Source organism: Somniosus microcephalus, chromosome 1 (genome assembly GCF_052327205.1).
Source record: "Somniosus microcephalus isolate GS21.2 chromosome 1, FLI_Smic_1.0, whole genome shotgun sequence".
In the NCBI taxonomy this organism is placed as follows: domain Eukaryota; kingdom Metazoa; phylum Chordata; class Chondrichthyes; order Squaliformes; family Somniosidae; genus Somniosus; species Somniosus microcephalus.
Genome location: NC_140987.1, coordinates 262,310,523 through 262,454,701, shown reverse-complemented (window position 1 = coordinate 262,454,701; position 144,179 = coordinate 262,310,523). Strand labels below are relative to the sequence as shown.

At 42.6% G+C, this 144,179-nt stretch overlaps 1 protein-coding gene across 3 annotated transcripts; it reads left to right on the top strand.

The window, feature by feature from the left end:
* Nucleotides 1–25,665: 25,665 nt before the first annotated feature.
* On the top strand, nucleotides 25,666–131,445 carry ptbp3 (polypyrimidine tract binding protein 3). Of its 3 annotated transcripts, none has more exons than XM_085993078.1 (15): nucleotides 25,667–25,798; nucleotides 26,752–26,785; nucleotides 86,248–86,323; nucleotides 95,168–95,337; nucleotides 100,713–100,859; nucleotides 112,825–112,989; nucleotides 114,049–114,159; nucleotides 115,604–115,778; nucleotides 119,326–119,400; nucleotides 120,148–120,284; nucleotides 123,133–123,166; nucleotides 123,502–123,594; nucleotides 124,419–124,635; nucleotides 125,552–125,629; nucleotides 128,511–131,445. In XM_085993078.1, the coding sequence occupies exons 1-15, from the start codon at nucleotides 25,791–25,793 to the stop codon at nucleotides 128,641–128,643; spliced, it is 1,653 nt and encodes a 550-aa protein (XP_085849204.1). In that variant the 5' UTR covers nucleotides 25,667–25,790; the 3' UTR covers nucleotides 128,644–131,445. The 3 variants fall into 3 exon arrangements, with proteins under 3 accessions (XP_085849213.1, XP_085849204.1, XP_085849195.1); XM_085993069.1 differs by having other exon boundaries at nucleotides 115,604–115,799; XM_085993087.1 differs by lacking the exon at nucleotides 26,752–26,785 and having other exon boundaries at nucleotides 25,666–25,798; nucleotides 115,604–115,799.
* The last annotated feature ends 12,734 nt before the right edge of the window (nucleotides 131,446–144,179 follow it).

Below are 144,179 nucleotides of genomic sequence, written 5' to 3'. Positions count from 1 at the left end.
GGCAATTCCAGGGCATGAACGAAAGGGCCACTAGATCCTTCCAGACCGGTCAACGAGTTTTGGCCCGGGACTATCGTACTGAGAAATGGCAGCCTGGAACGATTGGAAAAAGGCTAGGCCCGTTGATGTACACTGTGGACATTGGAGACAATATAATAAGGCGCCATGCTGACCAGATCATAGGGTCCGCCACAAATGGGCCCCCGACTTCACCACCTTACCCGGATAAGGTTGAGACTGAGTTACCCAGAACACCTACGTCCGATCTGGTAGTTCTGGAGTCAGAGGAACCTGACACTGTGCTTCGAGCCGATTCAACTTTACCAGAAACACCTACTAGCCCGCTTGGAATGACGACACCACTGCGGCGTTACCCGGACAGAATCCGGAAACCTCCCGAAAGACTGAATCTATGAACTGTCTTAAATAAATCTGTATATATATATGTGATAATGTATGTCCACTATGGACTCAGTATGTTGAAAGCTAAAAAGGGAGGATTGTAGTGCATGTACCCGTCTACCCTTAAGGAAATTATTGTATGTAACCGTTCACCTTTAAGGGAACTACTTTAAGTGTGGCACTACTTGTTTGGCTTCTGTATACTGTAATACCGACAGTGACCACACCAGTATATAAGTGTTGTGACAGGATAACTGGGGCAGATTCGCCCGGACCTTCGAATAGTAAAGACCTGTTTGCTGTTATTTCTGAAGTCTGTGTATTTATTAACTGCACAACCCACAGACTTTACAGAAATGTTCCAACAATTTTATGAATTAAGTTACGGGGACATGAATCGGAAAAGTCTGTACGATTTAACGGTAAACCATCGCGTTGGTTCGGGGAGAATTAGACGGGGGGTATTTAATGATGCGACGAGTCTTCAGCACGGACACGTCCATTATCAACAGTATGGACGATGCACAGTTGCAGATGCAGGTCAACACCTTAAGGGACCAGCTGCGAAAGATTCTGGGGGAGGGTAATGAGCTAGATGGGTCGGAGTTACAGGAGGACCAGGCTATGACGATACATTTAAAGGAAGTCATAGCCGAGCTGGAGGCACACATTCAGACGATCAATAGTTTAATCAGGGAGGATCAGAATGCCTCGGCACAGGCAGCGAAAAACGATGCGTGTGTGTTGTACGGTGCGTGGCTGCTGAACGAAGGGCACAGTAATTTGGAGGACCTACAGCAAGGTCACGTCCCTTCGTGGGTCAGCAACCGGCACCTCACTGCGCTCAGCCCGTACGAAAATTTAATGAGCCCATGCCAACTCCGACTGGCCTCAGAGGCATACCTGGTCCCAGTTGACTGTGGCCAGTCCAACCACACTGTAATGGGGATTGTACTCAGCATGCCAGTAATGGGCGGGTCACCGCAGCTGGCATCGGTATACCGAGTAGAGAATATTGCCTTCTAAAGGGACAGGGTGCACGTGCGACATCATGGGGCCCCACCGTTTGTTGTAAAGTGGGAGAACGCCATGACCGGTACTGACCTCAATGGATGCCAAAGCAGGGGCGCGCACGTGGTGTTGTGTCCCCAGCATTTGAATGCGTTTAATCGGCCAATGTGCGGGTTTGAATCAGAGGGTGTGGAGCCCATTAATTGCACCATGGAGGTGATGGCCCAAAGCCACATTCCACCCCAGGTAGCATATGTGGGCAGAGGGACGTACTGCGTCACGACAAGCGTGGACCAGTACCGGGTACACAACGACACTTGGTGCCCGGTCACCGATAAGACTTTCTGCTTCAAACCCCACAGAGGTTCAGGTGGCTCAAGAGCGCATTATTCCCATTCCAGAGCCCACCACGGCACACCTCACGGTGAACGACATGGTACAGGACCTGCAGCAATACGTAACACAGTTCGGGTATGAAATTCCTCCTTTGCCCGAACACCTCACAAAATTACATTTCTATACCCTTGAGCAACGGAACAGGGAAACGGGGAATGAGATAAAAGAACTGGTTTCTTCGCCATGGTGGGACATCGGTCTGAATATCGAGATTCCCCCATGGATTCCTGTGATTTCTCATGTGATTGTAGTAGTTCAATGTGTGTTAGTGTTTTACCTTCTCCGGTTGTCATGCAGAAAGCAAAGTAAAACACTCTGAAACCGGTGGCAAGCTTTGATTAAAGAATAGCCCGGAGTTGACTTTGTATATATACCTGTAACTGTGATGTGATTTTGCTGTATAACGTGTGAGATACAGGACCCTGGGGTAAAATTTGATGTACGGTTTGGTTGGGATATACAGTGCGCCTCCCGCAGCGGAAAACGACAGAACCTTTGATGATATTTCTGTTTGGGAAAAGTTGAAATATCAAAGGGGGCCTGTAGCAGTTGGCACAGACTTCATGGATTTTGAACATATACCTTTATTAAAAACTGGACAGGCTGTTTGGAGGGGGGAGGGGGAAGCAGTGAAAAACCACCCAAGCTGAAGATGACTCACGTAACCAGGTTGCATTCGTATGGAAACGAACTGTCCTTGGGAACAATGGCCCGAGAGGCCCACTCCCAATTCTTGATTAACAAGGCTGGCGACTCATTGTTCTGGTCAAGGTGAACTCGTTCAGTTAATCAGCTGGAAGATCGAAATGAGTTTGAAGACCATTCAAACCTGAGAGGAAGCCTGGAAACCATTTCCCTGAGGCCATGTGTCCATTAAAACCACAGACAGCGGTCTGTGTATTGGAGGGGTATATCAGAGAGCAGTTTGGATAGCTCTCTCTCTCTCTCTCTCTCTCTCTCCTGCCCTCCACACAACAGAACATCAAGAGGAGCGGAGCCTTGCTCTTCCAACCGGGACGGACTTCGACTAAGGCTGGGACTCGCATGCCGCAAGGCTGGTACGAAACCAGGTAGCCGAGATGTACGGGAGGAAGCTGCAAGCAAGATCAAAAGGGCAATCTAGGTGAGCATTGCCAAGTCTACACACCCACAAGATCACATAGCTGTGTGAGGGGGTGCCTGTATGTTCCTACCAAACCAGAGGGGGTTTAGCGTTGGAAGGGTCCTGTGATAGTTTAGTTCACGGGAGGGTGTTTTTAGGCCGTGGTAAGTCAGCACGGCAGGGGCTTGTTGGACAAGTCAGGGTTGTACTGTTTTAAACTGTACTGTTGTGGTCACACCGCTTGTACCGTATGCGAGTGGAGTCATTTTTGTCAACCTTAATAAACACTGTACGGGTGAGCCCAAAAACGCTGTCTGTGTTCAAATCTGTCCTCAGTAATCCCTATCGTCCAGAACTTGTAGTAAGGGGGTTTGCGTGCTCGCTACGGGCGGGGCGAAACCACTTACAATAATTGGCGATTGCGGCAGGGGCCATAGGAAATTAGTCACCGCATAAACCGGTTACACCAGCAATAATCGCTCCTAAGTCAAGATTCAAAGTGAAGCTCATTCTAATTGTACATCAACACATGCCAGCATGGCTATTTTGAGGGATCTGGGGACATGCTTCTCTGGAAACTATTTGAATTTCATATTAAAAATGGTATATATTGTGGCTAATGTTAAAACACTTTTTTACTTCACAACTGATAAATTTTTAATGCGGAACTTTTAAACATATCTGGCAATTTATATGAGGTTATAAAAACAGAGGACAATTTGACCGCAAAGGTTTGTTACTTTTGAATTTGATCAATTTTTACAGTAATTTTTGATATACAGTTTCATCAATTTTAGTGAGAAATTCACAATATTACTGTACAAATGGACATTTGTGACCAGCTGCAACCACCCTCCCACATAGAAAGTAATTTAATATACTGTAGTTTAAAACACATGTAAAGTTAGCAAGCTTAACTTCAAGCTCTTCCAGAGCCCATGCCCAGGTCCATTAATATGTCTTTGCTGCACACTTCTTCACATGAGCAAGCACCTAAAATGATGGGGTCCAAATGTGTGAGCGAGACTATGTCACAACAGGTATATGTGTCAGCCACCAGTGTCACACAGTATAATTTCCTTCATAACAGATTTGTCTCCAGTAAATCCATCCCAGTATGGAGTCTACCCCACAAAAATAAACTCATCAATAAAATAATGATTCTGCTACAAATAGTTATCTTAAACCTAAATTAAATTATAAATAGAGTTCCCTGAAGGCTCAGTTGTTTAATCCAATGAGAAGCTGAGTCATATAGATCAGCAAGGTCCCAAGTCTGAACTGAGTTAGGTGATTTCAGCCAAAGCAGTGGTAGGGGAAATTGGCCAGGATTCATGCTTCTCATTTCTACTGAGCAATCACTACTGGAATTGCATATGTGGATAGCACCAAACTTGGCTGTGATTCCTCCCGCAATGGTTAAAGAGTCTGCTCACACTCACACTGAGAATTCACATATGGATAATGGCTATTTGGAAAGGAGTCCAAGAGCAACTGGCATCTGCGGAACCATACTGCAGCAAGTGGTCAATGCCTTCAGGAGAGCAGGCAATGACAGAATATTGCCTGAGAATGGCAAAAAAAAGTAGACCATTTTTTAATAAAATACCTCTACCTTATTGAATGATCCTAATTGAATGAGTCTTCCATACAGTCGAATAGCCTCAAAGTCGAAGTGAATTTAATACACTCCACTCACGTCAAGCAAGGGTGCTAGCAGTGTATACAAGCCAGCTATAGTTCACGGCTGTGTAGTTTTTTAAAAATTGTTTATAAGCCATTAGGAGACATGTTTTTTATTAAAATAATCCCTGCCAAGTTCAGTTTATGACATAGTACTTAATTTATTACCTGGTTTGTGCTGAGTCAGTTGCTCTCAACTAGGGCAGTGGTGAGGGATGAGGAATAGTCTTAAGAGTCTTTTGGCAAGGGAGAGGGATAAAATAGCCAAGTCCTCCTGCGTTAATTGCTAATGACCACTAAAATACGCCCCCCACACCCACCAGCCAGGATAGACTTTTCTTATTCCATGCATTTATCTTTTTAATCAGCCCACAGTACCACCAGGAAGGGAACAACTTATATTTATAAAGCGCCTTTAACGAAGTAAAACGTCCCAAAGCGCTTCACAGGAGTATCTCCTGAGTGTCCTCCATCTGCAATGGGGCGAGCCACACACGTGCCTCAGCTGTGTAGTCAGAGTGGTCCATAAGGAATGCAACATGCTGTGGTGAACTATACACCTCACAGAGAAGTCACTCAACTTCTACCCGAACCCACACAAGATATATTGTAAAACAGAATATTTCATTCTGTAGCAATCACATCTAACATTGATCAAAAAATGCAACACTGGATGTAGAATCATCTGACCACATCCTAGTCAGCCTGCAACTCATCTGCTATCCCAGCCACAACATTAGCACCTCAACTTTGCCCTCAATGACCCAGACTGCCAAAACTCACTGCGCCACAGCTCACTAAGCACAGAATGAGAGCCCAATATCTCTCTTTGCCATCTCATGAAACCCCCAAAAATCCATCCTAAGAAGCCACATAGTTATCAACACTGAGGAGAAGGGAACACTTCAATCCCAAGTGGGTCTGGCACAAAGAAGAGTGGAGCTGGAAACCCAGTAGAAGAGGCACTGATTGGAACACATTAAAATGGACTCAAGATAGACCAGAGAAAACAGCTCCAATCTGTTATCAGCAAATACAGAAGACCTTTCCTGGTATACCAAAACAAAATCTGATTATGTCGGATGATAATTCTGGAATGCTCTTTGTATACACCCTAAAACAACAAAGAATTTTTTGCTCATTTAAGAAAGCCTAAAATATTGTCTCTAACGCCATTGAGATAATATAAAACTTATATAACTCATTGTACATCCTTGAATCCCAAGCCACACAATCAGGAATCAACCACTAAGCCAAACTTCCTCTCCCTCACTCTTGTCGGAAGACTCATGGGCAATTGATTTGAAAAGGCATTACAAAGCTGGAGTCTGTGAAGGGACCAGGACTTGAAAAATTTCCTATTGAATTCTACAAAAGTCATACCACCTGAGCTGATGTTCCCACTGCTGAAACTCTTCCACCATGTAATGGAGAAAGGTGCTTCTTGAGAAACTTCAAAACAGCTACAATCATGCTCGTAAGATGGGAAAGAACACACTCAAAAGTTCAGAACACTTTCAATAATGACTAAACAATGCTGGCCAAAATTTTGACCTCAGACTAGAGGCTGTTTGAAACATAGAAACATAGAAGATAGGAGCAGGAGTAGGCCATTCGGCCCCTTGAGCCTGCTCCGCCATTTAATGATATCATGGCTGATCATCCAAATTCAGTACCCTGTCCCTGCTTTCTCCCCATATCCCTTGATCCCTTTAGCCTTAAGAAATATATCTAACTCCTTCTTGAATATATTTAATGAATTGGCCTCAACTGCCTTCTGTGGTAGAGAATTCCACAGGTTCACCACTCTCTGGGTGAAGAAATTCCTCCTCATCTCAGTCCTAAATGGCTTACCCCTTATCCTTAGACTGTGACCCCTGGTTCTGGACTCCCCCGCCATCGGGAACATCCTTCCTGCATCTAGGCTGTCTAGTCCTGTTAGAATTTTATAAGTTTCAATGAGATCCCCTCTCATTCTTCTAAACTCCAGCGAGTATAAGCCCAATCGACCCAATCTCTCCTCATACGTCATTGCTGCCATCCAGGTATCAGTCTGGTGAATCTTCGCTGCACTCTCTCCATGGCAAGAACATCCTTCCTCAGATAAGGTGACCAAAACTGCACACAATACTCAAGGTGTGGTCTCACCAAGGCCTTGTACAACTGCAGCAAGACATCCTTGCTGCTGTACTCAAATCCTCTCGCTACGAAGGCCAACATACCATTTGCCTTCTTAACCGCCTGCTGCACCTGCATGCTTACCTTCAGCGACTGGTGCACCAGGACACCCAGGTCTCGTTGCACTTCCCCTTCTCCCAATCTATTGCCATTCAGATAATAATCTGCCTTCCTGTTTTTGCCACCATAGTGGATAACCTCGCATTTATCCACATTATACTGCATCTGCCATGCATCTGCCCAATCACCCAACCTGTCCAAATCATGCTCAAGTTTCTCGGCATCCTCCTCACAGCACACACGCCCACCCAGCTTTGTGTCATCTGCAAACTTGGAGATATTACATCTAGTTTCCTCGTCTAGATCATTAATATATATTGTGAATAGCTGGGGTCCTAGGACCGATCCCTGCGGTACCCCACTAGTCACTGCCTGCCACTCGGAAAAAGACCCGTTTATTCCAACTCTTTGCTTCCTGTCTGCCAACCAGTTCTCTATCTAAGTCAATACCTTGCCCTTAATCCCATGTGCCTTAACTTTACAAGCTAATCTCTTATGCGGGACCTTATCGAAAGCCTTCTGAAAGTCCAAATACACCACATCCACTAGTTCTCCCTTATCTATTCTACCAGTTACATCCTCAAAAAATTCCAGTAGATTAGTCAAGCACGATTTACCTTTTGTAAATCCATGTTGACTTTGTCCGATCCTGTCACTGTTTTCCAAGTGCTCTGCTATTACATCTTTTATAATGGACTCTAGCATTTTCCCCACTACCGATGTCAGGCTTACCGGTCTGTAATTCCCCGTTTTCTCTCTACCACCTTTTTTGAATAGTGGGGTAACATTAGCTACCCTCCAATCCATGGGAACTGTTCCAGAATCTATAGAATTTTGGAAGATGACCAGCAATGCATCTACTATTTCTAGGGCCACTTCCTTAAGTACCCTAGGATGTAGATGATCAGGCCCTGGGGATTTATCGGCCTTCAATCCCGTCAATTTCCCTAACACCATTTCCCTACAAATACTGATTTCATTCAGTTCCTCCCTCTCATTAGACCCTATGTTCCCCGACATCTCTGGGAGGTTATTTGTGTCCTCCTTTGTGAAAACAGAACCAAAATATGTATTTAATTGGTCTGCCATTTCTTTGTTCCCCATTATAAATTCCCTTGATTCTGACTGCAAGGGACCTACGCTTGACTTCACCAATCTTTTTCTCTTCACATATGTATAGAAGCTTTTATAGTCAGTTTTTATGTTCCCTGCAAGCTTACTCTCATACTCTATTTTCCCCCTCTTAATTAATCCCTTTGTCCTCCTTTGCTGAATCCTAAAGTGCTCCCAATCCTCAGGTTTACTGCTTTTTCTGGCCAATTTATATGTCCTCTCCTTGGATCTTATGCTATCCCTAATTTCCCTCGTTAGCCACAGTTGAGTCACCTTTTTTGTTTTATTTTTATGCCAAACAGGGATGAACAAATTCTATAGTTCATCCATGCGATCTTTAAATGTTTGCCATTGCCTATCCACCGTCAACCCTTTGAGTAACATTCTCCAATCAATCCTACCCAACTCGCACCTCATACCATCGTAGTTTCCTTTATTTAAATTCAGGACCCTAGTCTCTGAGTCAACTACTTCACTCTCCATCTTAATGAAGAATTCTATCATATTATGGTTGCTTTGCCCCAAGGGGCCTCGCACAACAAGATTGCTAATTATTCCTTTCTCATTACATATTACCCAGTCTAAGATGGCCTGATCTCTAGTTGGTCCCTCGACATATTGGTCCAGGAAACCATCCCGTATACACTCCAGGAATTCCTCCTCCACAGTATTGTTACTAATTTGGTTAGCCCAATCTATATGTAGATTAAAGTCACCCATGATAACTGCGGTGCCCTTATTGCACATGTCTCTAATTTCCCGTTTAATGCCATCCCCAACCTCCGCATTACTGTTTGGGGGTCTATATACAACTCCCACTAACCTTTTCTGCCCCTTGGTATTTCTCAGCTAAACCCATACAGATTCCACATCATCAGAGCTAATATCCGTCCTTACAATTGTGTTAATCTCCTCTTTAACCAGCAATGCTACCCCAGCTGCTTTTCCTTTTTGCCTGTCTTTCCTGAATATTGAATACCCCTGGATGTTGAGTTCCCAGCCTTGGTCACCCTGGAGCCATGTTTCTGTAATCCCAATCATATCATATCCGTTTACATCTATTTGCGCAGCTAATTCATCCACCTTATAACGAATGCTCCTTGCATTAAGACACTAAGCCTTCAGGCTTGTTTTTTTAACACTCTTAGACCTTTTAGAATTATTATTTACTGTGGCCATGTTTGATTTAAACCCTCGATTTCTCTGACTGCCACTTTTGCTTTTATCATTCCTGTCTTTTGCTTCTATCATTGTTTCCGTTTCCTCTGTCTCCCTGCACAGGTTCCCAACCCCCTGCCATTTTAGTTTAAACCCTCCCCCACAGCACCAGCAAACACTCCCCCTAGGACATCGGTCCCGGTCCTGCCCAGGTGAAAACCGTCCAGTTTGTACTGGTCCCACCTCCCCCAGAACCGGTTCCAATGTCCCAGAAATTTGAATCCCTCCCCCTTGCACAATTCCTCTAGCCACGTATTCATCTGAAATATCCTTCTATTTCTATTCTTACTAGCACGTGGCACTGGTAGCAATCCTGAGATTGCTACCTTTGAGGTCCTATTTTTTAATTTACCTCCTAACTCCCTATATTCAGCTTTTAGGACCTCATCCCGGTTTTTACCTATATCGTTGGTACCTATATGCACCACGACAACTGGCTGTTCACCCTCCCCTTCCAAAACACTCTGCAGCCACTCTGAGACATCCTTGACCCTTGCACCAGGGAGGGAACATACCATCCTCGTGTCTCGTTCGCGGCCGCAGAAATGCCTATCTATTCCCCTTACAATAGAATCCCCTATTACTATAGCTCTCCCACTCTTTTTCCTCCCGTCCTGTGCAGCAGAACCACCCACAGTGCCAGAAAGTTGGCTGCTGCTGTCTTCCCCCGATAAGCCATCTCCCTCAGCAATATCCAAAGCGGTATATCTGTTTGAGAGGGGGATGGCCACAGGGGACCCCTGCACTACCTGCCTGCGCCTACTACTCTGCCTGGCGGTCACCCATTCCCTTCCTGCCTGTGCAACCTTTACCTGCGGTGTGACCAACTCATTAAACGTGCTATCCACGACGTCCTCAGCAACGCGAATGCTCCATTATGTATCCATTCGCAGCTCCAGCGCCGCAATGCGGTCTGCCAGTAACTGCAGCTGCATACACTTCCCGCACACATGGTCGTCAGGGACACAGGAAGTGTCCCTGATTTCCCACATAGTGCAGGAGGAGCATACCACAGTGCCGAGCTGCACTGCCATGACTTACCCTTTAATTAATTCAAATTAAATTAAATCAATCCCACCAATTACACTACAATTAAATGATATACTCAAGGGCCCTTGTTTACCAGCAGTCCCCGCTACACAACAGAGACCCTAGAAACTATAAACCACAAAATTTAAGTTTGGAAAAAAGTGAGAGAAATACTCACCAACCAATCACTTACCTGCTTTCTGGTGATGTCACACTTTGCTTAGGCTGTTGCTTTGAACTCTTACACTGGAATGCTGTATTACATATGTTACCTCTATATTCATGTTGAACAGATGGCTATCTGATAAGGTGTGCTGCTGCAATGACCCCTTATCCTCGCCATCACCAAGACTGCCGATTTCCATGTCCTCAACATTGCCCTTCTCCGCCCCTGTCTCAGCTCATCTGCTGTTGAAACCTTTGTTACCTCTAGACTCGACTATTCCAACGCTCTCCTAGCTGGCCTCCCACTTTGTACCCTCCACAGACTGGAGCTCATCAAAAACTCTGCTGCCCGTATCATTACTCGCACTAAGTTCCATTCACCCATCGCCCCTGTACTCACTGACCTACATTGGCTCCAGGCCCGGCAACACCTCAATTTTAATATTCCCATCCGTGTGTTGAAATCCCTCCATGGCCTCACCCCTCCCTATCTCTGCAACCTTCTCCAGCACTACAACCCTCCGAGATCTCTAATTCAGTCCTCATGCGCATCCCTGGTTTTCTTTGCTCCACCACCGGCGGCTGTGCCTTCATCTGGCTAGGCCCTAAGCTCTGCAATTCCCTCCCTAAGCCTCTCTGCCTCTCTCTCCTCCTTTAAGACACTCTTTAAAACCTACCTCTTTTAATCAAGCTTTTAATCAACCTGTCCCAATATCTCATGTGGCTCGATGTCTAATTTTGTTTGGTAACGCTTCTGTGAAGCACCTTGTGACATTTTACGAGGTCAAAGAACATAAGAAATAGGATCAAGAGTAGGCCACTCAGCCCTTCCAGCCTCCTCCTCCATTTAATAAGATCATGGCTGATCTACTACTGCAACTCCACCTTCCCGCACTATCCCCATGTCCCTTGATTCAAATATCTAAAAATCTAATTGATCTCTGCCTTGAATATATTCAATGACTGAGCATCCACAGCCCTCTGGGGTAGAGAATTGCAAAGATTCATAACCCTCTGAGTGAAGAAATTTCTCCTCATCTCAGTCCTAACTGGCCAACCCCTTATTCTGAGACAGTGACCCCTCATTCTAGTCTCCCCAGCCAGGGGAAACATCCTCCCAGCATCTACCCTATCAAGCCCTTATACAATAAAGAGGCTATATAAATGCAAGTTGTTGTTGTTGCAATTACACAAACAACTCCAAACCCTTTGTTTGATATCTATGCTTGTAAAAATGACCTTCAAAAACATATTGAGGAATAGGATCAAAATCCTCTACTCACACTCATTATTCTCAGTATCCACCAACAAATCTTCACATCCCCCCTCCAGAGAAATAAAAAGGACTGCCTTGCTTCTACCTGTCTGGCAATTATCACAAGAGTGAATCTAGATATCCAAAGAATGCAGGTGGGTGGAACAGAACACAAAGCAACACTAAAACAAAAATAAAATACTGTGGAGGCTGGAAATCTGAAATAAAAACAGAAAATCCTGGAAATACTCAGCAAGTCAGGCAGCAACTGTAGAGAGAGTAACGAAGCAATATTATGGCCCGGATTCTGCGGTTGTAATGACGGTGAAACTGTCAGCTATCGCCGTCATTACCCTGTGAAACTGACAGCAACTTCTGGCATCTGCACATGCGCAGTTAAACACGGAAGTCCAGAAGCTGCTGTCAGTGATTACCTGCTCCTCCACAGTGTGCGCTGTTGAAGTCCCCGTAGACGGTAATCATTAGAAATCACTTGAACTGATGTGAACTTCCCCTTTTACACTGGGGTTCAAAACCCCCGAAAATGTTACGCCTTGTTGAATGAGGTGTAACATGGGATTTTAATGTCGCACTAAGTCATAACTACTGCTGAACAACCTCTCTGGCCCTGAAAAACTAATTTTGTATTTGTGGAATGTGAATTTTTTTCATTATGATAAAAATTACATAGTTTTTTTTGGATATCATGTCAGCTGTGGCTCAGTTGCTAGCACCCTCGCCTCTGAGTCAGAAGGTTGTGGGTTCAAGTCCCACTCCAGAGTGCTTGAGCACAAAAATCTAGACTGACATTCTAGTGCAATACTGAGGGAGTGCTGCGCTGTCAGAGGTGCCGTCCTTTGGATGAGACATTAAACCGAGGCCCCGTCTGCCCTTTCAGGTGAGTTCTCCCCGATGTTCTGGCCAATATTTAGTAAGCAGCTCTTGGAGCTGCTGGTCGACGACGGATCTCTGGTCTCGGATCCGGAGGGCATCAGTGCCGGGCCCGGACTTATTACGAGGCCCTGTTTTCTCCGGATCCGTCCAGTGAGGATGTGCGCAGAGTTTTGTGGGAGGACCTGGCAGAGCAGACCGGTGCCCTCGGCCAGCTCTCGAGGGGCAAGTCCCTGGGGCTGGACGGGCTGACTGTGGAATTCCACAGGGCATTCTGGGACATCCTAGGGGACGACTACGCGCGGGTCCTCGGGGAAAGCCTAGCAACCCGAGACATGCCTCTCTCTTGGCACAGAGCAGTCATCGTCCTGCTGCCCAAGAGGGGCGATTTCCGTCTACTTAAGAACTGGTGCCCGGTCTCCCTCCTCAGGATGAATTACAAAATCTTTGCCAGGGCCATGTCTGCTCGCCTTGGCACCATGCTGGCCCACATGATCCACCCCGACCAGTCCTATACGGTCCTGGGTCAGACCATCCACGATAACATCCATCTGGTCCGGAACTTGGTCCACCATTCCCAGAGGGCTGGTCTGTTGGTTGCCTTCCTTTCCCTTGACCAGAAGGCGGCGTTCAACAGGGTGGATCATGAATATCTCTTCGGGACTCTGCACGCATTTGGGTGCGGTACGCATTTTGTAGCCTGGATCCAAATTTTGTATGCCGCAATGGAGTGTCTGATTAAGGCTAACTGTAGGGGTCGCAAAATCCCCTCAGCCCCCGAAGATCGGGAAATATTAATCCACATCCTGGACGAAGACCTGTGTGATTTAAATTGTCTCTGGGTTGGACAATGTTTTAAAACATACCCAGAACCACAAAAGGCTGCGTTAAAAAGCTCGTAAGGTGGGCAGCACTTGGACACTGGAATCAAAGAACTTTGTGAAAATCGCACAATTTAAGATTGTACATTTTATTAAAAGATGTACTCTTGAGTTTTGGATTGTTTAAATTGCCCAGGGATAAAAATGGCCGTCAGACCACATGGCCAAAGACAAAGAACTTGGAAAACAGCTTGTGTGTTGCGTCTGTGAAGGAAGGTTCAATGGCAGTCAAATCTGTCAATCAAAGGGGAGTTTCCCCCCGCTCTGCAGCAGGACAATCGATGCCTGTTTACAGAACGTTCTACAATGTTGACTCTAAGATCAAGTGCTTGAAACTGCCAGCATGAACAAAGGGACTTTGTTTGCTAAGCACTCAAGACTGTCAATCAATTGCGGTTCCAGATGACCACAGGACAATGCTTTGTTTACAAAGCAATTGAATGCTATTAGCATTTGTTTGTATATCAAGTGGACACATCCAAACTGAGGAGGAACCATTTAAATGAATGGGAGAACACATTCAAACCACTGCAGCTTTATTCGAAAGCCATCACAGACAATGGACACATTTAAACTGTAACTTGATCCAAACCCATCCCAGACAAGTGGACAGTTTGGATCTCTTTTGTTTTAGCCCAGAAACATCAGATCTGGGCGGGCCCCAAAAAAAGGGGTATAAAAGATAGCTTCCCAGAAGCATCTCTCTCTTCTCTTTTACTCTTTGGACTGCAGGTGAGCGAGGCTTCTAACCCACTAGCAAGACAATCTAGTGAGAAGTAAAGGGGTGGTAATTTAAGGAAAATGTTGCTAAGATTGTAAGATTAACATTGTAGCCATTGATCCCTCGTTTTTGCCGTCTGCCTTCCCCTGTTAAGCAATTTTACCGTGATTACTTTGCTCGTGTGGTGTAGTTTCTTTAGTTTTATAAAATTTGACTTTCTTGCATCCAGACCATTTGTCCGTTTTAATATATCATTAATTATAAGTTCCTCCAGTCAGAACTGGAAGGAGGGTTTAGCGATTCGAAACCGCTGATTGGAATTGGTCACAGTGCAGTGGCAAAAGGCTGCCTGACCAGGTAAATTACCGTAAACCAGGTAAAGGATGCCCCCCTACATAACGGATCTTTGACGGTGCCCCTTCGCTTCGGGAGAGGGGTGCGTAGGGGTGCCCCATGTCCGGCAAATTATATGCCATCTGTGTGGAGCCTTTTCTGCGCTACTTGTGGAAGAGGTTGATGGGACTGGCTCTGCAAGGGTCAGGCATGGAGGTCGTCCTCTCGGCTTACGCCGATGACTTGCTCCTCATGGTCACAGATCCCATTGACTTGTGGAGGATGCACGAGTGCCAGCAGGTGTACTCGGCTGTGTCCTCCACCAGGATCAACTGGGAGAAATGTTCCGGACTCTTGGTGGGTCAATGGCGGGTGGACTCCCTGCCGGAGGGGCTCAGGCTTTTGCCTGGAGCACCACTCATCTCCTGTACCTGGGAGTCTACCTTAGCCCTGCCGAGGAAGCCTAGCCATTGAACTGGCAAGAGCTGGAGGCCAAAGTCACCGCGCGCCTAGAGCGCCGGACAGGACTGCTCCGGGTGCTGTCCTACAGGAGTCGAGCGCTGGTAATAAATCAACTGGTGGCCGCAATGCTGTGGTACCAGTTGGCCACTTCGATCCCTCCCCCTGCGTTTGTCACCAAGATACAGAAGAAACTCATCGACTTCTTCTGGGACGAAAAGAAGCACTGGGTCTCTGCCGCGGTTCTGAGTCTTCCGCTTAGGGAGAGCAATCTGGGGCTGGTGTGCCTTTGTATCCAGGCTACGCCCTTCTGTCTTCAGACCTTCCAGAGATAGCTATATGTCGAGGATTCTCCCAGATGGTGTGTGCTGGCGACCTATTTCTTCTGCTAGCTGCACAGCCTCAACTACGACACGCAGCTCCCGTTTGTAAATCTGGGAGGTGCCCGTGCCTCCTTGCGGGAGCTGCCTGTCTTCTACCCGGAACTGGTCAGGGTCTGGAACAAGGTCGCCTGCAGACGGAGTTCTCCCCCATCAGGAGTGGCGGCTATCCTTCAGCAGCCGCTGCTCAGGAATCCGCACCTCCACCACCGCGGGTTTATGTGACTGACGGAGGGCAGGGCTCTGTCTGCCAAGGTGACCAGAGTCAGGGACCTACTGGATCACGGAGGAACGGGTAGGATGGCGCCAGAGGAGCTGGCGCAGCGCCTCTCCTGGGCCAACGTCTGTCTTGCAGTCGCTAAAAGTGGCACTGGGCCCTGACTCCACTAGGTGTGTTGAAGAGGCTCAAGCATGTGGGGCGATCCCGTCCGAACTGACCCGCTTTCGGATGGAATTGCTCATCAGCGCCAGGCCCCGAAACCTCCCTCGGGAGCCAGTTCCTCACAACTTGAGCCGTTTCCAGAAAATCCTCTCCGTGCCTTTCCATTCAGCATGGAGGGGATTCCTGTATGGGCTACTCTTGCACACCCTCCACTTAGTCATCCTTGTCTGCCGTCCAGACACGCCTTGGTACACCATCTTGCCATCCGGAGGAGGCGGGGGTCCCCAATTGAGGGCTCTCTACGCGGGAGTATTCCCTTTATCTATTGGGGACTTGGCCTGGAGGGTGTTGCACGGGGCAGTCCATACAATAAAGTTATAAGTAGGTTCAGGGACTCCCAGGGCGCTGCATTTTCTGCAGCCTGGAGGAGTCCACGTTCTATGTTTACATAGAGTGAGAGGTTGCAGCCCCTCTTCCACTACTTGAAGGGGCTGCTCCTCGATTTTTGGTTGCACTTCAGTCCCACGCTCCTGATCTTTGGTCACCCGGTGTGGGGGAGAGCGGGGAACCTCCTTGTGGGACTGCTCCTGGGGCTGGCCAAAGTGGCCATCAACAGGTCCAGGCAGCGGGCGGTTGAGGGGTCGTTCGACCCGACTACCTGCCTCTCTTCTGCAGCTACGTCCGCGCCCAGGTGGCCCTGGAGATGGAGCATGCGGTGTCCACCGGCACGCTCGAGGCCTTCCGCAACCGGTGGGCACCGGAGAGACTGGAGTGCACAATTACCCCCGTGTGGTAAACCACTGTTAACCTGTACATGCCTGTGTGGTAAACCACTGTTAACCCTGTACAAGTCCAGGCATGTCTCAGCCCCTGGCTCCACCCCTAAGCCCGGGTATAAAGGTGACTCACCACCCTTCCCCCGAGAGCTCTTCGGATGGATTCACTAGCAGAGGCATGCTCTAGTTCTTAGTCAATAAAAGCCTACTTCATTTAAGTCCATCTCGTAGTCTTTGGTATTGTTGATAGCGCATCAATTTTATTGACTAATTTTCAACATGGAGCAAATCTTGAAGCCGGAACGTTTAGACCTGGATCCTCAAGCAGCAGATGCAACCAATAACTTTGAACACTGGCTGAGCTGTTTCGAAGCCTTCCTGGAGGCCTCCAGCACTACTGTCACTACAGATGACGCGAAACGGCTTGTCTTGAACTCACAGGTGAGCCACCGAGTCTACTCGATCATCCGAGACGCCACTACTTACGCGGCCGCCATCGCGACGCTAAAGGAACAATACGTGAGGCCTGTTAACGAGGTCTACGCCAGACACCTCCTGGCTACCCGAAAACAGCGCCCCGGGGAATCGGGCGCTGAATATTTACTGACACTGAGAGTCCTCGGCCGGGACTGTAATTGCAAAGCGGTGACGGCCAAGGAATGCACGGAAGACCTGATCCGAGACGCCTACGTAGCTGGCATCAGGTCCAACTATACTCGGCAGAGGCAGCTGGAACAGAGGGGGCTCGACCTGCAGAAGACGGTGGCCCTCGCTAACTCATTAGACGTGGCCCTCCAGAACATGGACGCCTACCCCCCTGACCGGATGGCCACGTGGATGCCACGGGAGCAGCCATCTTGGGACCCGGTAAGGCCACAAGCCGCCAGCAGCCCAACTAAAGCTGCAATGACCAGAGGCCAGAAATGCTACTTCTGCGGCCAGGCCAAGCACCCCAGACAGCAATGCCCAGCAAAGGACGCGACCTGCTCCAAATGCGGCAAGAAAGGCCACTATGCGAGAGTGTGCAAGGCGAAATCGACCCCCAATTCCAGCAGCGCGCGTGTGAACCATACAGGCTGCCATTTTGGACCCCACCAACCACGTGTGAGCCGTGCGGGCCGCCATTTTGGACACCACCAGCCGAGGGGGAGCCGCCATCTTGGACACCATCTCGGGACCAGGCCCTCGGCGCGGGCGAATACTACAGCGACCCACCGACCTCGACGATGGCCTCCATCACCCTGGACCAATCTAGGCCCCATCAACTAGCCAGGTCCATGATGAACGTAAAGGTAAATGGCCATGCCACAAATTGCCTTTTCGACTGCGGAAGCACGGAGAGCTTCATCCACCCCGACACGGTGCGACGCTACTCCCTATCGGTTATGCGCACACGCCACCAGGTCTTTATGGCCTCAAAGTCCCATACGGCGGACGTCGGCGGCTACTGTGTAGCGACTCTGACAGTGAACGGCGTGGAGTACAGAGAGTTTAAATTCCTCGTCCTGCCACAGCTCTGCGCTCCCGTACTGCTAGGATTAGACTTCCAGTGCCATCTGGAGAGCGTCACGATGGCATATGGCGGGCCCCTGCCCCCACTTACAGTCTGCAGCCAGCAGAATTTAAACATGGCGCCACGCAAAGTATGCAGCCTGTCCACCCTGAAGGTCAAACCCCCCCCCGTTGTTCGCTAACCTCGCCAAAGACTGCAAGCCAATTGCTACTAAAAGCAGGCGGTACAGTGCCGGGGATAGGAGCTTTATTAAATCAGAAGTACAAAGACTCCTGAGGGAAGGGATTATCGAGGGCAGCACCAGCCCATGGCGAGCCCAAGTGGTGGTAGTAAAGACCGGTGAAAAACAGCGCCTGGTTATTGATTACAGCCAGACGATCAATCGATACACGCAATTAGACGCATACCCACTTCCCCGCATATCTGACATGGTCAAACAGATAGCACAATACCGGGTATTCTCGACGATTGATCTGAAGTCGGCATACCACCAGCTCCCCATCAGGCCTGAGGACCGCCAGTACACGGCCTTCGAGGCTGACGGTCGCCTCTACCACTTCCTCCGAGTCCCCTTTGGCGTCACCAACGGGGTCTCGGTCTTCCAAAGGGAGATGGACCGGATGGTTGACCAGAACGCGCTGCAGGCCACCTTCCCCTAGCCAGACAACGTCACCATCTGCGGCCATGACCGGCAGGACCACGACGCCAACCTAGAAAAATTCCTCCGTATGGCCCAACGGCTGAATCTGACATACAACAGAGAAAAATGTATGTTCCGCACCGCACGCCTCGCTATTCTTGGCTGCGTGGTGGAAAACGGAGTCATCGGCCCCGACCGAATGCGCCCCCTCCTGGAACTACCCCCCCCCGCCACTGCCTAAAAGCCCTGAAGAGACGCCTAGGGTTCTTCTCTTACTACGCCCAGTGGGTGCCCAACTATGCGGACAAAGCCCGGCCCCTCATCAAGTGAACCTCCTTCCCCCTGACGGCAGAGGCCCGTGCGGCCTTCACCCTCATAAAAGAGGACATTGCGAAGGCCACAATGCACGCAGTGGATGAGTCCATCCCTTTCCAAGTGGAGAGCGATGCATCCGACTTCGCCCTAGCCGCAACCCTTAACCAGGCGGGGAGACCCGTGGCCTTCTTTTCACGGACCCTCCAGGGCCCCGAAATTCGACACTCCTCAGTCGAGAAGGAGGCCCAGGCGATAGTGGAGGCTGTATGGCACTGGAGACATTACCTGGCCGGTAAACGTTTCACCCTGCTCACTGACCAACGGTCAGTAGCATTTATGTTTAACAACAGACAAAGGGGGAAAATCAAAAATGGTAAGATATTGCGGTGGAAGATCGAGTTATCCACCTACAACTACGATATCTTATACCGGCCCGGGAAACTTAATGAGCCCCCAGACGCCCTATCCCGTGGGACATGTGCCAACGCACAAGTCGATAGGCTACGGACCATCCACAATGATCTCTGCCACCCGGGGGTCACCAGGTTCTTCCACTTTATTAAAGCTCGCAACCTGCCTTACTCCATCGAGGAGGTCAGGACCATGACCAGAAACTGCCAGGTCTGCGCCGAATGCAAACCGCATTTTTATAGGCCAGACAGGGCACACCTGATTAAAGCCACCCGCCCCTTCGAACGTCTCAGCGTCGATTTCAAGGGGCCCCTTCCCTCCTCTGACCGCAACACGTACTTCCTCAATATTATTGACGAGTACTCCCGTTTCCCCTTCGCCATCCCCTGCCCGGACATGACCAGCGCCACAGTCATCAGGTGCCTCCATGACCTGTTCGCCATATTTGGCTTCCCCAATTACATCCACAGCGACAGGGGCTCGTCGTTCACGAGCGACGAGCTGCGCCAGTACCTGCTCGAGAAGGGCATAGCTACGAGCAGGACTACCAGCTACAACCCCCGGGGTAACGGACAGGTAGAGAGGGAGAACGCAACGGTGTGGAAGACCGCCATGCTCGCCCTAAAATCCAAGGGCCTCCCAATCTCCCGCTGGCAAGATGTCCTCCCCGATGCGCTCCACTCCATACGATCACTGCTCTGTACTGCCACAAACGCCACCCCTCACGAGAAGATGTTCGTCTTCCCCAGGAAATCCACCTCGGGGACATCACTACCGCCATGGCTGACGTCTCCGGGACCCGTCCTGCTCAGGAAACACGTGAGGAGCCATAAGATGGACCCCCTGGTCGAAAAGGTTCACCTCCTCCACGCCAACCCACAGTATGCCTACGTGGCGTATCCTGACGGGCGGGAGGACACAGTCTCAATTCGAGACATCGCACCCTCAGGTACCACCCGAAACACCATCGATCGCCATCCACTACCTCCACCCACCACCACTATCCACGACGCACCACCGGGGTGTCTACCATGAACTGACGACATGCCGGTGCCACCCCTACCCCGAGAGGACGACACGCCAGTGCTCCGTCCCACGCGAGAAGCGGCTGCGGGCAAAGAACCGCCGCAACCGGCACCACGAAGATCATTACGGCAGAGAAGACCCCCGGAGAGACTTTCGCATACGAACTTTTGAAACACTTCACCCCGCCGGACTCTTTTTTAAACGAGGGGTGAATGTGGTAAACCACTGTTAACCTGTACATGCCTGTGTGGTAAATCACTGTTAACCCTGTACAAGTCCAGGCATGTCTCAGCCCCTGGCTCCACCCCTAAGCCCGGGTATAAAGGTGACTCACCACCCTTCCCCCGAGAGCTCTTAGGATGGATTCACTAGCAGAGGCATGCTCTAGTTCTTAGTCAATAAAAGCCTACTTCATTTAAGTCCATCTCGTAGTCTTTGGTATTGTTGATAGCGCATCACCCCGGAAACAACCTTTTTATTTGTTTTCAGTTGCAGTCCTTATTGTTTGTACCCCTTTAAAAAGGGGGCACATGGTTGACTTTTAATAGGCAAATGCCTATGATAAAGAGTTAGCACAAAAATCTAGGCTAATATTTTAGTGCAGTAATGAGGGAGTGCTGCACTGTCGGGAGGTGCCATCTTTTGGATGAGACATTAAACTGAGGCCCCGTTTGCTTTCTCGGGTGGACATAAAAAATCCAATGGCACTATTTCTTCGAAGAGCAGGGAAGTTATTCCTGGTGGCCTGGCCAATACTTATTCCTCAATCAACATCACTAAAACAGATTATCTGGTCATTATCACATTACTGTTTGTGGGAGCTTGCTGTGCACAACTTGGCTGCCATGTTTCCTACATTACAGCAGTGACAACACTTCAAAAAGTACTTAATTGGCTGTAAAGCGCTTTGGGATGTCCAGTGGTCGTGCAAGGCACTATGTAAATGGAAGTCTTTCTTGTTAATATTTTTTTTAATTTAAAGGTTGTTTATGATATTTCAGCTTCTACCTTAAATCCATGTTTATGTCCCAATCTTTATTTCACTCTGTAAATTTTTTTTTAAAGTGAACGATAATCAGTGCATTTTACTTCCTGTTTTGCTGTCTAAGGATTCTTCAATGTGATTGGCTGCTTAGCCTGCTTGATGACATCACTGTTGCTGGACGCTGGAGATCCCCTAGAGTTGGCGCCAGAATCAAACTACAGTAATATCAGGAAAAGTGAAATCCACGCCACAGAGATTGCTAGATCTTTGTGCGCGGCTTTCTTAAAGGTCAGCGGCAAGCGCCATCGCGTTGCCACGGTCCGCCAAATCTGGGCCCATAAGCTGATGACATACTGGTGTATGAAATAGATGTCACTATCCCATTTTAAGTCATCTTTCAAAAAAATAAGCGGGAAGGTGCTCTCCACTTGTCAGTACAATCTATTCGGTCGATTTTCAGCTCAGTGTACTCTTCAGGTTAAAACAATAAAACTGTAACTTAACTTAAAACATTAAAAGTACCGTAACAACTTAAAAAAAAAAAATTGTATTCCCGGGCTTGATGATGCACTCCAGTCTCTGCGGTGCCCACCGGTTGCGGAAGGCCTCGAGCGTGCCGGCGGACACATAGAAACATAGTAGGAGCAGGAGTAGGCCATTCAGCCCCTCGAGCCTGCTCCGCCATTTAATGATATCATGGCTGATCATCCAAATTGAGTACCCTGTCCCTGCTTTCTCCCCATATCCCTTGATCCCTTTAGCCTTAAGAAATATATCTAACTCCTTCTTGAATAGATTTAATGAATTGGCCTCAACTGCCTTGTGTGGTAGAGAATTCCACAGGTTCACCACTCTGGGTGAAGAAATTCCTCCTCATCTCTGTCCTAAATGGCTTACCCCTTATCCTTAGACTGTGACCCCTGGTTCTGGACTCCCCCGCCATCGGGAACATCCTTCCTGCATCTCGGCTGTCTAGTCCTGTTGGAATTTTATAAGTTTCAATGAGATCCCCTCTCATTCTTCTAAACTCTAGCGAATATAAGCCCAATCGACCCAATCTCTCCTCATACGTCATTCCTGCCATCCCGGGTATCAGTCTGGCGAATCTTCACTGCACTCCCTCCACGGCAAGAACATCCTTCCTCAGATAATGCAACCAAAACTGCACACAATACTCAAGGTGTGGTCTCACCAAGGCCCTGTACAACTGCAGCAAGACATCCTTGCTCCTGTACTCGAATCCTCTCGCTATGAAGGCCAACATACCATTTGCCTTCTTAACCGCCTGCTGCACCTGCATGCTTACCTTCAGCGACTAGTGCACAAGGACACCCAGGTCTCGTTACACTTCCCCTTCTCCCAATCTATTGCCGTTCAGATAATAATCTGCCTTCCTGTTTTTGCCACCAAAAGTGGATAACCTTGCATTTATCCACATTATACTGCATCTGCCATGCATCTGCCCAATCACCCAACCTGTCCAAATCATACTGAAGTTTCTCTGCATTCTCCTCACAGCACCCACACCCACCCAGCTTTGTGTCGTCTGCAAACTTGGAGATATTACATCTAGTTCCCTCGTCTAGATCATGTGCATGCTCCATCTCCAGGACCACCCGAGCGCGAACATGGCTGCGGAAGAGAGGCAGGCAGTCGAGCCGAATGACCCCCTCAACCGACCTGCACTTACCTTGCGCGCCGGCCGTTGAGCTGTGGGCCCGCGTGGAATTACGATCCGGAGCCTGGTCCAGCTGCCGGCGCGCAGTGTTTGCGTATCCCAGGGGTGCAGTTAGTTCGATGCGTCCCCTGGGATCATGTGGGCCATGGAGAGCCAATCGGAACAGGGAATGCTGCATTCATAAGATTGACAGGAAGAGCTGTCAAAACTTATAAATACTACGGCCCCAAAATAGCACTAAATCTTCAAATAAATTAAAAAAAATCACATTTTTAAAATAAACTATAAATTACATGAAATAACTATTTTAAACAATAATTTAAATTTTTGAAAAAAATAATTTTATTTTCTAACAGGGCTAAAAATAAACTTACCTTGCGTTAAAGTATTTAAAAATAATAAACCTGTGGAAAAAATGTTTTAATTTTAATTAATTCACCACTTACCTTGTAAAAAACAGACCTTACGCCTGATTTTTAAATGTCTAACTTCTGCAGACTTACCCTCCCGGGAAAACCTGCAAAAAAAACCTAAGTTTGATGCGCATGCGCAGGAACTCCCGCACACGCGTTCAACCTCTGAACCCCTTTGTTCAGGGGAACGGAAGTGCCGGTTTCCCGTGCATGCGCAGTGCATGCAGGAAACCGGCACTTCCATTGGGCCTACGGGCGAGTACCCTGTGCAAACTCACCCGTGGAGACCCGAATTTCTGGGCCATTGAATTAAAATTGTGTTGCTCGGGGTGATGATGCACTCCAGTCCCCGCGGTGCCCACTGGTCACGGAAGGCCTCAAGCCGGCGGACACCGCGCCCTCCATCTCCAGGGCCACCCGGGCACGAACATGGCTGCGGAAGAGAGGCAGGCAATCGGGCCGAATGACGCCCTTGACCGCCAGCTGCCTGGACCAGTTGATGGCCTTTTTGGCCAGGCCCAGGAGCAGTCCCACAAGGAAGTCCTCCGATCTGCCCGCTCCCCTCTGCACCAGGTGACCAAAGATCAGGAGCGTGGGACTGAAGTGCAGCCAAAAATCGAGGAGCAGCCCCTTCAAATAATGGAGTAGGGGCGCAATCTCTCACACTCTATGTACACGTTGAACATGGACTCCTTCAGCTCAGTGTACTCTTTTGGTTTTGGTGTTTAAATAAATCGACTGTATATCAATGGAACTTTAAATAAAACTTAACAAATTAAATTAAAATGTGGTTGTCCGGATTGATGATGCACTCCAGTCCCCGCGGCGCCCACCGGTCGCGGAAGGCCTCAAGCGTGCCGGTGGACACTGCGTGTTCCATCTCCAGGGCCACCCGGGCGTGAACATGGCTGCGGAAGAGAGGCAGGCAATCGGGCCGAATGACCCCCTCGACCGCCAGCTGCCTGGTCCAATTGATGGATTTTTTGGCCTGGCCCAGGAGCAGTCCCACAAGGAGGTCCTCCGATCTGCCCGCTCCCCTCTGCACCGGGTGACCAAAGATCAGGAGCGTGGGACTGAAGTGCAGCCAAAAAGCGAGGAGCAGCCCCTTCAAGTAGTGGAGTAGGGGCCGCAACCTCTCACAGTCTACATACATGTGGAACATGGACTCCTTCAGCTCAGTATAACACTTGGTAACAGGAAATAAATTTGAGTTTTGGTTGACTTCCTCCCTATTCGTATAGTCTACTGCCGTGTTAAAATGGGTGCAAATTTTTTGATAAACAATTGCGAATCTGCCAATAGTTGCGGAGGTGAAAATCCAGTCTTACTTGAACTTTGACCCAATTACATACCACAACTTAAGCATGTGTGGAATTTAAAAGGAGTGACCTGCTGTTTAAAAGCTTTGTAAATCACTCACCCCAAATTGTTACCATTGTGAATGATGGGAAAGCTGCTTTTTTGCTGAGGAATATAGAACTTAATCTATGCCTTCAAAGATTTAAAGACTGATCTTTTCTTCCCCACCCCCCCATCACATTTCACAATGCACTCTGAAATTGTGAGATAGTGTCAATTGTAACAAAGCTTTAAAATCATCAATAAACACAATTTTTTTTTAGAAAATCTCAACAGAAATGATGATTTTACCCAGAGTAATGATTTAAAACGCTTTTGTTAAAGGGAAGTTAAAAAAAAACTGAAAACGTCACTCCCCACACAACAGCTCACCTTGGAACCATTTGTTATGAAACATAAAACATGTTTATACCTTTTAACTAAAGAAATAACAGGATTTCCAAATATAAAGATTCGTATCATTTTCTGTTGGTGAATGTATTATTACCCCCATCCGCTGCACAAAAACTGAACAAGGCCACACGTTCAAGCGCAATGTCGCACTCAAAAAAAAGGAAAACTGGGGATGGAAACCCCAGATAAAGCAGGAACTGCGCTGGAAAAAAAATCAATTAAAATGAAGTCATTAATAACGGACGTGAAATAAACTTGTTCCAAGGAATAATTGGGGTAGTTTAATTAGCAGGGTGCGAAGCCTAGTTCGGTTGCCAAGGCCCGGCCGCCATTTTGTGAGTGTGCGAGGTGAAGCGGGGCGGAGACACAGTCCAAGGAGGAGCTTCTCTCTCGCCTCCTTTCAAACACTTCCTTTCCGCCAGTGCTAAGCGCCTTGTTCAGCACTGCCCATCCCTTCGGTATTACTCACGACGGGAAGTTGCTGCTGCCGCCACCAGCTCTTCATCCTCATCCGACGACGACATTAAAAAAAAAATCTTTGTTCGCCGCCGTCTCCTCTTGTGGTTGTCGCCGCCATCATTCTCCTTCTCGTTGTGTGTGTGTAAAAGGGTGGGTGTGTGCGATGGACGGGTAAGTTGATGGTGGCCTTGTCTCTCTCTTGCCTTCTCTCGGCCGCCGGGTTACGCTGGCGCCTAGGCTCGACGCCGCCGTCTTGCTTTCCTTTGGATTATTATGTGTTGTTGATAATGACGAATTTTGGTGTTGCATTTGGCTGACATTTACGGTCTAATCCCTGAAGTGTTGTAGGGCAGTTTTGTTGAGTTGCGATTTATATAATATTTTCTCCCTCCAGCTTGTGGAGCGTTGGTCGAGGGTGTTTTTGTGTGTCCCTTTTGCGGTTGTATTTTAAAAAGTTATTTTATTTCATAGTTAAATTGTTTGGTGAGGTGGAAGGAAGATAATGAGTTCTTTTCTACCCCAAAATACAAATACTATTTTTTTTTGGAAGAAAAATGATCAGTTTTGCAAACCCAGATAAAGACGGCAAGGGGAAAACTGTAAGCGGTTTTTTCTTTTTTTTAAACCGCCAATTAAGTGTCTATATCAACTGCGACTTGTAATTCTAAGCAAAGGGATGGACGGGCGAGTGATCATTTTATGTAGAGTATGTCTGCCTTGTCTGGGTTTCGTTTTTTCCTTCTCCTGTCTCTCTTTGTACGAGGGATGGTGTTTCAGGTTGTAGTTTGTGGTGATACAATGCTGCCGAGTTGGCAGAAACCGCCCCCCCCCCCCCCCCAAAAAAAAATAAAGCGTAGAGACTTTTGCTGTTCTTTTAACTCGAGTAATTTCATCTGTGCTCTCCTTTTGCCTTTTTTTATTTTAAAAGAATACTGCAAACATATAAACCATAAGCAGATCTTTCTATAATCTGTCCCTTTTTAAAAAAAAATTTCCATTTTTAATTTTTTTAAACATTTCCCCCTGTCTCTTACTTTAAGTTTCATTGTATCACTGTGTATAAGTAACTGGAACTTTAACTTTTTTTTTCTCATGTTCTCTTTTCCCCTTTTCCTTCCCTACAGCATTGTCACAGATCTTATAGCAGTCGGTTTAAAGGTAGGAGTCTTTTCTCTCTTTCTAGCTTTACTTTTTTCCTTTTTTTATTAATTTCATGCATTCTTCTTGTGTATATGCTTGAAAAAGTTCAGTCTTGAGTCTCTTGACTTTGTGTTTCATTGTGTCGCTGAGCGAATTTTTTTCTCCCTCGAGTTTACCGTCACCATTTTCTGGCAGGGCTGCTGCTTCAACAACAGCCTCTCAAACAATTAGTCATAGGGTTGGCAGAAATGGAGCAGTTTTTCTTCACTAAATGATTGGGAGAGTCCGAAAGATTTTTTAAACAATTAAATATTACTTGGTCACGTTTTTGCTGAAGCTGGGAGTTGGCTTAAGGCAACAGAATTTCAAAAACAAATGCAACAACAGGAAGTATGTGGATCTTGTTCGAGGAGGAACTGATGTTTTTTATATCCTGTCGGGTCGATACTTTTGTAGTCTTGTTGTTTTGTTTCATGTGCTTTACGTTTGCAATAAAACTGTGTGGTTTGTTTCGTTTCCCTTTTTTAAAAATGTGCTACATCTAATAGTTTTATGAAGCGGAATTATTAATCATATGTTTAACACACTAGCCTCGGAAGAAGTGTTTGTGAAAATCAAGGGTGCGTTTTATTCAAGTGTGTAATCCAGATTGAGGTAGTTAGCTCTTGGGGCTGTACGCAGCTAGTAGTTTTTGATGTTTTCTGTGTATGATCGTGCTCTTTGTTGGTCTTCATCGTCACTAGTGTATCGTCACTAGTATACATCATTCCCTGCCTGATATAAGTTAATAGATTCCCTGGCGAAACAGAGATAAAACATATATGTTGGTGTTGTAAGACAATTGAGCATTCAGAAGTTCAGATGATAAAACATAAGAGTAAACGTTTAGTCATTTATTAACATTTAAATTAAGATGTGTAAAATCCTTGAAGTGAGTTCCAGTCTCTAATGTTCAATGTAATATAATTGGAGTTTTTTGGGTTTTGCTGACAGTACGGATCAGGCCAGGAAGCAGTTTTTGCTAGACTTGAGATTTTAATCATGATTTGGACTGGAGTATTTTGCTGTAATCTGAACTGCACTAATAGTTTTATTTCATAGCATATTCTGGGGAACATATTATGGGGAACAATGTACTACTGCATATATATACACACACACACACACAAGGTAGCAATTGTATACAAGGTTTGAGTATCCTGAACCACATGAATAAAATTTGCAAGTGTTCTAAATTCTACGATGACAGTCATTAAATCACTCCCACTTGTTACTTTTTTTAATACATGAAATCCATCTATTTTATTCCACTGATGCAGTCTCACCAAGCCACATATTCCTTTAACTCTCCATTCCCCTAACTCTGGCATCTGCATTTTTCCCTCCCCTTTGCCTCACCACTAGTGGTGCAGCCTTCCTAAATGCTTCCCCTCTTGCCTTTTTAGAAACCTCCTCAATACCCATCTCGTCAACCAAATTTTTGGTCATCCCTCCTAATCTCTGCCCAGTTTGGCCTATGTTTTCCATACCTAAATGTGAAGCACCATCGTCTTTTATTACAATATATATAAAATACAACATATTGTGACCAGAGACAGACCTTTGGTCACACTTTATAGGCAGCTACAAAGGGATATGGAAGAACCCAACCAAGTTTTGTGGAGGTGCTGAGGTTAGCGTTGAACTCATTCCTGCACTCTTAACCCACGTGTTGATACTTTATCGTGCCATTTCCTTTGCCAGCAGCAGATTTCATGGAGGACATTGGCCACTTTGCTCAGTGCAGTTGATGCTTGATGACTTCTGCATTGAATCAATGATTGAGATTTATTTTGGAAGTAATCATCGGTTATCTAATTTTAGTAACTGAAGTTTTGGAGGAGAGAACTTTATACATGCTGAATTTATGATGATGCCTGGGAATGTAATAGTTTTCCCTGTTTGGTACTGAACACCACCATTTAAGTGCTATGTAATTGGCTATAGTAGTACAGTAAAGATGGCTTTTTTGAGTCAGATTACCGGTTTTTGCCCTGAATGCACAGATGCCAGAACTAAATTGAGATTTCCACGTATATTAATTAAAACGCTTTTCAAGGTTACATTTGTAATTTGGTTACATTTGCAATTTGTTTACGTCTAGGTTAAATGTCTAAATGTTACTTATGTGGCTCTGGCTCAACTTTTTGTTAACTTTCTTGCAAAGCACCTGGGGAATGCTTTACTCCATTAAATTAAAGGTGCTATATAAATGCAAGTTGTTATAGTTTTGCTGCTCACATTCAACTTGTGCAGAATGAGCCATTACCATGATGCCTTTAGCAACAGAAATAATAAGCTCTAATCTGAGAAATAGTTTAAACTGAAGACAAAGATTTATTTCAGTGTTAGTAATTTGACTTTTTTCTGCATTTTAATTTGGCACTGACTGCCATGACACACACTCTACTGCCATATATGACATCCACATTGAGGATCTAATATTTACAGTGCAATCACTCAAATGATCAAGATTACTGGGAACCAATGGAGTTAGCATATTTTATAGTACTTTTATTTGCTGTTTTGACCTTTATTACTGAAATTTGAGAAGAAAATAAATTACATTGCCTCCTGTTCGCTTCACAAGCTAACTTTGGGGCGGGGATGCTACAATTGATTTTAGTGTTCCACATGGTAGAAAGGGGTTGCTATATTACTGGATCTTGTTTTAAGTGCATTTGATTGGGAGTGCACAGGATTAGGCTCAGGATCTTATTTCTCCAGAGCCAAATAGCTCATTGTCTCTTTCCAGGTTCATTCACACAGAATGCCACTTGGGTGAGCTATCAGATGATGCTATCGGTAGAATTGTACCTGATTTATAAGAATATTTGGGGGCGGGGGTGAAGAAAATGATGGAGATTTACTGTAATAGTATCCCTCTTGTATGTCACTTTATGGTTTGCTTGCTTTTATCAGTTTAGACTTTATTTGAAGATGACTGGATTACGTATTGGTCAGGAAATATTAAGTACTATTGAAGTTGCAGTTTTGAAATGTAACGCAACTAAGCAGAGGAGTTTGTCACAGATGAAATTAGATTCTTCAATGTATGATATATTAATTGTGGGAAAACAAAGTTGAAATGCGAAATGACCATGCAATCCGTTCTGTCATCTTAGCGCTGCTTTAGAATGCAATGACGATTGTAAAACTGTTCCTTACTTGTAACCATATCCTTCTATTTTGTTGGCAGACCAATGCATGTATTGAATGTTGTGAAGGAATTATTTCTGTAACTCCCTTTTTTTTAAGTTTCTTATGCTCTCAGGTTTCCTTAGCCCAATTTGTCCACAAAATACATTTTGACACCTCCTTTTGTAAAATGAAATTTGAGTCATGACATTTCTTTTTCCCTCCATCCACCCTCTTAGTGACCATGGGTTCAGTAGCTTTTTTTGCTGGTTCCATGGTTTAAGACTTGCAATTATCCTTGCCCTTTTGTGATTTTCCACTATCTCCATAAAAACTTGACCCCCCCCCCCCCCCCTCCCTAACAAGGCATTATTTTCCATTGTGGTCTTGTCTATTTGTACAATGATAGCTAGTTATTTGTCATATGACAATTCCTGTGATTTTTTTTCTCTATCTACATTTTTTTTATATCACTACTTCTGTACTAAAATCTGGATGGTGACACAAGGATGGAGCGAAGTAATGATTTTAGTGGGACAAGTGCCAACTGCCAATACCACAATCTGGAGTCGGGTGGGTGAGAGCAACAAGTTGCGAGGTTTATTTGCTGGCTCTAATGGAGTGGAGCTGGCTGCTGGTTCTGATGAATTAATTGAATTGCACAATACACTAGTTGTAATACAGCAGAGCTGAAACAGGGCTGCGGCTTGTTTAGAACTTGATTTGCGAGCCTTTGAGTTTGATGTGCAACTGTTAGGTGATGTTGACATGTTTTACGTGGCAATTAGCCATTGTTCGGTGAACTGCTAAATTTGGGTCTTACGCCTCACTTGCCTTTTTTCATGTATTTTTCATTTTCTAATCCTAGTTTGTTTTCCTAATTTATGTTGGCTTACATTTCTCAACGTTATGTAAATGTGCATTTACCAAGCTTTTTGTAGGTGTCATCTTTAAATATTGGTAACATGAGCAATCCTAGGGCTGATTCCTGTCCACTGGTCACAGCTGTCCAATTCGTAGTATGAACATTGATCGACCTTTCCTTTCCTGTTTAGCCAATTTACAACTTCCTCAGCTACATGTTTCTTGCAAGGTACCTATTCAAATGTTTTCTGAAATTAAAGATATGTGGCTTCAACCTCATTACTAATAGTAATTTTGTTGTACTCTTGCATAGGAGGAGAAGTCGGCCATTCAGTCCCTCTAGCCTGTTCAGCCATTCAATTAGATCATGGCTGATCTGTACCTCAACTCCATTTACCTGCCCTTGTTCCATTTTCCTTGATACCCTTGCCTAACAGAAGACTTGAAAATTTCAATTGACCAAGTATCCACAGCCTGTTGAGGGAGTGAGGTCCAGATTTCCACTACAGTTTATATTTGTATTGAAACATGCTTCCTGATTTTACTCTTAAATGGCCTAGCTCTAATTTTAAGATTATGCCCTCTTGTTCTGGATTTCCCCCACCAGAGGAAATCAATTTCTCTACAGAGGAAGATGTAGGGGAGTGGGACTAACTGGATTGCTCTTCGAAAGAGCTGGCGCTGACTGGCCTGTTTCTGTACTGTTCTGTGATTCTATAGCATTGTATTTGGTAACTTTACTAGTATCTGCATTCCTTGAGGTCAAAAACAAAACCAATTTATAAGCAGATACTTACTGAGTTAAATCTTTCCATGGCGATGCCCATACTGGTAATATGTCGAAGTTACCACATAGAAACAGGCCATTCAGCCCAACCAGTTCATGTTGTTTAGTAAGTCCTAACCACATTTACTTACCCTGGTCCCACATTCTTTTAACCCCTTTTCCTTTGCGATGTCACTGGGTTCCTCTTGTTTCAGAGCACTCCCTGACTGCAGTGCCACGTTGAGTGCAAATAAAAATAGTGTACTGCATTTTCACAGGCAGCAGTTTTACACTTTCCCAAGTGTTGCAACTTGCATAATCTACGGGTAGTCAGTTGCAGATGCTGGATTCCATCTCCAGAACATGTAGGTCATCAAATGAAAGTTTTGGTTTCTGTAGTGCTCTAAAACTGAACACAACCTTTGGCCCCAGTCTGCAACAATGGACTGCAGTTGGGGGGAAAAAAACAGGATTCTTTTAAGCACCAGATGCATTTCATCTAATTTTGTATTATGAAAATTCAGGTGCTGTAGTTTCTGTTTCTGCTTGCATGAAGTCTGATCTACCTATCCAAATACCACAAACAACATTTTATACTGTGAACAAGTTTAATTTCTGTTACACCAATTTTATTTTACCACTATCTCGATGCCTGTCTTGAGTGTGTACTTTTATATAAAAAAAAACTTTTACGCACAGTAAAACTGCATTTGATGGCCCATTTGCTAAGCCAGGCACTTTTTCTAAATGTAATTTCATAAACCAATAATACAAATGAGGTATAGTGCCTCAATGTCAACCAGTTAGTTAAGTCATCCATTTGTAACCCATATCCACGTATTCAGTGGCTATCTTTAGAGAGGGTACTTGCCTTTTTATAAGTACTTCATCTGAATATACAGTGAAACTACACTAGTCGACCACCCTGCTAAGCCAAAAACTCATTTGAAGTCTCATCCTGTGACCCAAACAGAGTCTCTTTTAGCTAAGTCAAACGTCAGCAGGTCGTGTTAGAGTTGCCATTTATATATTGTACAGCAGCCCTGGAGGAGTGAAGTACAATGCTATAAACTGTTGCTCCACCTCTTCAGTTCTGCAACTGAAGTCTTCTGTTAACACCTGGGAATTATATTCCATAAAAAGAATTACATTTTGAAAATAATTCGACCGCATACAGGAATTGTCTTCACGACAGATTGGTATATTGTAAATATTGGGGCTCCAGAGGAGTGAAGCAGAACAGCACTTCAGTGCATTATATTCCACTCCTCCAGTGCTGTGCCATTTAAATGGCAACAGCAGCAAGTGACCGGATGAAGTGTGGCGGTAGAATACTTCACTTTCCAACAAGCTGTTCTGCTTTGTTCCTCTAGCATTGTGATATTTAAATGGCCACACTCTCCTGGCTTCCACGACTGATTTTAAAACTTCTGTCCCTGCATCTCCTCGCCTGGGCACCCTCCAATTTCAAGTCAGCAGTTGGAGAGGAGTGTTGTAATTTAACTATCACTGCACTGGAGTAGTAGAGAACATTGCAGCTGATAGGAATGGCAGTACTAAAGTTCCAAGTCAGCCACTTTTGTCCAATCCCACTGGTGGTAAAGTGAGAGTGGTTATAATTTTTTAAGAATCACATCCTCCTAAAATCTCCTGTAATTTTTTCTCTCCATTGAATTCAGAGTTAACTCGGGTTGAGTAGAAAAAGTCATTCTATTTTCCAGTTTCCTTTCTTGTTTTCTTAAATGTTTACTTGCTAATTACCCAGAAGCCAGTACTGCACAAACACTCCTATTTTGTAGTGCCTAATAATCACGTTAACCATGCACACCGAGTGTTTTGAGAATTGATTTAATTGCTGTTTTCCTTTTCAGCAGAATAACCACAATGGATAATACCTAAACCGATAGCATGAATACTAAGAGCATCCTGATGACCAAGCAAATTATCAGTTTGACCTAATATTTAACTGTTCATAAGGTTTTTATTTTTCCAGCTAAAGTGCATATTAATGTTTTTAAAAACTTCACTTAATTGGCGTCATTATGGCCTAGGGGGATTAACTGTTTTTGACAAATTTAGAAAAGCAGGCACTTTGTTTTGTAGAAATTAGCTCATGATTATTATTTACAAGGCTCCCATATGAATGATTAAAATCATAGATTGACTATGTTTCGAGCATGGAATGTTAGTGTCTCCTAACCATGTTCCGTCTTGTGAATAAACTGTTGCTTTCTCTGAGCAGATCACAGTAAAAAATAAAAAAACAAATTGGCCTTTCTGGACTGCTTGCCACCATGACACACCCTTAAGTGGAACCGTCTGGGCAGGGAGTTCTTTGTTGGGGCCACTCTGACCTCTGGTGAAGGCTGTAACTGAATACGTCTTTGCCGTATCGTTAGTTTTCCAACCCCCTCCCAGTTTATGGAAGGTGGAATGCAAAAAAAAAAAATGTTCCATGTAAACGGCCTGTAGGTGACAGAATACTACTTGCTTGTGATGTAGTATCTAATCAGTAAGTAAATACTCCCTGGTTTCTGCTGTCTTGGGTAATTTCCTTCCCTCTTCTCTAGGTGTCGACTGCATGTTGGGATGCTAGGCAATCTCCGATCTTGTCCAGGTGGCCATAATTCATGTTAAGTCTTGATAGTGAGTGTTGAAAGACTGTCAAGTCTGACCATCTTGTCCTCATCTATTGTCCATTTAGGTGTGGTTCCAACAGATTGTACAGGATTGCAATTCGCTGTTGCAATCCTGAGTACCCAAGCATTGTTCCAAGTTCCTGGATGTAGATGTATGGTATAGTTTTCTAGTGCCAATTTTACTGTGGTGCTGTAGATGTTTTTTTGTATGATGATGCTCTGGGCTGGAGTTGGGGAAATTGATCCTTTTGATTACTTTAACCACCATGGAAGCACTTTCTGTAGAGTTATTAAGGTAGACTAGTTTATGTTGAAATGCAAATATCTTTTGCAAGTTTGCATGGAAGTACTTTTATAAAAAAAAAACAACAAAAAAAACAACTTCCTGGATAAAGTACTGGTTTGACCACTTTTCCTGAGAGCCCCGTGGTAAGGTGAATTACTTGGCGTATTTATTGGTTTTAAGATCTTGGCACTGCACTTTTGGAAGGTGACATTTGATGGGTTAAAAAGAAAACTGGCAGACAAGTCAAATAATTATTTACCTTTTTGTTTAATGTTCAATTTTTTTATGCAAAGTGCTTTTGATGAGTCTTATTTACCTTTTTTAGTAGTGTTTGCAACACTAGCCTAAGTGTGCAGTGCCTTAATAGATGAGCACTCTGCAAGACTGCAGCACCAATAATGAGAAGAACTGGAATAAAAACAAAAGATGCTGGAGATACTTAACAGGTTAGGCAGCATCTGCTGAGAAAACATGAGGCAGTCGATGTTTCAGTATAAAATCTGTCCCCAGAACTGAGAAAGGTATTACAGATGAGCATCTGAAAAGGAGGACAAGGGACTGGGGAGGTGGGGGGAAATGATAGCCAGGGATTAGCAAATGAAACCATTAGATGACTGAATGCACAGTATAAATTCACATGCCCTAAATAACTTAGTTTATTTATTGGCTGTGAGCTAGATGCAGCTTTTGAAACCCAGCATTAAAATTTAATTGTGTAAATGGCAGTGACAGTTATCTGGAAGAATGATCAAAGTGGAGCAAGAACAGAAAATTTTGTAAATAGACAAATGGTCTGTCAGCATCTGTAAAGTTTAGTAAGATTGGGATACTCCCCTGTCCCCAGAGGTCAGATTTCCTGAGGTATAAATGGTCTGTTTGAGGTAGAAGTTGGAAATGCTGAACAGTGTAGTGCTGAGTAGAACTGCAGGAAGGAAAATTGAGTAAATCAGCCTATGTGTTTTTAGACTTTCTAGTTTGCAGTGTGGAGGCCTGGGACTAGGTGACCGATGTGTATTAGAATGGTGGAATAACAAAAGGGAACAGGGAGGCAAGAACCCAAGGAGGCAGTAGAAAGTAACTTAAAAGCAGTATAAAAACTAGTTAGTTTTTTCTTGTCTGCTAGCTCGGGTCTGGTTCCATGACTGCTGCGAAACAGTAGCAAAATGGCCATTCTTCATGTGTGAGCCTTGGCAGTAAGTGTCGGTGGATTATTTGAACATGGCTTAATGTGGGCATCCTAGCGAAGCCTGATCTTGTACACACCTGACATCCACACTTGTGCAGGACTGGTTGCTGGATAGTGATGGAGTGGGAACCCTGACTGATTTTATTGTTTCCTAGCTAAATCTACATAGACCAAGGGTTGAATTGGTAGTCTGTGTGACATTTTCTCAGTAAAACTTTTTTCAAGTCATTTTATCACTTTATACCACAGATGTGTTTCTTTAAGACAAACCTTTAAGTATTAGTAATTTGTCCAAATTATGTATAGTTCTAGGTGTATAGGGTATTGTTGGGCAAGTTAATTACAAGAATTTCAGCCTCGAATGCTAAAAACGTGGAGTTGAATATAAACCTGCTGTTAAGGTTCATCCAAAATGCCTCAAGTGTTTCAGTCATCAGAGATACGGGATTAGAATGATAGCCCTGGATTTTGTGGCTAGCACACTTGCCCAGAGACTTTCTATGGTCTTTTGCACTGGAATTTAGTGATTAGAAATCCAAGAGTGCAGCGCCCTCTACAGGGGATCTGGCACCAATGAACAAGGCATTGAAAAATCCTTGGCGAGACTCAGTCTGAACCAGGAAGTGTTAGTTAAAATAGTGAATTCAATGCCAAATCACATGCAGAAGGTGAAAAAGATGGGCTAGAGAGAGAGATGAGACAAAGAAAAAAAATATTTTTTTAGTTTAATTGTTTTAAATCTCCCAATAAAACTGAAGTGAAGGAATGAGACTCCACACTTGTTAAGTATGTAAATTAAATTTTCAGCAGCGGAGGTGGTTTGGCAGTAATTAAGATTGCTCACCAATGTTCCCTTTTTTGGGGGCTGTGCAGCTCCTTCGGGGGGAAAAAACTGCACATGCGCGAACTTTTAATTTAAAAGCCAGCTCACCAGCTGCATGGGACCACTGGAAAGGGAACATTGCTCATCATGCTGTTATAAATTCACAAACTTGAATGGGCAAGCCCTAACTTTTTGTATGGTGTGTTTAGTGGGTATCTTTCATGTAAGTACCACAACTTCACGCCCTTAACGTGTTTCAGTGGCAAGTCTCTGGGTGAGATATGGATACAGCGCAGCTTCTGGAGGAGCAGGGCAACTCTGACAGCAGCCTCCTGATTTCCACATTTATCTGTACATGTGCGGTCACCGGAAGTTGCTGTCCGATTTGCTCTATAATAACGGTGGGTGCTGATCAATGTTTCCTTTTAAGCTGCGCAGCCACGCAGTAATAGGATAAGTCCCATGCAGGCCGCTCACCGGCGTTTCCATTGTAAGTACTGCGCATGCACAGAAATTTGAAGGGGCCGCACAGAACAAAGCATTGGCACTGATAGGCTCACCGTTATTCCTACTGGAAATTCCGGGCCAATATGTTAGTTACCCTGGATGGAGCAGCAAGTGACTACTTCTATTCTGACTTGGAAATGCTCAAAATTCAATGTGCTGCCAAATTTGGAGACTTGTCTTAAAATACATGCCATTGTGCAGATAAAAGTAGCTACAGTATAGGATCATGGCTTAAAAAGAAGACATTTGGTTAAGATGATTTACATTAGATTTATTATGACTTCCCTCCTGCATGTCCTTTCTGCTGCAAACATCAAATCAAATCAACTTGTACTGCACTTGTGCACTAACAATGACAATAAAATGAAATGTAGGCTTGCGGCTCCCGAGAGTGTACATTTAGATTAAGACGTTTAAACATTCAACATACATTTGGCTTGTAATACATTAACATAACCATAATAAAGTGCATTGGCAGATGTGCAGGCTTTAGAGTTTATTTGTGGAGTTCAGTAGGATGACAGCCCTAGGAAAGAAGCTGTTCCTAAATCTGGTCGTACGGGTATGAATGCATCTGCAGCGTCTCCCAGATGGCAGGAGGGCGAACAGACTGTGGCTGGGGTGGGTAGGGTCTTTGATGATGGACCGTGACTTCCGTAAACAGTGTTTCTGGTATATAAGAAATAGGAGCAGGAGTAGGCCAATCGGCCCCTCGAGCCTGCTCCGCCATTCAATAAGATCATGGCTGATCTGATCCTAACCGCCAATCCACTATCACAGAACCATCTCCTGAATCTAACAGAATTAGACACACGAAATAGGAGCAGGATCAGGCTACACGGCCCCTGGGCCCGCTCTGCTACCCACAGGGCCGTGACCGATCCGAACCTAGACTCGTCCAAATTCCTGCCCGCTCCCCGTAACCCTTAATTCCCTTTACTTCTAGGAAACTGTCTATTTCTGTTTTAAATTTATGTAATGATGTAGCTTCTACAGCTTTTTGGGGCAGCATATTCCATGGACCTACCACCCTCTGAGTGAAGTAGTTCCTCCTCATCTCAGTTTTGAAAGAGCAGCCCCTTATTCTAAGACTATGCCCCCTAGTTCTAGTTTCACCCATCATCGGGAACATCCTCCCCGCATCCACCCGATCCAACCCCTTCACAATCTTATATGTTTCAATAAGATCGCCTCTCATTCTTCTGAACTCCAATGAGTAGAGTCCCAATCTACTCAACCTCTCCTCATATGTCCATCCCCTCATCCCCGGGATTAACCGAGTGAACCTTCTTTGTACTGACTCGAGAGCAAGTATGTCCTTTCTTAAGTATGGACACCAAAACTGTACGCAGTATTCCAGGTGCGGTCTCACCAATACCTTGTACAACTGAAGCAATACCTCCCTATTTTTATATTCTATCCCCCTAGCAATGAAAGCCAACATTCCATTGGCCTTCTTATGGTCGGTAGCCAGGTGCCGGTAATGCCTTGGGCAGTTTTGATTACCCGCTGCAGGGCTTTCCGGTCACAGGAGCAACAGCTGCCATACCATACTGTGATAGTTTGTCAGGATGCTCTCTATTGTGCAGCGGTAAAAGTTAGAGAGGATCAGGGGTGACAGGTTACATCCCTTCAGCCTCCTTAGGAAATATAGGCGCTGCTGGGCCTTCTTCACCAAAGAGGAGGTATTGAGGGACCAGGAGAGGTCTTCCGTGATGTGGACTCCGAGGAACTTAAAGCTGTCCACCATAGCCCCATTGATGTGGATGGGGGTGTGACTTCCGCCTTTAGACTTCCTGAAGTCCACAATGATTTCTTTGGTTTTCTTGATGTTAAGGGCCAGGTTGTTATCGGCGCACCACTTCACGAGATGCTGGACCTCCTCCCTGTAGGCTGTAAACATCCCACTTTGCTGCTTTAAAATTGTCAATGAATACTGAGAAGTAAATGTTTACAATTGTGCATTGTTTTTTTTAAAAAAAGCTGGTGCCTCAATGACACCTTCATGCAGATCTGTCCTGCAAGGTGAACTTTGACGTGTGTACTGCCGAGTGCAGTTGATGTTCCCCAGATGTTTGCCCATTGTAAAAACACTGGGTAAAATTTAGGTGCATGTGATCAATTAATCAGATTTCGCTCTGCATAAAATCCTTCAATTAAGTACTTTGGGGTTGAGATTTGCTACTGCAACTGCTCCATTTGAGTGACCTCACTGAAAGCCAGTGAAATTGGCCATCATGTGGGCGAGTGAACAATCTGTCTTCTCTTAAATTTCATTTTGTTTTGTGAAAATAGCAATAACATCGTAAAAGTTAAGGTGGCAAAAGCGGTAAGATGGCTGTCGCGACAACATGTCCAATATAATGTGATTGCCCAAAATGTGGCAGGAGCTCCTTTTATGGTTTAGTGGGTAAATGTACTTACTAGCACCCCTTTGCCAAGCTACAAGAGGAAAATATTAGTTATGCAGCATGTTGGGATGACTTGATTCTGCGAAACCCCACTGAACAACAGCTACCGTTAAGTAACTGAGCAGTTTGATGTTGAGAAGTAAATGGACTTGTTCTGACAGGCTCAGCTCTATAATCTGGCTTCTGCATGCTATATGCCGAGTCATCATCATGCCATCGACGAGGAAGAACTGATCTGTCTGCTTTACTTTAGGTATAGTTAAACATGGAGTTCTTTAGAAGTGCTTTCTATGGGTTAAATTTAAATGTTTTCTATTAACTGTTCTTGGGTAGTTTACAAGATGGTATGAGCGTAGATGCTGGAAGAAAGATAACTTCCATGAGTAAAAATATAAGGCTATGGGTACAGATACGTTTAAATAGTAGAGCGCGGAAGTGGAACCAAACTTTTAAAAACTGAATTTTTCCGTTGTCTGTTTTAGGGAGTGACTTACCTTTTTTCATCCTCCCCTATGGGAAAAGATTAGCCCATTACCCAATGCTGCCTCTCAAATTAGGAATTGTATTTGTGGTAATGGACCAGTTTTCACCCTTGGATGGGTTGCAGCACCAACTTGCTGCATTATAGTTGACTTATAGCTTGATACCAATTCTCTTTTTACTGGCATCATTTTGCCCCCTTTCCCCATCCAAAAAAATATACAGCAGGGAAATGAGACTTGATTTAGGTGCTTTTTATTGTTAAAAGTATAAAACCTATGGCAATTTCTAATGTAATTGAAAATCACATGGTAGCAAACCACCAGATTTACATCTATTTGCAATTACAAGGCAGCACATCCCACCTTCCCTTTTTAAGTATTCTTCTCTTCTACCCCACTGTATACCTTGAAGTATGCAGATAATATTTAGATGTTGAGTGCTTGATATTGATGAGAGGTAGATTTAGTGTGCATATAAGCAGCTGGTAACAGGAGTTCAAGTCATCCCTATGCCTAATGTTTAACTTTTGTTGGTATACTGCTTCACCTACTCCGGCAGTGGTTCAAGTGAGTTTATCCAGCGAGTATTTAAGCCATATAGGCTGGGAAGGACCCAAGTTTGAATCCCTAGGACTAGCTGATCTTGCCTTAAGTGGTGCCAGAGGCTCTACAGCTGGCCTCCTTAGCTCTGGGTTACGGAGAAGAAAATTGACCAAGACTGCTGTTTCTGACCGCTATCATGCAACCTCCCAATAGAAGTGTACTTCAGGTGTTGTTGGAATCAGCATTTATAGTGATGATTTTCTGCAGTCAAATAGCTTGGTGATGCCTGCTGTCAAAGTTCACACCCAAATAATGGATTGCCACTTCGGCAAATTACTGGAGGGTAACTCGTGCTTGTGGAACAGTACCTTTAGCAAGAAGCCAGTACATTCTGGAGGGAAGAACAGCTAGCAAATAGGGGGAAAAAATGATCTATACTGCTTGAGGGCAGTACACTGCGTGAGATTTGTTTGCATAAGAAATGGCTCACAAAGGGAATCTCTTTCAGAATTGTGACAAAGAGCGTAGGGGTAAAGGGTAGATATTCACAGTGGCAGAAGGTGGTTAGTGGTGTTATACAAGGATCAGTGCTGGGACCACTTGTTTACAATTTATATTAATGATTTAGACTTTGGAATCAAACACAATTTCTAAGTTTGCAGATGACACCAAATTGGGGGGGGGGGGGGATAGTTCATACTGAGGAGGACTGCAACAAATTACAGGAAGACATTAATAAACTTGCAGAATGGACATATGATTGGCAAATGAAATTCAACACAGGTAAATATGAGGTATTCCATAAGATTACATAAGATATATGGCACAGAAACGGCCCATTCGGTCTGAACAGTCCACACTGGCATTTATGCTCCACTGAGCCTCCTCCCATCTTTCTTCATCTAACTGTTATTTTGGTAGCAAGATTAGGGAGGTCACTTACTACTTGGAGGGTGTGAGTCTGGGTGGGGTAGAGGAACAAGGGATCTCCGAGTACAAATACTCCTTCCTTAGGAATGTGATTCTTGTCTTAATCTTGCTCCTTCACCCATGCACTTGGTGTCTTTCTTTCCCCCCTCTTCCCCCAAATTATATTGAAGACTAGGCGCTTAAGGGTAGCGAAGAAAAATTAAATGGCCATGTATTGACTCGACAGTGACATTGCCAGGGGTTTGCTTTTCTTGCCAGGATTGGAAAACTCAATTAGAGAAAAAAAAATGTAAGTAAAAATGTGATCTAATTTCATTTCGCATCAAAAGATACCAGGTGGGACAAATACAACTCGACAAAGTGCTCATTTCTCTGTCTGGTGTTAATTACAAATTGCCAAAATTCCTGCCTGAGCTATGTTCCATGATGTATTGTGTATTTCAACAACATGCTGCATGTTGGCAACGTGCATTGTGTAAATATGGGCACTGTACATGGACTGCGCAGTGGAGCTTGGACTATATTATTTTTATATAGTGCCTTTCACATCCTTGATGTCCCAAAACACCACAACTACTCAAGTACAATTTAAGTTGGTCACTGTTAGAATGTCAAGAAATGTGGCTGCAAATTTGCATACATCAAGGTCCCACAAACAGCAATGAGATAAATAACAAGATAATCTGTTTTGGTGATGGAAATAAAGAATAGATTTGCTTTTCTAATCTAGGCTTTATTAACTTTAAAAACCCAGTAGCACATCTTTCAACACCAGTCTCCAACAATGACTAGAGAGAACTGAATTTAAGATGGCCACCACAAATCACCTGACATCCACTACCAATGAGTTTACAGCATATATCTCAAGGTAGAAACACAACCAATTACAATACTTCTTACTAATACAGAGAACAACCACCCCATTCACCAATCACAATACTTCTTATTAAACATAGGAAATAATCACCACAGTGATGTTGGCCAGGAGAACTCCCATGCTCTTTGAATAATGCCACGTCATCTTTTACTTCTACCCAAGCAGGCAAACGGGGTCTCCATTTACCATCTCATTTGAAAGATGGCACATTGGACAATGCAACACTCCCTCAGTACTGCACCTAAGTGTCAGCTGAGATTGTGATCAAGTCTTGGAGTGGGACTTGAATCCATGACCATCTGAGAGTGCTACTGCTGAACCAAGGCTGACATTGCAATCTGGCTAATCCTTTTGTAGGGTGTGGTTTATTTTACGACTTTTTTTGGTATGCACCAAGTTGGTCTTGGAAGAAAGGATTGAGTTTCGAGATGCAATTTGAAAGATTAGAATTTAAGATGATTTAAATTCTGTTGAAGCTGCAGGACCTCCTACTTAGTTATGAAGTACTGTCCCAAAATTATTCTGATATGTACAAAAATCTGGCTCCTTGACCAATTAATTACAGAAACTTTATGTAATATTTATTGTAGTTATATATCTTTAGTTGGGGTAACAACAACTGCTCTGAGCTATTCCAGTGCAACTCTGCAGTGAAGCTGAGGCATTCTACCTTGTGTATATAGTGGGAGAGGGAGAACAAATAATTTGGTGATTGATTTCCATTTTCTCAATTAAAAAAAAAAAAAAATATATAAATTCAGAATGCACAAATTCTGTCGTCTTAGGAGTTTAGGTCATCCTGAATTTGCTAAATGCAGTGTTCCTCATGAAATACTGACCATGTTTGAAAACCTCAATCTTCTCTGCTGCGGCTAAAATGTTTTGCAAAGTTTATTTTAAACATTATTTTTGGTAACATAACATAATTTAGAAAGTTTTATTTATGGGTGACCATATTGTTGCAGTAGTTTAAATGTGCTCCTTGGTGATTTTTCATTTTTGCACGTTGAAGAAAACTGCAAGTGCTGGAAAACCCCCAAAGAAATGTTGGAAATACACAGCTGGTCAACCAGCATCTGTTGAGGGGAAAAAGGACAAGTCAACATTTTGGGTATAATCCTTTTGGTATGTAACTGGCTGGAGTAAGTTTTAAGCCTGTGCTGAGTTAGCTAATCTCCACTGCAATGCTGGGACAGTAAGTGCTTTAATTGGTCTCAGCAGCCATGATATTAGGATGGGGAAAATCTGCCAGGATGGTCACCTGATTATTATCCAGCGAGTCCTGTTGAAAATTAGGACAGGAGTGGGTTGGCTGTCATGTCCTCCCAAGTTGGATGAGCTTGTTGAAGTTGGCACCTTCTGAAGATAACACTCCTAATGTCAATGGAAGATATTGCAGTTTTCAGAGAGTATGTAAATATTGAGTTTGTAGAACATTCAGCGTAAGTTAGTTGTACAAATGGTACTGAAACTACTTAAACCTAAGGTAAACAAATTCCAGCAAGCTGAGGATATTAGTCTGGGGGAGGGGGAAGAGAAGGGGAAACAATAGAGAAGGCGCTGACTGGAAATTTTCCAAAATTCTGTGAAGGAAAATTGTGCCAGAGAACCAGAAGGTGGAAACCGTGACTTAAACAGGCACGGATAAGCCAACAAATCATAGGTGAGTTAATGTTGAGTTGTTGGTAAACTACTGGAGCTGATAATGTAGGATTAAATTACTGAGCAGTTGGAAAACCTGAGTTAACGAGGACTGGTCGGCATTGATTTCTAAAAGGCCAGTTGAGCTTGACCAATCTTGTAGAATTCTTTTAAGAAATAAGGGAGGATAGATAAAGGAAATAGTGTAGGTGTAGGAATAGGTGTATTCCTAACCAAATCGCTTGAGGTCGACTCAGGAGAAACAATCCAATAAGTCTTTAATGAAGGATTTGACGAAATACAACAAACAACGTAGATCGATGCAGGAGAGCCGTGGAACAGGTCTTTTCCCCAGTGGGGACTCCACGAGGACTGACTAGCCAGTCCGGAGGTTTGTGCGATGACGTCATCGCGTTGATCGCGTTTCCCGCGCTCGGGGCGTCATCGCGTTTGCCCCCGCTTGGGGCGGCCACGTGACTCTGATGATGACTTCACCGTGTGCACCCGGCATTGGAGCTGGCCGAAGTCGCGGGAGGCTGAGCTAGGCCGGCGCTTGCCACGGGAGCGGGACACCAAGCTGGGCCGGCGATGGGAGCGGGAGACAGAGCTGGCCCGGCTCGCGTTACATATTATATTGAAGAGAATTATGTACAACAGTTAAGAGACATTTGGTAGTGCCACTAGATAGGTGTGATTTTTAAATGGCTTTTCAAAATGCATTTAATATGGTACCATGTAGCAGACGTGTAGCAAAGATAATGGCACATGGAGTTAAGGGGAATATCGTCCCATCCGAGAGATTTGTTGGAATGCAGAAGGCAAATGGCTTGACTGAAAAGGTTCCATAGACTGGAAAGATGTGCAGAGTGGTGCTTCATAATAAATGGCCTGTGGGACTGCTCTCACTTAGTATATCAATAGATGATCTAGACTTGGGAGTGGAGGGAATAATGGTGAAATCTGATTGCAAATTGGTGGGGTGGTGGTGAGGGGGGAGGGATGTTTGGGAGGGTGGCGGTTGGGGGATGAAAAAGTATGACCGGTTTGGGAACTTCATGGTCCCAAGTGTCAGCCTTGGTTCTGACGAAAGGTCGGAGGCCTGAAACATGAACCCGACCTTCCTCTCTCCACAGATGCTGCCTGACCTGCTGAGTGTTTACAGCATTTTCTGTTTTTATTTCAGAAATTGTAGCATTTGTAGTTTTTCCTTTTTTAAGCTCAGTTTCAGAGAAGGGTTTCTGTTTGTTTGGAATGTGTGCGCAGGATATTGCTGCCTGACAATGGACACAGGAAAGTGTGAAGCTGCATCTGGTTCCTTTTACAGTCCATTAGGATTGATAATTACTCTTCTCCTCCCCCCCCCCCCCACCCAACCAAGCCAAAAAAAGGTGGGGGCGAGGTAGGTAGGGGTAGGTATACAGAGGACAAGAGTTAGTTTTATGACATGCCTATTATAGGTCATGCTTTTTATGTTGTAATGATCTTTGTAATTTATTTGGTTGAAATGTAATTGGCAGTAGCTGCAGAACAGTTGGACTCTGGTAAAGAGTTTGGTTTTTAAATGGTTTTTTGTGTGGCCATTCTTGTGCTGCAAGCTGGCTCACTGAAATGTAATTATAGTGTGGGAATGATCACGTGACAGTCTGCACAGTTTATCTGGAAGGACTTTGCAGTAGTGAAATAACTACAGATCTCACACTATGGAGTTCTGCTAACTGTTTGGATTGTAAATAGTTGGCCACCCTGAAGCAGCGAGGCCTTGCAAATGGGGTCTCTCTGTCGCAAAGTGTATTTTGTATGTATTTTAGTCTCGTACATGTATGAATGAATCTGTTTAAAATTAAGTTTATATTTTGTAGAGTAACTGCCATCGGTGCAGACTAAACATTTCTGCTCTAGGATTGAATGGCTGCTGGTTATCTGCCATTACTCCCCCTCCTCCACAATTGCTCACCATTCATGTGGACCCATGAGGGTGCATGTTGGCAGGCTATTTAATTAATGGGTGGGTGGTCTGGTGGGGAGAGAATCATCCTTGAGTCCTTTCCTGTCCTCGCCCAACATTCACAAATTGACGAGTTGTTTGAAAAATTGTCAGTAGGGACAGGGGAGCCTTTTTTTAAAGCACTGCCAGCATTATTGAATACTTGACGATGATAACTCAGCAGTGTGTTTGCTATTACGTATCTATCTCTGCAATCTAATGGTTTTAAGCCTTGGCACTGGAGTTCTGCTGTTGCAGCTTTGGTCTTCCATCTTGACTTGTGATTTGAATTGCATTTCAGGTGGCTTTCAGCTGTATTTTTGTTTGCATGGTTGCTACCTTTTATCCTTTTTTTTAGTTCAACATTTTAAAAAATAAAAAATAAAAAATAAAATAAAATTCCACTGGATTTTAGAAATCCCAAAATAATTGTATTTAATGTTCAAATCATTCTACTTGTTTTGAAATTGTACTAGGTTAAACTGAAGTTGAAGGGCTAGAAGGCTGCTACCAAATGCAGGTATTAATTTAATGTATGGTAGTTCTAAATAGTTTATTATTTAATAAGCATCAGGCAGACAACTGTCCAGATTGAGGATAAATTGATTGTAAGGTGAACATGGAACGAGCATCTTAACTGCTGATTAATCCCTCTTTTTTTTACCCCCCTTTGGTTTGTCATTTCTCCCCTTCTGTACCAGCCAAGCTAACTGATTGTAAAAATAGTTTGTGTAAACATTTTAACATTTGATGTGTGCAATCTTTTAGGTATGTTGCCCAGTATTATAAATAGGGCGGGTTCATTCATTCTGCATGTGATTTTGGAGTAAGGAGCCTGAGTTACAGCTGCTCACTTCCGATGCTCCTTGTTTTTGTTTTTATATAAGCAACTGTCTATAATGACTTTTTAAAAGAATTTATGGGCATCTTTACTGAATTGTAGGGGAGACCTGACAAGGATTGGCGTCACCTTTTTTCTCCCATAGCTTACATATTTCCTGTACGCCAAGAGTACATGGCAGCATTGGCAATTGACTTAATTCATTTCCCAAGTGAAATGGTCTTCGTTGCTCAAAATAACGTCATTTTAAATAGTTTGTGTCCAATTTTAGTTCTGGTTCAATTTATTCTATTGTGTTTGTGGTCAACATAAACCACACCGCTTCCAAATGCATTAGCTTGGGAATTTTAACTGCTCCATTGGCACTCCAGTAAATGTTCCCATGTCTTCATGCATTACTAGGGCTCATCAGAGTTAAGTTTGATATAGCTGCCATTTGTAAATTGATCAGTTGCCTCTTATTAAGCCATTCAACACTGAAGAGGATGAAAAGAAGATAGTACATGCACAAAACATTGAGGGAGGAAAGCATGGGTTCAGATGGGTATGATCTCAGTAGTTGATACTCAGATTTACCAATGAAGTGCACTTTGTGCTGTTTTGAAACATGTACAGGGTATATTCTTTCTCCACAGTGCCATTTGAAAAGATGTTCACACACTGGACCATATTTCTGCATTATTTCCCTGTTTTTTTTTCCAACTTCAAGCTTTCTCCCCCCACCCCTGTGCCCCTTACATTATTGAAAGTTTGGTTATATTATATTAAAGATGAGCTATTTCAGGTGTTACTTTGCATGGTGATGCCAAACCAACTGGGCCAAGCTGCAAGCCTTATTTAAAGAAAAATAATCAAAATCTAAAAACAAAATATTTAATTTGTATTTTATTGAGCTACACTGAAGTTTGGTAATGGGAGGGATGCTCCATTCAATCCTTGAGACAGATGTATTTACTTCACAAATACCTCGATTACTACTAGATATGGGAATCTGAGCTAATGACACTTTGCCGAGGTCAGTATATCAATGGAAATAGGATTCGGGTCAATGCAGGATGAGGATCCGTAACACTTTATTTCCCTTTGATGGGTTTCCATTGCTTTTACTTGTGGCTAGTTAAGTATCCAACTATATTAACAGCAACAGTAGCATAGTGGTTATGTTACTAGTAATCCAGAGGCCTGGACTAATCATCTGGACATGTTCAAATCCCACCACGGCAGCTGGGGAATTTAAATTCAGTTAATTAAATAAATAAATAAATTAAATAAATCTGGAATAAAAAACTAGTATTAGTAGGGTGACCATGAAACTGTCGGATTGTTGTATCCATCTGGTTCACTAGTGTTCTTTAGGGAATGAAATCTGCCGTCCTTACCTGGACTGGCCTATATGTGACTCCAGACCCACAGCAATGTGGTTGACTCTTAACTGCCCTCTGAAATGGCTGAGCAAGCCACTCAGTTGTAAAAAATCTGCCGCAAAAAAACAAGAATAAAACCGGATGGACCACCTGGCATCGACCTCGGCAAAAGCTATGGACACGACAATGGCACACCCAGCCCAGCTGGCCCACAGACTAGACAAGCAACAGCCATACTCACAGAATCATACCTTTCAACCAATGTCCCAAACTCCTCCATCCCACCGGCAGGGCAGACCAACCAGGCATGGGGGCACAGTGGTATGCAGTCGGGAAGGAGTGGCCCTAGGAGTCCTAAACATTGACTCCGAACCCCATGAAGTCTCATGGCTTCAGGTCAAGCATGGCAAGGACATTTCCTGCTGATTACCATCTACCACCCTTCCTCAGCTGATGAATCAGTACTCCTCCATGTTGAGCACCAATTAGAAGAAGCACTGAGTAACAAGGGCACAGAATGTACTCTGGGTGGGGGACTTCAATGTCCATCACCGAGTGGCTCGGTAGCACCACAACTGACCGAGCTGGCAGAGTCCTGAAGGACATAGCTGCAAGTCTGGGCCTGCGACAGGTGGTGAGAGAAACAACACAAGGGGAAAAACCTACTTGACCTCGTCCTCGCCAATTTACCTGTCGCAGATGCATCTGTCCATGACTGCATTGGTAGCCGTGACCACCACATTCACCCCTCCTTTTTAAAATATACTTCAACCCAGGTAGCCTTTACAATTTACAATTAATTATTTATGACTAAAACAATACATGTATAATATTTCAACAATTTTAAAATTTTACTATCAAATTATTTTAAAAGTCCATTTTTAATCGGTCAACCGGATATCTTGTTCGTGTCGACCTTCTTAACCTTGGTAAAGTTCCTTGCCCTCCCACACCAGGAGACACAGAAATATCTTCTGCAGGGAGGCTATCAATATCCTGATTATCAACAGTTCCTGAATTGGAAGTCCCATTAGAAGGTAAACTGGGAGGGTCATGAACATCCATCGAGGGCAGACTAAGAGAATTGTAAATGTCTGCAATAGGATTGGAAATATTCGTAGTATCTGTGACAACATCAACATTATCTAAATTATGACTATTGTTAATATCCTCAGAAGAGGGCTGGCCACCACAAGGAGCCAAGTCTTTAACTGAAACCGTACTTTCTTTCCCATCTTGGAATCGAATGTGAGCATATTGGGAATTTGCCTCCAATAGCTCCACCTCCTCCACTAAAGGATCATACTTTGACAGTCTAACATGGCGTCGGAGCAGCACAGGTCCCTGCATAGTAAGCCATGAAGGTACCGAATATCCCGTAGTGGATCTCCGCGGATAGTTGAAAAGCCTTTCATGGGGAGTCACATTAGTAGCCGTTGAAAGCAATGATCTAATGGAATGCAGGGCATCAGGCAATACCATTTCCCACTGTGTATTCTCAAGGTTCCGAGATGTCAAAGCCAACATAACTGCCTTCCAAATCACCCCATTGTATTGTTCGCACTGTCCATTACCCTGGGGATTATACAGGGTAGTTCTGCTAGTAGAAATTCCCCGACTCTGGAAGTATTCCTTCAACTGGGAAGACATAAAAGAACTTCCCTGATCCGAATGGATATACACAGGCATCCCAAAGATGACAAAAAGTTGAGTCAGACATTTAATAACTGTAGCAGCTAATACATCTGCACAAGAAAAAGCAAAAGGGAACCTTGAAAACTCATCCACAACAGTAAATATATTATCGATTCTGAGTTGTTGAAGGAAGGGGCCCCTTAAAATCAATGTTCAGGCGTTCAAAGGGAAAAGTAGCCTTTATAAGATGAACTCGTTGAAGCTTAGAGAAATTCGGTTTACACCGGGCACAAACAGAGCATGACGAACTCATCCGCTTGACGTCTTCAACCGAAAAGGGCAATTTCTTACTGCGTACGAATTGTATCATCCTTGTAACACCAGGATGGCACAAAGCATTATGAAGATTAATAAATTCTTTATCCTGACTGCTATACCTTCTTGACTTGGTAACAATTGGCTTACAGTCCGACATCAAATTGGTAAAAGATGATAATGGAGAAATGGATAAAGAAGTTGATCCACAAATAGACAAAGGTGGCTTAGTTCCTCCGAAAGAAAGACTGAGGGACTCATGTAATTGAAGCACATCATGACCAATCAAAATATCTGCACAGAGATTAGGCAGAACAAATAGGCGTATATCAGTATACGTATTACCTAAAAGAATTAATTTCACAAGGCAACAACCAGCTACTTGTGAGGTGAGAGTCATCTGAGCCATACACACCTGATAGGAAACAGGCGAAATTTTCAAACGCTTCTCCCTCACAAACTGAAGACTTATAAAGCTCTCAGTACTGCCCGTATCTATAAGGGCCTTCACTTCTAACCCATTAACTTGGGCCATAACTATAGCTTTGTTTAGGCCATGGGAAAAGGCGGCAGAAACTGATGCAATAAACGCCCTATCTAAAGGCTGAATGGTCGCAGAGGAGGCAACCGATTTACAAACACGTGCGTAATGACCTCCCTTGCCGCATTTACTACACACAGCCTCCCGGGCAGGGCACTTCAAACGGGGGTGCCGGGCGTTCCCGCAGAAATAACACTTCTGAATCCTAGAGGCAACAGCTGCCGAAGTAGAAACTGTTTCAGAATCTGGTAAACCACTCCTATTAAATCCACATAATTCCCTTTCATCCGGAACTGCCGAAACCACGGTCGCAGGCCGATCAAAGGGAGCATAAGAATCCGAACTTCTCTGAGCCAAATCCAATGTAGAGGCTTGCTCAAAAGCACTCTTAAGATCCAAGGTCTTATTTTCTAATAATCGCTGACGAATTGATCTCGACAGTAATCCATTAATAAATGCATCCCGTACTGACTCTTCCCTATATTCTTCTGCCGACACGGCCCTATAATTACAGTCAGCACCAAGGTGCCGGAGTGCCTGTAAATAGGTGAAATGGGCTCACACAGGGCAGATGAAATTTAATGCAGAGAAATGTGAAGTGATGCATTTTGGTTGGAAGAATGAGGAGAGGCAATATAAACTAAATGGTGCAATTTTAAAAGGGGGTGCAGGAACGGAGAGACCTGGGGGTGTACGTACACAAACCATTGAAGGTGGCAGGACAAGTTGAGAAGGCTGTTAAAAGAGCAAACGGGATCCTTGGCTTTATAAGTACAGGCATAGAGTGCCGTTCCTTCGCTGCTGACCGCAAAATCCGGGCCAATCGGTTTATCAGCATTCTGTTCATCACCTTCAAGAACCACATCGAGAAGACAAAGGCAAAAGTGAGCGTACGAAACAACATCCTGAATAAGCTCACTAACACAAGATGGGGAACAAGCCCGAAAACATTGCGCACCAGTGCACTTGCTCTTTGCTATTCCACTGCCGAATATGCCTGCCCTGTATGGGAAAGGTCTACTCATGCCAAGAAGATGGATGCCGTTCTGAATGCAAGCTGTCGATTTATCACAGGTCGCCAGTCTTGAACAACCCCCAGCGATGGAAATTTTACTTGATGAAAGCCTTCCCCCAGGAGCTAATTGCAACTGGGCAACCTGGAAGTGCCTTAACAGACTTAGGACCGGTGTAGGTTGCTCAAAGGTGTCACTAAGAAATGGGGATATTCAACCAGCCCGACAACTTGTGAATGTGGAACTGAGGCACAGACCATGCAACATCTCCTGCAATGCCCATCGTTAGAGGAACCCTGCACTGTTGCAGATCTTGCCGAATTCAACAAGGCGCAAAAATGTGTCCAGTTCTGGCTGGGCTATGTATAGACTGTCCATGGGCATGATGAGAAGAATCAGGTAGCAGTGCAACAACAGCACCATGTAATGGCAGTTGACTGTCCAGCACAGCTTACATTTTACACCAGAGATTGAAGTAATACAGCAGAAATAAACTGGCTTCTGTGTGTGATTAACCGAAAGATTCAGTGAGAGCTATTTCATATCAGTATAGCATGCAGTGTGTTGTAGCAAAAAGTCTTTTGCTGATTAAGATTGGCTGTCATTATGCTTGACCGAAGGCCGTGTTGCTGGGCAAGTTCTGTAATCAACAATCAAACTTTTGCGGCTACAATCTATTTACAGATAAGGAAATAGACAGTGAGGTGTTACAAAGCTGCAAAGCCACGGGAACGGTAGCGTAGTGGTGATGCTACTGAGCTAGTAATCCAGAAGCCTGGACTAATGACCCAGTAGACGTGAGTTCATAATCCCACCACAGCAGCTGGGGAATTTAAATTCAGTTAATTAAATAGACACATTTTTGCAAGATAAGGGAGTGAAGGGTTATGGGGAGCGGGCTTGGAAGTGGCTTTGAGCCCAAGATCAGCCATAATCTTATTGAATGGCGGAGCAGGCTCGAGGGGCCAAGTGGCCTATTCCTGCTCCTATTTCTTATGTTCTTATGTTCTTAAATCTGGTCTAAAAAAGCTAGTATCAGTAACGGTAACCATGAAACTGCCAGATTGTCATAAAAACCCATCTGGCTTACTAATGTCCTTTAGGGAAGGAAATCTGCCGTCCTTACCTGGTCTGGCCTATATGTGACTCCAAACCCACAGCAATGTGGTTGACTCTTAACTGCCCTCTGAAATGGCCTAGCAAGCCACTCAGTTGTAACTAACCGCTACGAAACAAAATAATAAGAATGAAACCGGACGGACCACTCGGCATCGACCTCGGCACCAGCTATGGACACTGCAATGGCACACCCAGCCCAGTAGACCCTGCAAAGTCCTCCTCACCAACATCTGGGGACTTGTACCAAAATTGGGAAAGCTGTCTCACAGACTAATCAAGCCTGACATAGTCATACTCACAGAATCATACCTTTCAGCCAATGTCCCAAACTCCTCCATCACCATCCCTGGGTATGTCCTGTCCCACCAGCAGGACAGACCCACCAGGGGTAGCGGCACAGTGGTGTACAGTCAGAAAGGAGTGGCCCTGGGAGTTCTCAACATTGACTCCGGAACCCATTAAGTCTCATGGCTTCAGGTCAAGCATGGGCAAGGAAACCGCCTGCTCATTACCATCTACCTCCCTCCCTCAACTGATGAATCAGTACTCCTCCATGTTGAACACCACTTGGAAGAAGCACTGAGCGTAGCAATGGCACAGAATATACTCTGGTTGGGGGACTTCAATATCCATCACCAAGAGTGGCTCAGTAGCACCACTACTGACTGAGCTGGCCGAGTCCTGAAGGACATAACTGCCAGGCTGGGCCTGCGACAGGTAGTGAGAGAACCAACACGAGGGAAAAACCTACTTGACCTCGTCCTCACCAATCTACCTGTCACAGATGCATCTATCCATGACAGCATTGGTAGCAGTGACCACCGCACAGTCATTGTGGAGACGAAGTCCCATCTTCACACTGTGGACACCTTCCATCGTGTTGTGTGGCACTACCACCGTACTAAATGGGATAGATTCAGAAAAGATGTAGCAGCTCAAAACTGGGCATCCAGCTTAGGGCCATCAGCAGCAGAATTGTATTCCACCACCATCTGTAACCTCATGTCCCAGCATATCCCTCACTCTACCACTACCATCAAGCCAGGGGGCCAACCCTGGTTCAATGAGGAGTGTGGATGAGCATGCCAGGAGCAGCACCAGGTGTACCTAAAAATGAGGTGCCAACCTGGGGAAGCTGTAACACAAAGCAAAAGCCACATGCTATAGACCAAGCTAAGCGATCCCACAATCAACAGATCAGATCAAAGCGTTACAATCCTGCCACATCCAGTCGTGAATGGTGGACCATTAAATAACTAACGGGAGGAGGAGGCTCCATGAATATCCCCATCCTCAAAGATAGTGGAGCCCAACATGTGAGTGCAGAAGACAAAGCTGAAGCATTTGCAACCATCTTCAGCCAGAAGTGCCAAGTGGATGATCCATATTGGCTTCCTCCCGAGGTCCCCACCACCACAGAAGTCAGTCTTCAGCCAATTCGATTCATTCCAAGTGATCTCAAGAAACGGCTGAGCACACTGGATACAGCCGAGGCTGTGGACCACAACATCCCGGCTGTCATGCTGAAGACTTGTGCTCCAGAACTAGCCGTGCCTCTAGCCAAGATGTTCCCATTACAGCTAAAACACTGGCATCTATCCAACAATGTGGAAAACTGCCCAGGTATGTCATGTCCACAAAAAAAACAGGACAAATGCAATCTGGTCAGTTACCGCCCCATCAGTCTAGTCTCACTCATCAGCAAAGTGATGGATGGTATCATCCACAGTGCTATGAAGCAGCACTTACTCACCAATAACCTGCTCACTGATGGTTTGGGTTCTGCAAGGACCACTTGGCTCCAGACCTCATTACAGTCTTGGTCCAAAAGAGCTGAATTCCAGAGGTGAGAGTGACTGCCCTTGACATCAAGGCAGCATTTGACTGAGTTTGGCCTCGAGGAGCCTTAGTAAAACTGAAGTTAATGGGAATCGGTGGCGGGGTGGGTACTCTCCACTGGCTGGAGTCATACCTCGCACAAAGTAAGGTAGTTGTGGTGGTTGACGGTCAATCATAGCCCCAGGACATTGCAGCAGAAGCTCCTCAGGGCAGTGTCCTAGGCCCAACCATCTTCAGCTGCTTCATCAATGACCTTCCCTCCATCATAAGGTCAGAAGTGGGGATGTTCAGCACCATTCGCAACTCCAAATAATAAAGCAGTCCATGCCCGCATGCAGCAAGACCTGGACGACATTCAGGCTTGGGCTGATGAGTGGCAGGTAACATTCGCATCACACAACGGCCTGACTTGGAAATATATCGCCATTCCTTCATCGTCGCTGGGTCAAAATCCAGGAACTCCCTCCCTAACAGCACTGTGGGAGTACCCTCATCACATAGACTGCAGCGGTTCAAGAAGGCGGATCACCACTACCTTCTCGAGGGCAACTAGGGATGGGCAATAAATGCTGGCCTTGACGGCGACATCTGCATCCCATAAACTAATATTAAAAGAACTAGTTTTCCATATGTTTTATCTAGGCTAGAAGTGTTCAAACATTGTGTTGTTCATACCTCAGGATCTAGTAGGTCACAGAGTTTAGATCAATGTTACCATTAATTTGCATATTTCAAGCCGCCAAGACACATCTGGGTACTCCGATTTGGGATTTATTTATCGGGCAACGGTGCTAAGAGCAGCACTTTGAATTACTTGGGTCTGGAGGATTACCAACAGGACAAACTTGTAACTAAGGAAAATGAGCACAAACAGAATTGAGTTTTGTGGGCTAGATATAATAGTTTGGACACCTCTAATCTAGATTATATGGTGAAGGTACAAATAAGATGTGCAGTTTTGGTAATTTCTGTTTAGTTTTTTTTTACAGTAATGCAGTTTAAATATATTGAAGGGGAGAGGTGATCGGAGTTGCCATCTGACTGTAAATGCTCGGAAGAGATTAAAAGATTCCTATGTTTCCTATTTGCTGTGTGTACTGCTTTTAAAACTTGTGTCTTCAAGCCGGCCTCAGTTGGAGACATTTGGTCACTGACTAACTGAAAATTGACTCATCTGCCCACCGTCTTCGATCACTGTTCATGCTGTTGAAATATAATGGTTGACTCCGGCGATTTGCTGCACAATTACTGATCTCCGCCATGCTGTTGTGGGAAGGCAATGAATGAAATGCAGATGGTTTACCACAGAAGGAGAGAAATTGAAGGGAGTGACCCCAGTCTGTTCTTTTGCATCTTCCAGGCACTCGGAAGCAGGCTCCTTCCCCGCTCACCCAGGAATGGTGCATAGGGAGATCAAAAACTAGAGAATAGAGAAGAAATTTGTAAACGGATGTGTCTTTTTGTTTAGCTTTTTAAACCAACAAATTGCATTCATAAAACCATTTCTAATCCTGCAAGACCTGTCACCTAATGCATATTTACACATCCTATATTACAAACTGTAATATTGATTTTACGGTATGGCAGGTTATCTCAAACTCTTGCCTCTCAAGTCTTTGTGTTATTGCTTCCCAAATCCCTGCCCTTGTTTCCTGCACTTCCATGTTTGAATATCTCCAATCTGGTATCTGCTGCTGAAACTTTCATCCGTGCTTTTGTCACACCAAACTCATGTATTCCACTGCATGCCTGGCTGGCCTCCCATCCTGCACGCACTGTAGTCATCCAGAATTCTACTGGCCATATCTTATTCCTGTCCTTGCTGGCCTACACTGGCTCCTGGTCCCCTAACACCACCAATTAAAACATTTTCAACCTTGTTTAGATCATTTTATCCTTGCCCCTTCCTATCTCTAACCACCTCCAGACCGACGATACCCTCTTTATTTCCATTCCCCCCCGCCGCTCTTCCATTCCATCCCTTGGGCTCTGGCCTTTTGTACTTCTCCCGCTCTTCCCCACCATAAGACTTCGCCCTCCCAGACCCCACACTAATAGAATCATAGATAGTTACGGCACAAAAGGAGGCTATTCAGCCCATCGTGTCTGCATCTATAATTTTTTCTCAATCTCTCTCCCTTTCCACCTCCCTCGACTTAAATCCACCTCTTTGATCATTCTTTTGGCCACGTCTTCAAATATCTGCTATTTTGGGTTGGCACCCACTTTAAAGATGTATTGTAATGGATCTTGACAATTTGAAGTGTGCTGTGTTATGCTGTTGCTTTATCACATCTGAATTAGAGACTTAAAATACAGCCCTAAGTATTTAAGTGCATGAAAGGCTGTTTGTCCTGATTACTGAGATCAGACAACTTGACTGGAAGCATTGATCAACTTTTGTTAAAGAAGCTATGCTCTGCTCGTTCTGTCTAGCTACCATAAAATCCTACGGGGGGGGGGGGGGGTAGCTGTTCAGGTTGCGAAGAGGTGGAAAGTTTCCGGATAAATTTCCAGAAGTTTAGCTTGGGGAATTTTGCCCAAAAAAGCACATGCTAGTTTTTTTTTGTATTTTTTTTTTTCACAGGTCCTCTAAGATTCCATCGCTTAGTAATTTTATTAAGGAATTTCTTAATCAATATATGTTTATCTTCTTTCTTGGCTTGTTTTAATAATTACAAGTTTTGTGTGACTGAACAAATGTGTCCTGATTGGTTGGATGAGTGATTAGCTCCCTCTATTGTTGATGTAGTGTCGTGCATGCACAGGACATGCTTCCATTACATGGAGCATCGGGAAAAATTTACTCACCCTGTTGCAATTGTGCTGATCGACCGCAGCTCGACACAGACGAATGCCCTTTATTTCTCTGCATAGAACAATGCCATGTTTACCGTCTGATGTGTGGAAGCATTTTACCCCAGGTATTAAAGATGGAAAGACTGTGTACATGTGCAAAGCCATATGTAAAGAATGCCACAAAGATGCAGCAGCATTTATCCAAATGCAACAACTTCACTCAAAGCTCATAGCAGTTAGCCCAGAGTTCCTCTGCTTCCATTCAAGAAGATGATGGTTCACATTCAGCATCAGGCTCCTTATCATCAGCAACTCCTGGCCCACTTGGAAGGTTCTTTGATACAATGGATAACCATAGCCAGAAGAATGCAGAGGAGTGCCTTGCTCGAGCTGTATATGCGACAGGCTCACCCATCATGCTCACAGCCAATGTGTACTGGAAGAGATTTTTCAATGTTGTTCACCCTGCATACTGTCCTCCCACCAGACATGCTTTGTCTACTTATTTGCTGAAGGCTGACTATAACAGAGTCTAAGGAAAGCTCAAAGAAACAATAAGAGATGGCAGACTGTGTTGCAGTTATCTCAGATGGGTGGTCAAATGTAGGAGGGGAGGGCATCATAAACTACATCGTCTCCACTCTCCCAGTGTTCAAGAGCACAGACATCAAGGACAACAGACACATAGGCACAGACATTGCTGATGAGCTGAAAGTGTTCATCAACCATCTTGGATCACAATAGTTACTGACAATGCTGTGAATATGAAGGCTGCTTGGGCTCAAGTGGAGGAGGCCTACCCTCCTGTTGGGTGCGCAGCTCATGGGCTCAACCTGCTCCTCCAGGACATCATGGGTTTGAGAACCATGGAAACACTGTACAAGAGAGCCAAGCAAGTTGTTAAGTATGTCAGGGGAAAACGGGTAGTTGCAGCAACCTGCAACTCCAAGCAAACGACAAAGAACAAGAACACCACACTGAAGCTGCCCAGCAACACTAGATGGGGTGGCGTTGTCATGTACAACAGCCTTCTGGAGGGTAAGGAGTCACGGCAAGAAATGGCAATATCCCAGTCTGGGGATATGGAAACCACCATCAAGAAAATACTGCTGGATGATGTGTTTTGGGAGAGAGTGGTTAGCAGCCTTAAGCTACTCTCACCAGTAGCATCTGCAATTGCTCAGATTGAAGGAGATGATGACGCTGTCTTGTCAGATGTTCTCAGGCTTTTTACTGATTTAAAAGAACAAATCGGCATTGCCCTACCCACATCCCTGCTGCTCAAAGCAGAGGAGAAGGCAATTGTTCAATTCATACAGACGCGTCAAGAATTTTGTGTCAAGCCGATTCATGCTGCAGCATACATGCTGGACCCAAAGCATGTTGGGAGACCAATACTTTCTGGAGAACAGATCAACAGCGCTGTGATGTCTACCCTCTCACACCATCTCAATCTGGATGTGGGCAAAGTTCTGGGAAGTCTGGCAAAGTTCTCTACCAAGCAAGGTCTTTGGAATGGGGATGGGATATGGGAATCATGCAAGCATATCAGTGCAAATACCTGGTGGAAGGGACTTTGTGCATCTGAGGCCCTGTCACCTATTGCATCGGTGATACTCCAAATCCCACCTTCATCAGCGGCCTCTGAACGAAACTAGTCACTTTTTGGGACTACGCATACAAAGGTGCGCAACAGGCTGACTAACAAAAGAGTGGAGAAACTGGTGGCTATACGGGCGAACCTACAACTTATTGAGCCAGATACAGAAGTGTCCACCACACAGCTAGACACTGACACAGAGGAGGAAATGGACACGTCAGAGCCAGAGTCAGAGAATCAGGAGGAGCAATGAGGAGTAGAAGACTCAAAGGGACAAAATAAGGACAAATTACAGGCTAAATAAGCTGACGCTCTTGTTATTTTATTTTAGATGGGTCTTTTTTGTGGGGGGGGTTCAATAAAGTTAAGAATTATAACCTAAATAAAGTTTTGAAAGCCTGTTTTTATTTGTATGGAACAGTATGTCAATTTGGATGATGACAGATAATAAGGGTCAGACAAAAACCATCAGTGTGCAAAAAAAACTAAATTCCCAGAATTTTGCAACCCGTGGGGGGGGGGGGGGGGGAAAGCTTTTATTGGAGCTAATGGGAAGATGATGCATATTAAAAATATATTTTAGTTTCTGGAAAATATTCCATTTGTTTTTTCCTTCGGATTTGAAGCAGTGAGAAAAGGGCCTGGATATGGTGCATGCATGTTCAAAGATGTTGAATTATGAAAGTAAATAAAAGCACAGTAGTCATGTCTCAAAAGGGACTTCAGCCAGAAGAGCTATGATGGCTCTGCCTCAAGTAGTTTGTTTTCTGTAACCATTATTGTGATGTGATTGTGTTTTAAGTCCTTTTCCCACCATTTTTCTCCTTCCTTTTCCTGAAGACCCACAGGTTATTCTGGCATCTTGCTCTAGTGGTAATTATGCATGAGAGTTTCAACTGTGAATATTACCGGATAAAGGGCAACATGACCAAATCAGTGTTAATCACCACCTGTAAACCTGCAGCAGAGTTTCCTGGATAGCAATCAGGAGTGGAAACCCTGGCTGATTATTTCCCCAAACCATATCCCCGCCTCAATAAAAATGGATAGATCAAAGATTGTTGATAAATTACGATCGTACTGATTTACAGATGAGATTCTTTTTTAAGGTTGATTTTCCTTAATCAAATTTTATGGGGTTTTGATGTTGTGTTGCTTCCTATTGTGTGGCTGAACTACTCGCTGTGCTTTCAAGGGATGCTCATTTATGTTTACTTCTATCCTTCCCTTTTGAGGCTTGTTTACTCCGTAACTTGCAGCATTGTCACTAGATTGCATGCACATACAGCAAAATTCTCTATCAGTATAGTGTCTACTTTTCACGAGTGCAAGCCAGATGATGTGTGGGTTGGACTTCCTGCTATCTGCTTCCTAGCAGTTACTTTCCGCCACTGTATTGGTTGGTGCTCTTCGATAATGGCTCGGAATTTGCGGTCTGTGATGAAGCGACGGTACACGCCGCTGTGTAAGGGGTGGTGTGTGTGTGTCAGCTTCACCTCTGACTTATGAGCGGTTCGAATCGCTCCCACTCCCTTGGTTCTAGACCTGGACTTATTTGGGGGTTGTAATGAAATTGCAACAGACAACTGAGTTGGTGAAAAGAACTTGGATTTTATTTGAGACAAGAAAATATACACAACACAATAAATCTTATCACCCTAAAAGGGGGAACACTTCGGAATATGCGAGGGAGAATGACAATAGACAAAAATACCTTGCCTCTCCTGATCCCACTATACTAACTAGGTTGAATTCCAGAGGACCAGGAAATGCTCACTAAAGAGAGTAATAGTTTGTAGAGTGGGGAAAATCTTGCAGATCTTCGGTTTCTTCCAGGTTGGTTTCTTGTTGGTCGCGGTGGCCCAATATTACCTAGTTGTTGGTAATACTGTTGGTTGGTTGTTTCGTGGGGCCCTTTGTTACTGCGATTCCTTCCGTTCTCCTTCTGTTGTCCCAAGGCTGATGTCTTTCGAATGAGCTGTGCCTTTTTCTGTCTGTCCGAACTGTACTGCTGACTTCAATTCACTGACTGCTGTTTCAATTCTCTGCCTAAACGACTGTCTCTACTGATGAAACCCATCAAACGAACTGCCTTGTGGAGACAGGTCTTTAGTTTATACTAAAACGAAACCTGCTATTTTTGTTAGATTTTGGGTGGGTTTGTTATTTTTAATCGGTTTTAAAACTTTAACGAGCTTCGGGGATGGTCCATCTAACCCTTAATTGACTTTTAACTGGTTTCAGGATTGCCTTGAAACTAGTTTAAAAATGCAAAAGTTTGTTAATCTCTACAATTGGTTTTGGACTGTGGTTTGTTGTATCCTGTAGGGCTATGTTCTTTCCTTTGTGTTGCTGGGGACATGTCCTGTTTATTCATGTACCTGGCTCTGAATTCTTGGCGGGAACAGGTTTCATTGTCCTTATGTAAAACTGGGGTGGCCCAGGACATTCCAAGACAGTCCAATATCCAAACTTGGGGGCCCATCCCACCTCCACATGTGCCCCAGCCTTTTGCAAGCCTGAACATGTCCTTTTAAACCAGCCAAACCTTCCTGGGATTTTTATTTTAAATCTCTTTGGCCAAATAACTCCTTAAAACAGTCCAAAATCTCCCCTTCTTTCTTACACTTAGGAAAAATGTGTAATTTAACTCTTTGAAATCTTCTATTAGGCCCAACCACACTTTATGCTTTTTACAGGTTTCTTCTGTGATGTTCCAAAATCATTTTAAAATAAGGCTTTCCTTCTGTTTTGGGGTTGTGCAGAAATTTTTGAACCTTGCAGCTGTCCACAAAAATCTAGCTACCTGTGTGGTGTGAATTTCAGCTCTCCGACATTACTTTGAATCTGGCATCAAATCAAGCCAATCTCCAGTGTCCTGCAAGAGTGATATCATCAAGCAGTCCAGCTTAATGGGGAAGTTTTCATCCGGAACTGTGATTTGAATTGGTTGTCGGCCTTGGGGAGTTCCACGGAGCAACCTGTAGAGGAGCCAGGAATGACTGATGGCGACCTCCTGAATTTCCATGCTGATCTGCGTATGCGATGACTCCTGAACTTGTCACTTGCAGAGGACTAATGATGGTGAACGCTGACGGTTTCGCCGTCATTACCACCGCAAAATCTGGGCCATTGTTTGTAATCTATTGCAACAGTATCTCTGGCTACAATAATATATTAGATTTGAGTCCGCATAAAAGCTTTTCTGGGCACTGCATAGTTAAGTGGAAACAACTCTTAAATAGAAGCTATGTGATGGGACCAGTCGTTTATGGGAAGTACAGGTAGACTACCCTTTATCCGGACTTCTGAAAACCGAAACCCTCTAAAAACCAAAGGTTTTTTCGTTCAGCGTAAGTCGTGCGTACGAACGAAAAAACCTTCGGTTTTTAGAGGGTTCCGGTTTCGGAAGTTCGGTTAAAGGGTAAGTCGTGCGCACGACCCCCCGCCGGCCCCGACAACCGCCGACCCCGCCAGCCCCGACAACCCCCGACCCCGCCGACCCCCCCCCCCCCCCCGCCCCGACCCGACCCCGCCGGCTCCGCCAGCCCCGACAACCGCCAGCCCCGACAACCGCCGACCCCCCCGCGGACCCCGCCGGCGCCGACCCCGACTGACTTACGCTGAGCGTCAGCGTAAGTCGTGCGCACGACCCCCCGCCGACCCACCTTCCGAAATCCGAAATTCTCCTTTATCCGAAACTCGGCTGGTCCCGAGCTTTTCGGATAAAGGATAGTCTACCTGTAGCAACTTTGTGGTTCGGGACATGAGTTGATTGGGACGAGTCTTTTATTTTCAGTGAACTACCCATCACCAATATATTTTGTGTTGTCAATATTCAGCGTATTGTAAGTTACTGCTATTTCTGGAGTGGCTGTACAGTGATGCTTATTGTTGGGTAACTTTTAATCCTGCATGGGTTTTTTCGGCTCAAGGGTGGGGTTAAGCAGCAGAAACAAAACTGCTCTTCCCGTTCAAAACTCAGCTGTCATTCAAAAAGTTCCAACAACCCTTTTGAATTGTTGCACCAAAAGTTTATAATTTAGGTGGTTATCATTCTGAATATTGGTCTTGCGATCTATTAGTCTTTCTTCCCATCTTGGATTTAATTAACATTGGTTTTGTTGTATTGGATATATTCAGTGGCTGTGTGGGTTGTTGTACAACAGTATGGCATCAAATACTTCAGTGGTTGCTGGGAAATATAAAGCATCAACTGTTGGTTTGCAGATTTGAACTATTGCATAATACATTTAGTGTTGTACTTGGAATGTCGCCCGTTTCAACAACAACCCCTTGCAGTTAACGCCATTAATGTAGGAAAAGATCGCAAGGCACAATGCAGGAGCACAATTAGACAAAAATTAATACCAAGCCAAAGATGATACTGGGATAGGTGAAGCAGCTTGGCTAAAGATGTAGGTTTTAAGGGAGGTGGGGGGGGTGTTCTTGTTGAGAAAAAAAGACTGACTTGGGTTTATATAGTGCCTTTCTTGACCTTTACAGCCATTGAAGCACTTTAGAAGTGTGTTCACAGGAAACGTGGTAACCAATTTGTGCACCGCAAGCTGCCACAAACGGCAATGTTATGACCAGATAATCTGTTTGTGATGTTGATTGAGGGATAAATATTGGCCAGGACACCAGGGATAACTCCACTGCTCTTCAAAATAGTTCCTTGGGATCTTTTACATCCACTTGAGAGGGCAGACAGGGCCTTGGTTTAACGTCTCATCTGAACGACAGCACCTCAGACAGTGCAGCACCCCCTCAGTATTGCACTGGACTGTTGGCCTAGATTTTTGTGCTCCAGTCTCTGGAGTGAGACTTGAACCCAGGACCTTCTGACTCAGATGAGAGTGCTACCCACTGAGCCGCAACTGACATGACAGAGGTGGAAAGGCAAAAGTTGAGGAAATTCCAGAGTCTAAGGCCTATAAAGTAGAAGGCACGACCACCAATGTTGGAGCGAAGGGAGTTGGGGTTGTGTGGGAGACCAGAGTTGGGGGAGGGTTGGAGGATGTTGGAGATGGGGAGGAGTGAGACCATGGGGTGATGGATGAATGGTACTTGGTTACAGGATACAGGCAGCAGAATTTTTGATGAGCCCAGGTTTATGGCGGGTGGAAGATGGGAGGCTGGTCAGGACAGCGTTGAAATAGAGTCTGGAGGTAACAAAAGCATAGGCCAGATTATCAGCAGCAGATTAGCAGAGGCGGGCGATATTACGGAAAATATTGCGGCAGAGCCAAGGTCATTCAGCAGTAGTGGAGCAGGAATCAAAGCAGGATGGTCACCAGTAGGAACACTCCAGAGCTAACTTGGCGTAGAATGAAAAATTCCCAACTGAGGACACAGCAGCAGGCTAGATGTTGGAATCGATGACCCAGCAAGAGTACATTCTCTAGAGAATGGCAGTGATGTCGGAGTTCACTCTGGTACAGAAGCAGCAGAGAAATGCACTTTGTGGTGGGGGGAGGAGGGCGCACAGTGAAGTGGATTTCTGTGCACACATTAGCAAAATAAAGCAGCGAAACTGGCAGTGCACTGAAGGACAGTCAGAAGCTCAGCAGATGGGGGATGGGCTGTAGGCTAGAAAACGTTAACAGAAAACTTGAAGTGACTTGAGCAGAATCACAGCAGCCGAGACTTGGTGTCGTCCAGTAGAGCAGCCTAGTCCTGTTTTTCAGGGAAGGCAAATTTGAGCAGAGTTCTGGCCATTAAAAAGCACGCTGTGAAAAGCAGGGTCAAGGGTGGGCAGTGGGCTCTGCACAGGTAGTTTTAAACGTCCAGCCTGAACTTATAGTTTGGGTGAAAATGCAGCTGCAATTACAGCCAGGGGTGGAAGAGGAGATTGGGGTAAGGATGGCAATGGATGACTAAGTGTTGCAGAGACAGGGTAGCCCAGTCAGGAACAGCCAGCCCAGGAGCTATCTTCAGATCTGTTTCAGCTACTATTTTTTGACTTGACTGGATAGTAATTTGTTAGACATTGTTGTTTAGTCTTCAGTAAAACTACCCCAACATCTTGATATAGACAGAAATGAAATGCATCAGCTGGGACTATTACTTTGGTTTAACACCGGTTGTAATTAAATTTGTAACTATGAAAGCCTGCTTGGGCTTCGGTAAAAAGAAGTAGCTCTGCATAGCACAAAAGCAATGTTTCCACATTTTAAATACTCCTTTTCATCAAATACTGTGGAAATTGTATACTGAACATAACGAACGGTGCATTTCTGGTAGGGCTTTTCATATTGGTCTTTTTAAGTTAAATTCTTTTGCGAGTTGTCTCTTGGTATTTCTGCTGTTAAAATTGGTTTTCAGAAACGAGCTGCAGACACTTAGGCCCAGCTTGCCTCGGGTGTAGAAATCTGCCAAGGGGCTAGGAAAAGAGCTTGGATGTTTGTAGCTGGCTCCTGGACACCAGGTTTTTGGAATCTGACTTGCAAACCACCAAGTGCTCAGGAACAAAGGTTTTTAATCTCATTACTAATAACAGCTTTCTATAATGAATGCAAAACTAGCTGCGAGCACCCTGGAGCTGGTTTTAGAGACCCATCATAGTACAGGCAGTTTGCCGGACCATGGGTTTTGTGCAATTGACTGCCAACTAACTGCTGGGACTTGAGACTGGTTCCTGGGAATACTGCATCTTTTCGGGCAAGTCATCTTAGTGGGTCCCAGCTGTTTCACATTTAACTTGAATCCGATTGCATGAGGTCTGTGTGCATGGGATGTGGTGGGCCTGGTACAGTATACAAGCCGCTCAGAACTGAGTCTACTGTACAACAGATCATACAGTAGGTAAAAGCAACATGGATTTTAAAAAAATTAAAATAAACTGTACTTATCACAAGAGGTCACACACTGCATGCAAGTGAAATGGTGAATGTGTTACAAATTAAGTAACATCAACATAAGCATCAACGGTTTAAACAATGGATCTGTTGTATTGCTTGCAAGGAATTATGCCTAGTTTAGACCTTGAGGTTTTGCCCTCGTCCCATAAAGGAAAATATTTTGTTATGTGGGAAGAATTGAGCATGAATAAACATTCCCGTTTACCGGCTGGTCATTAATTTAGTTCTAGAGTATAGGCTAGTTTATTTTTCGGAAAGTTAATTTGCCCTTTGGTAATGTTTTCCCCATTGTTGGATTGCTCTCAAGTCCATGTTTTCCTGTCTGAGTGATTCAGATAACCTCGTCCTGAACCACACTCAATTCTGCCGTGAGACTAAAACTGAGACTGGTTCTGCTTGCCTTGTCTTTCCTGGGAGGTAAAATATTTCACTTTGCAACGCTCTGAATATTCATGCACAGTACATATTTTAATCAAGTTTTTCAACAGCCCAGAGGATTAAAATAATAATTAACCAGAGTATAACGCAGTGGGGTAAGCAATGTTTGACTTTTATTTGTAGTGATTATTCAAGAAATATTTGTTGCAGTATTCTAAAGTTATATTGGGTGGATTTTAAAAACAAAATATTAGTTTAACTTGTGGGTGCGGTGTAGATTTGAGTTCATTTTCTCTCCCAGAGAGCTTCTGATATGACAAGTTTGCTGTTGTGGTCTGTGTGCATGTCAATACAGTATAAACCACTTGTCCTCAAGGTTGACCACTGACTTGAGCACCACTACCTGGCGAACAAAACATCGCTAGCCTTCGATTTTCTGTTTTCACTGTTGACTGAAGTAATGCTGTTTACAGGGATGCAAAGGCTGCACTGATCTATCCACCGGCAGTCAGCATGCTTATTGGAATCTTTGGTTGCATTTATTTCCGTTCATTAAATCTCAATTTAATATACATAAACATTGAAGATAGGAGTAGGCCATTCGGCCCCTCGAGCCTGCTCCGCCATTTAATGAGATCATGGCTGATCATCCAAATTCAGTACCCTGTCCCTGCTTTCTCCCCATATCCCTTGATCACGTCAGCCTTAAGAAATATCCAACTCTTTCATGAATATATAGAGTATTTCTCGCTCTTCACAGGATTTCACTGTCTACTCTTTTAATAGCCTCCATTCTGTTGTATTATTTTGCCTTCTCTCTATGGAGAACTTTGCACATCTCCAGTAAACTCTCTCTTTTGTAAATGAAATCAAATGGTGATAACAGACTAGATATTTGCTTTACTTTATTAAAAAAAAAAAAAAAAAAATATTTTCAATAAAAAATAACTTGCATCCAACCACCTAGTCCAGTGAAAGTCCTTAATTTGGCCCAAATGTGTTAACTGTTTAAAGTTTTCCTTGCACTGCATCCATTTGTTTAAATTTGGTGACCTATAACGGTTGTTCTTTGCCCTAATTGTCATGTAACTTCATTTAAGCCCATTATCCTGCTCTCATTCCTGAAATGATTCACTTGAGTCACTCTCTTAACTTAATTTCTAAAATCCTTGTAACATTACAGCAAAGCCTGCTGCTCCTAGTTGTACATAGGCACTGCATAGAAATTAAACTCTTTCAAATCTATAATTGCTTTGTGGATTTCAAAGAATGAACAGAATTGCAGAATGTGATTTTTCCCCAAAGTGGAGTAAAACACTGAAGTTTGAACTATTCCAGTTGCATTTACATTGCTCAAGACTCACGCTAGTGCTGCTCGATCCCATAAGCAAAAGTCTTGCCTGAGCAAATCAAATGTAAAATTGCCAGAACTAACAAAGGCCAGTGGCTGAGCAGACTTGCTAAAAATGACCTTGTTTTTAAAATGACCAGGAATTGTCGATTAATTTTTTATATTTTGCGTTACCAACATTAGATTTCATGATAGCCACGTACTTAAAATCACAAATCACTTGACAGGCATACAGTTGTACACATGATTTAATCAGCTCAGTAGTCTTTTCAAAGTCTGTTAGATTAGTATAGTATAGGTGTTAGTTACCTGCATATTTTTTTTGTCATGCTAGAAATTCTCTAACAAAAGATGCTGGCAAATATACTGAGCATTTTATATGGTGTATTTGTATAATGCATGGCATTAAATAAACTGTAGTGCACCATTTGCAGTACTAAAGACTGTTAATGATGAATGTAACTTTAGTATGTGTAAAAATGTGCTCATTTGACAACATTAATATCTTTGTTCACTCGGAGTGCAGCATCTGTGTGCTGTTTCCCAGCATTTACGTTGCTAAAACTGACTCCTTTAACCCAGCGGCAGAATCGTAGACCCATGAATCAAACTTGCACGCATCATTGCAGGTCAGAAGCAAACAAATTTCACGATGGGCCTGCAGAATAGGCAAAGATTTTCTCCGATATGGAATGCTGCATTAAAGAAGAGATTCATTTCTGTCCTGTTGGCTGTTTGTCCAGAGATGGACCTTTTTTTGATGTATATTTGAACCTCAATCTATTCTCGGCAATTGGATTCCATGCACCAGATGCACAATCTTGGTTCATTATTATTGCCCCAGCAGCAGAGCATTTGAATGCTTTGCAAAGTGAGACAATCCTACCAATATAAAATTGAGAATGTGAAGATTTGTTTTAATACTATACTGATTACAGAATGTAAACTGTCCACTTTATTCAGTTTGTGATTCACTTTTTTTATGCTTTGCTTTTTGCAGTTTCAAAATTGATATGGCACATGATTAAAACACTGCATCTCAAGTTCGAGACATAATTATGACAGGGTGTGAATTGCATCAGGCGCAGATACTCCTACACAACTTGTATTGTCTTGCATAGAATCACAGGACGAAATGTTGAACCATGTCTGACTTGGTGAAAGTAGTAGCAGTTGTGGTGGAGGGGCACTGTGGGTTATAAATTCCCATATTCGTGGATTTTCTTTGCTTTCCAGTGACCAAGTTGACCATGGATGATATGAGACACTCAATCCTGCTTGTACTCCACATCCATGCAAGTTCACTTTATGACGGGGATCGCTGGGTAGCAATAACGACTGCAGTACCCTGATGCTGAGACCAAACAATTCAAAATCAGGCCTGAAACCTCTGGTTAAGTTTTTTGCTCTGTGCTACATCATCCATGCTTTGTGCTACATCATCCAGTGCTTTACCTCTAGACCAGATGTTCCCAAACTACTTTTGCTGAACTCAACCGCCCCCCCCCCCCCTTCAGAGATTGCTGTCACATGCGTGCACCCCTCTTCAAATAAACAATATCTTTGTGCAGAACAAGAGGGTTTATTTTCTCAGCTAACTTAACATATTGATGGTAACAGAATGTAACAATAATAGCACAACACTACTGAATAAACTTGAACACACAATGCTTTTTGACTTGGCATTGTCTCAGCGAATAGGTGAGCCCGTACTCTGCTAGCGCACAATTTATGGAATATCGGTTTGATTTCAGAGGGTTTCAACCGCAAATCAGTTTCTACATTCAAGTGGCTACTATACTTGAGGCAAAGTGAATTATTTCAAAAGCTCTTTGGGACAATTCGGGGAACTCTTTAATTGAGAGCCAGAACTAATGACTTTAAAATGATCTCTCAAAATAGTTGTCATTAACACCAAATGACGTTGTGGAAGACCAAGCACTGGATAGAGAATGTAAAGAGTGACTTATCACAGAAGGGCTGCAGATGTCTGAAGCAGCCAGGCTAGTTCAGAACAGACAACAATGGAGTGAATTCATTTGATCCCGTCGTCACTGCTGAGATGACAGACTGGAATGTAGTAGTCGTAGTAAAGCATTGTCTTTTTTTTTGCAATTTATCCCCATGTCTTTCTACCTTGGGTTTGCATGGTTCGAATTTGCTCCTGAAAGGGTGGGTGGAAGGCTTGTTTGCAAACATCCACCAGTGTTAACCTGAGGGGTGAATGATAAGGGGGTGGAGGTGAGGCAGTTGTAGTGAGTTTGAAGATCACAAGTTTTGGTTGGCTGAATTACTGTTTAAACGCTGATGTCCTGTGTTTTTCTATTTTCCCAACCAACCTGCCCACCACACTTTTTTTCTTTCTAGGGTGGCACCCAATCTCATTGGGAACTGAACAGGACAAGTGGCCGAATCTTTGATCTACCCGCTCCCTGGTGCGCAAAGTTCTTGCCAGTATAGTTGCTGGCTAGCTCTCACAAATTGCGGCAAAAGGCTAACTTTACTGCCGTCAGCCCCTTGTGGCCTTGCCACCCGTGGCAGTAGCTTCAAAGAGACTTCATTGATAGTTCTCTTTGGTTTTGTTCTAAGCAGCTAATAAAAATTGGGAGCTGGCAGATTGCATGTATCTGCAATCATCTTGTGTAACAACAAAAACTTGAATTTATGTAGTGCCTTTAATTTGACACAACATCCCAAGGCGCTTCACAGGAATGTGACCAGTCAAAATTTGACAGTGAGCCACGAGATATTAGAACAGGAAGTTGAGGAGCATCATAAAGGAGAGGTTTCGGGAGGGAATTCCAGAGCTTGGGTCCAAGGCAGCTGAAGGCACGGCCACCAATGGTGGAGCCATGAAAATCGGATGCACAGAAGGCCAGAATTGGAGGAGTGCAGCGATCTCGTAGAGTTGTTGGGCTGGATGACATTAGCGATGGGGAGAGGCGAGGTCATGGAGGGATTTCAAAACGAGCATGAGCATTTTAAAATTGTTGTGTACAATTTCCTTTTTTTATGCTGACCTTTTCATGCAGCTCCTTAACTGAAACTTGCCGTATGTGAGCTTGGTCCTGTTCAGTTCTGTTTTTGTTCTAGCCATTTGAAGTGGGAGGCATGTGGGTTGGCAGTTAATAATTATCACAGTACTCAGTTAGGTTCTAATGTGAGTGCAGGATAAACAAGATATTCTGGAATGCCTGCTCTCTGATGGCACATTTTGTTTAGCCTGTTAGTTTATACCTGGATTAAACCATTGCTGAAATTTTTGGGGGTGAAGTTTTAACCAGTTTAAATCAATGTTAACTTTTTCACCAGACTGCTTCATAAGATTTTGCTGTGCGTGTCACTCCGTAGGGTATTAACACGTGCAGTGGGGGGGAAAAAAAATTGGTTGGGGGAGGGGAAATGCCCTGACAAATTTAGAAATCAAATGTTTATATTAATTGAGGCTGGTGTTTACACAAGACCACTCATGACATAACTGCCAAAACACACACACTAGCCTCTGCAGTGCTTTGCAACCAGCAACTCATTTCCAATGAGTTTTCATGATTTTCTTTCACTTGAAATAAACCTGGCATTTAATTATTCCACCCCCACTACACCTGTACACGTCCTAATAAAGATGCAGGTTGCTGATTAACTTTGTTATTCAACCGTCTTTTAATTTGGATGATCTATTCAGATGAGGAAAATGGAAGGAACAGCCATCGATTTATGTACCGATAGCAAAATACTGCAGATGCTGGAAATCCGAAATAACAGAAATTGCTGGAAAAACTCAGCAGGTCAGGCAGCATCTGTGGAGAGAAATTTGAGTTGACGTTTCAGGTCGAAACCCTTGTTCAAAACTGGAAATAAAATAAAATAGATCGAAGGCAGGGCTGCGATCGAACAAAAGAAGTAAAAGAGACAATAAAAGGTATTCGAAACCAGACGAGATGGTAATGGGCCAGCGGAGACAAAAGACAGCTGAGATTTATATACCGACATTGGTTAAATTTTTTGAAGAATTATTGTCTTGAAGTGCCAAAACATAATAGTGATGGCATTTTGAAGTAGCTCCTTGACTAATTGCGAAAAGGTGGTTGAGTGGCGCTATCTGCTTAGAATTTCTAACTTTAATCCCTGCTAATGGGGCTTATGAGATACATGAGCAATATCTTCTGGAGAGACATGAAAGTAAGCAGCTTGATCATTGTTAGCTCAGACTAACATTAGTATTTTTACCAAGAGTTGGTACAAACAGAATTAATTATATTTGCATGTGGGACTTAGACATGTAAGAGAAAATAATTGTACACAGCCACTGAGCCAGCTCCTACACTGACAATGTTCTTTCCACCATCATGGGCTCCACCCAATTTATTTAGGGCAGAATAGCCACAAGAAGTTGGATTTCTGTTAAGTTTCTGCTTGAAGACCTAATGTAATACAGTATTGCTAAACTTTAGACTAATTTTAGATTCAAGTTGCAATTCATTATTTAACCTGACCAGTAGCATTCCAGTGACGTGTGGTCCTCCTCGCATTGCATCATTGTGTTTCATGAAGGATTTCATTATCATTGTCTGCACTTGAAACCTTCAATCCTGTTTACTTAATCTTCATTCATGTTCTTAAACAGACATTTAAGCAGCCCCTTTTTTAAATGAGTTAATTAATCTGGCTTTAGTTTCTTTTGAAATGGGGCTGTTGATTCCACCTATCTGCTGCTGCCCTACGGTTGGGAGGAATTCTAATCTCTAGGCTTGCGATTGCAGCTTTTAAACAAGGTGCTTAGGTCTACATTATTCTTAAACATGCATCACGCCACCTTTTAATAACTCCTTTCCTCCCCATTTCCCCCCCTCCTTCTGGTTAATCTTCCTTTCAGTGCATCAATGTGGTGTAAGGTCCAGTTTTCTAAATGTAGATTTATTGATGCATCACAGGCTAAAAAGTAATTTAAATCAGAAAGCCCTCGAGTTGCATTTAATCGACGTTCAGCCTTGTTTATAATGCCTACAGGTGAACTGGAGACTTCAAATGAATGACCAATAATCACACATGAAACCTTTTCCTCTTTTGTGAAAGGTCAACCCTTCACTGCGCACCCAGGTTTCATACTTGACTCATTGCACTTATAGCTGTTTCGCACAATTTTTAGTGGTCTAAATTGTGGGTTCTGGCTTGCCCATTGAGTATCCTCATGACAGACTAGTTTCCCAGTCATCAATAGTAAATCTGAAGCACTGTCAAGTCGAGTGCAGCACCGCCTGAGGCAGAGTAGTATTCTCTTTCCTCTGGCCCAAGAGTGTGTTTGGCTCCAGCATCAGAAAAGCACTCCTTGCTGCACCACTGACATCTTATTTGCTGTTTCCCACACCAGCTTCCTGTGGCCTCCTGAGTGAGACTACCAAGTCCAGGTAGACTATCCTTTATCTGAAAACCTTGACCAGCTGTGTTTCGGTTTTTGGAATTTTTCGGATTTCAGAAGGTTTTCATCTCGATCTGGCAACAAACACTAACAGCTTGTAAACACTCGGGCCCTGCCTTGGAAGTGTCTCTGAAGCTGTTGCTAAGCTACAGAGACTCTTTACACAGCCTGACTTTTTTTTAAAAAAATGCTAGGGGAAGAAAAAAAACCTAACAAAACGGCTGCTGATTTCTGCCGTTAGATTGAGGTTTCCGGCTCCCCCTGCTCCGTATCTGAATTCCTTGACTTGGCGGGGGCCTGGGGTTCGACTGCCGCCGCCAGTTGTGGGAAAGCCGGATATCGGCTGACTCCTACACCTAAGCTGGCCTGCAAATCAGGCTGCAGGGTGGGGGGGGGTGGTGGGGGTGGGAGGGAGAAGAAAAGACTGTCGGACGGGCCGCTGTATTGTTGGGTTCACTCTCCCGGGACCCCCTCCACACTGCTCGGCTTGCAATCTGCTACCCAGGAGGGAACTCTGACCCTCTGCCCTGCTCACAGGGAAAGGCAGAGCTGCCGGACCACTCCTGTCATGTTTGGGGCCACTCGGGTCATGTCGTGCGCACGACTTATGCTCCATGAAAAAACTTGAGGTTTTCAGTTTTCGGAAGTGCGGATAAAGGATAGTCTACCTGTAATGCTGAATTAGGGACTGTTTTGTGCTGTCAGTATACAGCCACTAGGAACTGAATTGAAACTGCTCCCAAACTCATTTCACTGGACTCCTTCAGCTAGCAGACAGAAGAGACTCTTCTCACACCTGTCTTGGTTGGGCTTGAACCCAGGCTCCAGTGGTAAAATGGCAGTGTCATCACTGTACAAAGCGACATGAGTTGTGTTCTTGTGGTTTAATAATCTTGAATGAATCTCTGCAATTAGATTACTGCAATGTTAAATAGTAACCTGGGATCCTACTTGTGGAGATATTGGAAGGCACAAATTTTAATCTGTGCAATCAAGGTTATTGGAACCCCACCATTGGGTTCTTGTGCAATGCAAGAAAAGGCGTTCACTTTCCCTCCAAGTAATCCCGAGATGTTCAAGCTATGGCTCACATGGTCTTGACAATTCTATTTATGCTTAAATTTTGGTTTGATCGGATCGGTTTGAATTTTATGTTTCTGTGGGTTGGCAAATGGTTGTTCCTCATTGGCCAACAAATTCTACATTGAAACCTGAAGATGTTAATATCTGCAGCTTGATGTATGTACGCGAATAGGAATATGAATTTTTATCCATGGCTCTTGAGGCTTTGATGTGCACCCAAGTGGGCCACAAAGATGTAGCTTCTAAATTCCTGCTTTTATCACTCATTGTGCTATGATAAACACTAAGCTGAAAATATCAGACTATTGTCATCCCTGTGTATCTTTTTGTATCATTTTAAACAGTAAATATATAGCGGTATGTATTTTCTCTCTAGGTACCTCTCAATCTTGTGATTCTGTATTGAAGGGCATCCTCATAGGACAAGCTAGTCTACTCCGTCACTCCCATAGAAGCTAGGCAGGATGGTGGTTTTTCTTGTGCTTTGTGATGTTTCCTCTCAATGAGTAACACTTGATTGGAATATTGCAATAGTATTTGGTGTTGAAATGTAGTCATAAAGAGTTTTGAGCATTTTTGTGTGTGGTGGGGAAAGGAGTAGCATGATCCCAGATGTAGCTGTATAAAGACTTGTAACCTGGGGGCTAAATGCAACAGGAAACTGAGTAATTTGGTAGCAATACATAAAATAACAGCCACGCCAAACATTTCCACCTGTGTGCCATTTATTAGTTTGCAGTTCAGAACTTGGACATTATATGAAAGAAACTTGTTCGATTTCAGCAGAAGTTCTAATTGAAGCACTTTTTTGAGTGTTTGGGTGAGGAGACCGGGCAGTGTCTCCTTACTGCTAGTGAGCGAGTGCCTCTCAATAATTGATGCATGAGACAATGAACCTTCTGAGCTCGGAGCTGGGCCCAGCACGTGTGGCTTACCCTGCAGCTGTTGCAGTCTTCTGGAGAGACTCTGTTTCTAGGGTGACGACCAATCAATCTGTTGAGGCAATCTCTCCATGATGCTTGCATCCATTCAGCCAGTGTATTTGGTTGCGTATTCAAGCGACAGCGCACCAAGTAAGGTTAATTTATTTATTCCACAAAATACCAAACTTTTGTAACTTCCTGTTGGCTCGCATCAGTGTCTGCAGCTTGCTTCCCCCAGCCTCTTCAGTTTAAATAGCTTTCATCTGTTTGCTAATTTGCTTCATTAGATGGGATTTGTTTTCTGCTTTGAGGAAGACTGACTGGTATGCTACTGAATGCTGTAGTCAAGTGTTGCAGGTATTCCGTTTGTGTTTGCCTTCTCTGGTCTGTGCTGCAACATGGGTCATCTAAATCTGATAGTCATATGGCATTTGTTTTGGTGGTGCCATCGCTGGGATATTTTGGGACAGTTAGTGATTAAACTTAAAATTGAGCTTTGGAAAGATTACAGCAGTAAATAGACTTAAAGGTCTTTCCCATTTACCTTTTATGTTTTGCAGGAGCTTGTCTTTTGACGGCCTGTTGTAATTTTTTTTATACATCAGCTGAGCTGAAGGTTTGTGTACTAGTAAATTGTAGTTTATTTTAAAAAGGATTTGATAATTCTGTAAACAAAGCAACATCCTGTTTTGATTAGCCATCACAATACTAAAAATTCAGTTATATTTTAATAGATTTTCTGAGAGGACGTAACAGTAACTTGTCTTCTAGTTGACTTGCAGTTTTCAGTGTCTGGTGCCACAGTATATTTTTCATGGAAAATTTGCATAAAATAACAACCAACATATTCTGTTTGCTTTCAGTATCTAAAGGGTTTTGAGTTTTTTAATTGCTTAGATGCTGTGTACAACAGTTTTATTAAAAAAAAAAAAAAATTTTTTTTTTTAATTAAATAAATATAAAATTTTCACTTTGAATTCGTGTATAAGCGCGTACACAAGCTGTACAATACTCGTGCATCTGAGTCGATAAACCGATGCAGGATTTCTCCTGTAGAAGAGTGGATAATATATATGCTAAAAAATATCCTGAGTAATTAAATTAAATAAATCCTAATGCTACTCTTGTTTTTATTTTTAAAAACAAGTGAATTTTTGTGAAGTTAAATTCAATTCTGGGAGCATGTTATCTATCACTGCCAGTACATTACTGCCAGTTCTGGAGAAATAAAATGAAGATATCCCTAATGAACCTGGTTCCTTACAGCGCATTATATATTGAGTGGTTGGTATGTCATAAGTTTTGATTCCATCTCAGTCTCCAACACTTCGTAGCACGGCAAGCTGTCTTGCAGTATAGCAAAACTGTTAAGACGCTAGATTCTAAAACATCTCATCAGAGTATTGACATCTTGTGCTCTGAGATGGTACTGTGTACTAAGCCATTAGTGCAGTAGGTGCTTGATCTAATGGTTTTTTGCCAGGTTGTTTCAGTTCGTTGGCTGGAGTTATACTGTACTCCAGCGCCAATTCAAACTGCTGCAAGACTGCATCCTGGAGAGGGTCTCAAACCTCGCTGCCTATGCGTGCTTGGTAGTTTTCTTAATTGTACTCATTTTTGCATTGCAAGCACCCAAAAACACACTTGCATTGATGCAAAAGTGGCAGTAGTTGCTATTTTCTCTTCTGTCTGTGCTTCATCTTTAAGCCTCGGTCAGATTGATATTTTCTATGTTTATGGCTATTAGAAAATGAGGTGTATTCACGTCATTTGTTTACGTTTGTTTCTGGAAGATGCATCTTTCAAGATTGGTGGCATAGTGGTTAGCACTGTTGCCTCACAGCGCCAGGGACCCGGGTTCGAATCCGGCCTCGGGTGACTGTGCAAACTCCACACAGACATTCTCCCCGTGTTTGCGTGGGTTTCCTCCGGGTGCTCTGGTTTCCTCCCACAGTCCAAAGATGTGCGGGTTAGGTTGATTGGCTGTGATAAATTGACCCTTAGTGTTAGGGGGATTAAATACATGGGGTTACGGGGATCGGGTGGGGTATATGTCGGTGCAGGCTCGATGGGCCGAAATGGCCTCTATCTGCACTGTGGGATTTCTGTGATTAAACATGGGTTGGGTGGGGAGGCTTGTGAATTTTAAGAATGATAAATTGACATTTTAAATGGCTGGATTGAATGGTACTTAATTTACTATTTTGTTCACAGTGCGTTTATATAGTTTGATGGAAGCTTGAACTATAACTCAATAATTTTAGGCCACATAAGCAAGTAATAGTCGGTTGTCAATTTGTCGTGTGGCAGTTGTTTTGATTTTGAAAGCTGAACTTCCACTGGTAACATTTATGAATCATTGTCAGAATGACACTGATACAACAATGTCTTTTTGTAAAAGTTCAGTGGGTGGACTGAATATTTGTATTGCTCTGGTCCCTGTGAAGTTACATATACTGTAAATAGCTGTTGAAAAGTAATCGCATTTAGTAGACAAATGCGACAGGCAATTTGAGCACAGCAAGGTCCCACAAACAGCGATGCAATAAATGGCCATTGAAGCTACATTTGGTCATGCTGGTTGAGCAATGAATGCAAAAATGGTGCATCAACATTGTTCAACGTACTGTGAGCAATGCTATATACCAAGGCTATATCCTGTGCACATTTTGTGTCTAGTATGTCGCTGCTCTACCTGTTATTAAAGGTAAATATATTCATTGCAATCTTCCTGCAGCTGCTTGGCTCATGCAATTTTTTTCCAAGACATTTTTAAGAGCAGTTGGCGGGAGGGCAAAGGTCCCCTCAAACTCTGCCTGATTTCCTCTTCTTCCACCCCAGCCATCCCATCAACTCATCAGTTCCCTTCTTGTTTCTCTCAGGTTTAGTTTGCTTCTGAATTTCATCACGGTTTTTCTTTACAATAATTCAAATAGTAGTGAGGACAGACACTCTTGTCTCTTAGTTTCTTCTCCTGCTACTTAATACAAAATCCAAATTCAGCTCAGCGTCCCAGCCCTTGTCAAAAATATCCCTAACAGGTAAGGTTTTATTGATGCAAAAGCACATAACATTTTTGATAAGTTCTAGATGTATACAGTTCAGCATGCCTTTTGGTGTAATGCCTGAAATCACGCCAGCTTTTAATGGGCAAAGCTGTAACACCCGCTTAAATTATCTTTATGCTTAACCTTTGATTACCTTTCAGTTTTCCCAATATTAGCTGGCGCTGTGGTGAGTTGCCCACGTCTGCCTGTCATTTTTGGGGGGTAAGTTTAATTTTTAATTCATTTAATTTCGTATTTCACCACCCAAAACCTTTCCTTGACATTTGACCCCCTTGCATACAGGTGGTCTCCTGCCCTTTCCCGGCATTGCCCTGCAGCTTCTGGCCTTGCTCTCTCTGCTGTGCTGATGTTGTCTCTAGCACCCCCTTGGCTGCTTCTGACCGCGCACTGCTGCTCCTAACCTTGGCCTTAGGGCCCCCCCCCACAACATCCCTGGCTCTTGTCCCACTCCTGTCAGTCACACCACCGGTCACAGTGGCCTCTACTGGCCTTCCCCTGCTGCTTTTGGCCCTGCACTGCTGTCCTGTCGATCTTGCCTCCTATACCCAGTTAATCTCCACTCTGCCTTGGTTATTGCTGCTTCTGACACTACCAAGCTTCCCACCCTACCCTGTGCATTATCTTTTCTTCGGTATCAGCCATTTAACAATTTTTGGGGGGCCTTTCTGCTCTTCATGGACCTGTTGCGCCAGTATTTCTTATTTCAAGTGCTTGTTGTACCACAGTGTGGGCAGTGCGAGCATAGGGATGGGAGAAGGGATGTGGGGGTTAGGTAGCACAGGAGAGCAAATGGAGCGGAGAGAGGCGACGGGGATTCCCGGCCAAGTACAAGGAGTTGATTAGCTGTTAGTAACCCAGAATTGGAACCCCAAGTGATAATTACCCAAGTTTTTAAAAAATCAATATGGTATGTGGTATATTTCCTGGTTATCCATTTGAAATAGTTTGCAAGGCACTTGCAATGCTTTTATACAACATTAGAATAGATGTTTCATTTTTCTATCTGCAACAGTGGTTTGAAATGGGCAAATGTACATTAGTGCAATGAAAGTGGTCTCACATTTATGACGCTCTGCTTTGGCTGAAGTATGAAAGCAGCTGGTGCGAAGCCCTAACACACAAGTTACCTTAAAAGGAGCTGGCCACTATCGTCACTCTTCGTTTAAAGACTGACAAGATGAATGAAAACCTGGAGGTGGCAAATTAAATTTGCTGATCAATGTGAGGAGTTCAAACGCAGGTTGAAGACTAATAGAATGAACACATTATGGTATTTAGCAGTTGTTGTAGACATTTAATTGAATAGGCAGATAGTGTGCTCAAGTAATTTGCGGAGAGGGAGGGTGGGTGGCTGGGGCAGGGTCATGCAATACCAGGATGTATTGCTGGAACAGTAAAATAAAGTTCACAGGGATTTCAACTTCATTTCATACTAGTTACAGTGCACCTAGAATACTGAATTCACTTTTGCTCAACATGCTACTTGCATTTGAATGGGTACAGAGAGGAGCAATAAGACTGAACCTAAAATGAATGAGCTATGACCAGATTAGAAAGGAAAGTTGTTGAGGCATCTGATTGAAGTATATTAAATGGTGTAGATAAGGAAAACCTAGATTGTCACAGTATTGCCATGAATGCTAGTGGAAATAAATTGAACTTGTAATTTAAAAAAAAAATTGTTAATAAAAAACTATGCACTTGTAACACATAATTGGAATAATCTACCAAGCAAGTTACTAGCGATAAAAGCAATGGGGTTATTCAAAATACAATGACCCAGAATTTGTGGTCAGTGGCGAAGGAATGGGGCTTTCTCTTGATCACACTTGCAGCTGCCCACAGACTTTACATTGACTTTTGAGCGGCACTTGATGTCATTGGGTGTCTGATGCAGCGTGGCACCCTCTGGAGGGGATCTGTGGCAAGTGTGAGCAGGACAAGAATCAGTGTGTTTTCTCAACCAATCAGATTGAAGAATTCTCCATGAGACCCAGTCTAAACCAGGAAGTATATATCAGAATATTTACTTCATTGTAAAATCATGTGCAGAAAGGAAAATAGCGAGGGAAAGATGGGATTCAGAGAGAGATAAGTCAATTAATTTTCAATTTTTTAAAACCATCTCCAACAATAACTAAATTCTGAAGGAATGAGATGCCACAGTTGTAAAATTAAATTTTCAGTGTCAGGGTTGTTTGGCAGTAATTAAGACTTATCACTGTTTAAAAATTCACTTATACTTGAATGGACAAGCCCTAACACTCTCCTGGCATGTTTAGTGGTTATCTAGTGGGCAAGTACAGCAACTTCACACCCTTGCATGGATTTTAATGCTGAATCTCTCGGCGAGATACCGGTGGAGCAAAGCTTGTGAAGGAGCAGGGCAACTCTGATAGCAATTTCCGCGTTTAACAGCGCATGTGCGGTCGGTGGAAATTGCTGTACAATTTACTCCATAATAACTGAGCGCTGATGGCCTAACGGTTATCCTTGATGCAAATTCCAGGCCATTGAGATGCCATAATGGGTCAGTTAAGCACTTGAAGGTGAGAGGTGAGCTCCGAGTCAAATGACTTCTCATTCCAGGCTTTTCTTGTGTTTTTGTGGCTGTTGCTGTGTTAAAATGGCGTAACACCAATGAGAGCTGATCATCCGTATTAGGTTACTCGATCTAGCTGAACTGAGCTCTTAACAGTAGAACAACTGCATAATAGGCACAGCTGGAGATTACATGGGAAGTTAGTTTATAATTTTGTATAATCTCCTGATTGTGCCATTTTTTTTATTGCTAAAAATGTTTGAATTAAAACATGAGAGCAAAATTAGAAATAGAAAATGCTGGAAATACTCGGTCATGCAGTATCTGTGGAGAGAAACAGTTAACGTTTCAGGTCGATGACACTGTCACAACTGGAAAATGTTGGAGGTGGAACAGTTTCTTAAGCAAGTGTAGAGGCAGGGAAGGGGGGAGGAGAGGAAAGAACAAAAAGGAAAGTCTGATGGGATGGAAGGCAGGAGAGATTGAGAGACAAAAGGGATGATGGTGCAGGGCAAAAGGAGATGGTAATGGGACAAGTTAAGAAACAAAAGTGTAAATTGCAATGGCAGAATGATTGACAGCTGCCATGTGAGAGCAAAAAAATGATGGGCAGAGGTTATGGTCTGAAATTGTTGCACTCCAGAAGGCTGTAAAATGCTTAATCATAAGATGAGGCGCTGTTCCTCGAGCTTACGTTGAGCCTCATTGGAACAGTGTAAGAGGCAGAGGACGGACAGGTCAGTGGGAGTGGAGCGGAGAATTAAAAAGACAGGTGACCAGAAGCTCAAGGTCACCCGTATGGACTGAACGGAGGTGTTCCGCAAAGCGGCCACCCAATCTGCGTTTGGTCTCCCCAATGTAGAGGAGACTGCATCATGAGCAGTGAATACAGTATACTAAATTGCAAGTAGTACAAGTAAATCACTTTCACCTGGGGCCCTGGACAGTGGGAAGGGAGGAGGTAAAAGGGCATGTGTTGCATCTCCTGCACTTGCACGTGAAGGTGCTGGGAGAAGAGGTGTTGGGGTGATGGAGGGGTGGACCAGGGTGTCGCGGAGGGAGCGGTCCCTTTGGAATGCTGAAAGGGGAGGGGGAAGATATGTTAGGTGGTGGGATCACGCTGGAGGTGGCGGAAATGGTGGAGGATGATCAGTTAAATGTGGAGGCTGGTGGTGTGAAAGGTGAGGACAAGGGGAACCCTATCGTGGTTCTGGGAGGGGAAGGGGTGAGAGCAGCAGTACGGGAAAATAGAACGGACACGGTCAAGGGCCGTGTCAACCACGTTAGAAGGGACTCCTCGGTTGAGCAAAACAGAAGACCTGTCGGAAAATGAGAACTTGGGCTAAAAAATTTAAATGCTTCGTAACTTGAATAAAGAGGAATAAACTGTCGTATTCAAGTATTTGAGTTATGAATAGTTTTCACAAGCTATTTTTGGTCCATGTTCTACTCATAGTACTGGATCTCTGTTAAATGCTAATACGAAATAACAGCTGCAGCAGTTTGTGATTTTGTGAACAGTTTGAGTTCTGGTCATACTGGGTGACGCTGTTCATTTTACTGCCTTGAACATCTAACTTTTATGCTTTGATAACATCTCCAGCTACTATGCTGACTGGTGCATAAGGAATGTCTGTGTTTGCAAGTACCAAAAACTTGTCTGAAAATGAACTCTGGTAAGTCATTGTCAATGGTGATGCTAATTAATTACAAAACCAGTGATACTTTTCAATATATTAATCGTGATTTTGTTTTTGTGGAGGGAATGGGCCTTCAGTAGAAACCATGATTAGCTGATGGTTTCTTGTTGCAGCTCAAGGCTAATCTGTGCCTTGTTCACTGGTATTTCGATCCTCTGCTGCCAACCAGCAGTAGCAGGTGTAAAATTCAAGAATTTTTAGGAACACGCGATAGCTATTCGACTCGGCTAAACTGACCAAAATATCTCCTGTTGGTCTGCATCCTCAAGGGCCAAATCCATTCATGTGCATTTCTATGGAAAGTATCTTCAATTATATTGTAATAGTTAATGTACTTTTGAAGTATAGATTGCGTGCCTGATGTACAATACGTCTGGGGCTGTACAGAAAGCTAGTAAATCGCTCTTGGTACGCGCGTATTCAAGGAGCTCTGCCTCCTTCTTGGCGGTGTAAAGAATTAAGTATAACCCACTGTTGCAGGACCAAGTTGGTATGATATTGAAACGGCCAGTATGTTGGGATAGCCTGAACCCTGCATGAATATATTTCTTTATGTTTTCACTTCTTTCCCACGTTTCAGGTTGTTATAACTTCTTAAATAATTTAGTATGTGACGAGTTTGTTAATCCCTTTTTTGCCTGACTGTTGCGACAAGTTTATGATGCATCATTTACTGCTCCACATTTTATATTAAATAGTCTTCAAGACTGCATATAACACTATTGTAGACTCAGCCCAAATTGTTTAATCTGTCTCTAACTCACACTCTTGTTAAACTTTCTTTTTGACTCTTCAGTTGTAGTCTAGTTCTCTCGGAGAGGGGTGTTCGGCTGGGAAATATCACATTGTTCCACTTTGGATACTCGTTCAGTTTTTGGCATTTCCGGTCAGGTGTAGCATTGCCAAATGCAGCTTCAAGTTTCCCTTGCTCTGCTTCAACATCAGAAAGGAACCCTTTACTGAATCTGTATGAATTTCATATTTCTCGCAGCAGTCACATTTGAGGCCTTTGAGTAGCATTACCAATTTGGGCCGAGTGTGGGAATTTTTGTGCTATAAAGTTCTTTTCCTTCCCAACTGTGCTGAGAATACCAAAATCGGTTTCGTCTCGTATCCATGCAACCAGTGCAGCGACATTCATTAGGTTAAATGTGACTGGAAAGTACAGGGATGAATTGCATCATTTGATCTCCTTATGCAACACCCTTTTAAAGGAATTATTTAGTCATAAATGGCACATTCCCACTGCACTGGTAAGGAGCAGAAGTTTCTTGATCTCTTCATTGAGACTTACTGATTTTTGGATGTGTCCTCCTGATTTTAATTCTACATTGGAGCCCCAGTTAAATAACCTTTTTTTTCTTGCTCAACAGAAGTGGAATTAAGAGGCATCATAAATATTCTGTTGCCCTGACAAAAGACCAAGTTTCATGCTTTGAGCTGAGCCGGTGTGTTGGTCGAGCTATTCTAATAGAAAGGGCCTCATAGCTGAGACTGATTATTTGATCACTTAGTTACAACACCTACACATTTTACAACAGAGGTCACAGATGAGAACACTTCACTAGATTTAAAAAAAACTTTCAGCATCTGCTCAGCCTCTTCCTGATCAAGGTGGATCATATCCAGAATGGGATGAAGCAGGACATCCAAAGATGTGCGGGTTAAGGTTGATTGGCTATGATAAATTGACCCTTAGTGTTAGGGGGATTAAATACGTGGGGTTACGGGGATCGGGTGGGATATGTGTCGGTGCAGGCTCGATGGGCCGAAATGGCCTCTATCTGCACTGTGGGGTTTCTGTGATTCTGTGAGGACTTAAATTTTGCATCCGTTCCTGCTCCACATTGGTTTGTTAATGCTCCACACCACAATGCTGCCCTACCCTTTTTTTTAAGACCGAGTGAAGTCTCCGCATCCAGAATCCTTCAGTATAGGTAAAAATGGTTGAAAATCTAGATTTGTTCAACAATATTTTTGTTTTAATGATTAACATGGGCATTAATTAAATTGGCCTGAAGGGCTTACTGGAGTCAAGATGGAAGGATTTAAATTGACGAATTTATACCCGATGTTCCTGCAATTATATTGCCATCTAAACAAAATGTTGAGAGAACTGAAGGGATCTTTAGGATTGATCAGTTATTTCAATGGTTAGATCTTCAAAAGAAACATACTATGACCTGCTTTCTCTCTGATTTAGCAACTGGCAAATTAATGGAACACACTGATGTTCAGCTGCATAGTAAGGTGAAGTTACCGTGATATCCCAGTGGAAGAAAGTTTGGTTCTTTTGGAGGTTTTGCAGACAGGATAGTCTATTTTTCTCCCAGTCCTTTAAAGTGCTGTTGCTTGGATGCAATTCCACCGGAGCTGATGGCTCTCCAGAACCTCGGGCAAGTGGTTGTTCACTAGTGAATGTTGGTGGGTTATTTCGATCCTATAAAGTCACTATGGCCAATCTTGATCCTGCTCAGCCCATGTCCACACATGTACTTTCCAATATATATCACTAGGTAATGATTGGGAGAATGGACTCCCTAGTTTCCCCCCCTTAAGAGGCACAGAGGCCAGGTGTGCTGCTCTGTTTGCTGTTATAGCTTTGATCAGCGATCTCCACACTGACCAGTTATTAAACCCAGAACCTTCTGGTCTGTATAGCTTGATGTACCAGCTAGTTGTGCCCTTAACCATGAGGCACTCGAGGGGAGCTCGGACTAATTTGTTGCATTACGTGACTCTGCTGCGCAAGAGTTGATGCTCTCGATATTGCTCACACTTGAGTTCCTAATTTCAACCTTCCTGCTGTTAGAGACATCAATTAGAAGCCAGATGCCTACCCCATATGGAGGGAAAGAAATCTGAGGGGGAGACATTAATGGCCCGACCAGATGTGGCAACAAATTGTAGAGTAGCAGAAGTAATGTACAGGAAACTCTTTGGTATCCGGGACCGGGACGTTGCCAGTTGATTAAAATGCCAGATGACGGAGAGGGTTAACTACCGAGGCTATTTTTAACACAAAAATAAATTAAATCAAGAAATGTGCAGTGTACAGTAATTGGGTACTCCCGGCAGCACGGGAGAGTCAGAATCCTGTTATTGAGGTGTTCGGACTTACGACAGCACCAAGAAGCCAAGTAGTGGCAGTTTGGAGAACTACCCCCACTGACTAACTCTGCCACTGCGGGAGACTCTGACTTGGCAACATTTCTGGTTATTGAGGTGTTGTTTTCGGAGTATGAATTTTGCCGATTAATAGAGAATTCCGGATACTTGGGTGCTGTTTAAACAAGAGTTTCCTGTAACAGGTCTCCAGCTTTCCCTTTCAAGCAGGAAAGATATATGTGTGGCTGAGGAATGGAAGGAAGAAGAGGACTTTTTTTTTTTTTTTTTTTTTTTTTAAAAGGTTGTGTATCCCCCCCCCCCCCCCCCAAAAGCTGGTTATTAGAGTGTCACTTTTTGAATGTATGTTCAGTGTGAGAAAATAACTCAAACTATTTTGGAAAGATTTGAGCCATCAGGTTGGATGTATGTTGCCTACTGTGTTTTGGGTGTGCATCTTTAGAAGGCTGTGGGGTCAACTTTGTTCAAGAAAACCCAGTTTTCAACGCATATTTTTCTATTGGCAATACTGATTATGAAAGCTACTGCACTTGGACTGTTTAAGGTGTATTCTGGAAGCTCGTATTGCATTATAAGCAAGGTGTTTATGGATAAACTTGTCCCATTTGTGATACTGATTAACAGAATATTTATATAAAGAGTACGATTAGTCAGTATATGTTTACAGCTTGCATTCATTTGTCAAATTTAGTTTCTTCAAAACATTCTGTGAATTAGCAACTAGCCCAATACCTTGATTGTTTATACAAACCTAGTTCCCCACATGGCACGTTATTTAACAGCAATGAATATTACACAGATGAGTTAATGGCCATTTACTGAAGTATTTGATTATTTTTGTTTTTCAGCGGGGATCTGACGAGCTTCTTTCTGCTGGTATTATTAACGGCCCATCTATCATGAGCAATTCTACTGCAGCTACAGGTATTTCTTTTATTTTGTATATCAAATCTGATTGTAATAGCACTTTGAATACCTGAAACTAATTGGAACTTGCTTCATTGCTTACTGACATTTTTTAATGCTGTTACAGCTAATATTTGACTAATGTAAAACGATAACGTTCTCGCTAATATTTGACTAAAGTAAAACCAATAATGTTCTATGAAACATGTTCAATAAAACTTAAATATTATAAATGATAGTACAGCACATTCTGAATGAGTATAGTAACTGAACACAGTGCTTTGAAACGCTTCTGTCTTTTGTGGTAAATAAAAACGTTCCTGTTTCATGAAATGATACAAGGTCCTGACGTCATGGTGACACAGTAGATGTACTGTGTAGTTGTAGAAATTAATTTCAACAATGGGTTGCACTGTTTCATTATGGGTTTTATCCTACAGAAAACTAAATCAAATGGTCTTTTGATGTACCATGATCTTCAACACATTGTTTAGAGCCTCCCTCCTTTGATAAAACCATATCAAGTGTGTTCTCCATATCTGCCCTTCACTATTTCATGCTTTATAACCTTGGGGAGGATAGATAAACTGGTGTTTTAATCATGAAGGCAGTGAGTTGGAACACTGTTACTTCATCTTTTGGAGTTCGATTTGGCTTTGAGTTCAGCGACACTATAAATGCTGTGCAAGATGGCTAAATAAAAAATTGGAGCACCCACTGTGACCTACAGATTGCTGTAGGATGCTTTTGTGTCCTACGTAACTTTCAAACTTTTGTGTTGGGGACCCCCTTGAGTGTGATCATTGCAGCAAAAGTGTCTTATAACAGCAGAAATCATTTGCTAATAGAAAAAGAAACATCAGAAATCTGATAAAATGGGTAGGAATGTAACATTTTGGTGGCCCATGAGATCCGGAAACCTTAAGTTTTGGGCCAGAAGAGGGAACAATTGGGTACTACTCTGACTTCTAACTGCTTTACAGTGGCTTATTATGAAGCCCACGCACGTGGATGTTGGGTGTGAACAGGTTTAGACTCTGCTGTGATATCCCATAAATTTGAATAGGCTAATCAATACCCATTGTCCAGGCTTGTACATGAAATATGGCCACTTGGGATTAGTCCTGAAAGGCTGTTGGTGTCCGTGGAACTGTACCACAGCATGAATCGCTACCTTCAGCAGAGGTTGGGACAAGAAAAACTCAAATTAAGTGAGTTTGGCAGTTATGTTTCCCACTGCTCTTGAGACAAAACTGCCTTTAAATTGGTATTTCAATTAAAAAATGCTAACATTGTAGTCAAGCTGCCAAGAAATGGCCCTTGGAGAATGATATTCAGGTACTTGGCGCTGGTGATGGGATCGTTTTAACAAGGCATTTGCGGATGATATTTAAACAGGAGAGCGATGCTCAAAAAGCACAAACATTTGAACCCGAACTTTAAAACTTTGGAATCACTCCCATGTATCTGTTAATTTTAAGCACCGTGTAGTTAGAGGGTTGTTCATTTTTTGTCCGCATTCATGGCAGGCAGTAGTCAGTGCAAATTACAATGGTAGAAGATACACAAGGCTTAAGCATGAAATGCCATAGAAAAAACATTTTTATTTTTTTTAAACTCAATGGGGAGAAATCGTGAAATAAAATAGAACCTAGACCAAGTTTGGTTTCTAAGTTGTGGAGTGGGGTGGAAAAAATGTAGGCCATCATCAAGACACCCAAATGTGAATGTGGTCTGTGTACCAGAACTGCATTGGGATCAGACTTCTGTGAAACCGAGCTACACTTACTAGTGTTGGTTGTAGGTGGGATACTGAATGCAGCAGGCTATCCTGGGCATTTTAAATGTAACATCAGAATTAAAACTAAAAAGCTCCAAGATAAGGTTAAGCAAAGTGATAACTGCCAAGAAAGGTGGTGGGTGGGCACCAGCAAGGATGGGCCAGGGAAGAGGTGGTGGGTGGGCACCAGCAAGGTTGGGTTGTGATTGTCATAGATGTTTAAGCGAGGAAATGAAAATACAGATGCTTCATTGCTAGCTTTTTCCGTTCTCCTCATAACCTGTTCATTTTTCTCTCTCTGCTTTCTGCCCCCCACCATAATTTTAAAAAAGCAACGCGAGAGATGATTGAGCTGAACATACTTCCTAACGTACCTGGCATTTTAATATTGGTTCGGTTGAATAACCATAACAGTATGTTACTAACTACTTGCATCACTGCCCTGTATAGCAGTGTGCTTGTGGTACACAACAGGCTTCATTATTGTGCCTCATTTCTGCTGCTCTAAAAGCACGTGAGATTGGAGGTGCACCAGGTCAACTATGACTCCTTTTAAACTGCTCAATATGCTCCCATTGAAGGTAGAGTATATTGGTCCTAAAATCTCTCCATTCTGATTGGAGTGGGCCAAGAGGATTTAAGAAAATAACATAAGAAATAGGAGTAGGCCCTTCTAGCCTGCTCTGCCATTCAATGAGATCATGGCTGATCTTCTGCCTTAACGCCATTCACCAGTCCGATCGCCATATCCCTTGATGCCCTTACTAGTTAGAAATCTGTCAACTTCTGTATTGAAGATACCCAATGACCTGAGCCTCCACAGCACTCTGGGGTAGAGAATTCCAAAGATTCACCACCCTCCTGTGAAGAAATTTCTTCTCATCTCAGTCCTGAATGGCCTACTATTTATCCTGAGGCTGTGGCCCTTGGTTCTTGACTCACCAGCCAAGGGAAACATTCTCCCAGCATCCACCCTATCAAGCCATGTAATAATTGTGTGCTTCAATGAGAACCCCTCTCATTCTTCTGAATTCAAGAGAATACAGGCCTGGTTTACTCAATCTCTTATGACATTCCCGCCATACCAGGAATCAATCTCGTGAACCTGCGATGCACTCCCTCTATGGCAGGTATATCCTTCCTTAGGTAAGGAGACCAAAATTGTACACTGTACTCCAGGTGTGGTCTCACAAAGGCCCTATATAATTGGAGTAAGACTTCTTTACTCCTGTAAGCAAATCCTCTTGTAATGAAGGCCAGCATACCATTTGCTTTCCTAATCGCTTGCTGCACCTGCACATTTACTTTCAGTGACTTGTACAAGGACACCCAGGTCCCTTTGAGCATCTGCATTCCCCAATCTTTCACCATTTAGGAAATACTCTGCCTTTCTGTTTTTTCTACCAAAGTGCATAACTTCACATTTATCCACATTATATTCCATCTGCCATGTTCTCGCCCACTCATTGAGCCTGTTGAGATCCCCTTGAAGCCTCTTCACAACTGACACTGCCACCTAGCTTTGTACCGTCAGCAAATTTGGAAATGTTACATGTAGTCCCCTCATCCAAATCATTGATATTGATTGTGAATAGCTGGGGCCCAAGCACCGATCCTTGCGGTACCCCACTAGTCACAGCCTGCCATCCTGAAAAAGACCCGTTTATCCCTACTCTCTTTGTTTTCTGTCTGTTAACCAATTCTCAATCCATGCAAGTATATTACCCCCAATTCCATGTGCCCTAATTTTGTTCACCAACCTCTTGTGTGGGACCTTATCGAAGGCCTTCTGAAAATCCAAATACACCACATCTACCGGTTCCCCTTTGTCTACTCCACTAGTTACATCCTCAAAGAACTCCAATAGGTTTGTCAAACAGGATTTCCCTTTCATAAATCCACTGACTCTGCCAATCTTACTATTAGTTTCTAAGTGCCCAGTTATTGCATCCTTTATAATAGATTCCAGCATTTTCCCAAATACTGATGAGGCCAACAGGTCTGTAGTTCCCCGTTTTCTCTCTCCCTCCTTTCTTAAATAGCGGGGTTACATTTGCTATCCTCCAATCTGCAGGAACCATTCCAGAATCTATAGAATTTTGGAGGATGACAACCAATGCGTCCACTATCCCAATGGCCACCTCTTTCAAAACTCTAGGATGTAGGTGATTTATCGACTTTTAGTCCCATTTAATTTTGCTAGTACTGTTGTTGTTTTTTTTTTTTTTACTAATTTCTTTAAGTTCCTCATTCTTTCCACACCCTTGGTTTTCTCGTATTTCTGGGAGGTTCTTTGTGTCTTCGTGAAGACAGAAATAAAGTATTTATTTAATTTCTCCGCCATTTCCTCATTCCCTATTATAAATTCTCCCGTCTCTGACTGTAAAGGACCTACATTTACCTTCGCCAGTCTTTTCCTTTTCACATACCTATGGAAGCTTTTACAATCCGTTTTTATATTTTTCGCTAGTTTGTGCTCATATTCCATTTTCCCTTTATCAATTTCTTGGTCCCCCTTTGATTTCTAAAAAGATCCCAACCTCAGGCTGACTGCTTTTTCTGGCAACCTTACTCCTTTGATGTAATGCTAGCTTTAATTTCTTTTGTTAGCCATGGTTGGATCACTTTTCCTTTTGGGTTTTTATGCCCTAGAGGCATATATGTTTGTTGCAAATTATGCATTATTTCCTTTGAATGTTAGCCATTGTATGTCCACCGTCATACATTTTTAGTGTAGTCTCCCAATCTACCATGGCCAACTTGTCCCTCATACCCTTGTAATTTCCTCTGTTTAGATTGAAGACCTTAGTTTCAGATTGGACTACATCACTCTCTCAAACTTAATGTAAAATTCAAGCATATTACGGTTTTATCTCCTGCATCTTTGAGCACGAACTTGTCACCTCTAACTTGGAACATTTATTTATATTTCACCTACATTGTAAAGCATTCTAATTGGGCATTGGTTTCCTTTTCAAAGACCCACTTTTGGGTCATTTGTACATACTTGCACATTGATGAGAAGCAGTATGCCACTAATAATTAACAACTTGCTGTCAGACACTGGTGCCCTCTTCTGACTGCACTTTATAAAACCGGCGCATTCAGAATCATTTGTCTCTTCCTTGTACCTACAAAAGTGTGTTGCCTTAATTGAAAAAGCTAATTTTTGATATTTTCACCTGACCTGAGTGCCTTCATCGTGTAATCCCCTGAATATGTCTTTATAAACTGCTGTAGCAAGCTGATGAGATAATTATGTATGAGGAAGGCCATTTAGGGTCGTAATTTTATCCATGGCTGTTTCAGTATCATTCTTGGGGTACTTGAGTCACTCATTTTCCTTCTGAATTGCAGTACTTAACACTGTGCATTGAATTTCATTTGTCATTTTCTGTCCATTTATTTTTTATGCAGCTGAGACTGTAATTTCGAAGCTGCCACTTCCAGTTCTGCTGCCCATCCTAGTTGTGTCATGTGTAAATTTGACCAATTTGTGTTGTGTTTCGGAATGTAAGTCATTGATCCAAATTCGAAAGTCATGGTCCCAACATTAAGCACTGGGGCACCCCATTTTGTAATTCCCCACCCCCATTCTGGGAGAACCTCTAACCAATATCAGTTAGCCAATTTCCAAAATGTTCTTTGAATCTCCAACTTTGAGCTTGAGCTATAATTTTTTTATGTGGAACTTCGTCAAGTCTTTTGGAATTTTAGGCTTGGGTTGTATGAGGAGGTTAGTCAGGCAAGATCGGTTGTGTTTCCTAAGATCCCAAATTCATTTGTAAAAGGAATTGAAAACTTGGTCAATTGAGCTGCCAAGTTAATAGGTATGCAATTTTCAACACCCTATTTTCAAAGGTATTTTAACGTTTGCAGATTTGTTTTTATGCTTTCAGTGGTATAGATTTTTGATTTCCACGCCACCACCTTTGTTGAAAATTTTGTATCAGCTGTTTAAAAATATATGTAAATTTTTGGCAACCAACGACCATGGGGATAATTTTAATGGCCCGATTTTCAGGAAGGGTGTAAAAAGGAGGACAGTTGGACCGTGTCCATTTCCCACGTGGTGGCTAAGGTTAAAATTACTCCTGTATAGTTCATCATTTTATAATATGGGAAGATTCAACTTGGTATCACTTTGAAGAAATTGCCTTCTAGGAAAGTAGCACTCTAGTGTGTGTTGTGCTTTGACAGCAAGATGTCATTTTAAATATTGTAACTTCAGTTAAGTTAAAATCCATTAGATTGTCTGACTGAGACCATCATGTTCCTGTTCAGTGCAAATCCTTCATAGTGTTTCGCCTTAACTGAGATACTTGATCTTGACATAGGGAGTACTGAAACAGATTCTGAAAAGTCTTTTTAAAATATAATGGATCAGGATAGATTGCTTTTTATGGCATATGGGTTAAATGCTCACAAAAAGCACTGGCTAACACATCAGCTTTGGTGTTTGAGCAGCAGGGTATTGGGCTTCAACCTGGCACCCAAGGCGCAGAGTAACACTCAAGTGCCCTTTGATGTGCTGTTAGTGATGGTCTTTTACTGGTAACAGTGCACTTCATCAGCTGCATATAATGCAGCTAGTATCGAGGCCTGTCTAAAAGGTAAATATTTAAGATATTTGCATTTGTACAACTTTCTCCACCTACTTCCATTCAGTGAAAATTTGACTGATCGAACGCTGGCACTGTTGACATTTGAATGCATGCACATGCAGAGCTCTCTTTCCAAAGTTTACATTGATATGGGCAGCAGTGTAAACACAGCTTCCCATTCAAAAATGCACCCCATGATTCAGTGTAACAGTATAGTGTAATGTATAGTGGGCAATTGAAATCTCGAATCTTTGCCGTATATTATCACTGACCATTCCACTTTTATTACCTGCCAACTATATTATTGCCAACTATAGTATACACATGTTGGAGCAAAATGTGAGCCTACTTGGTAACATAAGTAATGAATCCTTGTTACTGAAGGTTTAAGGATTTAAATAAAATTTTGCTCTTATCAAACTTTTTTGATTTGAGAATATGTGGAGGAGAGTTACAATTGTCCTTTAGGGAGACCCCAAAGTAAGAAAGAAAGACTTGCATTTATATAGCGCCTTTCATGACCACCGGATGTCCCAAAGCGCTTTACAGCCAATCAAGTACTTTTTGAAGTGTAGTCACTGTTGTAATGTAGGAAACATTCACGATAAACTCTGAAAGCAAAAGACCGGCAAAACAGCTGCTGTATTTCTGTTTGTTCTGATAAGTTTTGTATTTTCAAAGTAGCTGGACTCTTTCAGAAGAAAGCCAAATTCTGGGTTTTGGTTACATGTGTGCTTTTATGGGTTTACTTTGCTTGACACTCAAACATTTTCCCCCCGATTTTTAGAATGGCGCAATCTTTTCTGGAACATTAACTTCTACAAAATTAACCTTGCATCTATCTCAAATGGCAAAGTATAATTAGAAAGTGTGTAGAAAACTCCTTCCTCAACTCCACCCTGCAAATTTAGGATTAAAGATTAAAGGGATGTTGCTGCCTCATTTGAAAGTTTTAGGCCCGTATTCTTGGACTGTGCATAAACGTATTCATAAACAAAGCCGCCAAGTCAAATAATTTCCATTCTTTTCAACAAAAATTGACAGGTTCATAGCTGTTATGGTTAGGATTTAAAACCTCATTTTGTTAAATACTCCAGAGATTTTGATGTGTAACTAACTCTTGCCTTGTGACTATATTTACATTGGCTCTTGCTTTGGTTCAATATAGTGCAGAGAGTGTAGCAAGAGTGATTATTTAAAAACTGAAATCAGCTTCAGAGCACCGTGGGCTAAAATGCACTCTGACATGCCCTCTGTAATTTTACTATTGACTAGATTCCAGTTCATTTTCCATTTTCAAGTTTAGTCACTTGTGCTTACAACTGATTGTGTTTTGAAGCTGAGATTTCACACGTTTTTGATGTGATTTATTTTTTCCATGCCTTTGTTGAAAATGCAAGGCTTCACGGAAATGCATGCTGTTGCAAGGAATTGGTACAATGCATTAGATAGGTATTTATTGGTCAAGATGGAAAAGTAATGGGGGGGGTGGTGGGTGTATTGATTATCCCCCATTAACTGAATGGGAATGCAAAAGCGGTCACCTTCAAGGCTCAGCAAGGTACAAAGACAGTTGATAAGTTAAAACTGGTCATTTTAGCCTCCTCAGGCCACCTATTGAATAATTGTATGCATTTTTTGGGACATTACCATGAATTAAACATAAAGCTATTAGAGGAGATTTGTAGAAAAGCCGTGAGGCTAATTTTGGACTTGGAAGTTTTTTTTTAAAGTGAGGGATGTAGTTTTGATCCCTAGAATGTTGCATGGTATGATGGATATGCATGTAAGCAGGCTCTTGAATTTAAACTGTGCTCACAAAACTAGAGGAGATGAGTTTTATTTAAAAAAAAACCTCAAACGAGATTAAGAGAACATCCTGCCCCCAGGTTAATAGTGGGATTGAGCACTCCATTTATCCCATGATTAGCTGAACTGTAGAAAACATATCCATCTATAATGTGCTGAGTTAGCTGTTGTCAACTGGGCCAGTGGTAGGGGCACTACCAAGGTACTACAGTTGGCTGTAGGGAAGGCAAGATTGGCCAGGGTTTCTGCTCCTGATCATTGTATTGTACTCTTAATCCTGTTTTCAACTGATATCCCCATGTTGCTATCGGAGTGTCACTGGATAATCAGGAACGTGAATTCTTGCCCCAGTGCAGAGGTTTTGATCAAGAATCCACTCGTTGAGGTCAGCTAATTTAGTTTGGAATGGGAATTGAAGCTGTGATAGACTGCGTATTCTCACTTCCTGTCAGGGTTGTATGTTTATATAAAAACAGCAAAATTCAACAGGTGTTAAGTGAGTGCACAAATGCAAGATGATTTGTGTGTGTGTGTGTGTGACAATTACATAGCTCTTGAACCTGTTGTGGCCTTCCTGTCAAATGTTCTGCATATGGGGGAATTCAGTGCAGTGTTAATAAGAGGAAATAGCACAACCGAGTAATGGTACTCCCCCTCTCCTCTTTTAAGCTAATGGAAACGACACCAAAAAATTTAAAGGAGACGGATCTCCCAGCTCTCCCTCTCGTGTTCTTCATATTCGTAAGATTCCAAATGAGGTTTCAGAAGCAGAGGTCCTTTCACTAGGTTTACCGTTCGGCAAAGTCACTAACCTATTGATGTTAAAAGGGAAAAATCAGGTATGTAAATTGTTTTTTTTCTCTCAACTGAAATGCAATATAATGTCAGTTGGACTGCAGGTTTTTGGCACAGTACTTCACTGAAATGTCTGAGTGATAAATGTTTCTTATGTATGTTTCACAATTTTTCATCAGGTGTCTAATTTTTCTGCAAATTTATTGTAATTGGCGAAATATACCAAACAATTCAACACAATTTAATTCATTGTACATTTTTTTCAAATTTGCATTTTGAGATTAGCTTAAAATGGCCATTAAGTGCTTGGTGTGGGCTGGTCATGGGCTAGGGGTGTTGCTTTATTTGGAGAAGAGATATTGGATATTTCAACTTTCTGTAAACTATTTAATTTAAAAAATACTTACATAAGAATTAGAAACCGGAGTCGGCCACACGGCCTCTCAAGCCTCCTCTGCCATTCATTAAAATCATGGCTGATCTTTGACCTCGACTCCACTTTCCTGCCTGATCTCCATATCCCTTGATCCCCTTAGAGTCCAAAAATCTATCGATCTAAACCTTGAATATACTCAACAACTGAGCATCCACAGCCCTTTGGGGTAGAGAATTCCACAGATTCGCAACCTTCCAAGTGAAGAAATTCCTTCTCATCCCCTTCTTAAATGGCCTACCCCTTATCCTGAGACTATGCCCCCTAGTTCTAGGCTCTCCAGCCAGGGGAAACAACCTCTCAGCATCTACCCTGTCAATCTCCTTCAGAATCTTGTATGTTTCAATTAGATCACCTCTCATACTTCTAAACTCTACTCAATCTCTCCTCAAAGGACAACCCTCTCAGCCCAGGAATCTTGCTACTGTGAAAGGAAGATAATCAGGCAACAGACTTTTTAAAAAAAAAAAAAAAAAAAAAATTAGTGCAAGAATAAATATCGGAGGGTCCATATCCGTTCCACTGCACCTTGTGACAAACTAATGAAATCAACAATAAACTATGTGGCATTGTCTTAATGTGTATTGGAGCACTGCATTACAGGGTGCTTGAATCTGGGTTTGTGACTGCAGGTACTCCTATTTTGAAAGTTAACAATCTTGGCTATGCTGCTGTAAGGTGGGGATACATTTGAGCAGAGGTGAGGCTCTTTCCTGCAGAAATTGGAAATGGCCTGGGTCTTTTCCTAAGGCTGCTTTTGCCTATCTTTTGACAGCCCATGAAGAGTAGCATAGACAGTTTTCAGGGAGAAGGTGGCCTCTCTGGCCCCTTAACCAAGGTTGGTGCATAGCATGAGAAGGGACAGGGGAGGGTTGGAAGCAAAAAAGAAAAAAACCTCCTCGTTTATGTAAGCCTCATGAGCAAGTTGGATTCCAATGTTCTACCTTGTATTCCCGTTTCTGGTTACCATGTTCTACACGCAAGTCATGACTGCATGTACACCCACAGATTTTGGCCTTCAGTTGTAACTCTCTCTGCCCCCCTGAATAAAAGATGTATTGAGCCATAACACTAATGAGCCTTGCAGAAATGCAGGTTGTTGCCTTTACTGGTGGAAAACTTTGCATATAATGCAGACTATTTGAGATGAAGGTGGTTTGCTTGTCGATCTTGTGCTTCAAACATAAGCTAGCACAGGAGAAAAAAAGTGCCATTTTAATAGCCTCCTTTCCCTATACTGGATTTTGACCTTGTTTCTAGTAATCCCCACTACAATTGAGTTGTTGACCAGGCAGAATGCAGCCTGCAGCAGGTTGCCTATCTAATGTATCTCACTCTCAAAATGGAAGCCTGATTTGGTCCCTGAGATATTGGTCAAAATGTACATGGTGAACAAAGTGAAATAAATGATTTTTAAGCCATGCTTTCGTAACTAAATTTAGGAAAATCAGTCAATCTGTATAATTAAGTGTCAAATCTGTCTCAATTCTTGGATAGTGGACACAAATAGCCCATACCTTTGGGGGGAGATTGCTAAACACACCCATAAAAGGTGATTGATTGTTAGAAATGCCTGCAAAAAATGTTTGCCTCTGCGAGGCATACCCTTTTATGTGGAGTCTCTGGTTTGTTTGAAATCTCATGTGGACTGGGGAGCTGGAATTTACAACTGTTGATGAATTATGTGAGCGATACATTGTGGGTGCTCCTTTTACTCTTGTGGAAATGCATTTCAGCAGGATAATGCTTGTTGTATCAGAACTCTAGGAAGAACGAGAGATCCAATCCCTCTGTGTATGCATGAATGGGTGTTAGTTTTTGCCCTGCTCCTGACTTAATGCAGTACCCAGAGTTTACTGTGACCCAGGCAGAACATTTACAAACTGCTGAGATGCACGAGTGTGAAATTGGATTTGAGCCAACAATGCTTGGGATGAATCTGCAAAATTCTCATCAAACAAACTCTGCCTGCGGGATTAGCCTTTGTGGCCTCTGAGATAGAGCTCCAAATTAGCAGTAGAATAATGCAACATGGCACAACACTTTTTTACCCTTATAAAACAGTACATCCAACTTAATATAAGCAATATGACCAGAGCTTCATTAGTTATTATCTATACTTACTTTCTGCAAAACTTCCTGTTTTAAATCCTAAAGAATCGTACAGCACAGAAGGAGGCCATTCAGCCCATTGTGCCTGTACTGGCCCTTTGAAAAAGCTTTCCAACTAGCCCCACTTCCCTGCTCTTTCCCCATAGCCCTGTAATTGTTTTCCCTTCAAGTATTTATCCAATTCCCTTTTGAAAGTTGTTATTGTATCTGCTTTCACCGCCCTTTCGGGCAGTGAATTCCAGATTATCATAAACTTGCTGCATTTAAAAAGAAACTCATCTCATGCATTGAATATCTGCCAAAGTGGGTTTTGTTGACTTTAGTCTGTAAGTGCAAGTGTGTGGGCATTGACTATGCACATTTATAATGAAAATTGCCTATGCAAACTTGTCATAGTATAATTATACCCTCCCACCAGTGGTGGTGCTATAGCAGTTTAGTTTTGCATCTCAGATCCTTGAGCTGTGCTCCAACCAAATTGCTGCAACCTTTCCTACTTGACTACAATTTAAAAAAGGAACATAGCATCATATTAAAATAAGGACAGAATGGGGGCTGAATTACATCTGTGTGCCCCGGTTCAATTATTCCCTGCCCTTTAACCCTGCTTCACAAGATGATTACACTTGGTCTTGACTCTGTAATTCCAGTAGGAGATTAACTATTTTTATTAAGTCTCTCATGGTGTGCATTTCATGTCCACACAATCCTATTTTGTGTCCTGATTTGTGAGTCATGCATTGTGTCTCAACATTTACAATGGGAAATAGCTATACCAACATGCTGTCATAGCAAAACCCTATATCTGTATTTTTAGCACTGCAGTTGCAGGCGTCGGGTGGTGCTATTGCACTTCCCACGACTCTGAATGCTGAAATAAACCTCTACTGGGTTTGCAATGCAGTGTGAAAATCAGGCAGAGAAAATGTGGCCCTTGCCCTTCTGGACTCTGAGAATCCACCAATGAACCAAACCCCACAATTTCCTCGCGTTCTGCCCAAGCTTCAGGTTTTTCCCCCCTCCACCACCTCAGTGCTGCCCACATGCAGCTAAACCCCAACACTGCTAAATATGTACCTGCGACTAGTGTACCTTGCATATAGTTTTGCTGTGTATGCTCAACTTTTTAAAAATGAGGACGAGATTAGAGAGATCTCAAAATGAAGGCCACTCCACTCATTTACAGTTTTCACAGAATAATGGACCTTGTTGCAGATTTTAATCACCAAAGCACTGGTAAAAATCCCAGGCACATAAGGCAATTAAAAGATTCTTATCCCTGATTCATGGCATGGCATAACACCCCTGTTGTTTTCAATCAGCATAGCCTCTTACTGCTGTGAGCAGTGCCATGTGACAGCTAGCAATTATAAAAAAAATAAAATAAAAAAAAATCCTTATAGGGTGTGTCTCACTTAGCAGAGAGAAAAAATCTCTGCTTTGGCTCCGAGTCAGTCAACAAACTTGTCAATACTTATTTCACAATCTCTCTCCCTAGGTTCTTTCCAAGTCCTTTTGGTGCCCAAATTGCTTTTCTCATCCGCCCCACGATATAAAACTTAAGAACATACATAAGTAGGAGGAGGCCATTTGGCCCTTCGAGACTGCTCCGCCATTCAATAAGATCATGGCTGATGATCTAGCTCCTCTCCACTTTCCTGCGCTATCCCCATATCCCTTGATTCCATTAATATTCAAAAATCTATTGCTCTCTGTCTTTAATGTACTCAAAGACTGAGCCTCCACAGCCCTCTGGGGTAGAGAATGCCCAAGATTCACCACCGAGTGAAGAAATTTTTTCTCATTTCTGTCCTAAATGGCTGACCCCTTATTCTGAGACTGTGACCCCTGGTTCTAAACTCCCCAGCTGGGGGAAATATCCTCCCTGCATCAGCCCTGTAAGAATTTTGTGTGTTTCCAAATGTTAAGATAATATATTATAAAACGTATTTAACAAAAAATCAATACTTTTCTCAAAAGAAACCACAGTATTTACTTGTTCATTCACACATCCAATTTGAAAACAACTTAAAAACTTTTACCTTCACGGGCCCTCCCCTCTCGAGGGCAAAGGCTTTGTTTGTCCTGTCCTATATCTTGCCTCATTTCCCCAGGCCTTCAGTTTTGATCTTGTGATCGGCCAGACGGTTTATTGGCTTTAGCACACCAGGTCTTATTTTACGTGAAGGGAAGTTGAACCATAGTGGTAAAATGCTTCTAGGTACACTGCTTTTTTGGGGTCATTTTTCACTCCACTCCCCTCAACAGATTATGGATAGCTGGATTAAATCATTCTGTTTTTGCATGTGAAATTTCTTTTGATAATCCATGTGCCCTTGTCATGCAATTACACACACACTAACACTGATGATTGTGTAGCATTTTAAACCCGACTTATCAGAGGCCTGTTGTCAGCAAGTGAAGTCTTTTTGGGAAATTGTACTTGCAAAAGATAACTGATTCATGGACAATGTGGACATTAGAGAGTAGCTTGTTTATGCTTTTTGTATGACCAGTTCTCACGAGATGTGTTTTTTATTGCTGTACAATTTGCTGCGACGCCTAGTTTTCAACAGACTGTTTCTGTAACGTCTCAAATTGAATCGCAACCATGTCCCTCTCATTATCTGCTAAACTTGAATTATGACATCATCTACTGGAATAGCTCATTTTAGATGAGGGGCCAACGCAACATTAAACAACATTTTAAGGTACAGTATCTGGATCATCAGCAGCAGTAGTGATCAGAATTCTCAAGTACAATGCTTCAATGTGGAGATTCACTTCTATGATTGTTTTAAAAAAAAAAAAAGACAAACTGTTGTTTTGCGGGTTATTAATTTTCAGTGCTTTTCCCTGCTCCTCCTGCTGCAGGCTTTCCTTGAAATGGCTTCAGAAGAAGCAGCTGTTACTATGGTGAACTATTACACCACAGTCACTCCACACCTCCGCAATCAGCCCATCTACATCCAGTATTCTAACCACCGGGAATTGAAGACCGACAACTTGCCCAACCAAGCTGTAAGTGTATCTCGACATTGTGTATTTTGGAGGAATGTTGCAGCGCTTCTGAAATAAAATGTGGCTCATCCTGCTAAATTTTCTCACCATAAATAAAAAATGTAAAAATTGCAGAATGATTTGCAGGGTAAAACAAGGAAACAGGATCACCTTTCTTTCATAAAAAGGGGAAAGCTATGCCTCTGACACATTTACTTTAAGGGAAGCTGGATATTGGCAGAAGGGAAACCTTGACGTGTAACTAAAGACCTTCTACTTCGCATGTTTGTTGAGCTGTTGCTAAGACACGTGTCTATTTAATTGATGAATTAAATTGAGTGCGAGGGAGACAATTTATCCCATCGAGTACTTGGCCTAATATTTCAACACAATGTGAGACTGGTGTACACGGGCTTTGCGTGCAAGACAGCAACTTGCCTGTACTTCCGGTCTACGGTATTCATTGTACAGGGTGCACTCTGCTCTCTGACAAAGCAGTCTACCGTGTTTGGTCTATCCAACAATGACTTGTGGCGAACCGCAAGAAGTCAGAACACGTCAGCTCCACCTCACCTCCCCATTCCCAATTTTGCCTTTCTGTACTTGGCCTCCTGCATGGTTGTAACCAAACTGAAGGCGAGCTTCAGAAATGCATCCCATTCTGCTGCTGCTGTTTATCTTGCAGTCCTCTGGCCTGAAGAGTGAATTTAATAACTTTGTGCCTTGGTTGTCTTTTCTGTTTTCTTGGAGCAGTGGACTATAGGGGGGAGGTGGATTTATGCGAACATAGATCCATCGTCAGAACCTCGTTGGTCTTTGTCGTTTGTGACCAGCCAGATCCTGAATATGTAATAGGATAGATGTCGAAGATATTTCCACTTGTGGGGTAGTCCAAAACTAGGGGCTATAAATACAGGATAGTCAGTAATAAATCCAATGGGGAGTTCAGAAGAATCATCACTCACTGGTGAGAATGTGGAACTCACTACCATATTGGAGTAGTTGAGGCGACTAGCATAGATATATTTAAGGGGAGGCTAGATAAACACGAGGGAGATGGAAATAGGTTATGCGAACAGGGTTTTAGATGAAGTGGGGTGGGAGGAGGCTCGTGTGGACCATAAACACAGTCATCAACCAGTTGGGCTGAATGGACTCATTCTGTGCTGTAGATTCTATAATTTCTATATCCTTGTATTATACTGATGCTGTAAGGGTTAAAGCAAATTGAGCTGGTTCTCGGTTGCCATCTGAATTAGCAACAAATAGTTGACACTTAGCCAAGTTGGAAACCTCGGGCAAGGAAAAAAAAAACCATGAAAGTGAAACTACTTTTGCTGCACGGTGACAACCCTGAAAACAAAGCAGAATTTGAGTGCTGTAAGTTTGTTATTTTGTGGAACTGTTTGCTTGTCTGTGTTTGTGGAATGCTAACAAATCTGATTTGCCTTTGGTAACAGCTGATGGGTTGGAGTCAATTAGGAAATTAACAAGACTGGTTGCTGATTAATTCTTGGGTTGATGCCCTGGGAGTGGCCCAGGAAATAAGGCTCGACATGTGCAGTGACTACGTTGGTCTTAAAATGGAGTCACATTGCACCAAGAATAAAACTTCAGTAGTCGAGCTGGTTACAAGCAAGCTCTACTGTAGTGCTTTGTAAACTAATATAGTGCACACTAACTGTTACACAAAAAATGTCGTATTCTGTTTGCCGACTCTAAATCAGGAAGTTACTCAAATGACGGGAATTAGCTGACATCGAGAGTAATTCAATTTGTCTTCATCGTTAAAACCATTATGCGAGCCTCCTCCCACCCCACTTCATCTGTATTTAATCTTTGTCTTGTGAAATGTGTTTTCATGTGCAGCTGTGCTAAGTTGTTTCAGCAATGGGCATCTAAGCCTCGGAAGAAACTGAAAATGAGGTTAAAAGGATCTTGGTTTTTCTTCTTTAGTGTTCTTTCACTATCTGTTTTTGAGATCAGTATTTTAAATTGTATAATTGACAAACTCAGACTTCTGCATTGGTGGCTTAAATGAGGCACAAGTTTAGGGGCTTCAGTTTGTTTCCAAATACTTTCCCAGTCAGGCTAAAATATAAGGAGACATATCCTTTTATATAGCTCACTTTTTTTTAGGGTGCTTATGAGCACTGGCCCTGCCAAAGTTTCTTGCTTTCTGGGTTAATATGTTACGGCATGGGCATGGAGGAGCAGCCATGTCCATGCGATGATCGATTTTACTCCCATACAAGACTCTACCCGCTGCATTTTTAGCCGAATGGCCCCAAAGCTTTTGAGACTCTGATAGTCTCGGAGTTTGCAGGAAAACTTTTAGTAAATTGTGCCTGGGCCCTATTGTATGCTACTGAATTATTGTAATGCTGTCCCGAGACTACAGCCCGTGTCTTTCTTAAACTGAGCAGTTTGAATGGCAGCACCCCATGCAATGCATAAACACCACCTTATCCCTTTCATTTGTCTCATTTAATAGGATAGCGCACATGCTTTGTCACCCAGTGGTATCTACTGTTTGAAATGTGGCACAAATGGAAATTAATTAGGATATTATCTTAATTATACAAAATTGACGGGCAGGAAAAGACCAACTGTTCATCAAGCCTGCCCCACACCATGATGGTTGGAACGTCATGACTAAACACTTCCTTTTCTTCACCCCCCTGCCCCCTTAAATCCTAGGAGAGGCAATCAACCAGAGAGAAACCCATGGCCAATAAGGGAAAAAAAATTAACTGGATAATTCCTCTCCAACCCTCTCGGGCAATTGAGACAAGATAAATCTTCTCACTCTTCTGTTATTCCATCCTCATTTGGTGCTCTCCTCCATGAAGGATCAGTTTGCAAAACCAGTGGGAACCAGCAAAACCTATCGTTCAAATGTTAGTTATCACTTGCATTTTGAACTTGGGCCTTTTGAATGGCTGTGCCAAGCTGTGCTGCTATCTAAAACATTTGCTAATTTAAGTGCACTGTTGTAATTTTTTTTATTCGTTCATGGTATGTGGGCGTTGCTGGCAAGGCCAGCATTTATTGCCCATCCCTAGTTACCCTTGAGTCATAGTCATAGTTATACAGCACAGAAAGAGGCCCTTCGGCCCATCGTGTCCACGTCGGTCATCAAGCCCTTTCTATTCTAATCCCATTTTCCAGCACTTGGTCCGTAGCCTTGTATGCTGTGGTGTTTCAAGTGCTCATCTAAATGCTTCTTGAATATTGAGGGTTCCTGCCTCTACCACCCTTTCAGGCAGTGAGTTCCAGATTCCAACCACCCTCTGGGTGAAGAAGTTTTCCCTCCAATCCCCTCTAAACCTTCTGCCCCTTACCTTGAAACTATGCCCCTTGGTTATTGACCCCTCAACTAAGGGGAAAAGTTCCTTTCTATCTACCCTATCTATGCCCCTCTATTTTGTACACCCCGATCATGTCCCCCCTCAGCCTTCTCTGCTCTAAGGAAAACAAGATGCACTGCAGCAACTTGCCAAGGCTTCTTTGGCAGCACCTCCCAAACCCGTGACCTCTTCCACCTAGAAGGACAAGGGCAGTAGGCGCGTGGGAACACCAGCACCTCCAAGTTCCCCTCCAAGTCACACACCATCCTGACTTAGAAGCATATCGCCGATCCTTCATCGTCGCTGGGTCAAAATCCTGGAAGTCCTTACCTAACAGCACTGTGGGAATGCCATCACCACACGGACTGTAGCAGTTCAAAAAGGCGGCTCACCACCACCTTCTCGAGGGCAACTAGGGATGGGCAATAAATGCTGGCCAGCGACACCCTGATCCCATAAACCAATTTAAAAAAAATAAATAAAAAAAAAGCCTGTCCAGTCTCTCTTCATAGCTGAAACACTCCAGCCCAAGTAACATCCTGGTGAATCTCCTCTGCACCCCCTCCAATGCAATCATATCCTTCCTATAGTGTGGCGACCAGAACTGCACACAGTATTCCAGCTGTGGCCTAACTAGCGTTTTGGATAGCTCCATCATAACCTCCCTGCTCTTGTATTCTATGCCTTGGCTAATGAAGGCAAGTATCCCATATGCTTTTTTAACCACCTTATCTACATGACCTGCTGCCTTCAGGGATCTATGTACATACACGTGAGCCGCCGCCTTGAACCGCTGCAGTCTGTGTGGTGATGGTACTCCCACAGTGCTGTTAGGGAGGGAGTTCCAGGATTTTGACCCAGTGACGATGAAGGGTCAGCGATATACTTCTAAGTCAGGATGGTGTGTGATTTGGAGGGGAACTTGGAGTTGATGGTGTTCCCATGTGCCTGCTGTCTTTGTCCTTCTAGGTGATAGAGGTCGTGGGTTTGGGAGTTGCTGCATTGCATGTTGTAGATGGTACACACTGCAACCACGGTGCGCCGGTGGTGGAGGGAGTGAATATTTAAGATAGTGGATGGAGTATTAATGAAGCGGGCTGCTTTGTCCTGGATGATGTTGAGCTGCTTGTGGTGTTGGAGCTGCACTCATCCAGGCAAGTGGAAAGTATTCCATCGCACTCCTGACTTGTGCCTTGCAGATGGTGGAAAGGCTTTGGGGAGTCAGGTGAGACACTTGCTGCACCGTACCCAGCCTCTGACCTGCTTTTGTTGCCACAGTATTCATGTGGCTGGTCCAGTTTCTAATCAGTGGTGACCCCCCACCCCAAGGATATTGATGGTGGGGGATTCGGCGATGGTAATGCCGTTGAATGTCAAGGGGCGGTGGTTAGAGGCTTGCTTGTTGGAGATGGTCATTGCCTGGCACTTGTGTGGCGTGAATGTTACCGGCCACTTATCAGCCCAAGCCTGAATGTTGTCCAGGTCTTGCTGCATGCGGGCATGGACTGCTTCATTGTCTTGAGGAGTTGTGAATGACACTGAACACTGCAGACATCAGCAAACATTCCCATTTCTGACCTTATGTTGGAGGGAAGGTCATTGATGAAGCAGCTGAAGATGGTTGCGCCTAGGACACTGCCCTGAGGAACTCCTGCAGTGATGTCCTGGGGCTGTGATGATTAACCTCCAACCACCACAACCAATTTTAGCAGTGTAATTTCTGTTATATAAGTTGCCTGAATGCAATAGTTAAACATGCAAGCTTAATGAGACTGGCATTGTTATAAAATTAACGATCTAAACTTGCCCGCATTTTCTTTGTGATTACTTTTTTCTCGTATTAATTGTACTTCAATAAATCAGGACACACTGTCAATGGCCACCTAAAACAGCAGCGCCTAAATCAGAGCAGTTTCTGTTGCTCAGCCAATAGCTGGAGAATATTCTGGTCAGTTTCCAGGCCAGTCAGGAACAGTTTTTTTTTCTGGTCCCCAATTATCTCTCCTCCCCTTTCCTCCTTTCCTAAATATGTTGATTACTTGCTGCGGGTATTGTTCCATAGGTGCAAATTGCAGTCACCCAAGTATTCAGTTACCAGACATGATCGTGGAACCAGATCTTGTCCTTCAATGCCTAATTAGTTCCAGCGACGATCACTGGAAAGCAGTCAGGTGTTGAAAGTGCCAATTTTTTGCGCTCTCCTCTCTTTCTTTCCCCCCCCCCCCCCCCCCCCCTAAAACACCCAGACCCTAAACTGGGACTTGCTGATCAATTGCAGCCTTCCTGATTGAAATCAGCTATTTCTGCACAGACCAGGGTACTTGGGGCTCAACTCTTCACTGTATAATCCAGGATTAGCCATCGGGACAGCTCCACTTTTCAAGCACACTTAATGTGAAGCACTATGCACAAGTTCTACCTTAATGCAAATTAATGTGTACACCAAGACAGTAGTGCCAAATAATAGATACATCCTTCTAAAATGCACTGGCAGATAATTTTAGAAACCTAATTAGAAACGTTGATTCTTTCCAATAACCATGTGGCATGGTTACAGAACCACATAGACTAAGAATGTCCCAAGTTCGATCCTTTTTTCTCTGCTGAATTACTTGACCACAGCTGAGGCGATCAATGTGATTCTGCAAGTGGTGTGAGTGTCCCTGAGGAGGTGGTGAAGTGGAGAGAAAAATATCAGCCATGCTCCTCACGCTAGAAAATGCTCATGGGTGAGGATGGTATCGGATCTGGCAATGATACCCTCTGCAACCAAGAGCCTGATGACACTCGCTGTCTTGGGTCTACAATTAAGAGTGGTCAATTGCGTGAGGTGTCTAAGCTCAGGGTTTTGGAAGCCGCGTTGCAACATGAGTCACTGGTTTCTTTTTCCCATGTCTCCAGAGAACAAATATACCATGACTGCCGATCACGTTGGAATAGTTTGTGTTACGACGCAGACTTTCCCAGAATCCACAATGTTCGTTGTGGAAACCTTTTTTTCAAACCAGTGTTTTAGGGACTTAACCTACCCAAAGACACAATTGTGCCTTTTTAAAGTTTTGTGTTCTCGCACTTTTAAAGCTGATGTTTGTTTGCAGTTCCTGTTTGGACCACCAGATGGCAGCAGACATTACGATACTCTGGTTTTTATAAACATCTGCTGCAGTGTCATGTGATTCTAACCGCCTCTTAATTACACCAAAATCACTGGATTGGTTGACTTTCAACATTAAAATGATCAAGATCCTTTTTAAAAATGAAGTGATGCAGTCTAAAGGCTAAGTTATGTTAGAATTTGGATACAATGCAAACTCCTTCTTGGGTCAAGCAGCACCTGTGAAGGGAGCTGACGAGATGATTTTTCAAGTGCAGACCGTTTGTCAGAACTGGAAGATGTGAATGTAACAAGGGGAAGAGGAACAGTAAACGGGGGTGTGCATGTGTATACAGAAGCAGAATGACTTGTCAAGTGGAGAACAGGAGATGGCTAACTGGCAAGAGTGCTCTTTCCCACCCCCACAATCCTTGGAAATACACACACACACTTAGCCCACATTACCAGCACTACTTACACAAAGAAAATGAGAACTATAATTGAGGTCTGACCTTGTGGGAGGTTGTACCAATCCGAGAAGTTTGAACAGGCTGGAGCTCTTTTTTTTCTCTAGGAAAGAGAAGACAGAGGGGTGACCCGATAGTGGTCTTTAAGATTATGATGGGGTAGACAGAGAAAATGTTTCCACTTGTGGGGGAGACAAAATTAGGAGCCATCCATATAAGACGGTCACTAATAAATCCAATAGGGAATTCAGGAGAAACATCTTTACCCAGAGACTGGTGAGAATGTGGAACTCGCTACCCAAGGAATGGTTGAGGTGATTATCCAGCTTCTCAAATGTATCTATGCTAAACACAGGAGGGCGAATGAAATAGAAGGATATGCAGATAGGGTTAGATGAAGAAATGTGGGAGGAGGCTCGTGTGGAGCATAAACACAGGCATGGACCAGTTGGGCTGAGTGGCCTGTTTGTGTGCTGTAAATTCTATGTAATAAGACAGAGGGCTGCCGAGTGTTGTGGATGGGTGAGGAAAGAAGCTGGTTGGAGCTTGGGGTAGGGGGCCTGTGTCTGAACACCATGCTGGCAAGGTAGTCTAGTCTGCATGGCTTGTGCCAACCTGCTTTCTTCTCCTTTACCAGGCTGCTGGGCATTTGCACCTGCTTTGCCAGCTTTTTATGCTCGTTTTCTACCTACCTGTAACCCACCTCCAAGCTATTCAGGCGTTCTGTGTCTCGTACTTGTCTTTTTTGCTCTCTCATCATTGTCTCCTGGTAATATCACTGCCATTTCAACATCTTCTATTCTCCCCTTAAGCACATTATTAGTTATTCTATTTATTTTCCTGTGTGTGGTGTGTTTCCTTCCCCTGTTCTCTTCCTTTTTGAAATGCTTTTTAACTTGTCTATTCTCTCCACAGATGCCTGACATGGTGAGTGTTTCTGTTTTTGTTTCAGATTTGTAGTATTTTGCTTTTTGTTTTGTTCCAAAGGAAATTTCCCCCCTCCCTCTGTCCCCGTATTTTCCTCCAGCACCTTATTTTGTCGTAGATCTCCTAAGAGAATATAGAGGCTGATTTAGCAGACCATCTAAATTAATTTAAAATAAAAACCTGTTTTAAATGCAGCATGGTTGTCGAAACCAGCATGCTACATAATGCTCTGCGCTTCCCTGTCTACTGTTGATGGTATACATAAAATCTGTTTTTAAAATATATTTTTATTAATCCTTGGGAGAATTGCCATTGTTTCCCCAGTGCATCGTTGGAGTTTTTGCTGACAGTCCATTATTATCAATATATGCCCAATACCATATCCATTGCATCCTCCTTCAACCTGTTCTTCTGCAGTATTGGTAGTATCTCCTCAAATCTTTATTCTCTCCAATTTCCTGCCCCCCCTCATTTTCACTGAAACCCAAGTTTCCCCTGATCACACCTCCTTAAATATTCCTGTTTTTGACCCAAAGGAAGTGCATGCCTTTCTGTTAATTCTCATGTTCCTGCTGCTTGCCTTCGTTGCTTTAAACCAGCTGACTGTTGTTTTCCTACCGCTAAAACTCTTGTGTATTTCAACTCCGTATCCAGTTCTAACTTTTAATTGTTATACTAAATCCTCCCCTTGGTCGTCTGCTGGGATGCAGGTTATGATCTAACATGGATGTGAGTCTGCAGTAGTAGCCTCTGGGACTGCAGATATAGACAATGGGATTTGGTCTTATCCTCGCTGCAGAATGCACATGCAGCCAGGGCATCCATCAAGTTGCTGAATTGCATTCTCCCACCCAGGTCCCCAGCAGTGTCTGGAAGGACCCTCGAGCACAAAGCCTTCCATCAGGGGTGTTTGCAAATATGAAGGGGAAGTCATGTTTGACAAATTTGCTGGAGTTCTTTGAGGAAGTAACATATAGGGTGGATAAAGGGGAACCAGTGGACGTAGTGTATTTAGACTTCCAAAAGGCATTTGACAAGGTGCCACACAAAAGATTATTGCTTAAGATAAAAAATCACGGGATTGGGGGTAATATTCTGGCATGGATAGAGGATTGGCTATCTAACAGAAAGCAGAGAGTTGGGATAAATGGTTCATTCTCGGACTGGCAATCAGTAACTAGTGGTGTTCCACAGGGGTCAGTGCTGGGTCCCCAACTCTTTCCAATCTATATTAACGATTTGGAGGAGGGGACCGAGTGTAACATATCCAAGTTTGCAGATGATACTAAGATGGGAGGGAAAGTAGTGAGTGAGGAGGACATAAAAAACCTGCAAGGGGACATAGACAGGCTAAGTAAGTGGGCAGAGATTTGGCAGATGGAATACAATACTGGAAAGTGTGAGGTTATGCACTTTGGCAGGAAAAATCGTAGAGCAAGTTATTATCTTAATGGCAAGAAACTGGAAAGTACTGAAGCACAAAGGGATCTGGGGGTCCTGGTGCACGAAACTCCAAAGGTTAGTATGCAGGTGCAGCAAGTGATTAAGAAGGCCAATGGAATGTTGGCTTTCATTGCTAGGGGGATAGAATATAAAAATAGGGAGGTATTGCTTCAGTTGTACAAGGTATTGGTGAGACCGCACCTGGAATACTGCGTACAGTTTTGGTGTCCATACTTAAGAAAGGACATACTTGCTCTCGAGTCAGTACAAAGAAGGTTCACTCGGTTAATCCCGGAGATGAGGGGATGGACATATGAGGAGAGGTTGAGTAGATTGGGACTCTACTCATTGGATTTCAGAAGAATGAGAGGCGATCTTATTGAAACATATAAGATTGTGAAGGGGTTGGATCGGGTGGATGCGGGGAAGATGTTCCCGATGATGGGTGAAACTAGAACTAGGGGGCATAGTCTTAGAATAAGGGGCTGCTCTTTCAAAACTGAGATGAGGAGGAACTACTTCACTCAGAGGGTGGTAGGTCCATGGAATATGCTGCCCAAAAAGCTGTAGAAGCTACATCATTACATAAATTTAAAACAGAAATAGACAGTTTCCTAGAAATAAAGGGAATTAAGGGTTACGGGGAGCGGGCAGGAATTTGGACATGAGTCTAGGTTCGGATCGGTCATGGCCCTGTGGGTAGCGGAGCGGGCCCAGGGGCCGTGTAGCCTGATCCTGCTCCTATTTCGTGTGTCTAATTCTGTTAGATTCAGGAGATGGTTCTGTGATAGTGGATTGGCGGTTAGGATCAGATCAGCCATGATCTTATTGAATGGCGGAGCAGGCTCGAGGGGCCGATTGGCCTACTCCTGCTCCTATTTCTTATGTTCTTATACCAGGTGGTGGTGAAGGACATATGGAGTTGGGGAGTTCATAGGATCAGCTCAGCTAGTAATGGTACCAGTGAATGGAAGGTACATCATTCATGACTGAATTGAAAGCATCCCATATCACATCATCTGGATTTAGGGTAATTTGACATTTCAATCCGCAACAGACATCAAACACAATCCATTCATGCTTGGTTCAAACCTCTTAACTTAATTAATTTTTCTGATCAAAAGTAAGCGCCCTTCTTTCTGCAGCCCATCCTGATGGGATTGTGGTAACTGTTATTGTGGATCATCATCCCTCAATAACTTAGCAATCAAAACGTTAGCATGTCAAAATACTTTTGTCCCCCAGAATCGTACTGCACAGAAGGAGGCACCATGGCAGTACACAAGATAACTAGTGTCCAAACAAACATGCTGACTATTAGAATTCGCGTGCCCCTCTCACCATATTTTTTAATCTAAAAATTGTTGTTGCACTTTTCTTTAGCCAAGTATGCGTAGCCACAGAAACTGAACAGACCAGGCACAAAATCACATTCTCTTGCGGCACCAGAATGATGCTGGGGCTAAAAGGGTTAAATTATGACAGGTTGCATAGACTTGTTAGGTAAGGGTATTAAGGGATATGGAACCATGGCTGGAGTTAAGATACACGTCAGCCACGATCTAATTAAATGGCGAAATGGGCTTAAGGGGAAGAATAGCCTGCTCCTGTTCCGTCCTATCTTCCTAATTGGCCTTGAAATGGCAGGATTTTAAGTGTGCCTGAGTATAGCATAATATTTTGTTCAACTAGCAGTTCAAAACCTCAAATTTTGATTTTAGTGTGATATTTGAACTCTTCGAAGGCTAGCTGACTGTTCATCCTTGGATATCCATTACCCTCCATGTCATTTTTAACTGATGGTTTGAATCATTTGCTATTAAGTGTCTCTTGAGCTGTATCATTTTTTTTACCATGCAGTTGTGCTTTCTAGTTTGATTTGCAAGAAAGGGGTGTGTGTGTGAGATTTTTCTGCTGTGCATGTCAATGTGAAGGCCTTTTGCCGCCAGTGCAGCTTCCTCAGCTGATGTGTTGATGCCTCTTTTTGTCAAACTCTACTGTCATTGAATCCACTTCTTGTATATCTGATGGGAGGTATTTTCTGCATCCCTTCTCTTCCTCTTCCCCCAACCACCAATCACACTGTGGCACTTCATTTGATATACCAGCAGAACCATATTGACCCACTACGCTCCTCCAATTTTGGCCTCTTGCGTATCCCTGATTTCCATCGCTCCACCATTGGTGGCTGTGCCTTGAGCTGCCTAGGCCCTGAACTCTGGAATTCACTCCCTAAACTGACACACTCCTTTTAAGACACTTCTTAAAATCCACATCCTTTGACCAAGCTTTTGGTCACTTGTCCTAATATCTCCTTATGTGGCTTGGTGTCAAATTTTGTCTGAATGTTCCTATGAAGCGCCTTGGGATGTTTTACTATGTTAAAGTTGCTATATAAATTCAGGTGGTTGTTTTTGTTCTATCCCAATTAGTGGCGTGAAGATCGGAAAATTAAAGCCATTTCCATTTGGTTTGGAAGCAGGCATTCTCCTTTGTCCTGCTGGGATTTTATAGTTGTGTACATTTCTTAAACTGAATGCTGTTTCACACTGTTGGAACCTGATGCTCCAGAAATGCTGAGGAATTTGTGTCCACTGTTGCAAACTGCACGTGTTTTAAAAAATCAGTTCTCAATGTATGTATTTCAATAAATTGCCCCTAGAAATGAAAATGCTGTCTGAAGAAATGTTTGTGTCTTTCCACAGCGAGCCCAGGCTGCTTTGCAGGCAGTAAATGCAATGCACACTGGTAACATGTCTATGACTGGCAGCACTGTTAACGAGGGGGCACTACTCGCTGGTCAAAGTTCGGTCCTGCGCATCATTGTGGAGAATCTCTTTTATCCCGTCACTCTGGAGGTCTTGCACCAGGTAAGGATTGACCATATTTGGGGGTGAAAAATGGCTATTTAGAGCAGCATAGATTCAAGTAAGATGTTAATGGCATTAATTGAATTGCATTTCAGCATCCTGAATATGTAAACCTAATATATTAAATGTGGGGGGGAGAAAGCTGCTACCTGATTTTTTAAAAACTGTGTAATATCGTGTCCTCTTTCCTCCCCTTCAAACATCTTCCTGCCTTCTGCTTTGGACAACTTTTATCATGTGCTATTCTCCAATTGTGACTGCATTGAAGCATTGTGACTGCATTGAAGCAATCTACTCGAGCCTTAGTATCACTGTTGATCTCATTGCTTGGCAGTATAGCTGAGTGCCCCTCCATGCCCATATATTTTAAAATATTTTTCTCCATTTCTGTCCTGTGGGCAAACTATGTTTGACACTTCCATGAGTTTTGTGGGTGTCAACCGATGTCTCTAACACTTCTGTGGCACAGTGTATCACAGGACTAACACACTGCTCCACCACAGTGCCAGAAATGTCCACCAATAATGCATTTCTTGTGGACCTAAACTCATTTGCTAGTCAGTACAATATATTTTTACGGCTTCACATGGTGACTCCAGAAGTCCTGGCCAGAATGGAGATGATTGGGTAATTCCTCCAGTCAGTCTTGCCTGCTGTGTGACTTGGATTGATTTTCCACGCACAATTTGTATTATGTAACTGTCCTCCACTCTGCATTTTGCTTTAGAAATAATCCTGCTTTTATTGGGAAACTGTAGTTTCAGTCATGAGTTCTGTAGTTTGTAGAGTCTCTGCTAAATCAACGCTGTTTATTGAGCACTTAAACTCGGCTGTAAAATAGACTGATGTAAGCCCTGGTTCACCTCCAACTCATTGGCTGACGCAGTGGTGTCTACGTGCTCTGTATTTTTAAGTAAGAGATTTGTGTGTTGAGTCCTGATGCTCCTTCCATTTCAATGGCTGCTAACAAATTAACTTGCCATTTTAATAGCGCAGCCTCTTTTTATTTAAAAAAAAAAAAAAAAAAAAAAAAATTCTGATGCATATTACTCCCAACAGATTTTCACCAAGTATGGAACCGTGCTGAAAATCATCACCTTCACAAAGAACAATCAGTTCCAGGCGCTGCTTCAGTATGCTGATCCGATGCACGCACATCACGCTAAACTGGTTAGTGTTGGGTAGAACAGGAAGTCCATTTATAGTTGTTAGTTGCAGTATTTCTGTTAAAACTAGTTCATCTGCATTTTTAAATGACTCTCCAGGGCAAGTTGTCTTTTCAATATAACTTCTGTTCATAGGCTGAGCTGTTGCTTAATCTATTTCTAGTTGGTGCACAGATTTTCTCACACTTAACATATTAATACAAAGCAAATCTGAAAGTATATACTACTAACCTGTTCATTGCTTTTTAAAGGTAATCCCTTTCTGTTGGAACTCCCCATAGCGCATACCAAACCCATCCAAGATGTTGAATAGGTACCCTACTCAAAGGCTTCCACCAATGCTGCTCTGTAACATGCTCCAAGCAGGTGCCTGAGAGCAGTCTTGGAATGATCCCTTCTGTCTTGCACTTCCCCATGATGGCTTAGCTGAAAATAGTGCCTTATTACTTAGGTCATAAACATGAACCCTGTATTCCACCATTCAATAGCATCCTCTTTGCATTTTTTAAATGTACTTTATTCTGGTACTCACCAGTAAGTACCAGAATAAAGTGGTGGCGTCATTTTTCTTCCTTCCCATCTTGCATTTCTGCAGCTTTATTTTATGTTCGTCCAAAGCAAAAATGCAGTGCTGAACAGGAAGACTTATCCTCGGTCACTTATCTAATCGCGGTCTTGAGCCCATCCCCAGTCGGCCGTCAGGGGGAATGCTTTTCTCCATCCAGCACCATCTCTTTAAATGAAGTTGGCGATGCAATGTATGGAACCCCTGAATGTAGTAGTGTAAAGAGGAAAATTTTAATTTGGGGGGGAAAAAAACCTGATGGCAGCACATTAGAACTTCATTGTTATGCACCAGATCAAAAAGGCTTGGGTCTGAACCCTCTAAACCCTATGTAATGAGCTACTGAAATGGTGGTGTGAGGAGATGGCAACAGAGGGAGGAAAAATCCATGGACTGTTCTTGTACTGTCACATGTCACTGGTTGGGCAGCATAGGAAGTCTGGGAGCTGGTTGAATGCTTGTGCTCTTAACCAGGGATGGCATAGTGTGTGTGGACATACTTCGAGGGAGAAGGAGAGACTTTTTACAAGTCTTAAATTGCATCGTCAGCAAGATGATCTTTTGCGTAGTAAGTGTTTTTGACTCCAGTAAATTCCGTGCTTTGTATTGACATAAAACTTTCATAGAAGCACTTGCAGCGTAGTGTGGAACTACCACAATTATGTTTTTAACAGTAGCCATAATGAGTGCAGAGCCCTTTAGAAATTATTGCAAATATTATGCGTACCTCACTGTTTGCTCATCCAAGATTTGAAGAGTAGAGTTGTGGTTCATACATTCATAATGGTGTATGGTGAGCTTTTACCCGACTCTGGAACGTCATCTGTTGCTTCAAAGATCCATGGATTGGTGTATAATACTGTTTCTACTTGACTTTCTCCAGGCTTTGGATGGCCAGAATATCTACAATGCTTGCTGTACTTTACGTATAGAGTTCTCAAAGCTGACTAGCCTTAATGTTAAATACAACAATGACAAAAGCAGAGACTTCACGCGCCTTGATCTTCCTTCCGGCGACGGCCAGCCGACCCTTGACCCTTCTGTGGCCGCCGCTTTTGGTAAGGAAACCTCACTTCTAGGTAAATACATAATGACAGGTAAATTTTTGTTTTGTTGCTTGTTGACTCTTTACATTTCGTTCTGTTCCTCAAACCCCCTCTACTGTGCCCACAACAGCTAATTGTATTAGATCATTAGTTTACAGTATTTTCACCAATGACCAAGTAGATAGGGAGCAACTGTTTCCAACTGGCAGGAGGGTTGGTAACCAGAGCGCACAGAATTTAAGTTATTTGGCAAAGAAATTCAAGGAGATTTTTTTTTAATTTTTTACATGGGGCTATGATTTTGGGATGCACTGCCTGAAAGGATGATGGAAGCAAATTCAACAGTAAGTTTGAAAAGGGGAGCGGTTGTATATATCACTCAAAGGGTTGTGAATCTTTGGAATTCTCTACCCCAAGAGGACTGTGGATACTCAGTTGTTGAGTATATTCAAGGCTGAGATTGATAGATTTTTGGAATCTAAGGGAATCAAGGGATATGGAGATAGGGCTGGAAAGTGGCGATGAGGTAGAAGATCAACCATGATTTTATTGAATGGCGGAGCAGGCTTGAAGAACTGAATGGCCTACTCCTCCTATTTCTTGTACTTAAAAAGGAAAAGTTTGCAGGCCTACAGGGAAAGAGAAGGGGGGGCATGGGACTACTTAGATAGCTCTTTCAAAGAGAATGCACAGGCACGATGGGCCGAATGGCCGCCTCCTGTGCTGTTTTCAATGAATCTGCCCAGCTGTCCGCTAACTAAACTTTAAACTGCGCTAGATTGTTAACTCTATCTTGTGGGTCATTCAAGTCATCCTGGTGGATCATGAAGTGTCTGTGCCAGCTCGCAAACCTCTGAACTGCACTATTTTCTAAGCAGGTCAATGGCGCCGTGTATTCAGAAGCTGTATCTGCAATGTTGTGGCTTGGAGCTGGCACAGATGATGCTATTCTTTTGGCTGGATAAGGAGACTTGAAAGGTTACAATTTCGATGAACTGGCCAGAAGGAAAATTCATCGTTAGTAAACTTGATGTGCCTGTTGGAGACATTAGAACATATTTTTTTAAACTTTATTTTGCTATTGTACTGTACAGGGGATCCTGGGGACTAAATTAAAGAGTTCAAAGGTTTTTTTAAAAAGTAGATTTAAATTGACTTAACATCTGTTGTATGGATTGGCTGGTAGGAAGTTATCTTTTACCAAAAGAAACATTCAACTCCAATTAGTTGAGGTTTTCTAGACAGCCAAAGGCTGTTGCCACAGAAATGACATTACGCACCACAGCTTGGCTACTATCAACTGCCACTGTGCTTCACATCAGCTAAGATATTCTAACTTAAGGGTAGTATTTGGATTAATTGCATATTAGTGGATAGGTTTGTGTTTACTTTACCCAGAATAGCACTAGTGGGCACACTCCAGGTACCACCAAATGTCTGCAGTCTTCACACAATTGTGGCTTTTTAAAAAATTACCCTGGTAAAAAGAGAATATCGGTTCGGTTAAGTCATTGTACTGTTCCCCAGAGACATTTCAGGTGTGTCGAAAGCTATCTCTGGTGTCTTGAGGGACTGCACAATTCTGTTCAATGTGACAAATCTGAAAAACCATGCATTGTTTCGTTTTACTTGTTTGATACCAATATAAATGATCCACATGGCAAAGACTTGTTTAATGGTTGGCGTATCTGCTTTTTTGAGCATTGGTGGCTGTAGCATTTCCATACTAGACCGTTTGATCTAGGGCACATATCCAATTCACTCCATAGTTCAAATAGGGACAGTAAGTGTAAAGTTCTTTTATTACTCAAGCTTCAATGCATCAATGACTACAAAGAATGGGTTCTTTGAACCAGTGTTTAATATCCTAAGTGAAAAAGGCTGTCTTAACAAGAGGTACCATTGTGAGATTGTGGCGAGAATGTGATTGCAGCATAAATGCCATAAATTAGTCATATCCTTTTACAAAAGATATAGGACAAAGGGGACTAAAACATGTTTGGGCCCCCATTTTGGGAATTTGCAACTGTCAGTTTTTCCTGTCACTGAAGGAGTTTTGTGACACAAGAATATTTAGGGAATGTGTCATTTTTGGAAGACCAGAGTTTGGTGTTTTTATATTTACAGGGCTTTTAAATATGTACAGTCTGAGATTTGTTTTCAACAGAAAATTTGTTGTATTCCACAAAGGGTTTATGTAGGGTGGCAATTGAGAACTTAATTTCCAAATTGCCACAAGAGCCTTTGGGCAGGATCTTTTGATAGGATGGGGGGGGGGGCTGCTGATTACCCCAAGGATTATTTGCCTAGGATAACCTTGCTGGACCAGTCAGCAGCCCAGATCATCCATAGGTGGTCAATAGTTTAATACTGGAAGGAACTCCGATTTAGACAATCTCACTCCTTAGGTGGTTTATTAGTCAGAGAAGTCAGTTCATGTATTAACAGCAAACCAAACACACATCAAATTTGTGAGTTTTGTAGGTTTTCCATTGTGTTTATGATTTTATACATATTTTTGGTGTACTTCATTTTCATCATAAGCATAATTGGATATTTCATGATTACAGTTTTTAGTTATGGACAATTGATTGGAGGTACCTGCTTATACTTGAGTTATTGGTAAATTTGTACATCAGTGGTCACTAGTTCTATTGCTTTCTTCACTTATCAAAGCCGTCAAAGAAACTCTTGCAAAGCATTGAAGTGTAGCAAAAGAATATTTTGCATCTGTGAACAAATCTCAATAAAAGGACAAAGGGAATACCGACTTAAGGGATTTGGGAAGCAACTGCAAGCTCAGTGGCAATCCTGATGACATAATGTAAACTCAGCACAGCAATCCATATAGAATCAATTGTTTTTATTCCCACCCCATGAAAAGTTACCTGCTCACAAACCTGCAGTTATGTCCCCCGTGACCTGACCCTTTACCTGGGGCTGTACACCTGAACTGAGGGGAAAACTGCCTGAGACACTCAGCTACCGGGTCTGGCAGTGCCGCTATCTCAATATTGCACGCAAGTTGGCATCTGCGGGGATAAGGACAAGGATTGTCCAAGGTGGTATCAGTTTAAAAACCTTATTTTTGGAGTGAGTTTGTGTGCTTATCAAAGTGAAGAATGTTGGTGCTTTGGAATGAGTTTTTCTACTGTTTACATCTAGTGTTACCAATAACTGCTCTGAAGGCAGGTTCACCATAGGCCAGATGCAATGTAAATTTACATCTCATCGAGTGCAAAACTCCTTGCTACACTCAAGTGAACTTTCTACATCACCCTACTCATGGTATTTTGCATATTAAATAAATCCTCAAATTGTTACTCTTCGAGCTGCTAGGCATATTAGTAGTGGGCAACACTTGTTTGCACATGCTTAAAAATAGCCAAGCACAACTAGTGATTGCGCCAGGGGGGAATTCAAACCCAAGTATTTTTTTGAACATCAGTGAGGCATTGATTCGAACAAAAAAAAACTGCACTTTTGGGAGGGAGAGTAGGAAATGTGGTTGAATAACTAACTTTATATTAAATGAACATTTCTGTTTTTCTTTTGATAGGTGCACCGGGTATCATCTCCAATCCCTATGGGCCTGGTGGATTTGGCCCTGCTCTTGGCTTTCCGCAAACTGCAGGTTAGCGTGCTCGGGACTGTCACTTGTAATGTCAGATTTTTTTTAATGCTTTAGCAGATTGTTGTACTAGAGTTGGTTTGGAATTCCTTTTTAAATAAAGGAATTCCATCAGTGGTTCATATGATAAGCGTGTAACAGCTGTGTGAACCAGGAGATCCCAAGTCAATCTTCAGTGTGCACGAAGTTAGCTGACCTTAACTTGTGGGTGGGGGGCGGTGGCGACAGGGAGATCGTGGTAGCTCATTGGACTTGAGCATGGGCATTGTCACCCTCTTCCGATCATTATCCATTGATCTCCTACTGGAAAGTGCATGCTGGGGACAACATTGGCTTTCGATGTGTTTTCCCCCCTCACTTCCCCACAGTAAAAAGCCTTCAGTGCTCGTTGCCTGCTCCTATGTGCAAGGTGCTAGAGGGTACCCATTCCAATGAGGGTCAACCGCTTCAGGAGAGAGCAAGGAAGAAAGCATGGAGAATTAGTGTTGGGGAGAGAACATAAAAGCGTATGTGTTGTAAATATAGTGGTCATGCATGCTGCACTGTGGTTTTAATTTAACATCTATATATTTTTAGTATCTAGTGACTGGACCCTGTGAAACCTTTCTGAATTGTTAAATTTTTAAAAATGTAATTGCCCTTGTGGTATTTACATATATTCTGGCCATCTCCGACAGTCGTCTTTAAATTTCTAAAGGGAATGGTTCAATGTATGAAGGAAGTTAACGTCCAAGTCTTTACTGTCTCTAGGTCTGTCTGTTCAAGGAATCCCTGGAGGGCTCGGGCATCTTGGCCTTCCACATGGTGCAGTTGGTGGTCGTCTAGCAATGCATGGTGTTGGCCCAGCAGTAAACTCTGTCCTGCTGGTCAGCAACCTAAACCCTGAGGTTGGTGATATCATGAAGAACTGCAATGTCTCCGAGTCCTGCCTACTACTACTCCACTTTTTCATAGAATACATTGTTATATACATATTTGAGCTCTTAAGTACCTTTATGATTTTTGGGAAGGCAGTGATTTAGATTTGCGCATGTACAGCCAGTAATCTGTAACATCCCAGTATACAGAAACCAGCCTTCCAAAGCCTCCGATTAATACAAAATAAAATCTACACAATGCTTAGGAGCTGAGGATTAATGGGTTCTCTGGTTGAATCATTGAGGTCAAATATCAGCCATGATCTTATTGAATGGCGGAGCAGGCTTGAGGGGCCGCATGGCCTACTCTTACTCCTGCTCCTATTTCTTACGTTGTGTTCTCAAACAGAAGGAGATACAAGGCTATGTTGGCACATACTTGAGACTCTGCCTTTAGTACATATTATAGTAATGTGCTATGTGGGCTGCTGAAGTATAGTCTCATTTTGGCTCCAAGCTTTGAGCTCACAAGTTACCATTAACCATTACAAGTTCCAGTGCCTCACGTCCATGTTCTGAATGTGGCTCTGGTGCTGACCAAATTATTTGTAGAGTGCCCACCTTCCTCTAATTTGTGGCACAGTACTGTATGCAAATGTGTGTGATGCATGATGTCCCAATGCCTTAGGTAATTGCACACATTTACAGTGGTAATACTCTGCAGTCCAGAGGAAGCCAGGTTATCTAGTGTATGGACATAATTAGCAGGTATACACTGGTTCTAGGTGCCTAATAGCACATCATCTATTGACCGAAGGCATTGGGCTCTTGCTGGTGGCCAAGTATAATGGTGGCATTGATCCAAGTCCTGGTGCCCAATGGATTTTGGAGCATTATACAGCTCCTTGTGTCATACTGGAGCATACACAATGCAAATCAACTGCCAGACCAACAGCTCAAAGCACCACAATCAGAGTAACCCAAGGGACTGGCAACTGTATACAGGAAAGTTTAGTCTGTGAATGTGGTGCCAGAATGCCAGTCAAATATAAGTATTTAATGCCTTCTGAAAATGGATCTTTCTTCTCTGGTCTTAATGCTATTGGGGAATTCCCATGTTGATTGTAGACCACCCAGTAGCATAATGCTTACATTAGTGAATCTCTTTAATACAAGTAAAGTTAAGTTTTTTTTCTCACTTATTTACTGATCCTGAATTTTTTAAAAAATAAATAAAAGGAAACTGAGGTTAAGAGTTTACTAGAAATAAACATTAAGATTCTGTAATAAATAACTTCCCCCCAAGCTAATGATGTAGATTACCATTGAAAATTCCTGGTTATTCCATAAATAACTGTAGCTGTGGTTGAGCCCCTTCATGCTCCTTCTCTTCAGTAAGTGGTCATTACCCAAGTGTGTGCATGCTTGTGTCATATTCTGTGATATTTTCTGGCTTTGGAGTTTTGATGTATGTTACATCCATGGTACATGCAATTTTTATTTCCATTCTACAGTGTGCTAGCTTCCCATTACACTCGAGCCTAACTGTAATTAGCCTTTGTTGTTACAAGCTTCCTTTTTATAGTACTGTAGCTATTTCCCTTGGGCTTGACAGAGGATGCATTCCGTTTGGAAAAAGAGGTCAAACATAATAAAGTGTATGCTCAAAGCAACAACAATCTGTTTAACTGGTCTATGCAAGTTTGTAATAACAAAGATTTGCTGCATTACTGTCTTTTTTCTATTTTGAAATTTAAATGAAACCATACCATTCGTAAAACAATTGCGTATTCACAAACCGATCATTTGTTCTAATCCATGCATTCAATTTTTCTACAACACTCAGATTGAATGTCCATAAGCATATATTATGTGGCTGAACAGTTTAAAGGAAATTGATTTCATGTAATATGTCCATATGCACTTTCTGCACTGTAGTCATTTCAACCAAATATGTCCCACCAAAATTGATAGTTCAGTAAAATTATTGTGGTCAACAAACTTTTTATTCAGTGTCTGGTTTGCATTATATTAGAAAAACTCTAGTTGTTTAATTTTAATACTCCTGAGGGAAGCAACTGCAATCAAAAATATCTATCTTCATGTGCCAGAATAGCATTATTAGGCTTTTGAGATATGAAGCATTTCTGCCCAACATGTCTTGTGTGGTAGGTGGCGAGAGAAGTGGTGTTTCCCATATTTCTATTATATGTAGATTTGTCTCATACCCTGGTAATCTTTTTGCAGAATAATGGCTCACTAGCATTATTCTAGTCTTCAAAAATATGCTACCTACTGTTTTCGTCAGCGGCAGTTTTTCTGAATGGAACACAAATAAAAACACATTAAATGCATGAGGTATATTATACACACACCTGTCTGGCCTTTAGATTTCTGCTACATGGTGAAATTTGGTTGTGCCTAGAGTGAAAGCAAAGAGCAGCAACTGGGTTGGGCCATTTTTGCACCATTTTAGTGTGTCTTTTAATGGGTTGACTAAGGAAAGGTGTTGATTGCATCCACAGAGGTGCCTGTGGAGGGATGAAAATAATGGGATAGGTGAAATACCTATATTTTTTAACAAAACGTTTTGAACATTTATTTTACTGACTTTATAATGTTTCTTTCTTTTCCCCTCACTGTCCTGCTTCGCTATTCCATCATTTTTCCCAATATTTGCCATATCAACAAACTTCCCCAAAACGACACTTCTACTGCATTTGAACCTTCTATACTTTATTTTTGTGAACAAATCGAATTCTCTCTGGATCAAACTGGCCTTCAACTGTAATGCTGAAACACTCTTCGATATGGGCGATTTGATGATGTTTGTCTCCGGTCCATCTTGTGCTGACTTGTTTTGTTCCCCCTACTACAGAAGGTTTCACCTCACTGGCTGTTCATCCTCTTTGGTATGTTGTCATTTCCACTGCTATTTTACTATGAATTTTTTGTTGTAGTTTTAAGTTGGTACTTTGGTGCTTCATTCAACTGAATCTCACATCTATGCTATCAATGAATTTTGTTAAATATTAAAATGCATGAAACATTTTATTTTTGCAGTGTAGCATTTGTTAATATGTGCACGTCTTTTTTTAAGTGTTTAAATAATTAAAACATTTATTTTCCTTTCTTCCTGCTCTGATTCAGTCTCCTGTCTATACTCTGCTTTGTTTTAAATTGTCACTGAATCTCTGTCTCATACTTCTGGTGAAATTGAAACTTTTTATTTTTGATCATCCTGAAGGAGTTTATGGTGATGTACATCGTGTGAAGATCTTGTTCAATAAAAAAGAAAATGCCTTAATACAGATGGCAGATGCAAACCAAGCTCAGCTGGGTAAGGTTCATGAACTTATTTATTAATATATTTTCTGAATAGTTAACAATTTGTGTTGCTTGCCAGTTCTCCTCCCTTCCCCCCCCCCCCCCCCTTATTTCTTGCTCTCTCACTCATTGGGGTATGACCCCCAAAAAAAACTGGATCCCCTCAGTGCCCACAGTTGATGGGTAAACCTTGACATTGTTGGTAGGCTATTTGACCTGCACACCACAGCTGAGGTCAGTTGTGTCTTCACTTAGCCTCCAGACACGTGCACATCCAACAGAGGTCACTAGGTAACATTTGCGAACACCAACTTTTGCCAGTGTTCTCTTCCCTAATCTGGGAGCTGCAAGGGCAATAGTAATGCCTTAATTGCTGCCCTGGCTAAGATCATTTCAGATCAAATCAGCCATGTTTTCTCTATCTTTTCACACTGTGCAAGTCATCCCCTGCATTTTGAATAGATAAGGTAGGAGCAGTGAATTAAATTTGGGGGTCCTGTGGTCAGGGTGACTGACTTTACCAACCAAGGCAAAAGGTGCTATATAAATGCAAGTTCCATTCCTTCCTCCCACTATAGGTAGCAACTAGCAAATCAAAATATAGATGAATGTATTGATGCGTTCAGTTTATATCAAAGATTTCTGGTAAAAATGTTTCAAAAATCCATTACAATAAGTGGGGATCTGTTCTCGAGTTGAATAAAATGTTTGATGCCTGGGAGCAGATCACTTGCCTGTACTCTTGATTAGAGAAATGATGCAAGGGTGCAGTCACTTTCAGAATACTTGAATTTTCTACATGTTGACTTACAAGTACAAATGTTCTTTTCTCCTTAGCCATGAGCCATCTTAATGGGCAGAAGGTATATGGCCGGGTATTACGCGTGACTTTGTCAAAGCATCAGATGGTTCAACTTCCTCGGGAAGGACAGGAAGACCAGGGTCTGACCAAGGACTACAGCAGCTCCCCACTTCATCGCTTCAAGAAACCAGGGTCCAAGAATTTCCAGAATATTTTCCCTCCGTCGTCCACCCTACATCTCTCCAATATTCCGTGAGTAGCTTCATGAAAATAGGATGTCTCGTCGAGGACTCGAAGGCAGCAGAGCCCCTTTTTTAATCAAATCAAGAGCATACTAAACATAGGAGGAGAATCAATTGGAGAATGGGGCTGATTGAGGAATAGTTCTAGTAAATCATGCATTAACCTGGCTGCTTATACAAATATGTTGTGCAATTGGCAGTTAAAAGAAATTTATGCTGCCTTTTGAAAAGTTTTTTTTCATAGAGATGAAAAAATGTCAGTGCCTTGCTGTTTTTCCTGTTGTGTGATGATCAGATTGTATCAGAACAGCCTGATCTGGGATGCCGTATAACCCAGTTAGATTTCAGTGTTGAGTTGGTGCCAGTGAAAAGCAGGCCTGCCTTCTGGATTGGTTTCATGCTTGCAGACCGTATTCTGATAAATTGTGAAAATGAAACTGAATTGGCATCATTTGACCCTCTGTATCCCTCCTTGTGCCATGAGATTCATTCATCATGTGTGTGTCAGAGTTTAGTGGTGGGTTGCACTGCTAACAACATCCAATGTAACTGGAACACCTCCACTAAATACGCTGTGATCATTTCTCTCCGTGCAGATTATAGTATTGTGTCTCAGTGTAGTTTAGGTATATGGCATGATTCATTTTGTAGAGTCAGCATGTAAAATCTGAGCAACACCAGCAGCATTGTTGTGTAGTCATGAGCTCAGATTGTAATTCCTTTATTAGTTGAAAGAACATATAAAACTCCCTTTTTGAAAGAACATATAAAACTCCCTTTTTATTACATTGTTCTCATCTGTAATATGCATTTTATATAATTGTAGATGAAGTCTGATGAGCTTATGCATTTGATATGTTGGTCATGAATTGCCTACTTTCTGCCTTCTGTGCTGTTTGTAAAGAGCTGTTTTTGTCTGTTTGCAGACCTTCGATCACAGAAGAGGATCTGAAGAATCTGTTTGAAAGCACTGGATCCTCAGTGAAAGCATTCAAGTTTTTCCTGTAAGTCCACTTTTGTTATATCTCTAGCTACTGTTCGACGTTGCATAACGATAGTTTAAAAAAAAAAGTCGGTTTTTGTACTGTGATGTAATTTGCTACTCCAAATATCGCTGCTATTTCTACTACATAATGCTAGCAGATTATCTATGATGCTGTACACAAGTAGGCTCTGTCATGTATTGATGCTAACCTTTAATGTGTCCTTAAGGACACTGCTCTAATTAGACAAAACCATGAGCCACATTGTAGCTAACTGTAAACCTCATGTCAATGAGGGGGCAGTTGTAGCTGCTTGTAAATTTTTGGCTCTAGGCTTTTTAAAAACATATTTTGCTTTTGTAATCCAGAGAGATGGCTGGGCACTAGATGTAGCACTTATATATTGCCCCAAAAGGTAAATTGAAAAATGTTTGTTTATTTGTATGAAAAAATGCTGTCTCCTGACCTATATAACACATTCGGGTAAAGGAAGAAAATTTGAGAAGAATGCATGGTGTAATTAGATCTGTTTGCCCAATATCTATAAATCAAGGGACATCAGTCTGAGGTTAATAGATTTTTTTGTTAGGTAAGCTTATCAAGAGATTATGGAGCAACGTTGTGCAAATAGAGTTGAGATGCAGATTTGCCATAATCTAAACAGGCACAAGAGGGGGAAATGACCTTCTCCTGTTCCTAAGCTCAAGTATGGAATATTATAATGGAGACTTGTAGAAGGCCATGGAACATTGATTTTGCAAAAAATCACAGTTAAAATTCTGATCTTGTTTTAATCTTTTATCCAACTTGAGATGAAAAATAGAGGAAGCTGCTCAGATGGCATGCTAATTTCAAGCGCCAAGTTGCTGCCATCGAAGATTATCTTTCCAAGAGTGTAAAAGACTTTGTTCTTGTCCCCTCCCAAAATTGTGTGGTTAAAAACTATGTTGAATATTAATTTCTCTCCCCCTCTAGATACACTTTGTAAAAGTAGTGACAGTGTACACTTGGATTGTTTCACTTTTTGCTATCAAATTATACCATGGAAAGATTTCTAATGTGCATTGTTAATCCTTTTGGCTATTAGTGCAATGAGTTATCGGCCATGCACGGGCTGAATGACCTCCTTCTGTGCTGTAACCATTCTATGATTCTATTTAGGTAGCATGCCCCATGGAGTGCTCTTCTGAATGAAGAGGGACAGACAGTTTGTCATCCCTCATTCCTTCGTTCTCCACATACAATACATTGTTCCAAAAAAAAAGCAATATCAAAGTTCAGTTCTCCTGTACCCTGACATTGTTCCTTTTTGAAGTGTGTAATATTTTCTTTTCCATTGTTTAACTGACCATGCTCTCGAGTCGTCTTTCGTCGTCAGCAGCAGATCACTGTTGTGCCCCATATCAGAAAAAGTTTGAAGCTGAGTTTGAGTTGCAGTTAACCACTGCATATTCCCCTCTGTCTTCCAGAGGATTGTTACCCAGAGATGGACTAGACCTGCTTGAGTAGTGATTGTTGGACTGAACTTTGCTGCCAGACTTCCTGTTGCTGCTCATTTAACAGCCTTGATGACCAATGCCACTATTGCTGAGGGAGGTGGTCCAGATTTACGGGAGCCTGCACTCACTCCTCACTGCCTGTGCAACTCTTGGCACAGAAATGATTAGTGTTTCAAGTTTAGTCATTTGTCTTAACTGGTATGGATTGACAACATAATCTTGGGTCTGCTGCAACAATGAGCAGCTCAGAACTTGCTGCTTGGCCTTCTGTACTGAAGTCATGCAGAATTGGCATGTCAAGTCTGTGGATCTGTCAGTCCAGTATTTGACAAGTTTGCAGTACAAAGAAAGAGATGCTCTTAACTTGAGCAGTGGCCTCCACCCAGAGGCAATCCATTTGATCTTTGACATCATCTCATGTTGGCAGGATCTCGGTGCTGCTTCCTGCAGAAAGAGATCAGGGGTGCGGACTGCAGCTAGGCTTTTTGTACAGTGCAGCAGGGGAGGTTAATGGGAATACCCGAAGCGAGTATTCTTAAAGTAGCAATGCCCCAAGTGATTTCCTTCATTTTGTTTTTGTTAGGATGGCACCCTATGTTCTATTGTGTGAACTTCAATTAAAGAATAAGCAAGATCTTTAAGTAGTTTAATTCTCCCCAGAAACTATATCGCATGCAGAAGAACTGTTGCCTGTCCAGTTTTATACCCTCCTTGCTGAGCGAGAGCGATTATGAAATATTTGCCCCTTGGGAAGCAAACCATAATGTAAAGTCAGTAGGCATTATGGATTGAAACTATTTCTCTTTCCATTTGTGATTCTTTGCACTCAATTGAATTGTCTATAGAGTAACCATGCCCAAAATGACTCTGGAATCCACTTTCAAACTCTCATTCTGTAACCTGCGGTGATTGAGTGCTTGCGGGTTTGATTTTTCAGTGGTCCGAAGTGAAGTCATGTGTAGTAATCCTTCATGAAGTATTGGACTGTAAATTATCTGGTTACTGGGCAGCACAGCATCCAGTAGTTTGAAGATCCACGGATTCATAGGATACACGTTTCCACCTGTAATTCCCTGCACAATGAGTTTCCAATCTTGCAGTGTTTATGGGAGAGGTACCAAAGTATGGGAAGCCACATGGCTGGAAATGGTTGTTCTGTGCATTTTTCATACCTCTTAGCAGTTGGGCCCAATAGCATCATTGGCAGAGATTGTGGGCAAGTCAATTGTCTACCCTCTTGGCTAGGGAATATTCAGTAACGTGTGGAGTCCTGCCCATTTTAGCCATTTCTAGTTTTCATTCCAACAAATAAGTTGCTGATTAATTTAAATAAAATCTATGTATATATCTATATTTCAGTTGAATTGTTTTACAACATATATATTTTGTTCTCTGCATTGCAGGAAGGACCGTAAGATGGCCCTTATCCAGTTAGACAGTCTTGAAGAAGCAATCCAGGCTCTCATTGACCTTCACAACCACGACCTTGGAGAAAACCACCATCTCCGAGTTTCCTTTTCTAAATCTACAATTTAATTCCGCTCCTCATGTTTTCCCTATAGACTGGGACCACACAATGTGGTAAACTAGCATTCAGACAGAGACTGAAATACCAATGACCAACTATGCCTGCAAGAGATGCTTAGATTAATGATGTTTTAAGTGGAACACACAACAGTGATGATGAGATTCATCCTGTCTTCAGTCACTCTTCCTTTTGTTTAGCAGTCAATTTAAACTTCAATAGAAACCAATTTTCTTTATCTCTAAATTTTGAAAGGGGTGGGTTTGTTGCAAGCAATCAGCAGCTATAAACTGATGTTCATTCACCTGCTATTAACAGCTGGTTCAGTGATTGAGAGAATTTTTTTTAAAGAGAAGTTTACAATCTTTGGGGGTGGCGGGGGGGGAGAGGAAAAAAAATCAGGTTTAGATCTAAAAGTTTGACACACTTTAAACAAAATTATTTTGGTAATTTTTTTTGGAAAAAAGAATTAAACATCATGGGTTTTCATACCACTAAAAATATAATCTAAAAAATTATCAGTTTCATATTTACTGTGTACTTGTTTAATTATCATGTGCCTTATTATGTGCTTATAATCAAATAGATTAGAGGCTTTTTTGGTTTCTTTAGTACATGTTATTGTGGGTTCTTTTAAAGGAGTCTTTCTCCTTTGTAGATTTTAGGTGAATTTTCTTGTGTATTTTGCAGCGTTGCAACAGTTGCTAACTGATTTGATTTATATTACGATTTAGTACACAGATGGGAATGGAAGTCCAAACTTCCTTCCTCTCTGGCAAACTGCAAATCTGTATTCTGTCTCCATACCATCCACGAGCTGCAGAAGTGCTACATAAAAGCCTCTGCTGCAGATATGATTGAAAATTAAGTAAGATGATCAATTCAAAACCGCAATGCCAGAGGTTGATTTTGTTTTTCGCTTAAATATCCAAGATTCTAAATGGTTTAAATATCCAATCTGTGTGCTAATGGTTTGTGATATGTTATCTTAAAAATATTTCATTTATTTTGATGTTGTAGTGTGAAATTACCTGTTAATTTTACGAATGTTTAATTGTTGATGTTATTGGCTGTTGTTTTGAGGGAATTTAGGCTTTTGAATGTTTCAGTGCAGGTACTTTTTTTTAAGTCCTCTCTGGGGTTTTTTCCTTTGTTTCATTAGAGTCTTTAGCTAAATATCCAGCATTTTGTGTTTGCCTTTCATGTTTTATTGAATGCTCGCTGGACTAACTGCCAGTCTGGAAAACATGTCCTTAACTCTTCCATCCATTCTGAAAGAACTCTTTCAGAGCCGCACAGACTTTGCGAAGCTGCAACTAAACCATGGTTAGAACTGTACTCATTTATTAAATACAAGACTCTTTAATACTATTCAGATGGAATTCTAAGAGGAATAGACACTTAACAGAAAAGGAAAAATTTAAATATTAGTGAATGATAAGGTAGAGAAAACAGGAGCTTTTATTTCAGGGTTTCAGAGAAAAACCAAAACAGGACCAAAGTTTATGTGCCTTCAGTAGTCTTAATCAGTTTTTTTTTCTCTTCCCTCCAATTTAATCTTTTTTCTTATTATTGTTTTAGGTCTAAAATAGAAAACTATTATGAATGTAGTTTCAAGTATAAAAGGAGGGAGATTGAGAGTAATAGAATAACTCTTTTTTGTTTTCGTTATGAGGTGCTTCGTTTGATTGCACCGAGCTCTAAGGAGCAAGAGAATACCTTAAGGTCACTAATTTACGTGGAATCAGATCTGTCCACTCTCGCATGCTGAGCATGGAACCAGAGGTTCACTTCGTAAAAGAAGCATCTTAAAACAGTTGTTAGGAATCGCACAGTAATTTCCTTACCAACGTATGTGGTGCCCTGAGCCAGAACTCTCCCAAAGTAGCAATTGTGTTTTCATTCACCATTCCACACGTACAAAGCCTAAAACATTGGTGTGTAATTCCTTTGTTCTATAACACCAAGCAGTGTGGTGTAGCATTCTCAACTGATCTAAGCAAAGCTGTTGTCTGTTGAGTGGTTTAGCGACAGAGGTCTTCCATTCACAAGAAAATATAGTCACACCAGCTTCTAACTGCTGGTGAAATTTCTGACAAAGGAACAGTCACCTCTGGGTTAAATTGAGTGACATGGTGGGCTACCTAAATTTTGTTTCTGAAATTTTAAAAACTAAACTGATGTTTGTGCTGCACCAACAGTGGAGAACTATCCAGTGGTATGTCCCGACTAACAACAAACTCCGAGGTGATGCCCGTTAGAGAGATTTGTAAACGCACGCCTTCAGTCAGTGGGGTGACGTCTGTATTCGGCATGTAGTATAACTACGCTTGAGACGTGCATTGCAGTCAGAATGCTCCCACCTGTGCAGTTCAAGCAAGGGTTGTAACATTTACGTGGAATCCCTAAACCTCTCTTTCAAGCTGCTTTTCTTAATAAATCTTGCCCTTCTAGCATTGAGGTGTTGGCAGGTGTGTAGTGCTTTCCTCTCTGTTCATTCATGTACTTGGTCTGTTCTTAAAATTCCTGCTTTCTTGAGTTTGTAAGAATGTTCAGCTGACAAAATGAAAATGCTGTAAATATTTGTAACAACTTTTTTTTAATCTGAGGTTTTTTGGGAACAAGAAAAAGTACAAACTGGTTTTTATATGAAAACATTGATTGTCTTGTATATTTTGATAAGCAACAGTACCAGGTTTCATTTGTAAAGCAGTTTGTGTCAATGTGGAAGAAACAAAATGGATTCCATTTCTGTTAAGATGATTTGTTTTTAATGCAGAGATAATGAAATATTAAAAAAAAATATTTTCTAATTGTCTATTGCATGTTTCTGTATACAGTGTTCCATTTCTTTCATTGTGTGTACTTGCTTGTATGGCCTTGATAATCTTTCCTCTAATTGTAGCATGCTTTCAATAAATGTCATGACACCTCTTGATCTTCCTGCCTCTTTGTCTAGCACTTTTAACTTTCTCTTTGTTTTTTCTTTATTCTAGATCAGAGGTTCCCAAACTTGGGGGAGGTGGGGTGGGTGCTGAAATTGTGTGGGACTTGAGTTGAAACATTTACCCGGGCAGCCATCAATGTTCCCGCTGAGCTGCGCAGCCATCTGGAGGTCCCGCGCAGGCCGCTTACCGGCTTCTCGATGAGAGATTTCGCACATGTGTGAAATTTGGAATGGGCAGTGCAGTCCATTAAAGAGACTGTGCACCCAAAAATGTTTTGGGTAACATTGGCAGCCACTAGCTCCTGTCTGTCCCGTTCACCCACTCTCGGGTTACCAGCCGAATCACACTTGCTCTTCAGTGGGCTTTTGGTCATTTTCCATGTTCTTCCCGGTTTCCATTAAAGCTGGGATTAACACAACCCTGCTGCCCCGCCGCGCCCCCCCCCCCCCCCCCCCCCCAAAGGAGTGAGAACTCTTGCTGTGTGTGCAGGCCACTGTTGCTGCGGGCAATAGAGGTATGAGTGTGACAGGTCCCAGGGGCGACTTCATATTCCAAATGGAGCAGGTGGGCTTCGCCACTTTGCTGTTAATCAGATAATATTATCCAATAAGAGCAAAGCCGAGGTGAACCCAATCCACCTCCTTTCACTGTTCTCCACACCACAGTAAGTGGAATATAAGTCAAACGCTTGAGAGCAAAAGGCCGTGCAAGAAAATTTAGAATGAGGAAATATATATATAATGCAAGTGATGGTCTTAACGTGAAACCAGCGATTTTTATTAATTCTACACCAATATGGGCTCAATATATGTATTACTATTCCTTTTATGAATATTAAAATGGGATGATAGATCTGCAAACACTTCTATCGGTGCTTTTCATTTCAGGGCGAAATGAAATACTAAAAGCCTGATTTTTAATAAGTGTGAAACGGTCAGTTTCTCTCAATCTAATTTTTGTGCAATTCAGTTATACACTTGAGGTCTAGAAAGGCACCTGGGACGGTTTAGAAGCCGCTTGAATGTAAAGACTGATTTGTAGTTGAAACTCGGATTCCTCAAATCTCAGGCTCATCCTACTCTGAGATGAGGGCAAGTCATCAAGTGCTCTTTTATGTTTGTTTAGTTGTATAGTAGCAGTGCTGTGCAATTTTATATTTTTGTCTCAAATGGTTTATGTTACTGAGAAAATAAAATCCTTTTGTTCTATGCGAAATACGGTTTCTTAGAATGAGGGGTGCGCGCACAAGGGACATGAATCTCCAAAGAGGAGGCTCGGCAAAAAAAAGTTTGGGAACCTCCGTTCTAGATCTATTAACTTGTTCCTTTTTTTTGTTAACCTTTACCTCACAACTTGCAGTCTTTCTTGCTGAAATAACATTCTTAACATTTTTTAAAGTATTTTATTAAAAGCACTAGTATACCATTGTTTTGCCCTTTACAGCTGTACTATGTGTTTGCTGCTCCATTCTGTCGAGCACCATCTTTGGGGAGAAAAAGGTAATATAACCACCTCTTTTTGGGAGAAGGACGTCATTAGGACTCGTTGCAGGACAGCGTTTTTGAGTCTTGGAAAAATTGGGCACTTCATGGGTTTGATAGTACATCCTTAAACGGGTGTGTGCGCACACCAATGAACACACTAATGATCACACTAATGATGGTTAGAAAGATGTTTATAAAGGGTTGTTTTTGAGACTTTGCTATCATCCTGTTTTAATTGCATGAGCAGGACAGCCCCAACCCCATCATTTTCTTTAAGGAGTGTCCCTTGGCTGATGCTCTGAAGATGGACAACCTGCAGGTTGCCAAAGGTCATGAGTAGTGGAAATCTTCCTAATCACAGGGACTCCCAAGCAAACTTTGATCTCCCCATATGTCAACTGTGGCCAAGTAAGTAGTTCAACAAGGTCCTGACAAAAGTTTGCCAATTCAGCTCCAAGCTGCCTGATAGGTGTGTAAGAGAAGGCAAATAAAATCTGTCTTTCAGACCTCACTTCCCTATGGTCAAGCATCTGGCTGTGTCCCACAGTGATATGGGTGAGATTGGGAATTCAGTGAGATGTTGGAGGAGAGCCAGAGCAGCTCATTGGTGTTTACCACTTTATAGGGGCACAGTACTGTAGTTGTTTTACTGAACTAGTAACCCTGAGGGCTGGACAGATAACCCAGAGTAACACGAGTTCAAATCCTGCCATGGCGTTCTGAGAATATTTTTTTAAAAAATAAATAAATTTTTTTTTTAAAGCTGGGAATACAATGAAGCTGTTGGATTGTCGAAAAAAAGTACAACTAGTTTGCTGATGTCTTTTTTAGGGAAGAAAACCTGCCATCCTTAACCCGTCAGGGCCTATATGTGTTTGCAGTCTTGTAATATACCTATTCAGAAAAATACACCATTCTATGAAATAATTCTGACTTTATTAAAACATGACAAACTGGGTTTGGAAATCTGGAAGCTTCAACAATCTAAAGCTGTAAACAGCATACAGGCTATTGAGAGAAGTTGTTGACGCTGAATCAATAGCCTTATTGAAACAGGAGTTTGGAGGCTCCTGAAGTCTGCAGCGTTGGAAAGAACACTGGTACACCCTGTTAAGGTGTCCTAAATTGCACTTTGGAAAAAAACACAGAAAATTAAGAAACATATGCCTTTGTAAAAATGACATCAGATGAAACACAGGAGGGGCGTGTAATAAGGGAACAGCTATAATCATGGGGGATTTTAACTTTCATATTGACTGGACTAATCAAATTGGGCATGGCAGCCATGAGGAAGAGTTCATAGAGTGTATTAGGGACGGGTTCCTTGAGCAGTATGTAACTGAACCAACCAGGGGGCAGGCAATCTTAGATCTGGTCCAGTGTAATGAGACAGGATTAATAAAAAATGTCCTAGTAAAGGATCCCCTTGGAATGAGTGACCATAATATGGTTGAATTCCAAATTCAGTTTGAGGGTGAGAGTTGGATCTCAAACCAGCGTACTGAGCTTAAATAAAGGAGACTATGAAGGTATGAGAGTAGAATTGACTAAAGTGGACTGGGGAAACAGATTAAAGTGTAAGACGGTACAAGAGCAGTGGTCTACATTCAAGGAGATATTTCACATCTTTCAAGATAAATATATTCCACTGAGGAAAAAGGGGAGTAAAAGAAAAGACAGCCATCCGTGGCTTAGTAAAGTAATAAAGGATATTCGACTGAAAACAAGGGCATTTAAAGTAGCCAAATCTAGCGCGAGGATAGAAGATTGGGAAGCATTTAAAGGCCAGCAAACAATAACTAAGATTAATTAAGAAAGGGAAGATAGATTATGAAAGTAAATAGCAAAAAATATAAAAACAGATAGCAAGAGTTTCTACAGCTATATAAAAGGAAAAAGGGTGGCTAAAGTGAATGTTGGTCCCTTAGAGGATGAGACCAGGAAACTAGTGGTGGGGAACATGGCGATGGCAAAGATGCTGAACAAATATTTTGTTATCAGTCTTTACAGTAGCGGACACTAAAAATATCCCAACACTGGACAAACGGGGCAATGCGGGGGGGGGGGGGAAGGAGGAGCTAAACACGATTAAAATCACTAAGGAGATGGTACTCTGTAAAAATAATGGGACTTAAGGCAGATAAATCCCCCAGACCTGATGGCCTACATCCTAGGGTCTTGAGAGAAGTGGCGGTAGGGATTGTGGATGCATTGGTGATTATTTTCCAAAACTCCCTGGACTTGAAAGGTCCCAGCAGATTGGAAAACTGCTAATGTAACACCCTTATTTAAGAAGGGAAGTAGACAAAAAGCTGGAAACTATAGACCAGTTAGCCTAACATCTGTGGTTGGCAAAATGTTGGAGTCCATTATTAAGGAAACTAACAGAGCATTTGGATAAACATAATTTAATCGGACAGAGTCAGCATGGTTTTATAAAGGGGAAGTCATGTTTGACAAATTTGCTCGAATTCTTTGAGGTAACATACAGGGTGGATGAAAGGGAACCAGTGGATGTAGTGTATTTGGACTTCCAAAAGGCATTTGACAAGGTTCCACACAAAAGATTACTGATCAAGATAAAAAAAATCACGGGATTGGGGTAATATACTGGCATGGTGGATGATTGGTTATCTAACAGAAAACAGAGTTGGGATAAATGGTTCGTTCTCGGGCTGGCAATCAGTAACTAGTGGTGTTCCGCAGGGGTCAGTGCTGGGACCCCAACTCTTTACAATCTATATAAACGATTTGGAGGAAGGGACCGAGTGCAACGTATCCAAGTTTGCCGACGATACAAAGATGGGAGGGAAAGCAGTGAGTGAGGAGGACATAAAAAACCTGCAAAAGGACATAGACAGGCTAAGTGAGTGGGCAGAAATTTGGCAGATGGAATATAATGTTGGAAAGTGTGAGGTTATGCACTTTGGCAGAAAAAATCAAAGAGCAAGTTATTATCTAAATGGAGAGAAACTGCAAAGTGCTACAGTACAAAGGGATCTGGGGGTCCTGGTGCATGAAACACAAAAAGTTAGTATGCAGGTGCAGCAGGTGATCAGGAAGGCCAATGGAATCTTGGCTTTTATTGCAAGGGGGATGGAGTATAAAAGCAGGGAAGTCTTGCTTCAGTTATACAGGGTATTGGTGAGGCCACACCTGGAATACTGCGTGCAGTTTTGGTTTCCATATTTAAGAAAAGATATACTTGCTCTCGAGGCGGTTCAGAGAAGATTCACTCGGTTGATTCCGGAGATGAGGGGGTTGACGTATGCGGGAAGGTTGAGTAGGTTGGGCCTCTACTCATTGGAGTTCAGAAGAATGAGGTGCAATTTTATTGAAACATATAAGATTGTGAGGGGGCTTGATCGGGTGGATGCAGTGAGGATGTTTCCACTGATGGGTGAGACTAGAACTAGGGGGCATAATCTTAGAATAAGGGGCTGCCCTTTCAAAACTGAGATGAGGAGAAACTTCTTCACTCAGAGGGCAGTAAATCTATGGAATTTGCTACCCCAGAGAGCTGTGGAAGCTGCAACATTAAATAAATTTAAAATGCAGATAGATAGTTTCCTAGCAGATAAGGGAATTAGGGGTTACGGGGAGAGGGCAGGGAAGTGGACATGAGTCTAGATTCGGATCAGCCATGATCCTATTGAATGGCGGAGCAGGCCCGAGGGGCCGTATGGCCTCCTACTGCTCCTACTTATGTTCTTATGTGTTGCAACCAGCTGAGGTAAATAATTGCATAGATCACCCTGGTTGAGGAGTTTTAATTTACACATCGTAAAAAGACACAAACAGAAGACCTTGGTAAGAGTGACATCAAATAGATGCACCCGCTGTTGTACTGTTTTTTATCAGCTTCGAACACCTAGGGTAGAGACATAATTCTTAATGCTACCAGCTGATCTTACTAAGAATAGCAGGGGTTAGCAGAAAAATGATGAGATAATTAGCTTACATCAGCAGAAAACTTGAAAGGAAATACCACTGCAAAAGGGTATAAAAATTGAACTTTCAAATGGGGTGATAGACTCGTTTGAAGGGGCAAAGCGATTCTTGGCTTCAGAGGCAGGCTCTAAGTCTACACCTCTTTGTACCTCGGGTATCAAAGGTATTTGATTTTGGTGGATATCCTGGAATAAAGATTAAGAACTGTAAAAATGTAGCGAAGTTAAGATTTGAGAATAAGGATCTCTGATAATAGAATTGTAAGCCTTCTGTTTTTGGAACTGTTAATGTTGCAATTGAAACACCTGCTGTAATTACATGTCAGTTCTTTAATAAATCTATATATTTTTAGAATTGTCTCACATAATACTTCTGTATCAAACTCGTGAACTCAATTTCTGTACACTCTTTGGTGAGGAGTTGCAGAATTCTGGGGAAGTTTTCCGGACCCTCAATATCCGGAACGTTAGTCTAGCTAAACTTATTAAAAGTGCTATCTGGAGGACGGTAACATCTTCAAGTCATTCCTTTCCTTTAGGGAGAGATAGTCTGGACCTTTAGACCCAATTAAGCATCTTTAGGATTCGGCTACCTCAAACTTTAGTTGAAAGTGAACGTCTGGGGAATATGCCTGATCTGGGGTAGCCCTGAAGGGGCTAGGACTCGTAGTAATCCTTTCAGTCTAACACCAACCTGGTTGACTCTTAACTGCTCTCTGGCCTAGCAAGCCACTTGGTTATATTAAACTACTGCCAGAAGTTCAAGAAGGAGGCTCACCACTACCTTCTCAAGGCAACTAGGGATGGGTGATAAATGTCTGCCTTGCCAGCTATGCCCATAGCCAGAGAATGAATGTAAAAACATTTTTTTAAAGATGAATTAAAAACTTTGTAACAAGCCTTTTACCCACTTCTAAAGTATTCTTTTTCTGGATTATTCCTAACCAGTTGAGCTTGTTCCCAGACATAAGCTAGTGTTTCCATATATCTAGCTGCTTGAAGATCGCAAGAATAGTCTGGTGACTTAATTTTAATTTGCTTTTTGGGGAACTGTCTCAATCCTCAATTTGTCCAAAACAACCCAGATGAAATCAAGAACATTAAGTGAGAAAAGCATGGTTTGAGGTTTTTTTTGGTTAAATTAATTGATGGTGCTTTCATACAGACTCTTCTACCTATTCCGCATCATATCTTGAGAGTTGACTCTCGAGGAATGCTTGGTAGCCATTTTGAGGACTGGAATTGGGGAAAGGAGCAGAAACCTCACGAGACCATTGCCACTCCAGTGGAAGCTAGTTTCAATATTGAGTTAGTATATTTCAAAATTTTGGTGTCATAGCTTGATGTAAATCACCTGGCACTGTACTAAGAAGATTTGCGTTTAACATTTCAGTTCTGTGCATCAGGTGGCAAGGTAGGAGTACTATTGATGAACTAGTAGGAAAGCAGTCTATTTATATAAAATGTAAAAATATACTTAGAACTCTGAAAATAGTAAAGGAATTATTTTAGGTAGTAAGGACTCGTGCCAGAATATTCTAAATTATAACTAATTTTGCATGAAACTGATGAGCCCTTGGGAATATCCAACATGACATTGATCACGCAGGCACTAACAAAGGTACTGTATTTAAAACACTTGTCTCCAGTCTTGTGCACCTTGTTTTAAATTAGCACCTGTGCCTGAGCTCCAGAGACACCTGGCTTTTCTTGTTGATAAAGGGCCAGTTCACAACTTGCGTCAACCATTGTCTAAGTCAACAAATACGTGGTTCAATATTCTCAAAATCCAATCTTGCACGAGTGCATAGGAAATTTATTAAAACATTGCTGCAGCCCCCTACAACCTGGTGGCCAGTTAGAAGGTGCCACTCATGCAGGTTGAGGGTAATGAGGCAGAATTTTCCCACTGAATAGAAGTAAAGTTTCAGCCATTTGTGTGTGGGGTTTTTCCATTAAAGTAACATGATTGCTAAATACCACAACATTTTCCTCTAGTGCCTGTTAATTGACAGTATCAGGCATTCTAGTTTAAATTATACTTAACCAATGACTGGCAAAATTCTATATTAAAGCCCACATAGGCTACTAGGCATTGTGCTGGGATGCTGACAAGCATTCAGTGAAACATCACTTTAAAGTACAGTAGCTTTCTCATTTCATAATTGGTCTGGGGGCGACCGAGAACAGGAAGCACAGTGGAAATACCTAAATTTTGCTTCATAATTTTTAAACCCACTGCCAAAGCGTAAATCGATTTATAATTATGTTGTAACTTGCAGTCAGGGTTCTTATTATGGAAGCAGGAGACCACATTTAAATGGTTTAAAAAAAATAAATAAATTGCATTACCTTCACAAACACTTGCATATGTTCATATTGTAACAGAACTGGCATTTTCATAATTGTACAGTATATAATCCTGAGTACTGTTTTTCTTTTGCCTCTTGCCTGCTTTACTTCCTCTTTCATTGGTTGGTTTCTTTTTCCTCATTCTCATATTTAAAGAGAAGTGATGGAGGGTGGCATAGCATTGTGCAATAGAACCCGGATTTGGTACCTCACCACAACCTTTGTGTCGAGGTCACACTCACTTTCTCAGAGAAAATCAAAGTGGCACTATCGCCAAGATTTTCTGCCCTTGTCTAATGCCTGGTGCAACAATTGTATTGATTGGTGCAGATGAAAGCAGAACTGCTGGAAATACACATCGCCTGCCTGCCCTTTTAACGATGTCAATAGTGTGTCGCCATCAAGACCTCAATAGAACACCAAGTTTAGAAACATTCGTTGAAGCTGAACTTGTAGTTACTGACTGTCAACGTTGCCCAAAAGACAAAGTAATTTTTAATGCACTTAGCATTTTCTTCTGCCCCTGATTTCCATACAAGGTTGCCTCTTTTGTCTGAATAGTGTGCAATAAGTCAAATGGTTAATGACATATTTGCGAGGTTCTGCAATTAATGCTTAATTCATGTCACTGCAGTAATTTACTGATGATCATACGGTGTTGTGCCATTTGTTATACAGTCACTGTTGTGAGAGTACGCTATCTTGTTGGGATGAAAATCTTAAATATAGTAGAAAATGACTGAGAAAATGTTTCCACTTGTGGGGAAATCCAAAACTAGGGCCCATAAATATAAGATAGTCACTAATGAATCTTTACCCAGAGAGCAGTTAGAATGTGGAACTCACTTCCACAAGAAATAGTTGAGGCAAATAGCATAGATGCATTTAAGGGGCAGCTAGATAAATATGAGGGAAAAGGGAATCGAAGGTTATGCTGCTGGGGTTAGATGAAGAGGGGTGGCTCATGAGCATAAACACCGGCATAGACCAGTTGGGTCGAATGACCTGCTTCTGTGCTGTACGCTCTATGTAAAAATAAAAATAAATCCAATAAGGAATTCAGGAGAAACTGCTTTACCCAGAGAGTGGTTAGAATGTGAAATTTGCTGCTGCATGGGAGTAGTTGAGGTCTTTATATAGATCCCTTTAAGGGGAAGCAACAATAAGTGCATAAGGGAGACAGGAATAGGTTGTGCTGATCGGGTTAGATGAAGTAGGGTGGGAGGAGGCTCGTGTGGAGCACAAATACTGGCATAGACCAGCTGGGATGAATGACCTGTTTCTGTGCTGTAAAATCTATGTAAAAAATTGATCTTGCTATAGGGTGCTTGAGCAGAGTCTTGCCAGACATCAAGAATAGATGTGCCACCAGAACTGATGTTGGAACCTCTTCCAAAGTGCTACTGGCTGCTGCAATTCTGTTTGTGTCCATAGGGAGCTACTAGGATTGCAGATCCTCAGATTATCACAGCAGAGAGATTATGACTAGGCCAAGGTCAAACTGAAAAGTTGGCGAAAGTGTTCTCACTGAAAATAGAAATATTCAGATAAAGTGGGGATGAGTCATAGAAATGGTAAGGTGCTTAACAAATAAAATGACCAACTCGATCAACAACAACTTGCTTTTAATGTAATAAAACATCCCAAGGCGCTTCACAGGAGTGTTACCAGACAAGATTTCTCAGCCACATAAGGAGATATTAGGACAGGTGACCAAAAACTTGGTCAAAGAGGTAGGTTTAAAAGAGCTTCTTAAAAGTGGAGAGGGCCTGATAATCTACATCCTAGGGTACTTAAGGCCCTAGAAATAGTAGATGTATTGCTGATCATCTTCCAACATTCGATGGAATCTGGAACAGTGCCCATGAACTGGAGGGTAGCTAATGTTACCCCACTATTCAAAAAAGGTGGTAGAGAGAAAACGGGGAATTACAGACCGGTAAGCCTGACATCGGTAGTGGGGAAAATGCTAGAGTCCATTATAAAAGATGTAATAGCAGAGCACTTGGAAAACAGTGACAGGATCGGACAAAGTCAACATGGATTTACAAAAGGTCAATCATGCTTGACTAATCTACTGGAATTTTTTGAGGATGTAACTGGTAAAATAGATAAGGGAGAACCAGTGGATGTGGTGTATTTGGACTTTCAGAAGGCTTTCGATAAGGTCCCGCATAAGAAATTAGCGTGTAAAGTTAAGGCACATGGGACTGGGGGCAAGGTATTGACGTGGATAGAGAACTGGTTGGCAGACAGAAAGCAGAGAGTTGGAATAAACAGGTCTTTTTCCGAGTGGCAGGCAGTGACTAGTGGGGTACCGCAGGGATCGGTCCTTGGACCCCAGCTATTCACAATATATATTAATGATCTAGACAAGGGAACTAGATGTAATATCTCCAAATTTGCAGATGACACAAAACTGTGTGGGCGTGTGTGCTGTGAGGAGGATGCTAAGAAACTCCAGGATGATTTGGACAGGTTGGGTGATTGGGCAGAAGTATGGCAGATGCAATATAATGTGGATAAATGTGAGGTTATCCACTTTGCTGGCAAAAACAGGAAGGCAGATTATTATCTGAATGGCAATAGATTGGGAGAAGGGGAAGTGCAGCGAGACCTGGGTGTCCTTGTGCACCAGTCGCTGAAGGTAAGCATGCAGGTGCAGCAGGTGGTTAAGAAGGCAAATGGTATGTTGGCCTTCATTGCAAGAGGGTTTGAGTACAGGAGCAAGGATGTCTTGCTGCAGTTGTACAGGGCCTTGGTGAGACCACATCTTGAGTATTGTATGCAGTTTTGGTCGCCTTATCTGAGGAAGGATGTTCTTGCCATGGAAGGAGTTCAGCGAAGATTCACCAGGCTGATACCTGGGATGGCAGGAATGACGTATGAGGAGAGATTGGGTCGATTGGGCTTGTACTCGCTGGAGTTTAGAAGAATGAGAGGGGATCTCATTGAAACTTATAAAATTCTGACAGGACTGGACAGACTAGATGCAGGAAGGATGTTCCCGATGGTCGGGGAGTCCAGAACCAGGGGTCACAGTCTAAGGATAAGGGCTAAGCCATTTAGGACAGAAATGAGGAGGAATTTCTTCACCCAGAGAGTGGTGAACCTGTGGAATTCTCTACCACAGAAAGCAGTAGAGGCCAATTCATTAAATATATTCAAGAAGGAGTTGGATATATTTCTTAAGGCTAAAGGGATCAAGGGGTATGGGGAGAAGGCAGGGACCAGGTACTGAATTTGGATGATCAGCCATGATTGCATTGAATGGCGGAGCAAGCTCGAGGGGCCGAATGGCTTACTCCTGCTCCTATCTTCTGTTTCTATGTGAAGAGGTTTAGGGAGGGAATTCCAGAGATTAGGGTCTAGGCAGCTGAAGGCACGGCCGCCAATGATGGAGTGAAGGAAATCTGGGATGCGCAAGAGAAAAGCAAAAATAATTGGTATATGGTGAATAAATGCATCCCAATTCAACTTCAGATCTGATTAAATGTTCACCCCGCTCTCTTCCGTCTCCATAACATTTTGAAGTTGCCTTTTACAACATCAGTAAAGTGGGGTGAGGAACCTCAGCTGCAAGTGCTTATGGTTTGTGTTAAATGTGTGATACTTTCTCTAAAATAAGAGGAAGTATTCCGTCTTTATCAAATAATCCTGAAACTTCCTAACCAGGGGTGAAACAACATTTGTTCAATTTTGTTCTGCTTTTATCAATTAAAACTCTGACATAATAGACAAATAAGTATCGAACAGTTGATTTTTAAAAAATTGAATGCTTAAGAATTGCATATTATACCTATTTTCTATTTACAATTTCAAATTGTATGCAATGGAAATATTTGTAATTTTTTATAATGCCTTGTGTAGAAATTGTTAATTTTACAACCCATTTAACTGGACAATTCCCATCAAGTACTGCATAGGAATGGGAGTAGGCCATTCAGCCCCTCCAACCTGTTCCGCCATTCAATTAGATCACAACTGATCTGTATCTTAACTCCATCTACCCGCCATGGTTCCGTAACCCTTAATACCCTTGCCTACCAAAAATCTTCCATGTCAGTTTTGAAAATTTCCTTTCTGTCTCTTTTGTCCCTTTCTCTCTTTCTGTACCTGATTTGACTTTAATTCACCCTCTTTCTCCGTCGTTCCTCTTTTTCAATCCTTAAATCTCATTGGTTAAGGAGATGAACTGTTTGTCCTGCCGTTCACCAAGGTCCTAGATGCCCCGTTATCAGCTCGCACTTCCAGCAAGAATGTATATTGTTCCATGCTTGTACACTGATCCCTTACGGTGCCGCATATGAAGGACACCAACCAACTGCAGTGTTCAGGTTAAACAAATAATTGTGAAAATGCATGCTAACTCACAAAGCCAATAGACAGCAGGCGTTAGTTTGGGATATTATGTGATTTTTATTTTACCATTATACAGCCCATTTATAGCACTGCCCATAGGTAGTGCAGGTAAATACGTGCACTTTATCTAATTGAGATTGGTTGATTTAGGAGTATTTGGAATAAGGAATGTGGTGGCCCACCTATAGAAATATATAATGGCCCAGATATTTTAAATAACAACAGAAAATGCTGGAAAAACTCAGCAGGTCAGGCAACATCCGTGGAGAGAAATTTGAGTTGACGTTTCGGGTCGGACCCTTCTTCAAAACTGGAAAGAAAAGAAACTAGATCGAAGGCAGGGCTGCGATCGGACAAAAGAATAAAAGAAACAAAAGAAGTAAAAGAGATTAGAAGCTAGACGAGATGGTAATAGGCTGGGATTAGGTGTAAAGTGTACTGGCAGGGCAAA

Coding starts and splice junctions, on each gene's coding strand:
- ptbp3 (XM_085993069.1), top strand. Junction 26,786..86,247: donor TTATAGCAGTCGGTTTAAAG/GTAGGAGTCTTT, acceptor TTTGTTTTTCAG/CGGGGATCTGACGAGCTTCT. Junction 124,636..125,551: donor CTACATCTCTCCAATATTCC/GTGAGTAGCTTC, acceptor GTCTGTTTGCAG/ACCTTCGATCACAGAAGAGG.